General features: G+C 34.3%; 1 protein-coding gene across 5 annotated transcripts; it reads right to left on the reverse strand.

Moving 5' to 3' along the window:
• Positions 1–11,476: 11,476 nt before the first annotated feature.
• Csnk2a2ip (casein kinase 2 subunit alpha' interacting protein) lies at positions 11,477–92,306 on the reverse strand. 5 transcript variants are annotated; one of them, XM_070028770.1, is made up of 3 exons: positions 92,219–92,306; positions 38,858–39,012; positions 11,477–13,929 (listed from the first exon to the last, which is right to left on the reverse strand). In XM_070028770.1, the coding sequence occupies exon 3, from the start codon at positions 13,644–13,646 to the stop codon at positions 11,481–11,483; it is 2,166 nt and encodes a 721-aa protein (XP_069884871.1). In that variant the 5' UTR covers positions 13,647–13,929; positions 38,858–39,012; positions 92,219–92,306; the 3' UTR covers positions 11,477–11,480. The 5 variants fall into 5 exon arrangements, 4 of the variants coding, with proteins under 4 accessions (XP_069884871.1, XP_069884870.1, XP_069884872.1 ...); XM_070028769.1 differs by having other exon boundaries at positions 92,120–92,279; XR_011373435.1 differs by lacking the exon at positions 11,477–13,929 and adding an exon at positions 23,833–23,903 and having other exon boundaries at positions 92,120–92,279.
• Positions 92,307–144,179: the final 51,873 nt, after the last annotated feature.

Below are 144,179 nucleotides of genomic sequence, written 5' to 3' on the forward strand. Positions count from 1 at the left end.
GGGGGGGGGGTCAGTCGTGGGGCTTGAACTCTGGGCTTGTCCCTGCGCTCTTCAGCTCATGGCCAGCGCTCTACCACTTGAGCCACAGGGCCATTTCCGGTTTTCTTGTGGTTAATTGGAGATGAGTCTCATAGACTTTCCTTCAAGGGCTGGCTTTGAACCGCAATCCTCAGATTCCAGCCTCCTGGGTAGCTAGGATTACAGGTGTGAGCCACCAGTGCCCGGCCTCATTTATTTATTTTTAACATTTAAGAATTAAGGACACATAAGCAGTCTAAAGATCTAAGTATACTCTTTTTTTTTTCCTTATGTGGTGCTGGGGAATCGAACCCAGGGCCTCATGCATGCAAGGCAAGCAAGGCAAGCGCTCTACCACTGAGCCACCTTCCTAGCCCCCTAAGTATACTCTTACATAACAAATATTTGTCAAATATACATGTCACAAGCCTGGGAAAAATGATAGTTTGAGAAACCCTCAACAGACCTGACTCATTATAGCTTAAATTCTAGATTGTCTTTTATTTTCTAACTAATAAAAATATTCTTAATAAAATATTTTCAAATCTTTCATACACTACATTTACAACACATCTCAATTTGTTCACAAAATTTTCATCATATATACATGATCTCTACTTATACACAGCTAAGAAGTATATACATATGTGTGAGTTGTCCCAATTACATTTAAAAGATTTCTAAATACCAGAAATCAGATTCAAATACCAGAAATCATTTTACTTTAGTATTTGTAATAAAATTAAGAAAATATTTATTATAGAAGAATGTGTTTTATTTTGAAGTAAAAGTATAACACCATCAAAATGATCCCTATAAATGTATTTAGTAACTATTGTGTCAACTCGGTATTAGTGTTGTTCCAAAATTTCTTGTAGTTTTTTAAGATTCATTTGCATAATTCTGTCAATTATAATTTAAGTCTGTATACTGACTTACAGTGGAAAACCATCCTGTTTTGCCAAATTACAAATAAGCATTTATTTGGTGGTATGAATTTCATTTGGTCTTAGATGTTGACATATTTTGAGAAAAATGTAAATTGCATGCACTACCATTTTTTGTATATTGAATACTTGGAATGCATTCCCTTTGTTTCAAGAAAAATTCAAATTTGAATTACTACGAAACTTCTTTATGGCATTCATTATGACTCAACCAACAAGAATTGACATAGTACATAAAATCATTGAATTCTCTGTCTTCTATGTCTTTCAGCAGGTTCTATAAACCAGCCATGATTCATGGCATTTGCTTGCAAACATTGAATGATTTTAACAATCAAATGCATTATATTAAACAAAAAATAGCCTCAGAAAAACTGAACAAACATTTTTAGCATGCATTATGCATTGTAATGAAGAAATGAAAACATGTGATTTAATTATAACAAAGCTCAAATTTTAACCTGAAACTAGATCCTTATCTCTAACCTTGTAACAATATCATTTCAAAGTGAGTCAAAAATACCTCAATATGTGACCTAAAGCTATGAAACTACAATAGAAAAGAGAAAATACTATGATTTATAGACCTAGGTAGAAGATAACTTGAAGAGTTTAGCAAATAGAAAATGACAAATGGGATTGAATTAAGAAAGTGGAGAGGGGTATAAGAATGAAGAAGAAGGGAAAGCAGGGAGAATACAGGCAAAGATTCATCATACATACCACAGAATTGAGAAAAAATAATGCAAGGGGTGTGTGGAAGGGGGGGGGTGAAGATGTTGAAGTAGTGACACAGATCAAGATGCATTACGCACATAAACCGCTTTGTTAAATGGCAGAAAAGTCCATCCATAACCTAAAATAAGAACAGTGGAGGATAGGGTAGGGTTGGAGGGATGGGTGATATGTTAAAAGGGGTGACATTGATCAACATGCACTGTATTCATAAACTGCTTCAGTGAATGACAACTCCTTTGTACATCTACTTAAAGATATTACAAATATTTTCTTTAAAGGCCTCTGCATATTGAAATGTATAGTTATTAAGGCTTAAATGTCATCCTCTAGAATTGGAGACTTTGCCAGCTACAAATCTGAAAGAGTCTAATAACCACAATATATAAAAAGCTCAAAGCCTAAATCCTCAAAGAAACAATATCCCAATTAACAAATGGGCAAAGGAACTAAATAAATCTTTTTCAGAAGTACAAAAAATGTCAAATAAATTCATAAAAATGCCTAATATCCCAGTCTACAGAGGAAATGTAAAACAAACAAAATTTAGATTCCATCCTACTCCAGCCAAACAGACCATCATGAAGAATTGGAACAAAAATAAACACTGGCAAAAATACAGAAGAATACCAATACACTGTCAGTGGGAATATAAATTAATACAACTGCTATGGAGAGCAGTATAAATATTCCTGAAAAATCCTAAAACTTAGAACTCATCTATGATCCAGCCAAACTACTCTTGGAGATTCTCTCTCTCTCTCTCTCTCTCTCTCTCTCTCTCTCTCTCTCTCTCTCTCTCTCTCTCTCTCTCTCTCTCTCTCTCTCTCTCTGTCTCTCTCTGTCTCTGTGTGTCTGTATACCTGCCTACCTACCTATCTATACAAATACAAATATACACACATACACATATATATTACATATGAAACATATATCACATAGGTTACACATAACACATGATATATATAACCTATGTTCATGTATATGAAACATAAATTACATATATTCTCTGTGGTATGTGTGACATGTGATGTGTGATATATCATATATATGATATGTTATATTATTTGAATCAAAATAGATGGACCTGAAAAAATTCATATAGAGTGATGTGAGGCTTAGAGCAACTAAGAGTACATATTTTCTTACTCACATATGGAAGAACTAAACTATAAATATATTTTAAAACTCATACAGGGCCAAAAGCATACATAATCAAACTGACTAAAGAATGGTTTATGAAGGAATAAGATTCTATAGTATTATTATTTTGAACAATTAATAAACAATGCAACAAAATGAGTACCTGGATGTTGAAACATGTCTTGCCTGAAGGGAATGGTGACTTCATAGCATAGTAAACAATATGCATGTGTGAAAATTGAACTAAGAAACTTGAGATGAGTGGAACTGGGATAGGATAACTGGTGGGGGTGTTAGAGAATGATGAAAGAAAGGACTCTTAATAAACAGCAATCTAAACATTTACACATGAGAACAGAGGAGGATATTCTTAGGAGAGGATTGCAAGGACCCAATAGCTATGTGCATAAAGTAATATAAAATGATGCTTATTTAAATGATGCTTATTTCCAAGAAATGGAAATATGAGGTTTTTCATTATATTATTTTTGGTTCTCCCCACCATCCCTTTGGTTTAGTTCTTTCTGTCCTTGTTTGTGATATCTGTACTTTTGTCTTGTATATAAGTTTATCTGATTTGGGAAAGGAAAGGGGAAGCACAGAAACGGTGGAAGAAATGTGAATCAACTCAGCAATGTAAACCACTAGACTCTATGTTAGAAATGAACTATATAACTTTGGTGGACGGCATGTGGGGAGGGGAAAGCTGTAAGAGAATGAGGGAGGGGGTTGCATTGTTCAAAAGGGAATGTTCTCATTACAGCACCTTTACAATATTTTAAAAAAGATGGATGATACACATAAATTGACATGTTATATTAAAACTCCTGGCACAATAGTTTGAACAAAACAGTAAATATATTTTTAAAGAAATAAGGAAAGACCTCATGTTTGGAAAAAAAGTGAAATGTGTGTGTGGCATTCTCTTGGGGAATAAATAAACAAATCTGCTTGGGTATTTATAAACTAATATAATTAAGACTATAATAAAGACTATGATAAAAATATAGTGATAAATGATTCACTACAAGTATACAGGTTATTCTAACTTGTTCTGTCCACATAAAAATAAGCACATTAGAATATTAGATGAGTGCACAGAAATAATTTGAACAGAATTGATTCGTTAATTTCTATTAGATCTCTGGTGTGCTGATTCACCATACTGCAAGGAATGCTCATGGCCTAATATAACTATTTACAATCAATAAAAACAGTAAGGTAAATAAAGCTTCAATGAAAACCATTCTTACCAAAGCAACAACTGTGTCTTTTGGGAAAACATGTTGAGCTTTATCAGTTTTTAAACTTTTAAAGATGGCGATAGCCACACTTCTTGTGATTAATCCCCATTTGTTGCTAACAGAGCCTATTGTTTGTGACATTAAAAACATTTACTTTACCATTATTCAAGCTTGGATATCCTGTTTATTGGTAAGAGTGGGATATTGATACCTTTTATTATCATTGTATTAGAGATTAGGTATACTTTTTTCCTCTTTGGGCTTTTAAAAAAAATTATCTGTGAGTATTTATACTAAGGGATTTTAATTCAACTATCAGGTTATAAGTACAGTACCTTTTGATTAATGTCTCACCCCTTCCATCTAGTTATAGAAATGTCCAACCATTTTGATGATGATGGGTGACCAATATTTGGTACATAATTAGGCATTGTTAGGTTTTATTGATGGAAATTCCCCTGTATTAGAATGATCTTTTCAATTGCCTCTAATTTTTATTTTAAATCTTCTATATCTGATATGAGGGACAAAGCTATTTGTCTATTTATGCTTGTATTTACTATACATTTGCTTGATAAGCCTTTCAATTTAGGCCCATAAATTTTTTTCAGAAATGTTTTTTTGTGAAAAACAGATTATATTTTTTTAATGAGACTGAATTCATTAACAATAGCACTAAAAGGAAATTTCATACTAATTTTAAAAAGACTTATTATGGTTCATGGTTTCAGGGTTTTCAATACATGATAACTTGGCCTTGTTTGCTGTGATCCTATGGCTACATAGTACAAGAAGTAAAGCAAAATTGCCTACCTCATGGTAGTCAGGAAGCAGAGAGATGAATGATCTGGTATTCAACATGTCCTTTATAGACACAACCCTAATGACCTAACTTCCTTTTAGTCTGATCTCCTTAAGAAGCACCACCTCCCAATTACACTTCAGCTAGAGACCAAGCTTTTACCACAAGGGTTTTGGGGGAATACTTGAGAATTAAATCATTTATTAATCAAATTAGACTTGCATTATATAAGTATTGAACAGCTCTATCACACACCATCATTCACTCTATATTTAAGGCAGTATTTCTCAAACTACTAATATGTATAAACTTACTTGAGGAAATAAAAATCCAGGTTATTATTTAGTAAATTTGTGACAAGTGAGATTCCGTGACTAGATTTCCAATAAGATGCTGTGCAATTGACAATGGTGCTGCACAGAAAAACTCGTGAGAACTTTCTATACATGTGAAAAATAAGATATAAAACAAATGCCATGGCTGGGCACTGGTGGCTAATGCCTCTAATCCTAGCTACTCAGGAGTCTGAGATCTGAGGATCACAGTTCAAAGCCAGATGGGGAAAGAATGTTCCCAAGACTCTTACCTTCAGTTACCCATCTAAAACCTAGAAGTAGAACTGTGGTTCAAAGTGGGAGAGTGCTAGTCTTGAGCAAAAACCTCAGTAATAGTGTCCAGGCCCTGATTTCAATCCCCAGAACTGAAAAAAAAACAAAAAACAAAAAAAAACCCAACAAATTCAATGGCAGCAATGAAGGGAGGGAGGGAATGAGCAGGAAAGAGGGAACAGCTGACATAAAGCAAAAGGAAAGAAATGAACATATCACCAGATGTGGAAGAAATAACTGTATTGTCAAAGCTCATAGAACTCATAAACTTTATAAACCACGATAAAGACAATTTGTTCCATGAAAGATAGAATGTGTGTGACTTTAACTAAGCATCACTATCTCACAATGCTGTGAAATTTGTGAAAATTATGTAATCACTTAATCACAATAAAAAGATTTGCTTTAAAAAGTCATTACAATGCTATTTATCATCACAAAAATGTGTATGAGTACTGTTCAACCTAAAATAAGTATATAAAATTTTAAATTCATACTCTGCAGTTATATAATACATATGTATGTATGTGATTATATATAATTAAAATGAGCTATCTATATCTTGAAACGATGGGTCTCAAAAGTATACACTAGATCAGATGCCTCACATTTCAAGATGAAAAATATATTATGATAATATATGTACAAAGTTTAAAATATACAAAACAAAGCTTGTTATGGATTTATAAATATTTAGTACATTTCTTAAAATGGACAAATGAATTCACACATAAGTCATAAATAATGGGACTGCAATACTGGATCTTTTTGTACACTGGTATTAGCAATTATAAAATGTGAAGAAAATGTAAGTAAAGGAATGTAGTTTATAACTGACTGATGGTGTAAATATATTCACCACCTTATTATCTTTCTTCTTAGAGTTGGCTTATTTATAATTAAAAATAAATTGAAAATAAGACTAGGCATGTAGGAAATGTAGTCATTACCTTACTCATGTAACTATAATCCCCCTGTACATTATTTTTACAATAAAAACATATTAAAATACTAGGTATGTTGTATATCTCTAATACCATTTAATACATTTAAAGAATTTAAATCTAGTTCATGTCCTCTAAAATTATATACTTAAAAAATACCTTATAATTACTATTCTTCTATATACTCTCTTTTATATAACTCCAGGGTTTACTTCCAATTGTTCAACCATTCTCATGTGTAGGAAACAGGTTTTACACAAACATACACAAATAATGTCTGTGTTTTGCAGAGTAGAATTGTCTGATATTTTTCACTTAGATCACAGATGACATGCTGATATACTTTTTCTTTGCTTTTATCAAAAAGTTTCTTGTTGAAATTACATATAGTATTTAGTCATCTCCTTTCTGTTTTAATCTCATCTTCCAACTCGTGCTGAGTCTCTGTTCATAACTAAGACATTTCTGAAGGTATTTTCCTGCAGTTGATAACATCATTTCTAAAATGTATGTGCTCTTTTCAGTTGGGAAAACATCACATTCGTGGCATATTAGGGTGTGTATCTACAAATGAATATCCATATTATTTATCAATTGCTCACTATTTTAGGCAAATGGAAGCAATTTTTAAAAATAATTCTATATAGTCATAATATTTTTTGTCTTTGGCAGTACTAGGGTTTGAATATGGGGCCTTGTGTTTTCAGGACTTGCAGTCTATCTCCTTGAAGCAGACTCTGGTTTTACTTTATCCTGAGCAGTTTGGAATTAGAGTCCAGCAAACTTTTCTTTCTGTGTTGGTATTGAACTTCAAAACTCTGAATCTCAGCCTCTCCAGAGACTAAGATTATAGGTATAATCCCTTGGTGCCTGCCTTGAAATAGTTATGATTGTCAGTGTCTTATTATATCATATTTACTGGTATGACTGCTTAAAAGTAACATTACATTAGAATTCATTTTGTACTTTGCCACTAGACACAGATAATGAGATTATTGATCAGTTTATGTTACCTTTCAAATAACTTTAGACATAGTAAATTGTGAATGCTTCTACTTTAAATACTATCTTATCTGTATAAAATCTTGCAAAAAGTCTTGGCCTTTCTGTCACTAATAACCTTTCTTCCTGTATGAGCATCAGTGGCTCATGCCTGTAATCCTAGCTACTCAGGAGACTGAGATCTGAGGATCATGGTTCAAAGCCAGACCAGGTAGGACAGCCCATGACATGGTTATGTCCAATTAACCAGGCATGCAGCTGTGGTTCAAGTGGTAGAGCACTGGTCTTTAGCACAAAAGTCACAAGCAGAATCCAGGTCCTGAGTTCCAGCTTCAGCATTGGCTGGAACAACAACAATAACAATAGTTTAAAATTGTTTTGAAAAGAAAGCTAAGAGGGGCTGGGAAGGTGGCTCAGAATAAAGTGCTTGCCTTGCATGCATGAGGCCCTGGGTTTGATTCCTCAGCAACACATAAGCAAAAAGAAAAAAGCCAGAAGTGGCGCTGTGGCTCAAGTGGTAGAGCTCTAGCCTTGAGCTGAAGAGCTAAGGGACAAGGCCCAGACCCAGAGTTCAGGCCCCACAACCAGACACCCCCCCAAAAAAAAAGAAATCTATGAAACAGTTATAATTAACAAAAAAAAACATTCCAAATAAAATAGAGAAGTTAGAAGTATCTAATTCATACTTCAAAAAATAAGAACATACTATAATATAGTTTTTAAAATAAGCCAAATTAGAATGTTAAATGTACGTTATTGATAAATGTCAAAATGGTCTATGAAAACTTACACCTGTATTCCTAGATATTCAAATAGGCTGAGATTAGGAATATAGTTGTTCAATGTCAATATAGGCATAAAGTTCTTGAGACTGATCTCAACAAATAAAAAACTGGGTGGTATAGTATGGTTGTCATCACAGTTACACAGAAAATACAAATGTGAATCTAGCTTAGCCTAGGGAAAATATACCAAGACTCAAAAATCAAGGCAAAAGAATGCTAGGTTAATAGTGTAAGTGGAAGATTCCTGGTCTAAGAAAATGCAAGGTTCTGAGTTCAAATACCAGTGCTGTAAAAAAATTAATTGAACTCAATTTCATTTTACAAACATTTACTCAGTGCTTAAATTCTAGGTTGAAAGGAGTTCAAAGGAGTTAGTAGCAAGACCAACATACGGCTCCCATTCATGAAATTTAATCTTGTAAAGAAATGTTAGAACAATAACAACAGAAATGATACATATCATCAGAAGTTCAAGAAGAATAAAACACATGTTAAGGGCCTTTGAAGACTGACAGAAGGCTTTGAACACATCGTTGCATGTATCATTTCTTCCTCATCCTTGAAAAGCTATATATCAGCTGTTCATGCTGCAATCAAATGATAGAAACATTTTTTTCAAATATTAAAACATTTATTCATATTATTCTCTTAAATGTATGTTCCCGCATGTTTGCCAGGCATTCACTACTCAAGAGTCGTGGAACTTTTGCGATCCAAGCAACTTGTGAAGCTCAAAATCAAGGACATCCTGACCCGAAGTCACCTTTGCGTCCCACGTGGTATCCAAACTAGAGCAATCCGCCCCAAGCACTTCATCTTGATAGAAACATTTTAACTAAGAAATAAGACAACCTTTCAATGGTAAGGTTATTATAGTTCCCACAAAGATAAAATGTAGAAAAACCTGTTTTTAAGACTCTAAAAAAATAAAAATCATTGGACATTGTTTCAGAAGAGTTTTATTTTTATTTTTACTTTTGTCAGTCTCGGGACTTGAATTCAGGGCCTGGGTACTGTCCCTGAGCTTTTCTGCTCAAGGCTAGTGCTCTACCACTTGAGCCACAGCACTACTCCCAGCCTTTTCTGCATAGTTTATTGGAGATGAGTCAAAGAGTTTCACAGATTTTTCTGGCCAGGCTGGCTTCAAACTGGATCCTCCTATCTCAGCCTATTGAGTAGCTAGGATTAGAGGCATGAGCCACCAGTGCCCAGCCTCAGAGAATATTTTCTTAATAAAGAGCTTTAATAGAATTAACTGAATACCAACACACATTTTAGACACATCATATATTTAGTCTATTCTGAGGATGAAGTTGTAAAGAAAAAATAAAACCCAATAACACCTGAATGAATTTTTAGTCTAGCAAGTTGAAAAGATAAGAAATAGTTGTAATATAATATGATTGGGAGAACCACAGTGAGTGAACACAGATTTATGATGATAGCAATATCCATTCATATTTTGCAGGCATCACAGGAAAAAAAAAGCTTTCCAGAAGATGCCAGTATGAAGTAGAAAATGGCGACATTGCTCAATATGTCACCGCTCCCAAAATGATACATGAATTGAAACTTCTTTATACAGCTACTTGAGGATAATAAAAGATAGAAAAGAAGGCAAAGACAAAGTAGACACTCACAGAATAAAATCTCATGATTAAGAATGTCATTCTAAGCAAGAGAATTACTGAGTTGAAATGTAAGATTCAAAGGACTCTTGGCATAATCTGCACATTGCAAAGACACAGTTGTGGTTAAAATATATAATGGGAAAATGGAGAAAAATAAAAAGTCCATTTTGAGAAATTATCATACTGTAATCATGTAATCATAAAAGACATTTTTATTTTGTCCAAGAATCAATGGATAATGATTTAAAGATTGTAAGCAGTAGAATAACATTATCAACTTTGTATCTCAGCTATGTGGTCAAAAGTAAGTGTATGCTTACAAGTTAATTCCATAACCCAGCTGACAAGTGGCTCTCATACCAAGTAGGAAGCGACAAGTGGAGAAAAAAGTTGACTCCTAGCAATAATAAATCCATAAAAATCTATAGTCTTTGAATCAGATAAGCAATGAAAAATATCATAGAAAGGTTTTATGGTGAATAACAATATATCCAACTGTAACCAGAAAGGCAGAGGGAAGTAGAATATATAAGATGTAAATTATACAGGTAAAAAGTAATTAATTCTGGCTTGGTCATGTTGAATTAGAAATGTTTCAACTGAAATGTTTAATATGCATCCTGGGAACTGAAATGATTTGAGACAGAATTAGAACTGAGAGTCATTAGTTTAAGAGATGCCTATACTTGACCTTGCAAAAAGAGATGATCATTTATGACATATACATGGAAGCAGCTTTCTTTCCTTTACCATCAGACTCAGTGGAATGAACCCATTTAAAAACAATTCATTAACCAATGTGGCTTTATAGATCCAGGTAATCATTAAGGAATCATTAAGGTAATCATAAAGGAAATGTTGTCACAATAAGCATGAAGTAGTTTTCTCTTAATACTTGTGAATTCAGATTGAATAGATTATTAGATATCAGAGCATGTGATATTAATAGTAACATTTGTCTAGAAATATATAACTGAAAACTTCCCCTTCGTATATGGGTTGAATATAACCTCAATTCTCTTTAAAAATGGGGAAACAGGTGGGAATAAATTGGCTTGAGAAAATATGTTTTTGGGTCTTAATTGTATTTTTTTGTGGTAGTCCTATAGCTTGAACTTAGAGCTGGGTCCCTGCCCTGAACTTTTGTGCTCAAGGATAGTGTGCTATCCAACTTGAATCACAGCACTGCTCCTGACTTTGATGTTTAACTGGAAATGAGAGTCCCATAGACTTTCCTACCCAGACTGGCTTCAAACCATGATCCTCATACCTCAACCTCCTGAGTAGTTAGGATTACAAGAGTGAGCCACCAGTGGGAGGCTATAGGCAATAAGCTAGTATTGTTCAGGGCCAGATAGATACTTCTGGTGTCTGTCCAACTACTGGACAATAATTATAGAGCGGTTATTCTATGCAGGCATTCTCTTAAATATGTAGGATTCATGTTTTAACTTCTAAGAGATTTATGCTCTTTTACTCAAGTCATAAAATTAAACATGATAGTTCTTAGATGGATGACTAAAATTCAGTGTCAGAATATTAATAAATATGAGAAGAAATCAAACACTAGTCCCAAAAAACTAGGAGGTCATTGCTTTTTTTTTAAAGACACGATGTTCATTTAATCAGAATTTCTCATTTTGAACTTTTTTTGGAAAAATTTGAACAGTAAGCTTGGTCCCTTTGTGCCTTTTATACTGATGTAGCGCTGCACAGACTTTGACTGGAGAGATGGTACTTGGCTTTGTTGCAGCTTTCCCTCAAGTGGTTGGTAATCTTTACTACATATAAACTCAAGCCAGGAGACCCCCTGGGGCAGTCGATGTTGGTAACTTAGTACTTTTGTGAACACTCTATCTGGGGGGGGAGATTGGTGACAGGCTTTTTCAGTAGGAGGGGGCGGGATGGGCAAAGCAGAACAAGAGGAGGAAGAAGAGGAAGAAGAGGAGGCAGAAGAAACTGACAAGGAGGAGAAAGAGGAAGAAGGGGTTGGGAACTGGGATGGCAGATGTAAAGCATTTGTACTTTTAACATAAAGCAGCCATTCAGTAGCCTGCGACTGTTCACTAACTTTCTTCTTGGTAGAAAGCTTTTCCTGGCAGATACCAGATTGTGATGTGCGGATCACCTGCGGCATTTTCTCCATTCCTTCAAGGTCGTTATCCAGAGCTTCGTCAAGCTGATTGTCCTTCATAGGAAATAGGAGAGAAGATGAAATCTCTGGTAGAGAAAGAATAAGAAGTAGTTTTACCACTACTTTCCCCTCAGTAGTCGTCTCAGGTGTTGGTATAACAAACAGCCTTGCACACCGAGGATCTTTCCTTCCTATACGATGGTTACAATGAGATTTTATGCAGGAAGCACAAGCTAAACAAACTGTATACGCTGTTGAAAGGCGTGGGCCTGGATGGGGATTTGGCCTTCCCCTCATCCTTCGAAAGAGAATCTGTCTACAAATATCTCTCTGGATTCTCGTCTTGGAGATAGAATTGATAATTTTGTTTACAACATCATCGGGCAGAGTTCCACCTTTCACAACGCAGGGATATATATAACTAAAAGTCCAGGGAAATTCTTTATTTAATTTTGTCTTTGACCTAAAGTCAAAGCTGCTTGTACTTTGGAGTTTGGAACCCAAGGTAGAAGCTGTGCTCCTGATGCAGTGTTTGATGCTTGATAATGATTGGCCAGATGTATTTAGTGTGGGATGGAATGGCCATATATGTGTAGGCCTGTATTTGTCATTTGGTGAAGTGGTATTCAACTTGGAGTGATAAGTTGGTGATTTCAGGGCCTTAAAATTACCATTAAGCCTAATGGTTTGAGACTTTGACTCAAACAGTGGAAACCTCGAAGACTGGTGAATAGAATCTGATAAAGATGATTTCTTTAATGTTAAGTGAGACAGTGGTAAAGTCATGACATGGGTGTTAGAGTTTACTGTAGGTAATCTCTGAAGTCTGGGTTCAGGTAATGGGGAGCTCATTCCCATGTAATTAAACTCCAGAGAAGGTGATGTCTGAACGCATTTATTTGCTTGTAGTTTTTTCTTGAGTAATGGTGACTGCAAAGACTTTTGATTTCGCTCCAATAAAGATTTCCAAAGGCAATCCAATGACGTTGTTTTTGGAGATTTAGTTTGAAGTGTTGTTGAGCTACAGGCTTTTTGGTTGGTTCTCAAAGAGGATGATGTCCAGATAATGTTTAGGGAAGTCGTTTCTTCCTGTTGGAGGGGGGATAATGAACTTGAGACTTTTTCACTGGACTTCAATGAAGGTGATACCCAAACATCTGGAATTGAAGATGAATTGTCAGGTTTCAGGAGGAGTAATCTTGACCTCAGGACCCTCTGGTTGGGTTCCAATGATAATGGTGTCTTATTAAAGTTAGATGAAGATGTTGCCGGAGATTTGAAATAAGAAAAAGGTAAGTTCAGGGCTTTCCGTGAGGGGCACAATGAAGTTTTCCAGTGAAGATTCAGTGAAGGTTTGTCTGAACATTTGGAGTGGGATGATTGTGGTTGAATAATCCTGTTATAGACATCTTGGGACACTGATAATCGAGATTTGGGGGAAGGCAATACTGGGCAGCTTTGGATCTTCTTGTTAGAGTTTACTGGAGGTGCTATATTGTTATTGCTTTGGGATTGCACTTCCTCCACAGGTTGGTTATTGTGTTGATTTAGGTTTCCACCTGCATATTCATGTGTTAATGAATTCTTTGTGGCCACTTGTTTAGAGCTGTCTAAAGGCACAAAATGTTCATAATGATATGCCAAAGACTCCATGTTGTGCTGTGGCACAAAACTTTACAAAAGCAGTTGGTTTATGGGGATGTTAGAGCCTTTTAAGCCCAATTCAATGAATAACAGACACTTTAATAGATGTTACTTGGCAGTTCCCAGATTCTTTCTTGTAACCTCTTTGTTGATTCCCAATGTTATAGAATGTCTCAAGATTCTTACATAGATGAGTTTGTCAAAAAAAAAAAAAAAAAAAAGGACCGTTTGAGATTGCCTTTTGTCTTCCCTTTAATATCCAGGTTTTTCCTTCCTCTTGTGAGAATAGTTCCTGTTAACAAAATAGTAAAGAGTGTTTGAAAGAGTTCCTCTCAGGCAAAATGATTTATCTTTAAAAGTAATGATGAGAGTAGATGCTTTATGTCAAATCCCAGGCCCCAGGTGTATATTACTTAGCATATCTTTGAATTAAATGTTCTCAACCCATTATTCATCTGTAAAATAGATAAATATAGTATTTAATTTACTGGGCTACAGACTAAGAAAATCCATATAAAGTATCTAACAGTCTCCAGGATATAAGAAGTTCTCAATAAAATAGTCTTTATTAACTTTTGTATTTACCTTTTAAAAAATCCTGATTATCTTGATCCTGATATGTCTAACTACAGGAAGCAAGCATGCCATTTTTTAAAACAATATACCTGATAAGATACATAATTACACTTTCATGACCCAGATGCTCAGATTTTAAACCCAAGATATTAAAAAAAAAAAAACCTTAGAGTAACTACAATATGTTTTTGGATCAGTCAATTAAGTCTTTATCCTTTAGGCTTTAAAAATGATAACCAGGAAGTGGCACTGTGGCTCAAATGGTAGAGTAATCACCTTGAGCTGAAGAGCTTAAGGACAGTGCCCAGGAACATAGTTCATGCGCCACAACCGACAAAAACTAAAAACAAACAAAAAAACAGATAACCGTTCTAAAAACCCATTTCCAGTTTTCATTTTTATTATTGGATCTATAAATTTTTATCACTTTAATTCTTTTTTTCTTTTTTTATTGTGAAAATACTGTACAGAGGGGTTACAATTACATGGGCAAAATAATGAATACATTTCTTATCAAGCATTGTAGCCTCCTCCTTTGTTTCCCCTTCCCATTCTCCCCCCACCCTCCCAATCCTCCCCGCCCCCCCACCAAAGTTGTAAAGTTCATTGTACATCTTATTGTTGCGATGGGTCCACCTGTATCCCTATTTAAATTATTTGTTTTTCCCCTTCTCACTTTAATTCTTAATGTTAATTTATTTTATTTTGTTTAGCAAATGCTATTTGTATTTATTACAGACTAGAATAGGTTAATTCTAAAAATATAAATATAATGTATAATAATCAAATCAGATGTTTAATAATCAAATCTCTATTTCCTTTAATATTGTTTCTTTGTTGAGATCCTTCAAACTCATCTCTTCTAATTATGAAATATAGAGTATGTTGTACATTGTAATTACCCTGTTTAAATATCAATTATGAGATAAAATTTCTTCTATCTGAATGTGTTTGGAAATCTTCATTCAAACTTTCCCCTTTCCCACCACGATTACCACAATTTCTAGCAAACAAATTTAACACATAGAGGTCAACTTGTCTAAATAGTTTAGTATATATTCATTTCCCAGAATTTTTTTTTCATTTTCCAAGATGGCTTTTCACATATTTCTTCTCATTCTATTTGCATTTACTTAAAATCATCTTATTAGAATCTTAATTCACTCATTTTCAATTCTTATAGTTTCTTTAGAATTTTTTTCAAGTAACAATGAATGTTTCAAACAAAATAGTAACATAAAACAACTGAGACATATTTCAAAGTTAAACATTACTATTATTATATAAAAATAATAGCAGTGCTATTTTATGTTGATGTCTAGAAAACTGGCCTGTCATGTAGTACCCTGGGTGTGTGTGTAACAAATTATAGCAACATGCATAAACAAACATGTATAGGAAATGCTACACACTTAAATTCTATTCAGGTTCTAAATCAGAACTAGAATAGTAGGCCATTGTGACAGTCTGCATGACTGCTGCTGAGGAAGAAGAGGAAACACAGAAGTGCTTCTGGGATTGTAGTAATGTTCTTTTTTTCAGACCTGGATGATGACTGCAGAGGTGAATGCAGTCTGTGATAATTAAGTTCTATCACTCTCACTGGCTATATTTTGGTAGGTTCCTTTACTTCAAAAAGACTGTAAAAATATATGAGACGATGTTAATTATAGAAGAGACACATCTGAGACCAAATTGCATGGCAAGGTAAACATTAAGGGACAATATGGCACACACACTGAAAACATTAAAAAAAATTAATGAAAACAAGAATGATGTAGAAATCTTGCTATCATCTGGACAGGAATAAAGGAACTCAAAACAAATAGAACAACTGTCTAAAATAAAAAAGAAAGGCAAAACAAAGGAAGGAAGGAAGGAAAGAAGGAAAGGAGTCCAATCTAAAACAAAACAAAACCTGAAAAGTAACTTTTCTGAATATTTTCCATTTTCAGACTTAACCAACAAATGACACTCTCCTTAAAAGAAAACATTTGGTTATAACCACCAAAGTGTCACAGATAATAATCAAAACATGGAAGAAATTTGAATGACACTACAGTTTTCTCAATAGTAAATGTACTCAGTACCTTGCTTATGTAACTGTAACCCCTCTGTACAGCATTTTTACAATAAAAATGTACAAAAAGAAAATGAATATTATTATAAAATAATTAGCTCAACCATTCTTTGTGCTCAAGGTTTTATGGTTGATTTGGTTTAAATTTTCCATGAGCTGCAATCTATGATGTCAAATGAACTTTTACAGAGAATGATAAATATAGAAAACTTTCAACTGGTTCTCTGAAACTTTTGTGTGTAACTCAGATATTGAATTATGACAAAGGCAATTCCAAATTAATGGGTAAATAATGGATTAAGATTACTTATTTCAAATGAGCAGGAATCCCTAAAATGAAACTCTTAATTTAAGAGTATAATAAAAGAATAATTGAATAATCAAGTTGACCTTTTCAATCAAAGCAATGATATATTATTAAGATATATAATTTGCTATGTTGATAAGTTCATAGAGAGATCTTAATAAATGGTTTAAAATAAAGTGCATCTTCCATTCCTCATAAACCTCAATAAAATCAGAAAAGCTTAGTTATTAGTTAGGAACGAATACTAATCAAAAAGCAAAAACCAACTATTCAGATAGCATTAAAATATAAGGCAGCCTTATCATAACTTGACAATAAATAGCATAACCACCATTGTTTCTATAACTTACCATTGTTTCAGAACAAACTATAGAAGGAAATAAGAAAAAAAGAACTACAACTTATTAAAAGAGAGAAACTAAAGGATATGTATTATTTATGAAAACATGGAAAATCCAATAGAAATAAGTACATAAATTCAGAAATTTAAGTGATTTAACTGGTTATGAAGTCAGTATATATGGGACAGCCATTTTCCTCAATAACAATATTTAATAGGATTCGTGGTAACATGAGATATTTTAGATACAATAAGTATAATTAGTACTTCAATACAAGTATATGCATTTAATTACAAATATATATGTACTTGAAATGTATGGGAAAATATAAACATTTTTAGTAATCAAGAAAAGAATCTAAAAATTTGTCATCTCTATTTCATTTATGACTTTGTTTTCCTCCTAATACATACACACACATACACACACACACAAGCACACAATACTTGCTACTTCATTCTGTTTCCTTTACTTAAATTATAGGTTTTTTTTATTTTTAAGCAGTTGTACAAAGGCATTACCATGCAACAGATCATTTTATAAGTAAAATGCACCTTGATCAATGTCACCCCTGTCATAATTCTCTCCCATCCTTCCTAACCCATCCTCCTCCCCTCAATTTTGTTAGTTTCATATCGGGTATGCGTTGATTATTATGACTGTGTTCTCCCCTCCTTACCTTTCTTCATTCCTTTTTTTTTTTTTTTTGGTCGGTCATGGGGCTTGAACTCTGGGCCTGGGCGTTGTCCCTCAGCTCTTCAGCTCAAGGCAAGCGCTCTACCACTTGAGCTACAGCGCCACTTCCGGTTTTCTGGTGGTTTATTGGAGATAGGAGTCTCACGGTCTTTCCTGCCCGGGCTGGCTTTGAACCGCGATCCTTAGATCTCAGCCTCCTGAGTAGCTAGGATTACAGGCGTGAGCCACCAGCGACCGGCTCTTTCTTCATTCCTTTACTAACTCCCATTTACTTCCTGCGCACAACTTTCACGTACCAGATTCCTGATACTCATTCTGTTGGGCTGTGAATTTTTTTCTAAGAAATTAGACTTTAGATTCTCCTCTAAAAATCCCAGACTTCACTTTGTACTTTTGTGTTCTTTTGCATACAACTTCATATGTTTTTACGCTTTTGTTTCATTTATTATAAACATAATCATAATTGATAGAAAATGGAGTAGTGGTCAAAAGAGGATGGTATTGGTAGAAAGTTAGGCAAAAATGTTCAGTGGAATAATACAGAAAGCTGAGAAACAGGTAGATATGTATAGACATATAAGATCAATAATGCCATTGGGATTAAGATTTGAGATGTCTCTCTAAAGACAATAAACCAACCAGTGAATCAGTTTCCTAATAGTATGCTTCTAATAAGTGAGTGAAGCAAACTTTGTTTTAGAATATGGCACACTGGGCTAGAATTTTCATGATCTTTTCTTATTAACAAAGTCCCAGTTTAGCAGGACATCAAACAATCCTCACATCTTAGCAAAAAGTGAAATTATTAAGGATAATTCTGTATCAAGTTTTCACAAGACAGAACATTCTTCAAAGAAAGTGCCTTCCTGGAAATAGCCACTAGGTTTAAAACAGCAGTGACAATAATTTACGTGACATAGGATACACAGATCTTGAGAAAGCAGCTGTGAAAACACCTCATGGAAAACCATGACAAAATAAGGGACCTGTTGATTACATTGCATGTCTAATTCAAGATATTTTGCTTATACAAAACCAAGAGCATAGCCTCTAAACTGAAATTTGCTGAGTTGCATACTGCTTTCATTTTATTTAATTCATGTTTTCCACTTAACAGCGTGTGAACTGAAAATGATTTGATTTTAACAATGCAGATTTCCTTACAAATTTATTAAACTATTTAATGCTTATACAAAACATTTCCATATCAGTATATTTGGTAATGGCCAAATGTTAGTCATTTTAAGATAAGAATGAAAGAGTATATTCTAAAATATACTTGGGAAAAACAGCTAGCCATCTTAGTTTCCTTTTCCAAACATAGGAAATTAGTTTTCCAGTTATCATCGCAAATCAAAATATTGTCATAATGACAAGTAACACATTTTAGTTCTCTGAAATTACTAAGCAAAAGCAATATAGACTTTTTAAATTTCTGTAAAAAATATGTAATACTTTTGGAAATTAACTGGTATTAATGTCTTTACCTAAATGTATACTAATTTAAGTCAGTTTTTATAGTGTTGTATTTATTCTGTCAGGCACAGGTGGCACATGCCTGTAATCCTAGCTACTCAGGAGACTGAGATCTGAAGACTGCAGTTCAATATAGCCAGGACAGGAAAGTCCATAAGACTCAGACTCCTGAAGTTAAGCTGTGGCTCAAGTGGTAGAACACTAGCCTGGAGCAAGAAAAGCTCAGGGACAACACTCAAGCTGTCAGTTCAAGCTTCAGTACTGGTGTGCATACTCACACACACACACACACACACACACACGTGCGTGCGTGCACACACACATGTACCATTTAATGATGAATGTAATCCTTCTGTGTCTATTGTAAATCGTTTTTAGATTTTCGCATTATTCCTTATCCAATATTTCTCAAGTAATCTCAGAAAAAAAAACAAATTAATTATGAAAGATCAAATTACTGTGAATTAATCAACTTTCAGTCTTCTTTAGTAAATAACAGCGTCATTAGAGATGTGCTCTCCCTATATTGTCCAAGCTTGCTCAAGTTCTTGAATTCTCTGGTTTCTTCTCTCTAAGCTTCCCTGGAAGCTACCATGCCTAGATACCATGCCTAGATACCATGCCTAGATACCATGCCTAGATACCATCTAGGTGTAAACATTGAAAACACGATGTCATAATCCTGTTATATTTTCTTTTGAAAATATTGTCTCATACTACAAAAAATGTGTTTAATTGTTCACAATGTCTTACTAAAACAATGAAAACAAAAACACAAAAGGGCTTGGGGCTGGTGGCTAACACCTGTAATCCTAGCTACTCAGGGCGAGGAGATATGAGGATCCTGGTTCAAAGCCAGCCCAGGGAGGAAAGTCCAGGAGATTCTTATCTCCATTTAACCACCAAAAAGCCAGAAGTGGTGCTGTGGCCCAAAGTGGTAGAGCACTATCCTTGAGTAAAAGAGACAGTGCCCAGGCTTTGAGTCCAAGCCTCAAGAATGACCAAATAAAAATTTTTTAAAAAGGAAAAAGGAAACTCAGTTTGAAAATTTAATATCAATATGCTAAGTCAGAAGGGCTGGGAAGGTGGCTTAGTGGTAGAGCGCTTGCCTTGCATGCATGAGGCCCTGGGTTTGATTTCTCAGCACCACATAAGCAAAAAGAAAAAAGCCAGAAGTGGCGCTGTGACTCAAGCGGTAGAGAGCTCACCTTGAGCTGGAGAGTGCAGGGAGAGCACCCAGGCCCAGAGTTCAAGCCTCATGACCAACAAAAATAAGTAAATAAATAAATTATATATATAAAGATATATATGTATATATGCTCTAAGTCAGGGTGATTTCATCACCCTGTTCATTCTTTCTATTACTCTATTTCCCAGATATTTCTATTCACAGAAAACTGGGCAATAAGAATTGAAGCATTATCAAAATAATGCTGACAAATACCCCACATTTACACAACCTTCTGTTTCTGTATTGATTTTGCTTCTCTACAACAGCCCATGTCAGTAAAGACTGACATTATTTCTACTTTTGTGAGGCCTGGAAGTCTAGCCCTACAATTCCTAACCACTGTTGGACATTGTGACTTTTCTACTCAAAATGGATAGGAAGAATTTTTAATTATAATTTTATTATCTTTAATTTAAATAGATGTACACAAGAATTACCCTCTGACAAATCAGTTCATAAGTGCCATGCATCTTTTTTTTGCTTTATGTAGTAATTCATTTATTTATTTTTATTAATAAGTGTTTTTATTGTGAAAATACCATACAGAGGGATTACAATTACATGGGCAAGAGTGCATTTCCTACTGAACATTATTGCCTCTTCCTTTGTTCCCCCTTACCATCCCTGCCCTCCCCTCTGCCCCCATTCCCCTGCCAAAGTTGTAAAGTTAATTTTTCGACATAACATCTTGTACATCTCATTGTTGCAATGGGTCCACCTGTATCCCTATTTAAACAATTTGTTTTTTCCCTTCCCCTCCCCAAATTATACCAACATCAAATACAGTGAAAACAGGGGTCATATCATGGGGGAAAGCAACAAAGAAATCATCTTATAAACATGTTAGAAACAATAGCAAGAAAGAAACCATTTGAGTGCTTATCTTGGGTTCATTTCGCCTAACATCAACTTATCTGACCCTTTCTGCTTGTCTCAGACATAGACTAGATAGGTCCCATGGTTTCCTTTATTTGCAATAACTAGTGCCACGCATCTTGATCTATGTCACCCCCTCTATCATTCTTCATCCAGTCCCTCCTTCCTCATTCTTCTTAATTTCAGAAGTTAAGTATTGAATATTATGACTTCATTGCCCTCCCTTCCTCTTTCTTCTTTCCTTTTCCCTTCTGCCCGTGACCTCCCCCACCTTTTAAGTGCCTGTTTTGTTGCACTATTTGGGTTTTTTATTTGTTTATCATTGTTTTTTTAAAGGAATTCACAGTTTGAATTCTTCCCTCTGTATAAATAGGCCATTCCATTTCTGTTTCTGTCTTTAAAGAATAATTCACCTTCAGCAAAATCATCTGCTCTCCCCTGACTGCTGCCAGCATCTGTTTCCAGTAATCTAGGCATACCTTCCAAGACTTTTCCCTTCATCTTCTTGAACTTTTCTCTTTGACCTAGATCTCTGCACCTCTTTTCTCAATTTGCACTCCATTTTCTTAACTCTATCTCCTAAACCCTTCTATTTGGAACCCAGCTCTGTGTTTTCATATACTTCTTTGCTTCTAGTACTATCAAAATTGCTGTATCAACAATTTTAAGCAGTTGAGGTAAAATCCAGATGTTTACATTGAAGAGCAGTGCCAAACACCAGACACTTAATACAAACAGTATGTTTACAAACCCTCTGCAACTGCCTAGAAGAGTTTTTAACTCATATAACTAACCAGCGCATGAGGGTGAATAAGAAAAGGCACTAAATTATTTCATGTTAAAACCATACTTGTATATTTTTTTCAACTTTTTAGCCTGAAGGTACATCAAATGTGGGATTCGTATTTTAGTATTTTCTTAAAAGTAAATCCACTTTTAATTCTATTTTGAAACCACTGAAATGGACTGTTATTAAAGCAGTTAGAGTAAAATATGAAGTCTATGAAGAATTAACAATACAAAAGCTATTTAATTACACTCTGTGATTATTGATTGTATGTAGTTTTGATTGTACTAACATAACAAGACTTTATAAAAATCCATACAGGGATGAAACAATGCACAGTGCTTAAATGATAATCATACTTCAGAGATAGTAGTTTAAAAATTCAAGTCAAGAGGATTAAAACTACATCCCAGCTGAATATTTTCTAACTTTTGACAGTGAACATATTATTTAAATTCTGCAATTTGTTTCCTCATCTGTTAAATAAATAAAATAGTAGTACATATCTTATACTTTGGTATGAGAAATGTGAAAAACTAAAGTCCTTGGTATAGTGTTTACTAATACATATATAACCAATCATTGTTATGCTTATTATCATATCATTACAAAAATTCAAATTATGAGTATACCTCTATACATTTTAAGTTTATTATGCTTTTTGTATTTTGTATTTTGTTTGGGTATTGTTCTGGTATTTAGTTGTACACCCATAGGCAAATTCATATTAACAAATCTGAATACCCCTTAAGAATTTCAGAAACAAAAGTTAGAAAGACTTGAGATATGTATTTGTGTTTGGGTTTATATGTTTGTGTTACATCAAATAGTTGTGTTGGATCAGGTGTATTTATATGTGTATTTGCATACATGCATGACTGTGTGTTAATGTTGCTTTACAGTACATGTAAAATAGCAGTTAGTTTTACATATCAGGCTTTTACCTTCATGTGAAGCTATTCAATTTTTATTTTCAAGAACTGTATCATTTTAACTTCTCTCCTTATCCAAAAGAAATTTTCCTAGTCAAGCATGTTCACATATACCTGTAATACCAGCTCTCAAGCAACTGAAGCAGCTTTCCTGTTCTGGGTACAGGGCCAGCCTGGGCTTCATAATAAGTTCAAATCCAACCTGGGCTCTACATTAGATTCAATTATTTAAAAAAAAACTTTAAACCTTGCTTCATTTGCTTTTTACTTACTAAAATATCTATCATGTTTCATAAAGATGGGATAATTAGTTGGAGAAACTTCTATAAACATAAACATATACTAGTATCATATTATGATTTCTGTTCTTGAAGCATGCATTAGATAAAACAATAAAATCCATGTACAGATTGGACTGTAACAAAAAGTCTACGTACTGATCATTCAGAATTAACTAGGAATGAAAAATATGGGGTTTTGCATTGAAATCAAAACTTTCATCTAGATATGTCATGATACTTTTACAATAATTCTATGGCAAGTCTATTTAGCTAAAGAAGATGTATTCTCTGACTAAATTTGATTCTTCATATTTATTGCAAAAGGTATATACTGTTCAATATATGAGATGATTGAAACCAAAGAATATGATAAGAAAACAACTCCACATTTCAGGATTTAAACCTGAATATAATCAATCATGAAAATACTCTAAATAAGATTTTTTGGGACCTGGTACATCAGCTGAAAGAATAAATGATCTCAAAATCAGTTAATATAGGAAACTAAAATACGTATTACATTTTAATCCTTGTGTTTCTCTTTTTCTTCCCACAGTAATAAAATACACTGTTCTGCAGAAGCTGTATGATTTGAATAGAAATGTTGAGTAGGCAAGATTCAGACACATGTGTCTTTCCTGGACTTGAAGAATAATAAACTTCAATCATTTTCTTGGCAGGAGCTGAAAAATTAAGCAGTTATACATCTTTATAAAGAAAAACAAGGTTACACCTTCCTGATGTCAGCTAATAGAAGCTCCTCTTGTTGACTTAATGTATGGTTTCTCCCTTGATACATAAACTTCTGCAGGCAACACATAGATAAATTAGCCATTTATTAAATTGTACTATCCTTTTAATTTGCCTTTGAACTCTTAGAATGTGTTATTAAATTAAGTAGCCTAGATCCACTTCTACACCTGCAGAAAAGTTTTAAAAACTTGAATGCATAATTAAGGATTATTTACTCTTTTTTGAAATTCAAATAGTGGCATTAAAACATAATATATATATATATATTAATCTATATCTGGTCAGGCTATTTCCTGGCATTTGGGGTAAAGCAACAGGATAAATGTGTTACATGCTACAGAAAGATGCTAAGATAATTTCTAGATTACGTGAGAAATACAGGCTACTTCTAGACTTTGGAGCTTATATGCAGAACACACATTTCTAATATTATTTTAAGGCAGAAAAAACAACAGAAACAAACAAAAAACAAAAACGAAACAGCTGGGCACTGGTGGCTCACACCTATAATCCTAGCTACTCAGGAGGCTGAGATCAAAGGATCATGGTGCAAAGCCAGCCCCGCAAGAAAATCCATGAGATTCCAAATTCCAATTAACCACAAAAAGCCAAATGTGGAGCTGTGGCTCAAGCCTTGAGTAAGCTCAGGGACCAGAGCCCAGGTCTCTGAGTTCAAGCCCTACGACTGACATACACCCACCCATCCACACACACACACACAAATCCAAAACCTAGTTTGTATATGAAAAAATCTAAATAACAATCAACACTAATATGTGGTTTGGTGAATACATTAAGGAAAATATTAACACTCAAAAGTTGATTTTTCCCCCAGAAAGTTTAAAAAATTTTCTAAGCTGTTTACCTTTATCCAAACAGTCCTACATCCTATCTTCACATGAATTTCTACACACATTCTTTGGAGAAGTCCTTCCAGACAACTTCAAATCCCTTCCCACATACACTGCCTCTTTGAAACCTCAAGGATACTTTCGGTATTTATATTAATCTATCATAGGCTGTTTGTGTTGCTATCTACTCAATTGTTATTATTTCTTTAGCAACTTTGTAGTTAGTCTGAAAAAGAGTTTATCTTTAATGGCTGATGTTACTTTTCTAAATTTGATCATTTTCTAGAAGGGGTTTTTCTTACCATTTCCTATATTCATATTACTTATAAACTCAAAATGTAAAATGCAAAAGTAAATGATATATGTAGTAAAAGAAATAGTAGAAGAAATTTACAAAGCCATCTTATTTTATGGCACATTTAATATTTTAAAGATATGGATTTTTTTTTTTGTCAATCATGGGGCTTGAACTCGCCCTGGGTGCTATCCCTCAGGCTCTTCAGCACAAGGCTATCACTCTACTACTTGAGCCACAGCACCACTTCGGTTTTCTGTTGGTTTATTGACGATAAGAGTCTCATAGGCTTTCCTGCCCAGGCTGGCTTTGAACTGCGATCCTTAGATCTTAACCTTCTGAGTAGCTAGGATTACAGGTGTGAACCACTGGCACCCAGCTTGAGATATGAAAATTTGAGAGGCTAGTAGTCTCAAATATTTAGTTCCAACTGCTATCTATGGATGAGTAAACTGAAACCTCAAAAAGAATAAGTGACTTTCCTAAAATCATACCATTAATGGGATCAAGTTTACCTGAGACTGTCCTGTGTAATTATAGTAACTCTGTTCTCTTTACAAATCCATTCAGTTTGGAGAATAAATAGTCAGGTTACACCAGCTAATGTGATTGTCCAGTCTAATCAAAATGCCACTTTAGAACATTTTCTTCCATTTCCTCAAAAATCCAATTTAATTTTAAAAGAAAGAAAGAAGAAAGGGATGCAGAATCCTAGCCACTATACAATCAGAGATGGGGCTTCACTTCTTTGAATTTTTCAAGCAAATGAACTAAACTAGAACCCATAAAAATGTTAATACTTAAATATCAGCACAATAGGGATCTCAAAGGAAATTCTACTGGAATGAAATTATCACAGGACACACACACACACACACACACACACACACACACACACACACACATAAGACATCATTTTGACACATCTATATTCAACTTATTGACAAGTTACCAGCCACATTATTCAAGCAAGAGTTGGTGTCAACAATGCAGGGCTGGGAAATAAAAGAAGCAGGGCTTGCAAAGTCATAGACTTGGGGGAGACTTGAAAGAAGGATGACAGATTAAGATTATAAAGATTTCATGAGCAAGATGCCATATTTGGCAGGATGATTTAAGGACAGCCAGGTTTCCAAAGCAGAATGCTAAGGAGAGAACCAGGGCATAAGATAAATATAACCATGAGAGGAACTGTGAAGCACTTAAGGGAGGTTAAAGAGTTTAGAAAGCCCATGGAAAGTGATAAAGGCTTTTGAGGATAACATGAAATGGAATATATAGTTGATCATTTCGTGTAATCCAGTGGCCCATGGAAAGTCATACAGAGGTATCCGAAAAGTTGGCAAGATATTTTTCCAGTGATGCAACAGCAATTTATAAACTTACAGTAGAATTTAATGCACACCTCTAGATTTAAAGTCAACAGGAAGACGGGCACAGGTGGTTCATGCCTGTAATCCTAGCTTCTTATTGGGCTGAGATCTGAGGATCACAGTGCAAAGCCAGCCTGGGCAAGAAAGTTCATGACAAGTGGTCCTGTGGTTCAAGTGGTAGAGCACTAGCTTTGAGCACAAAAAGGCTCCGGGACAAGGTCCAGGCCCTGAGTTCAAGCCCCAGGAGGAGTACAAAATAAAAAAGTCAACTGGAACACACGTCATAAAAAAGCATAATAAAACAGAAACAAACAAAAAAGCATAAAAATCATTAAAAATGCATAGATTTGGAAATTAGTAAGGGCTGGTGTTGAAACACAAACTCTCACACATTTGGTTTTTTTTGTTTGTTTGTTTGATTTTGGTTTTTTTTAGGTCCGGTCATGGGGCCTGAACTCTGGGCCTGGGCACTGACCCTCAGCTCTTCAGCTCAAGGCTAGCGCTCTACCACTTGAGCCACAGCACCACTTCCAGCTTTTTTCTTTTTGCTTATGTGGTGTTGAGGAATCGAACCCAGGGCCTTGAGCATGCAAGGCAACCACTCTACCACTGAGCCACCTTCCCAGCCCAACTCTCACATTTGTTAGAGAACATTTTTTTTCTGTCTTTGTAGATTCATTTTATCAAGTTCTTCCTTTTTAACCTAAGAATAATTAGTAGGAAACTCAGTACTTTTAGAAGGATAGGTGAATTTTAACACATTTATCTCAGTAAACATGCAAATGCCAGGAAATAGATACTTGCAAGAGAAGGGGCCAAGAGGGGAGGAGTAGAAGAATGGAGAAAGGAGTAGAATGCAGGCCAGAATGTATGGTATATTCCACAGAATTGAGAAAAATAAGGGAAGGGGTCAAAGGAGGATGAAGATGTTGAAGGGATGCATTATATTCATAAGTTGCTTTGTTAAATTACCCAAAAAAGCCAATATATAACCTAAAATTAAGAAGAGTCAGGAAAAGGGTACAGTGTCAGGTGGGCGAGAATGGTGAAAGGGGAGGTATTGGTCAAGTCACTGCATCATAAACTGCTCTGTTGAATGACAACTCCTTCCTTCAATTAATTAACAACAATAAAAATCAAAGCAACAAAAATATTAAAATTTAAATGCTATTAAAGTTAATACAATAACAGAAATAAAAAATGAGCATGGTAGTAAGAATTAAAAAAAGATACTAAAAGTGAGACATGGAGAAGTAGAATATAATCTATGATTGCTAAAAAGAAATACTATTTTTAATACTGGAGTAAGCTCAACAAATAATCAGAGTTGGTTGTTTTTATAATGGCAATCGAACTTCACTTTTTTTAATGCCAAAATTCTTTTTGAACCAGTATTTTTGACATTTGGAAATGATTTTGACTTGGAAAAGATTTATTAAATTGACATTTTTTTTCTAAGAAATGAGATGAGATCAAGGGTATTTAAGGATGGTTTTATAATAACACTATGAGTTCCTTCTAGTTTGGATCCCGAACGTATTTCCCAATCTTCTAGTTCCTGTTCAAATTCAATCAAACTGAAAATATGGAAAGTTCCATTTTTAACACAAGGGAATATGTCATGAATTCTGAAACATCTGTCAATAATTGGTAGGGCTAATGGGCTTCTAATGAAATAAACTCTTAGGTACTTTGAAGTAGTTTGAAGTTTTAGAAGACATACAAATAGCAGCAACTGACATCACCGTTGTTAGTTTAGTTGGACACCAGGACAAAAATGGAAAAAGAACTATGACTTGAAATTTTTCTGACCCGATAAAGAAATTAATTTTTGCTCTAATTATAATTCACTTATTGTTACTTATAATAGTTCATTCAATGTAATCCTAGCTAAACAGTAGGCAGAGTTCTGAAGTATCAAAATTTGAGACCAATCAGGGCAAAATGTATGCCAGATCCAATTGCAACCAATTAAAGCTGAGTTTGGTAGTGCAAACTTGTCAACCCAGCTACTAGGAAAGCATAAATAGGAAAATCATGGTCCAAGCCTGCCTGAGCACAAATATGAGACATAATTTTTAATAGAAAATAAAACATAAAATGATAAGGAAGTAGGTCGGGGGGTAAAGTGCCTGCCTAGCAATTTTCAGGTTCTATCTTTAAACCTCAGTAAAACAAAAAAGTTTCTATGTTGAATTAACCAAATTTCAAATAAATAGTCATAAATTTCAAGCATATTGGATTTTATTCTGACCTAGAGTTACTTCTTTGTAATTGTGAACACTAAGAATCTGATTAAAACATGATAAAATTGGGGGCTGGGAAGGTGGCTCAGGGGTAGAGCGCTTACCTTGCATGCATGAGGCCCTGGGTTCGATTCCTCATCACCACATAAGAAAAAAGCCAGAAGTGGCACTGTGGCTCAAGTGGTAGAACGCTAGCCTTGAGCTGAAGAGCTGAGGGACAGTGCCCAGGCCCAGAGTTCAGGCCCCACAACCGGACCCCCCCCCCAAAAAAAAGATGATAAAATTATCCATACTTTCCTGTTGACAATTCTGGAAGTTCACATGTGCACAACTGTTTTTAAATACTGACCATTTTATGAAGTTTTGCAATTTTCACTTAAAACAATGGTATGAGTACAATAATTCAAGTTTTGTTTGGGTTCTTTCTTGTAGTTGCAATGCAACAGGTACCTAATCCAACAAACTGATTGCCCCAGCAAAATTCCATGTCTTATCAGGACCAGATGAGTCTCTCCCTTCTTCCGAAATATTCACATTTCCTTCACTACAGAGAGAGCCCAAGTCCCTCAGACAGGCCAACATTGTTTTAATTATTTTAATTATGAACTTATGTCATATTTCTTTTCTTTTAAAAGTTTATACATTTTTGCATTTTATAATTAGATTTAGATTTTGTTTAAATTTCATGAAAAGATTATATGTAATAGAAAAGCCATCTTGTTAGCATGATATAAGTCAACCATCAGTTCGGCTGTGAAATGTGGCCAAAAGTGCATTTTAGAGGGAAAAGATCTCTTTAAAGATAAACAAATCACATATCTCTTTTCAATTCATACCAACTCTTTCTGACTTCTGAAAGTATCTGGACAGCAAATCACTTGACTTGTTTTGAAAGTCCCCTTAATGATCTTAAATTTAAATTTCATTTATTAACATATTAACCTTGTATTCTTTTCAATATGTTATCATTATAATTCATAATTTTTGGCATTTATGATGCATATTGTACAAATTGTTTATGAAGTTTAAATATATGTTACTCCTTCCTAATTTGCATAAATTATTCAGGTTTTAGAGAGCCTTTTGCACTAAATCTGATTATTTCTTCTTCCTCTTCCAATCTTTCCCTTTCCTCTACCTTTTGTTGTCCTTGTTTCTTTGATCTTTTCTCTCTCCTTTTCTATATATCACACACACTAAAATTTATCTCAGCCAATCTTACATTAATTATAAGTTTCAAAGTGTTCTAGTGACTCAAACTGTATTTTATAAGAACCAGATCTGACTTTGCCATTTGGTTAAGAGAACACTCACATTAAATTACTACAAATCCTCATCACATAAAAATTGTTCTGTTAAAGTTTAAACTTGAGCTCTGTTCATTTTCATACTAAATGTGCCATGGGAATATTCAGTTTTTTAAAGCTTCAAGTAATATAAAAATCCAACTTGTCTGATGAACAAATGAGGAGATCATTCATTTAGCACTATACCCCATACCCAGAGGGATCATGGACTTTTTTTTTTTAGAGAAGATTAACTTCTGAATCCACTTTTCTATAATCCTCTGTATTACAGGTTCTGTCTTCCTCTCTGATTTGAATTATCTTCATTTTAGGTAGGCAGATAACTGTAGCAATGTCTAGAATTACATATGGAAACCCAAGGAAATATTCAAAGGAACTGAAATAGCTTGTTTCCTCTTGAGTCTCTTAAGAATGATGAAACTATCATCAGAAGCCTAGTTCTGAACTTCCTCTTACAACTAATTGTCTAGAATTCAGTCACTTGACTATTCTGTTAACTTACCCATTCTGTCACTTACTCAATTTCTGTTAAGAGGTCTAACATTGCTGAAATAAATTTTTATATTCAACATCTACTCCTCAGAGCAGATTTAAAAAATGAGTATAATGTTAGATAAAGGGGTGGATACTTCAAATTCTTGGGAATACTCAAAAGCACTTTAGGAAGTGGGATGGATGGAAGACCACAGGCATATAGCAGATCCTCCTTCTCATTCTACTTTCTCACATAAACTCTTTCCAGTTTTCACCCAAAGCTTTCATCCACTTTGTAAGTCCACTGCTGAGGTAAAACTAGGGGGGTATTAACAGTCTTTTTCTTTTTTGGTGACATAAAGTCTGTCTTAGGAATTGAATTTTGATGGCTATAGAACTTTTATGGAATTGAACGTTGGTAGCTTGTTCACTTAAATTTGATCATTTTAACAGTGAAATCCATAGACACATTAGCATACCTTTGGTCTCCCTAAATCCATGAGCTGATATTTGATACTTCTGAATCTTTAAAAATTTGTACCTTGTTAAACAGAAGCTTTTGCAAATGGAAACTTTCAATGACTTTCTTAAAGGTTCTTTAAGAGTAGCCATTAGGGGGAAGATACCATCTTGCATTCTGCTTTTCCTTATGGCTGGCCTTTTCAGAGAAATCTTATTGTATTTCCAGGAAAAGAATGATTAAAAGAATGTTATTGCCAGGCGCTGATGGCTTACACCTGTAATCCTAACTACTCAGGAGGCTGACATCTGAGGATCAAGATCCAAAGCCAGGCGGGGCAGGAAAGACCTTGAGACTTTTATTTCCAATAAATCACCATAAAACCTGAAGTGGTGCTGTGGCTCAAATGGTAAAGCGCTAGACTTAAGCTGAAGAGCTGAGACAGTGTCCAGGTCCAGATTTCAAGCGCCACCACCACCACCAAAAAAAAAGAATATTATTGAACAAGTAGTCAGTTATAAGCATTTGCAACTGTAAGCAATCAATTAATATTTTTTCCTGTTGCTTCAAAATGGCCATCAACTTTCACACTACAAAAATAGGAGTCATCAACTTTCATACTATCCTCCATCCAATCTCCTCCACACAATTAGCCTTACATTTTAGATTTGTTACTAGGAACATATCATTTGGGATCCAAATTTTGTACTGGCTGAGACATTTTAGCTTGAAATAACAGAAAATCTTGGCTCAAAATTGCTCAAAATAAGAATATATTATCTATCTCACATGGCAGAAGGTTTAAGTTCTAGTCATGAACAAATGACCATTCATGAACACATGCTAAGATTTGGCATTACAGTTATACAAGAAAGAAGCAACAAGCCATGACGATGAAAACAACAAAAGCAATAAGATGCAAGGGTGGGGGCGACAGCTGTCCACATCCAGGACTACAGCAATAGTACAAACTGTGCTACTCTTTTTTTTAGCACAGCAAAGCACAGAGTTCTGAAGAGACCCGTTACACGATATTTTCATTATGATGTCGGTTACTAGTATTTCTGACTGTTTTTAAATTGCTGTTTTCCCAGCAATCAATAAATTCTTTTCCTGTTCAAATCAGTGTGTTCTACTTGTTTGTAAACAAGAGCCCAAATACTAGAGTAAAATTAGAAAAATTAGAAGTTAAACTTGGAAAATGTGAAAGAATCAATCAGATTTGGGCAGATGGACTTGTGCATAATACAAAATAAGGCAAAAGTAATGTGAGGAAACAAGAAAAGTGGCTGTCTAAAAATCAAAACTAACACAGGTTAATGACATTTTAAATAATAGATCAACCTAGAAAGTTCTAGTATTCTATTGAACACTAAAGAGGTATTGTATTGTATATTAAAAGAAATCTACCAGAAGTGATTTTTAGTGTGTTTTTAAATTTTTTATTTAGGCATATTTTGTTGTGTTTGAGGTTAGCATTCATTTGTAATATTAAAGTGGTTCCAAAGTAATATTTTCATACATGACCATGGTAAATTTGGAACAAATTCACCTTTTCTATTTCATTCCCGTTCATTGTGATTTTGAATCTGGTCAACATAAAGTACCGATAAATGTTTGAAGATATAGATGAGGGCTTTCTGATTTGAACCTAACACAATACATGGTAGAATCAAAAAATCACATAGCACAGTATAAACACAAACAATTTTTGTGACAATCAAAAAAATTAACAATAAAAACTACAAATTAACGTCCATAATTTTATCTACACAAAAATTTATAAATAAAAATGAAAACCATATATATTATATATGATTAGTCAATACATAATATATAACAACATAAAAAAGAATAAAGACCTTAATGGTAGTAAAAAAGAAATAATTTGAAAAGAATAATGCTCTATCCTGAGTGATGAATGAATAATATTAAAATATGGCCATAATTTTAAAAAATAGAAGAAAGTCATTTAAGTTTAACATTTTTTAAATAATAGTTATCCTAATGACCTGTGAGTACTTAAATTTTATTTCAGACAGTGATATAATTAAATATAAACTGGAATGCTGTCCGGTAAATATGTTGAGTCTAAAACTTGTTCTGCGGATCATTCTGCCTCTAAGACTTTACCTTAATCAAAGATATGAGGATAAGTACATATGTACAGTGAGAAAAGATGATTTTGTTATAATAACGAAACTTTAGATACAGCTAGAGGTGCAGCTCTGTGGTATAGGATTTGTCTAGAAAGAGTGAGTCTTTGCACTTGCACAGCGTTTTAAATATATGTCACTATATGTACCTAGATAATATACAACTGTGTAGAGACATTTATCTGTGTACTCATAATAATTATTATTGAGATGGAACACTAATTATTAGTAAATATTAAGTGATATATAAGGATCAAAAATTATACTTGATTAAATTAATACTACAAAAAACCTATGAAAACCTAAATTATAATTATATATTTGGGGTAAGATTTATTTTTGCTTTACCATTTTTTTTAACACTGAAGTAGTTTTTTTTTTAATTTGGGAAATTTCTATTCAATTCTTCCTGTATAATTGTCTGACATATTTACTTTGTTGCAGTATGTATGTGTGTGTGTGTGTGTGTGTGTGTGTGTGTGTGTGTGTGTGTGTGTGTGCATGCTGATACTGGAGCTTCATTTAAATACTGAGTTCAACTTAGATACTAACTTTTTTTATTATAAAAATGTTGTACAGAGGGTTTACAGTTCCGAGAACAAGGTAATGAGTACATTTCCTATTGAACATTGTTGCCTCCTCCTTTGTTTTCCCCTACCATCCTTTTCCTCCCACCTCTACAACTACCCTCCCTGTCTCCTGCCAAAGTTGTAAAGTTCGTTTTCAAAATAGTGTTTTGTACATTTCATTGTTACACTGGGTCAACCTGTATCCTTATATGAGCGTTTTGTTTTTTTTTTCCCTTTCCCTCCCCGAATTAGAGAAGTGTATACACAAGATGCAGGGCACCACCTTCAAATACAGTAAAAACAGGGTTTATACCATGGAGGAGAAACATAGAAAGCAACAACAAAATCACATGGTACATTATAAATATGTTAGAAACAATAACAAGAAAGAAAAAAGATATTTGTTTCTCTATCTTGGGGTTCATTTCACTTAACATCATCTTATATAATCATATGTGCATAGCTCAATAGTTTTCCCCCCTTGGATATTTTGTACTTATAACAATATATCTTCTAATAGCTTTTCAAAAAAATTGTATCTTTGTTATATTCTTTCTTACTAATCAATAGTTTTGATATAAATTAATAAAGTCACTATTTAGAAAGAAGCTCATTTCAATTTTTTTCTTAGAAAATTTGAATGTTTTTGAAGTTCTACAATGTGGCCATGCTGTTACGAGGGCTGATGTTATGTTCACATATAAGGATATTTTCTTCTCTTTTGCTTATTATCAATATACTAATTTGGTTCTTGAGTCATTTCTCTGTCTTAGATTTACTTGTCTAAAAACCTTAAATTTTTTTTCTTATATATACTCTCCTCTGTTGTCTTCATTTTCCCCTTTTGAAATTATTCCTAGATTATTGGATAGACTTGAGCATAAGTATAAAAATAAAATACATTTTATACCTATACACATAATGTACACATAATTTTATGCAACATTTTCAGCATATCTGCATTTAGACTGTCATACCTCACATGACATCAGATGTGGATTTATTCATGTGAAGTGTTACAGTCTTCAAAATGTTTTGGAGTTTAGATCATTTTAGTTTTCAGATATCCAAAATAGAGATGACCAAGCTGTACATAAACATTTTTTCATATAACAAGATGAGCAGAACAGGCTTCTAATCAAATTATACACACAGCTGTTTATATTTATATTTATATATAAACCAGTCTTACAAGAATAATAATATTTAGAAGGTATACTGAGCAATACAGTCACTTTGGCTGAAAGCTCTTTGGGAATCTCCCAAACATTATCCATAATTAGCTTCCTTAGGCGCTACACGATAGAGTAGTAATATTGATACTAGCAGTGGTAGTGGTAGCAGTAGGAAAAAAATATGCCTTTTTAACATATTGACGTACATAGCAATATTTCTTGTAACAACTTGACAGTCATGAAACACTTAGGCTGAGTAATGCATGTCAATTCAATGAAAAACAAAAGTAAATATCACTTCAGAGCAAAGCCCTTTTGCTAATGTTATCAATCTAGTAAGAGAGACTAGCATAGAGGTATCCATTCACTCAAACATGAAGAGTATTACATCAAAAAAGTTCAAACTGAATGTAGGTTTGGAAGTAAAGACAGACAAATTTAACTTCCTTGCACAACAAATGAGAGATGATTTAAAAGAAGTGTCATGCAGACATATCAAGATTAAACTAAAGAAAGAGGAACCATCAAGATGATGATAGTAACCAGACTGTGTAGTCTAATACAAAAAAAAAAGACTCCCATGTCAAGTAGCCAAAAGAATTATAACAGTCTAGACTTGCAGTATTTTGTGATTTCAATTTTAATTTTTGTTCTTTTCGTGAGCATTGAATATAATCTTTTTTAGTTTGTGACAAACAGTTCTATGCAAATAATCTTTTGATACATGTAAAGGTTTACTTTTATAACTGTTGATGGAAAGAGGGTGAATAGGCAGGATGTAGGCCATAAAGTAAAAATTCCACAATTTCAGTAAAGTATAAGTATTTTCTAGACATAGAAATCAAAAACAGAAGTGAACAAGACACTCAGACCCTTAGGAAGTTTATAGGATATGTTTATGGCAAATTACCTAGAACGTAAGTACTGTGGCTATATTTAAATTGAATTTTGAAATCAACCTCAATTCCAACTTTTAAGAAATATAAAATCCTTCCCAGAATTAATGAAACCCTTATTTCAACAGAAAAATAAGAGTTCACATAAATATTCTTTGGCACTGTAGTTGAGACTCAAGTCAGCTCTTCAAGATAAAAAATAAATAAAGGATATCTACATTGGAAAGGAATAAGACTGTCTCTATTCATGAACGACATAATCCTCCCCAATATTAACATTTAACTATTAGAACTTGTAAATGAGTTTATCAATTAGGATACAAGACTAATAGAAGAATATCAATTTTCTTCTAGTACTCATTAATAAAAAGTAAAAAATTAAACTATATGAACAACATCATCAAAAATAATAAAACAGAAATCAAGTTAGTCAACAAAAGATAATATTATCCTAACATAAAATATTTGGGAAAAATAATGATCAAAATAAATGAAGACACACGAAGCATTTATAGTTTGAATAACTGGTAAGTTCAATACCATGTCAAAACTCTTCCTTATTTTCTATTAAGTAATTAAAATTGAAACCTGTAGACCTTTTCTCCCATGTATTTTTTTTTCTCCTCGGTTCTAATTTTTAAAAAAATCTCACTGCCTACTGGTTTTCTGTTGCCTGCTTCTCTTTTGCAGCTGCTCCTATCTTAGCTTCTGCATCACCTCATGGATGGATCCCTCTCACAACTTTCCCACTTGCCATATTAAAAAACAAAAAACAAAGCTATGAAACACCTATGCCAAAATTACTTAACAATGGATTCAAAGACACAAAGCTCAAAACGCAAATACAGTGATGTATCCCTACACCATGGTTTATGCATTACTATTCACTCACAAAGAAACAACAGTATCACAGTATAATGTACAGCTCCATCTTCATGACTAATCAACTGCAGATGCTTCATCAGTAAAATGGGATTCCCCCATGCCTTAAGAACCTGGCCTGAACACGTTTCTCTGTTATTATTTTTGTTGTTACTGCTGCTAGTGGTGTTTGGTTTGGCTTTTGTATTTTTTTTTTCTAGTGGGGGTAAAGGGAGAGAGGAAGGGTGAACAAATGCAATCATGTTATTCAGTATATACTATGTGGAAAATAAACTCTGTATCTCATGGACAAGTAGGGAGAAACTGGGGGGAAGTAAAGAAAGGGGTAACATTGTCCACACACACAAAACATGTACTTATTACCTGATTTACAAATTGGTAGCCTCTCTGTGCAACACCTTAATAATAATAAAATTATTTTTTACAAAAACAATACTGTGCTGTTGCTAGAGTCTATTTCATCTACTGGACTTTTCGTAAGTCCATTAGATCTAGATGGATATAGCTCATTGGCTTGGCTTACAGTTTTCTATCTATATATGATAAAGAATTTTCTTCCAATATTAAGGTTTAAAATATTAAAACTTACAAGAGTCCAATACAACAGGAAGGAGAAAAAATATTACCCAGCTGTATCTGTTTCTCACTATCTTTAATGAAGGGCATTATTTTCTCTAGTTTACCTATGCAAATACTAGTAGTGTTTTTATGGTTATACTTCCTGTGAATATTATAGTATCTGCTACATAGGGAGGATCAATAGAAAATGTTGAATAAATGAGTGAATTCATCAACCTTTCAGCAGGTAATTTAGAAATCGTTACCTGGTAGCAGTAACAGAGCACACACCAGAGAAAGCCTGAACACTGGGATTCATAAGTAGCAAATTTAAAAGTTCTCAGTGCTAGATTATGACATCAGTATTTAGCAAATTTCTTTAGGTTTGGAGAAGAAGAAAATTTAGATGGGCTTTCTCAAAGTAGTACTTTTTTCTTTTTTTGCATTTCAATATTGATATTTAATTAAATTCTTCTCTTTTCTGTTTTTAAATAAGTTTTTATTGTGAAAATACTGTACAGAGGGGTTACAATCACATAAGCAAGGTAATGAGTACATTTCTTATCAAGCATTGTTGCCTCCTCCTTTGTTTTTCCCCTCACATCTCTCACAACTACATTCCCTCACTCCCCTTCCACACACACCCCCAAAACTGATGATGACATCATGGTGTCAGAAAGATTAAGACAGCATCATAAGCCTTCTCTTGGTCAAAATTGCTCTCATTATAAACTCTATCAACAAGTTATGATCCCATGAGAAAAAAAACAAATATATCTGACAATTGTTCAGGATCAAGTATATTAGACAAGATTCTCAAATCCTACAATTGCTCTATGATGATGACTTAAAAACAAAACAGAAAAAAACTGTTTTTTTAAATATTTGCATTTATCCAATAAAATTAACTGTGCACACTTTATATTTCAGGCACCATGGCAGATACCAAATTACAAAAACATAGAAGATGAATTATTCATACCCTTATGGAATTTACTTAATCAGTCCCAATATTGGAAGACAAAAACAATTAATGCATTGTACTTTTGTCTTAGAGGTCCAGTGACAGATGGGACTTACAAGTTTCATTATTTTATCATTGCTATTTTTCTTTAGAATTTATTCCTAAAGAGAGTAATGTCATTATAATGTTACTTATTTACAAAAATGTAGTAAGAGTTATTTAACAAAGTTTGAAAGCTGGAAGGAGTAGATAAGTTTATATGAATTAGGGAAGGAAGAGGAACAATAAAATGGTGAGACAGCAGACAAAAGGTGAACCAGTCCACAGTCATACAAGACAATATGTTGGAAATGAACTTTACAACTTGGGGGATTGGAGAAAGGGAAATGGGAGAAAAATGAGGGAGGGTGTAGCAATGTTCAACAAGAAATGTACTTACTACCTATATGAGTAATTGTAACCCCTCTGTACATCACATTGACAATAAAATTAAATTACAAACACACACACATACACATAGAAATTCACTGATACACTGTCATATATCAAAAGAGAAGGCATAATTCTGCTATTAAAGAATGCTTTCTTAGTAATCTTAAGCTATCTAAACTTAAAATGCTTAATAACGTAATGTTAAAAGAATATTTCTTCTTTTTTTCCAAGAAAACATATACTGACCTTTGGAAGAAAACTATTTCTAGGATAGTTTCTGCTAGAAGTTGTCCTTATGAGTAAGCTTAGGATAGTGCTAAGAGCAAGTTCAGGTGGCTTTTGAGATCCTGCTCTGTTGGTGGAGCTTAATTTCTTGATTGAAGGAGGCAAGTGCTGTTGTTCTGTAAGATGAAAAGAATCTTAGACAACTGAAGATACAAATAGAAGTCATACAAACTAAATGGAGACATTGTAGCAAGGTGACGGCTGTTGGTCATGGGAGAAAACACTGCCTTGTAGAATGAGATGTATTTAGTAGAGAGGTCCATACATACATGTGCAAATAAAGAACAGAACATAGTAAGTGGCATTATAAATAACATTTTATACAATTATAGACAAAAATATAGTTTGGATGGATTTGTCTTAGAATGAATGCTAAAAAAGAGTGTATGAAGGAAAGAAAAGCATCTTTCTGAGACAAGAAGAGAGAAAGGGACATAAATGGTAATAAGTTCAAAATGCTCTTGGCATGCATTCCTATTGTCTGAGTTCTCTGTAAACAACATAGTTCTTAGTAATTAAATTTGAGATTTCAGCAACTGTATTTAAAATATTTCCATCAATATCAGATGTTTCTTGTTCTAGTCTCCTTATCACCCATTACATAGTTGGGAACTAATGGAAATTAACAGAGATCATCTGAGAATGGACCAAACTAACATATTGCTTTCTTAATTCTTCTATCTGTCATATACTCATGTATGATAATCCAGTTAATACCCACTCATAAGTACATATCTCTCAGTCTGGGTCTTGGCTATAACTTAATTGGTCTGAGTTCTCCAGAATTTATATTCTACCTTCCCTGTAGGTTATCTTTAATCTTCTTCATGGAAGATTCTCCTGATTTACAATTTTCATCCTAGAAAATTATACACATACTTATCTTCAATTATTTCACAATCAATAACAAAAATACAATATTGTCTAAAATAGAATCAGAAAATGTGTAAGATGTTATAAGTCTCAATATTCTTCAAAAACCTTCAAACATCAGCCGGGCATTGGTGGCTCACGACTGTAATTCTAACTATTTAGGAAGCTGAGATCTGAGGATCACAATTCATAGCCAGCCCAGGTAGAAAAGGTCATGAGACTCTTATCTCTAGAAAATGCTGAGAGAAAAAGCTCAGGCCCTGAGTTCAAGCTCTATGACAAAACAAAACAAAAAACCCCACCAACAGCAGCAACAAAACAAAAACGAAAGTTCCAAAAATTTTTCTCAAGAAAATGCCATGTCTTAACATTTTTTTTCAGAGGTGGAATATAGATAATATTTCACCTGACAACTGTGACTTATTAGTCATGTTTCCCTTAAATTTTACACTGAGAAAATTCATACTTTAAGCTATTTGAGGTCTATAAGAAATGTCTAATGTGGGTAGGGGAAAAAAAGTAGTATCCTAAGCAATATAGATTTGTCACTAAGTATTAATGAAAAGCTATTGCCAAGTTCAACATAGGTAGACACAATATTTGGCTATATATCTACTAACCAATAACCAGAGCTTTTTGTTTTTGTGTTTGCACCATAGTTATTACTCAGGCCTTGTACTCTTATTCACTGCTATATTTCTACCACTTGAACTACATAATGGTTATGGACTGAGAAGAATAATACTAGTTTGAAAGAGCAAAGTAACAAGGTAGGGCCTAATACAACTCCTGACCCTGCTAAGTACACATTTCATCTTTGTGTCCTTGTAGAATAGACTCATTATTCCAGTTTCTGGTTAAACAATGGAATTACTTGGGGAGACATTTAAAAATACCAATACCCAGGCCTATGTCAGATTACTAAAGTTAAATTTTCTCTGGTAGAGTGTTTGCCATGACTAGAAATTTTTAGTATCATCTTCCCAAGTGATTCTGATGCAATAGGAGTGTGGGAGTGAATTGGTTGTGACTTTATGCTTTATTCTGCATGACATTGTCAGAGCTTTCTGGACCTCAGGACATCATTTCAGAGAGACTAAAAGATGCATCAAACAAGATTTTAAAATACTGAACTGATGCCTTAATACAAATGATATTTTAGTTGGTGTTTATTTCATTTCTGGGATTTACAAATGTTCATTGCCATCAGCTTTATATACATATTCACAAAAAATATTTTAAAGCATATCATGATGTGAAAAATGCCTACTCTAAAACAATGTTACTTTTCGAATTTTATTACCTCTTCCCTCACTTGACCTCATTGAGTAAAGATAATTATAACTGATATCTTACGATTTTTATGTTAGACTAAATGTTGATAGATAGCAGAAAAGTACTCACATGTGCATAAAAGCATGCTTGTACATGTGTGCATGTGCACGTGTACACATACATTCATACACCCCTCCAGTTCCTTGTAGACATTTGGAAGTTGTCAGCAGTAGCATAATAACAGTCCTAATTATTAAAATTGCTCTTATGTGGAGAGAGATTTAGCATAAGACACCAACATGCACGCAATATGTTAATTGCATCAGGATTACTTTCTTTTCTGAAAAGCTGAAAATCTTGAGAATATTCCACTGGCTTTCATCAGAACACCTCTCAGCACCCCAGAGACATTCACGTTCTTACACACATTCCAGTGGAGTCACCAATAAGTTCTGATTTCATAAAGAATACAATGCCCCCACAGATACATTTTATTATGCTGTTTCTCCATCAGAATGTGTTAGTCTGTTTTTCTTTTTCTTTTTTTTCTTTTTTTTTTTTTTTGTGTGTGTGTGTGCCAGTTCTAGGGCTTGGAACTCAGTGCCTAGGCTTTGTCCCTGAGCTCCTTTTGCTCAAGGCTAGCACTCTACTACCTGAGTCACAACTCCATTTCCATTTGGAGATGAGAGTCTCATGGACTTCCCTGCCTAGGCTGGCTTTGAACTATGATTCTCTTAGTGTACTGAGTAGCTAGGATTACAGGCATGAGCCACCAGCACCAACTGTTTTTCATTTTTATACATACTCAAATTTTTACCAATTTTCTCAAATTATTTGCAATATCATAAAGTTGCTATAATTTAAATGATAAATTGTAAAATATTTCACAAAACGTATTTTTATTATTTTTATTTTAAAATGGTGAAAACAGGAATTATAGTTATGTAAGTCAGAAGAGTACATTTCCATTCAGGTAATGTCACCCCTTAACAAATATATTTTTTCAAGGTCCCAAGTAGATACAAAGCTGAAAAGTTGAATGTATCAAAATGATTTGTATTCTATATTCCAGTGTGGATATATATGCACATTATCATCTCAGGCAATTCAAGTGGAAAAATTTGAATGGTCTAACCTAGGCTTCTGTGGTAGCAGATGAAAGCTGTATTCAAAAATAGAGAAAAGGGCAGTTTATGTTATTTCACAAGGCGCAATGCTGGGCACTTACATAGAACTAAATTTAGGAATAAAATAAAATAAAACAAAAAGGCACATCTTTTTAAATTTTAAATGTTTACTATCATCTTTGAGTAGTTGTACGAAAGAATTGCCATTTAACAGAGCAGTTTATGAATACAATATATCTTGATCAATGTTACCCCTTCTCACCCATCTCTTGTCTATCCACTCCTCCTCTCATTCTTCTTAATTTTGCAGGATATACATTGAATTCTTGGCTTCATTTTTTCCCCTTCTTCTCTTCATCTAACACTTTCCCCATAAGCCCACCCCAACCCCTTTCCAGTACCTGCCTAGTGTTTTATTTGGCAGAACTTTGATTTTAACTAAGGAATTACACTATTTGAAATCTTGTTTTTGTTTTTGTTTTTTGTTTCTTTTTTAAAGGATCATGCTGTTTACAAATAGGGGGTCATATACAACTGGTAAATTCTTAGCTGGTAAGTTCCTTCAGTGCAGGAAAGGTTCAAATAGTGAAGCACTTTTCCAAGCACAAGTATTCTTTACTCTACAAACTACAGGACACCTTCTCTACCAGGCTAGTAAATCTAAGGAAATATTGGGTTTGTAAAACACCTACGTTTGCAGCTCTCAGGCAACTTTCTGTTAGGGCCAGATAAACAAGAGGAAAATACAAGTTCAAATCTAAAATTCAGGGCCCACAAGTGCATGTGTGTGTATAACAAAGCTAAATTGCTTTTCTGTTTCTTTGTCACCATATTTTTTTTTCCTGGGTGTCAGTCAGTGCAATGTATAAAGGAAAAAGGCAGACAATTTTTAGGAAAAAAATCTTTTATGTTATAGAGCCTGCCTTAAGACCAAGGAGTGTTGATCTTATTCACAAAAAAAAATGTATTTGATAAAAATGATATTGAATAATTTATGTAATATTTAATAATGGGATGAACTGTGGAGAATTCAGAAAGATACCACAGCACTTTAAATTATTTTCATGCCACTCAATTCCATAGGGACCCATACACCAGAATCTATTAGCATGAGAAATTAAAAAGAAAAAATACTATTTTAATTTGGAAATCAAATGGCTGTTTAAATGTTTGCTTTATTATGAATGATAAAATAGCAGTATTTTGATTAAGTAATTTGAATTTCAAGAGCACTTTTTATTAAAAAAATTAAATGAATGAGGTAGTGTTTAGCTGTGTTGTTTCAAACTGTGCATTGCTCTCTCTAAATTCTGAAGTAACTGACATTGAATAGCTCTATGGAGGCAATAAATTTCTAGAATCCAGTGATGTGGTACAAATAGCTCAGAAGCAGACAGTTTGGGGTTTATATTTTTTACTATGCCTCAAATATATCAAAGATACAGCAATGTAATTCTGATCTTCCACTGCCACATTAAATTTAATGTCATTTTAATCTGTTTATCTGAAGTTTGGAAATAATATTGGGGTCATTTTATCTCAACTACATGCTGAACTTGGGTCTGTAATTGTGTAGACAACTAACTCACAAAAAAGACGAAAAGGCTGGAGAGAAAAAGCAAATGTAGAAATGTTTTCTTGAATCTCCTTGATTGTCATTCTTTAGGACAAGCTGAAGCTTTTACCCTATCTCATGCAAGCCTTCTTCAAAATGGCAAGTAACATGACTTCTCTCTTTCTATATTGTGGCAGAAACTCACTTTAGGATATCTCAGTGGAATTTAAGGTCTAAGGGGAAAATATTACTCTCTTAGGAGGTCACACCTGCCAAAGCGATTCATTTCAGGTTGTAGGGCCAAAGGAAACACTACACCTTCAGAATCTGACTTTCGGGTGTGTTAATGTTCTACTCAATACACTAACACAGCTTGAAACTCAGATGAACTTTGCAGGGGATTACTCCCAGAGCACTCACAACTCTAGGAGGATTACATGAGATTGTGTATGTAAATGGAATAGTTTAAAGTTGAGCACTGAGAATATTAAACAAATAGTGGTTTCTCTTTACCTTTGGCATCTCTTCTCTAATTACTTCAGTTAAGGGTCACAGTCCCTTTCTTTTGGGTAATATTCTTCTCAATTTACAAGTGAGTAAGAAAATGGAAATGAAGAGGGCTAAAAGACGATTTCTTGAATCTTATCGCAATAAATATCAGAATCGTTTTTTGCCACAACCCATCTCATCTATCCTCCAAATAATAGGACACTATCCTCAGCCATTCCACCCTACCCGCTACTCCTTCAAAGCATAGAAACACCCTCAGAAGACCCAAATCCCAGCCCCTTCAGTGCCTTGAACTCAGCATTGTATATTTTTCTCTCTATTATTTTGGTTGAGCAAGAGAAATCTATTCCTTTTGTAGAAAAGAAAGAGAATGAATGAGATTTGAAAGAGATTGGATGATGTTTAGAGACCTTTATTATCCTCATCAATACCTAATTGTAAAAATTTAGGGAGAAAAAATGTAATTTTGAATTTTAAAGAAGTATGATTAACATTATACTACTTGACTTTCTCTTCTTCCATACAAATGTAATTTAAGGCATTTGGGTAATCGTTCACAAAATTGAAAGCTGTTCTGCAACCTTTTTTTTCAAAATGTTATAAATGGGTTCAAAATGAGATAAACCTTTTAACATAAATTTCCTATGTACTATATAAATACAATTTATTAAGAGATCCTCTATTGAAGTCTTTGGTAGTCACTTCTATTTGAATCCTGTATTCATTGTACATTCATAATTCTCTTTTGTTGAATGAATCTTACCGGCACTATTTCAATGAATCATTGTATAACTGCAGTGTCACTAATATGCACATATTTAAATAGCTTATTCTAAATATATGGAAAAATAATTTAGGTCTACAGTATTCTAGTTTTAAAAAATAACTTGTCCAAAGAGCTGGACCTTTGACTCAATGATAGAGTGCCTGCCTAGCAAGTACATATCTCTGAGTTTAAACACCAGTATTACCACTAATTTTTTTTACTTTTTTAACCACTAAATTTTTTATTTCTTTTTATTATTTTTATTATTATTATTGTGAAAATACTGTACAGAGGGGTTACAATTACATGGGCAAGATAATGAGTAGATTTCTTATCAAGCATTGTAGCCTCCTCCTTTGTTTCCCCTTCCCATCCCTTCCCCTCTCCACCCTCCACCCTATACTCCCCCCCCACCAAAGTTGTAAAGTTCATTTCCTACATAACAACTTGTACATCTCATTGTTGCAATGGGTCCACCTGTATTCCTATTCCGATTTGTTTCTCCCCTTCCCCTCCACAAATTATACCGACATCAAATACAGTGAAAGCAGGGGTTATACTGTGGAGGAGGGACATACGAAACAACAAAGAAATAATCTTATAAATGTGTTAGAAATAATCACATGAAAGAAAAAAAACATTTGAATACATATCTTAGGGTTCATTTCCCTAACATCAACTTATCTGACCTTTTCTTCTTGACTCAGACATATACCATGGTTTCCCTTATTTGCAATATCTAACCACTAAATTTTTAAGTATATTTTATCCAAACAATCTTTGCAGAAAGCATTTTTGCTGATATTTCAGATTCTCTTAGGTTTTCAAATTTGCAGATAGTTTTCTCGATATTTTGTACATTTATCAGCCCTTTAAGAGAGAATCTGTTTACCTAAACTGTTAAATTATTCACAAGTTGAAAATATATTATTGAATAAAAGGCAATTTTTCTTCTTTGTTCTTATATTTAAACACTTGTCCATTATTTTGAGCATAAAGTATCTGTTTATAGGCCATTTTGTTTTACTCCTATCTTGTTAATCTATTTATATTCAATAACTATTTTTCTATTAAGGAAATTGTTTTTCTTATTGAACTTAAGTCTTTATAACACATTTGTTAACTGTCTTCAAACATGTTGAAAACATGTCACTTATGTTGGGGAGTCTTCAATAATTAATAATTTTTCTTTTTTTTTTTTTTTTTTTGGTCGGTCGTGGGGCTTGAACTCTGGACCTGGGCACTGTCTCTGCGCTCTTCAGCTCAAGGCGAGTGCTCTACCGCTTGAGCCACAGCACCACTTCCGGTTTTCTAGTGGTTTATTGGAAATAAAAGAGTCTCATGGAGTTTCCTGCCCCAACAGGCTTTTTTTTTTAATTTAATTTTATTTTATTTGTGAACATACTGTACAGAGGAGTTACAATTACATGGGCAGGATAATGCGTACATTTCTTACCAAGCATTGCAGCCTCCTCCTTTGTTTACCCTTCACATCCCTTCCCAGCCTCCCCCCTCCCCCCCCATCCCAATCCTTCTCCTTCCCCCCCCTCACCAACGTTGTAAAGCTCGTTTTGGACATGACAACTTGTACTTCTCATTGTTGCCAGACCCAGCCTCCTGAGTAGCTGGGATTACAAGCGTGAGCCACCGGCGCCCGGCTCCATGAAACAGTTTCTTGTATATATGTTCTACTATGAAAAATGTATGGGAGAATATCAGGAGGAATCTGTGTAATTCAGTAGTTAGCATTCTATAATACTGCTCTACATAATGATGTGCAAACATGTGTACAATCCAAACATATGTTCAATCCTTCTGACAGACCTGCCAAAGTTGGTTACACTGCACTCCTAAACACTCCAGCATGCATTTCCCCTACAAGAACATTATTATTTTTATGAAACCACAACATCTTTACAACATGTAAGAAAATACTGATATTGATCCATCGTAGAATCCATAAAGACATTTCCCCAGTTCTTTCAAAATGTCTTCAGTACATAGGGACTCATATCTTATTTTTAGTTCCGTCAACCTTTAAGAAATTATATCCATCTATTCCTTGCTCTTTCATGATAATGATTTCTCAAAGGGTCCACATTATTATAACAGTCAGGCAAAATATATCTGACCAAAGTACAGCATAGAAGATGAGGTATACATCCTAATGTAGTATATCATGAATCAATATCTTCTACATTAAAGTCATATGACTATGAGCTAACATCCTATCCTTTTCATTGCCCAAAAAGTTGCCCCAGAAAAGTAAACCAAAGAATGTGGCTTTTATTGATCACTGATGGCTAATACCAATAATCCTCCCTATTCAGTAACCTGAAATCTGAGAATCACTGTTGAAAACCAACCCTGGCAGACAAATCTGAAAGACTCTTATCAGCAATTAACTAGCCAAAAGCTGGAAGTGAGCAGTGTGTCTCAGATTGTAGTGTACCAGCTGTGAGGAAAAACAGTACTGGCACAAGCTGAAAATAAAATGAGTTTTCAATGAAAGTCAAAATATAGATACCTACTTTCACTCATTAAAATGTACCCAATTTAAACAATCCATTCCTTCATCAGTGACTGCAAATTAAATCAATGCACTGCTCACAGCCACACAAATTGTATTAACCATATTTGAAAAAGAAGAGTCTAGCACTCTAGTTGTTCAAGTAGGGTCCAAAAACGGGACCCATTAGTCAGAGAAAACGCTTCATCTCTGTTGCCATGAAAACACTGTGAACTATTGTTTTGAAATTGTATTCAGTACTTGGTATGAATTTTGAGTTTGACAATTACCATTGAAAATAGATTCATATAATGAAGTTGTTGTAAACAAACTTTAAACCTTTCCAATAACTGAATTAAGTATCACTTAAGATTAAATTTAAATTAATTAAACTTTTCAAAAAAGACACTATTTAATGGAAGAGAAATTCAATTTGATTCAAGTTTTTAGATTCCTACACCACATTTAACACAATAAAACTCATAATATAAGCTTATTAAAATTTAGTTATTTAGGGAGATAAATCATATCTAGGTAGCTAGATAGCAAGAAAGAATAGGAAAGAATGACAAAGCAAGCTAAAAATGCATGCTTAATTTTGTAACACATATAGAATGTCTGAAATTGGAAGAAAATATGGCCTGTTTGCTATAAAGTAGGAGAAAATTGAGATTGGTTTTGAGCTTCACAAACAGCTGTTCCTTCAAAATGCATGTTTAATCTGACCAGATTTTTATATGCTTTCATAATTAACTGTGACAAAGAGGAAATTATTATAATTAAAATAAAGTTTATTTTATATTCATTTACAGTGACAGATAAACACTAAGTCCAATTGTAATTAAAAGGAAATTTATAGTGCATCTTACTTTAAGTTTACATAACTTATTTTCCTATAGTACACAAGAAACATTAGTAACTTCAAACATTAACTATTTCTTATACTGTCAGAGATAAATTATTTCATTTTTTCGTGACAACATTAATATTTTATTCAAGTGCTATTTATTCTGCTCCATTTTTTCAAGCATAAAAATTCCTTATTTCATAATTTTGGAAATCCTAAGCTCTGTATTTTATCATCAAAATTCATAGAATAAAGTACTACTGTAATCACAACTCATTGCAAAATTGACTGCTTGTCCTTAAAGCAGGAAGTAATCAAATAAGACCATTTTTAAACAATTAAACTCACACATGACAATAATGGGAATGGAAACTAAAAAGTGATAAAGTGACTTAACTTGTGGGAAGCAATTTATATTTAACCCAAAAATAAAAGCTTTAAAGATATTAACAACAGCAACAAAATGATATTACCCACATTGGTCAAGAAGCATTGTATTCATAAACTGACAGGTTGAACTGAAATGCTGTAATTCAAACTACTTGAAGATAATAAAAATAAATATTATACTTATAAATATAATATAGAAAAATAGAGATATTAACCAAATTCTATGACTTCATGAAGACTTACTGAATTATTATTGGTTAGAGTACAACAAAAGACAAATTACTTAAAGATACTTTCAAGCAAAAGGGTGTCTTGATGGGGTAAATAGTATAAAGAACAACAAATCATACACACACACACACACACACACACACACACACACACACACACACACACACAAAGAGCAGAAGTTTATGCTTCTCTAACCAGAGAGCTTAATAGTAGATATTAGACTTCCAATGAACTCAAGTATGAATGCAGTTGTCACCAGTGTAAAGAAACAGACCTCTTTATACTTACAGGAATAAACCACAATAGGAAGGAAAACCCTCCCAATCTGGGAAGTATGTGGGATGCATCGTCCTCAAAATGAACCAAGTATGAGAATTTGGATAAACTTATTGCCTTGGTGAAGTTTTCATTCTTATATGGACAAAATCATCTTTTTCAAGTTCAGTGAGACCCATTTTTTCCATAAAGGACTTTCATAAAATGAAGCTTTTCATGCCATTAGTCATTTTGTAATAAAGTCTAATTTTTTCTTGAAAACTCTGGGATGTTTTTATTTATTCCCTTGTATAGGATTTCTCAGCTACTGTTGAGTGAATGGCCTCTTGTGACATACAAGTGCCCTAATTCAGACACAGACATTGGCCCTAGGGTAACTAAAAACATGCCACGTTGATGCATTTGCTAAGGAAGTTACAGACTATCATTGCTTTTATAACTGCTTCTGCAATAAAGAATAATTTGAGTTTTTATTGTTTCATTTTACAAGGGCCAATAAAATGAATAATATATATCCTCATAGATAATAAAGACAAGACCACTGCTTTTACAAGAAATGTGGCAAAAAATAGAAATGTGAGAAAAGAACCCAAAGAAAACAAAATAAAACATTCTTGTGACTAAATATCCTGCTTTTTAAATTATATTCCAATTGTGGGTAGTACTGTCCATGTGTGTTATATTACATCCTAAGAATAATTTTTGTCACTCCACATTCTGCTAAATAAGCTACTTTTCTCCCATTTGATAAAAAAAATTACTGAAAGCAAAGTAGCAAAGTTTTCATATATAGCATCTATCCATTACTTTCTTCAGGTCTCCGAAGTGAGAGAAATCATTTTTATCTATAATAGAGGCAGTTCGTTTAGCAAGAAGTGTTGTCTTGACCTAGTTCATCCTGATTATGAGCAACCAATTTCAATAGGTAATTTCTACAAGCAGACTCTTCCATTTACTCAGAAAATGAGGGGAAGCCTGGATTGGAAGAGGAGATGGAAGAGGGGAGGGAAAGACAAGCAAACAAGGAAGTGGAGTAGGTAAGTGCTGAGGCAGGGATAATCAGAAAGGACACTTCGTGCACATTATGGACCCACTGTGAAAATAAAACTGGAATCAAATTGCCTGCCCAAACCACTTGAGACACTCTGCATCTTTAATTTTTAAACTTATGAAGACACTTGACACAGAAGGGGATCAATTATCACGAGTTCTCATTGCAAATACTTAAGCAATACCACGGATCAGAGTCTGTAGGAAAATTGCAGGCTTGCAGCCACGTAATGGGAACTAATTACCCTTTTCTAGGGCCGCTTACCAATTGTCTCAGTTAGCAGTAATGATCACATTATTTTGATAAGGTCTGATGTGATAATAAATTTATACATTTGCTGATGGTATCATTCTGGTCACAAAAACCACCAAAACATCAAAACAAAAGGGGATCCTCGCATTGGCTTGTTAGGTATTTAATTTTTTGAGATGAATAGTTTGGCACTATTTTAGAATGAAGGAGAGATATATGTTATGGAATAGATGTAATTCCAATCTTGAAAATAGGCTGGAAGAAAATGGAGACAGCACCTCTGTAATAGTTTATTTCATGTAAACAAAGTAAAGAAATGCTTTTGCTAATGATGGTTTTGAGAACTTGATTAAATTCAGTCTTTTTTCTGGATTATTGAGGTCAGTTTATTATGGTTATTATTATTATTATTTTACTATACTATCTAAGAGTAATTGGCTGATTTGTAAAAGTTGCCAACCTTTTCTTGTTCCGTCCCCACAAAATCTAAGAAAAAAATAACAAATTGATTACAAGTAAAGAAATTGAATTGAAGGTTTCCGACCTGGGCCGGTTCACCCCTCCTTAGGCAAACCTGGTGTCCCCCCTCCCCCTCCTCCCGCCCCGCCCCCGGGAGATCACCACATGCTGAACTTAGTACAATTTAGTGCGGACACCCAATAGGCATAGCACACTGCAGCTCAGAACTCCTGGAATCAAGCGATCCTCCGGGCTCAGCGAGTAGCTGGGATTACAGATGCGCACCACCCCGCCTGGCTGAACTGAAGGTTTGAATTCAGGTAAACAAAGCCTTAGAAAGTGATATGAGGGTTTTCAAACTTATGACTACCAATAAAAAGGTAAACCTCCACTAATAATCTATATTCTCTTGAGAAACCTCCAAGGGGTTACTCTTCTGTCTGTGAAAACTACCAAATAGACATAAGTGTAAAAACTGAGTGCTTCCGTTCTTATTTCCATTTGTATCTCTTTGCATCTTGCCTTTAGATAAGTGAGTTTAGTATTATTTTTTATTCTATTAAAACTATTATAGTCTATAGATCAAGAAACTATTAATAAATTTATTATTATTAAAACTTTTGGATTAACTATCATACATATACTAAAGGTATTTGCTTCATGTAAATATGCATATATTTCTTATTTAATATATGCTAGAAATATTATAAATAATTCACAACATGACCAAGGTGAGGAACTATTAAATCAGAGCAACTTGGGAAGTAGAGATTGCAGGATTGAGGTTTAAGGCCAACAAAGGTATAAAATTTGCAAAACTCCATTTCCACAGCATACGTAATTGTTACCCCAACTGTGGGAGGAAGGCAGGGCTGAGCTCTGTCAGCCCCAGTGGCATGGGAAGCAGAAGTAGAATGACCATAGTGCAAGCACTCCTGGGCATAAAGTAAGAAACTCTGTCTAAAACAACCAACTGTAAAAAGGGACATGCATGACTCAAGCGGTAGAGTACCAAGTGCAAACCCTTGAGTTCAACACTCCCAATAGTGCCACAAAATTTTTAAAAAATAAAATATATGTAACATGTATAAGGCCCTGGGTTCAGCTCCCAGCACTAATATCTATTTATATATATCTATATTTATAGATACGATATATTCAATATACAGAGATATGACAATAAATTGAGAACATCTGAATTTTAAGGTTATTTTTAAACATTACATATACATCTTACATAAAACATACACATTCTAATGTATATTTTATTCATTATGTATTTGAATTTAAAAGATTAAAATAAGATATTTATACAATGCTAGGTAACTAAAACTCAGCATAAGGTGAATACATGCTGCTACTCTGTCTCAACTCCATGTAGAATCCAAGCATATAGGATTGAAAAGCTACAATTCCTTGTTGATATCTGAGCCAATATGATTAGCAAAAGAAATAGTTTTTCTTTTGGTGTACTTGGAGTGAGGGAGAGGGGAACGGGAGGGGGAGCTGGAGGCTGTTAGCAGTGGGATGGGAACTAACAGCATTACATGCTGCAAAAAGCAATTGCCTGGACAATTTTCCTAAGCCAGAGCCAGAGCCAGAGCCAAGCAAATGAAATACTCTTCACTCACCTCTATGTCGCCATGAGAGTGAAGCAGCAGAGTCATCTCCACAGGGCAAATTCCATGACATAGATTGAATTCTGTGGCCAATTGCATGGCGGCTTGGGTCTGTCTCAAGTACAGAATTTCAATATTGAATATTTTATACATTTTTTTTCTTTTCAGAGATTCACCAAAAAAAATTTTAAAAAAATCTTTAATAACACGGGTATATTTGCATGACTCCAACAAAAGAAAATACTGAGTCAAAAAAGAGATGTGCAAGAATGATGTAAATTTTTATTATACTAGAATAATATTAAGGTCAAGGCAAAGAGAACAATAGACAAAAGTCCCATTTTAAAAATTAATCAATACCGTGTCCTAGCTAAATAAATATTCACCAAAACTTGACCATTGAAGGTTGAGTATACTTCCCCCCGTTTTAGAATGTCATATTTTTTTTGAAAAATGATCCCTTCACTTCTAAAATGATAAGAATAAACTGAAAATTGTTGTTCATTGAATCAAAAAGGTCAGTGTACACATAACCATTAAATAAGTAACTACCATTCCTTAACTTTCTAGTGTTCAGGTTGTTTTGTTTAATTTCAAATCAAAACTTTGCAATCATGATAGCACTTTATTTTTGTTTTTACATAAAACTGGCACAGATAGGTGGACAGGGTATGGAATAGCAAAATGTGGATCTTGTTAAAGGAAAAGATTCATAATACTTGTTAAAGATTGTAAGACTGACTTTAAGCATAGCAACCATTGCAATCGCATTTTGGGGTTGCTGGGGGTTGGATAATGGAAAATTATTAAAGTAAATCATCAGAGGCAAAGGGCATTCTGTCTTCAATCCTAACTATTCACACTTTTCTGGGGGCTGGTAGGGAATGAAAACGCTAATCAGATATTGAGGGATCAAACATCAAGGCTAAATTCACTTAAAAGAGTTCTTACTAAAATTGTACCTTACAAGGAAACCAACATTAGCCCTAGGAGAGAATTCAGGAAAGAACTGAAGTTTGGTAAAGAATATTTTGTTAATTTGAAGAAATAGGTGGAAAATAGGTGGTAAAGCAAAAACAAAGGAAAAAATGGTAGGAAAAGAAAATAAATAAAAAGAACAAATAAAAATAAAAAGATAAATAAAAAGAACAAAACTTAGAAGCAAAAAATGTTAACTGCTGGTGTGATGATACACATTTATAATCCCAGAGACTAAGGCAGGAGTTCAGGGCAATATATACATAGTGCACACATGTATATGTATATGATACATATAAATGATATATTTGTATAAATGTGATATGTATATCTACATATCACATATATGTGTATATAATGTATATATATACACATATATATAAATGTATACACACCTATTGTGTAAATTGTATAGATCTATACATATGTGTATATATAATGTATATGATCTAATTACGTGTGCATATTACGTGCACATAATTCCAGATGGTATCAATCTCAAATGTAATCACTTCACGAAATCATTTTATTTTCCTGGTTTGGCACAGCAGATTTTATCTGCTTTGGTGTTTGATAGTCTTTCTTGGAGTATGACTTATATTCTTGGGCTGTCTCTTTCTATATTCAGTCCAATACTTTTTCTGAACGTTCACCATGAGCTTCTTCCCCAAACTACCACTGCACATGCTATGAACCTCCTAAAGTATCCCTGACCCACTGTTTTTATGTTAATATTGTCCTCTCTTGCTTCTGGCTTCTTAGGATTTGATTTCCCACAGGCAACCTCAAGGTGCATGCAAACTATAAGAAGACAATTACCAAGTAAGAGGAACTTGTCTCTCTTCCAACACTATACAACAGAAGAGAATCAGTTTGCCTTGCTAGAAAATTGATGCATTTCTCTATCCCTTTCATATATCTATAATTCCCCTTATCTTTCACTACCAAATATCATCTCCAACTTCTTTCCAGATTCTTTTCCAATCAAAGCATTGAATTCTTTCAATAAGATCACCAAACTCAAAATGAATACTTTTGTTTACAACTTAAATTAATATTATTCTATCATTTGCCTAGAATTAACATATTTTTTGAGTTTGTCTGACCCAACGGAGCCTCAGTTTCTCCATCAATTGTAATAGCTTCTTCCTTCAGTTCTTAAAATTTCACATGAAGTTTGGGAGGTAGCTCAGTGGCAAAGCATTTGCCTAGCAAATGCAATGTCCTGGGTTCAATCTCCAGTATCCAAAAAGGAAAAACAAAAAGTACAGTGAAGATTATACATGAGATAATCTATATAAAATGATGACTACTGTGTTGCAAAGAATGAAAAAATCTTTAAATGTTTATTATTGTAATCCTTTACATTACTGTGGGCTGTTGATGAAGGATTCATTGCAAAATGTGGTCCATGAAACCAGCTACAGTATTAAGATTTCTCTGTCATTTGTGAAGCTAAAGGAATAATACTGTTCCATTATAATCTCTTGATATCAATGGAATAAAGTTATTGCTAATGATAAACTGGCCTTTTTCTTAGAAATGACATTTATTTCCATAAATCAAATGTGCTAGTCCAGAATAAAGGTATATGTTTGAATGTTTATCTTTATTTTCCAGAACTTCTGCTTAATCAATTTAATCTTAAAAAATAATAAATGTAATACAGATCATATGTCTATGATAATTGGAACTCCTTCATAAAATAGCATGGACACTGCCTAGGCCCTGAGTCTAAGACCCAGAATGCCCACTGCAAAATAATAGATGAATAAATAAAGTAATTAAGACAAGCCAATTGACCTACTTGAAATATATGGTTCTGAACCTGAATGGAAACCAAGTGAACTACATGAAATAACCTAAGTTAAAACCACTACTGCTGCATGAGATAATTAGTATATAGGGTAAAATAATACAATATAGCTCTTTATTTTTAAAATTAGTTCATATTTGAAATAAAATTTATCTGCTCATCATTTTATATCCACTTCACCAATTTAATAAAAATATAATCTCATATTCTTTGGAAAATAGGTGTGAAGTTATAAAGTTTTGTTTGATGACAAGTTTTGTGCACCCAGATTGTTGGTATCCCAGACAATTACCCATTCATCCTGTACGTTACCACCATTCTGAGGTTGATAGGGATATTTTCTATCCACGCTTTTATACTTACATATGTTACTACATGTGGGTTTGCAATGATGTCTGTATCTCTGCACAGAACATTTATTTTCATTTATCTTAAAAATTCCAAATAATTGGTATAGTGCATGAATTCTTCAGAGTTTGTCTTTTTTCTCAATATTTTATTTTAGTTTTCACTGTGATGCTGTATATAAAGTCATCTACCTCTAATAATAGATGTTTGGTTTTATTTCTGGCTACTTACTATAAACATCATTGCTCTGATTACCCGTGCAGATATTTTGTTGTGCACATATGTAACCATTTTTCTGAAGTAAATACAGCATTTAGGATTGGAATGCTGTGTCCTGGTAAGCTTAACTAGATATTGGAAAATTGTTCTCAAAACTTGTATCAACTTTTACAATCACTACCATCCTGAGAGGGTTCCCTTCACCCCATATTCTTACCAGCAACAGTACTGTGAAGATTTTATTTTTTGAATGTTTATTGTTCTGCTGAATGCGATTTGAAAGCCAAAGTTAAAACAAATTTTCAAATGAATGTCTTTTAAGTAGTCAATTGCTGGGTTGTGGATTTGAGGTAACTTACTAAATTCTCATTTAAGTCATATTGTACCTGTTTGAAATGTTACTGTGTGTGATCTTTTGAGTTTTCCAAGAAATGACAAGTGAAATACAGCAGATGGCCCTTCTTACAAAAGAACAGAGAAAAATATTTGCCCCATCTCTTTTTCCCCATGGCCTCAAGTAACCAAATATCTAACAAAACCTCACTTAAACAAATCAAGTTATTTAAAATCAATTTACACTTTTTGTAAATACAGCATCCTTAGAAATCCTTCTGGTCTTTTTCTTTCCCTTTATCCTTTTCCTCAGGTGATTTTGGATTCTTCTACTTTTTGCTTTTAAAAAAAAGTCTTTAAATATATTCAAGTTTTTAAAACACTCTTGTTCATTGCTTCAGACATGGAAAGGATTTCAGGTTCCCACAGGGGTTTTGTACATGAATCTTTTCATGAACATAGCATCAGTAATTGAGGAATTCTTTCATTCTTCATTTGGAATTCAACAATCCTAAGAAATCTCTTTGTCCTAAAAAGCTGGTTTAGTTCATTCATCACATTTCCATCATAGTTGCAGCACAACCTATTCAGAGTCAACTTTCTAAAAAAAAAAAAAAAAGGGGGGGGGGATCTTTGTATTTAAAATTCATCTCCAGAAGATAGTTTTCTTTTTACCTAAATGATAATTTCTACAGTACGCATTCACCAGTAAGAAATGTATGAGCTGAAGACTATTAACTTTGGGTTTCTGTTTTGTTATTGATATTTGAGTAATTACACCTGCATGGGGTCATGATTTTATTAAATAAGTACAACTTCCTGAATGTAACCATATTTTTAATGAAGAAGATTTAAGCTCTTTAGAAACAATCAGTATATATTTCCTTCCATACGGGTACTAGAGTTATTCATCTTGTAAGACTTTATATTTGACCTTTGTGACTTATATTTTCATGATTCATCAAAAATCAGATAGTCATAATATTACACAGCTTTCTTGTGGCTTCCTCTTTAATATAATTTCTACTCTCCTAAGCCACTTACTACTTTTCATCTTGAAAATAAAACTGTTGCTATGATTGGCATTGGTGGCTCAAGCATATAATTCAGCCTACCCAAGAGACTGAGATCACAGGATCATATTTTGAAATTAGTTGGAGCAAGATATTTTTAACAAGCAAAACATTGAATTGGAGATATGGTGTAAGTGGCAGAGCATTATCAGCACAAGCACTAGACCCTGCGTTCCAAACCTGATACTTGCAACAATAAATAATTTCAAAAAATAAATAACTGTTACCTAAATTTCAAGGCCCTCAATAACTTCTCCCAACCTATTTGTACTGATTTATCTTATGGGAGTCTTGTACATTCTATATTTCAATCAAATTCCTTATCAGTTCCTCATTTTCCTTATTAAAAATTCCTGTTTACCACTGTGTATTTTATTCCTTTACATTATGAGCAATACTACAACCTACTGTGAAAAATATGATATTAGTTTTCTGTTCCTGATATAACAAATACCACAGATCCAGTGTTTTCAAATAACAGAATTTCCTAGACTTTTTTGGGCTATAAGTCTAAAGTAAGTCTTAAGGGGCCAAATACAAGTTGACATCAGAGTTAGGTTCTTTTTCCAGTTTCCTGAGTCCACTCATAATCTCTAAATTCTGATCTTCTTCTCTATGAGGCCAGAATGTATCTTTCTGATTGGCCTATAAGCACAACACTGTTTCTTGCCACATGGGGGAAGGTTCGTGAGCATTTTAATGGCCCTTGTAATTAGGCTGGATCAACTGAGATAATCTCATCTCAATTCCTTTAATGTAGCAGCATCCACAAAATCCTTTTTGTCATATACCAGGATATATTATGGGTTCAGAAGATAAACACCTGGGTGGCTTTAGAGACCATTACTCCTGTCAACATCTTCTTCCTATCATTTGGTCATGTTTACTCCTAAAATTGTATCATAAAGAGGGTAGTTCATACCAAAAGAGATCATTCCATTCAACCTTCCTTTTTTTTTTTTTTTTTGGTGAAATGACCATTCTATTTACTGCCAAAGTAGTCAACATTTAGCCAAGAGTCATTAAAAATTAAGTAAAATTACTTATTCTTTTAAGCCTAGCTTAAACAATAACATTTTTAAGTTTCAATTATGATAGTTTAAGTCAATTTTTCACCTAAAATTTGTCTAGCATTTATTATCCAGCAAGTAATTTTTATTTTCCTGTTTGTTTTCTATAACAACATTAATGCTCTCAAATGATCTACTGATTTGTCTTCCAACTGTTTTGTGATGTTACTATTTTAGTGTAGTCGTTTTATTATTTTCTCTGTATGTCATTTCTCAATCATTTATCTGATCATTCTCTGGAGTTTATGTTGTCCACTTTACTAATCTAGTTCAGTGTTCTCTCTAAAGGCAAGTGTCTCTCTTTCCCACACTATCTTCCTTGTTGAGCAGATCTCTCTAATTTATCTCTTGTAAAAACAAAACAAAACCACACTACAGTAGATTTCCTCATATAGGAGCAGCTGTACATAGTCTTGTCTTAGCTTCTCTGACTATAATACAGATGCTGATTCAGTTTGCATTTGCACCTCAGGCTCTGTGCCTTTCATCTATGGTGAAAGAAAGCCTCACCCTAGTCTCTTGCCTATGTGCCTGTCATATTACAGCCAGCATATTACTATCACATAATATGTACTTAATAAATATTTATCAAGTTAATAAATAAAGGGATATTGAAAAGTAGACACAAACTTGATCCTTAATACTCTATATTTAGGCAAATTTTGCATGTAAGAACAAGGTTAGTGGCATGTGGGCATGTGGCTATTCCAATTTATTTCAATTGACCCTGCATACTCAATCTTTAACATCTCTTTTACAACAGAATTAATAGAATAAGGGGAATGGATTCCAAAAATACATTTAGTTCTTATGCTATTTATGCACAAATTCCCCCAAATTACTTTACTCAGAAACATCAATATCCTATCAAGTTGGTAGTTTATTAATTATTCCTTTTGCATATGTTTCTTCTATGACAAATCTTGAACTTCTCAGAGTATCTGATGCATCTTGGGATACCTACAACACATATTAATGTGAAAATGAGTAGATATAGTACTTGTTTTCATTCGGTTCTCAGACAACTTTTGAACATTCATATGTGCAAGGAACGGTGAGTACTGCATGGATTTTAGCACTCAGCAAAACACAAATGCTTTCTGCCAACTCCAAGTTAAGACACAGCTGTCTCTATACAAATGTTCTCAGCTGGAGATAAATCAAGATGTCTTTTCTAGCCTCTCAAGACTTCATGGCCAGCCATATAGCTTTCGACTTGTAATCATTAAATAAAGCCTCTTATTGGAAATGATGTTTATGTTCTCTGTTCATGTTCAAGATACTGTCTTGAACAGTATTTTGTGGGAAGAGTAGCACTGGTAAAGATAGACCCCCATATTCTGATGTATATTCATGTACCTAAAAATATTTATGCCTATAGGCATCTAATTTATTTTGAGGGTTAAATTATCTTACTTGTGCATGTCCATAATTCATTTTAAGTTAATTATTCTTTATGACTTGAAGAGTTCAAGAGTAGAGGCAAAGCACATTTTCTTCTAGTTCAATGATGATAAAGCAAAAGCATAGAATTTTGAAGTTTCTTATTCTAAGTCATGTCATGATTTCTGATTAAAATCACTAGTGAAAATCAAAGCTTTTCTTTATTCAGTGGGTTTAACAACGGGCCATTCATCTTCTCTGGACATTTTGCATAAGTAATAGCAGCTCAGGGTTAAGAACAATTCCAGAAGCTATAATATCCATATTCATCCTACATTAGAGCATTTAATTTTCTGTTTATGAATTCAACATATTTCTCTAAGTTGGATGTAGTTCAGTATTTTATTATAGGAAATCATATTTTTTCCTGTAGGTTGTCAGGAAACAGTAACCCAATTTTACTAAGTTATAACAATGCTACTTATCCAAAAAGCTGTTATATTAATGAAAATGAAATCAATTTATTGGCTCAGTTCCCAGGAAAGAAGTGCTTTATGCATAAATAAAATAAAACATGGCATGTAAAAGGAGAATGGACAATTTATATATTATCAGGCCACTTTCTACTTTTCACTTTTAGTAAAGAAGCAGTTACTCTTTAGAATTGAAGTTCCTCAAACTGGGGTCTAAGTAGAAGTAGGAAATAAGAAAGCTATCTTCCAGTAATAAATAATTTAAAGCTGATTTTCAAATGTACTAGGTATATTCATTGGAATACGGTAGGTTTACAGTGGAACTCAAGCAGTGTATTTCCTTTGAAAGGCTGGGAAGCTACACAGTCATTTCTTTAGCCAAGCTTTTGTCTGGTTATTTTAGAAATGGAGTCTCAATGTCTTTGTTGCCTAAGCTGGCTTCAAATTGTTATGCTACATGTAAGTCTAACATCTCATTCAATTTTCAGTTTTGGTTAGCAATCATTTCTATTTTGTTATATTTTCTACATATGTTACCTTAAATATAATCTACTCTTTTCTAGACACTAGCTCTCTTCTAGATATATTGATAAGAACAGGTACAAGAAAAGGACACTCAATGCCCCATACAGCTCATAAACATCAAATAATAGGGTTCTTGTCTCCTTGTCATTTATTTATTTATTTATCTATTTATTTGTTTGTCTATCTATCTATTTTTTTGTATGTGTGAGTATGTGTGCTGCTCCTGGGGCTTGAACTCAGGGCCTTGGCACTGTCCCTTACCCTCTTTTGCTCAAGATTAGCACTCTACTACTTGGGTCACAACTCTACTCTGGCTGTTTTTAGTTTTTATTTTTATTTTTGTTTTGATGGTTAATTAGATATAAGAGTCTCATGAACTGTCCTGCTTGGGCTGACTTCAAACTATAAAATTCAGATCTCAGCCTTCCTGGCTTACAGACGCGAGACTTGTTCTTACTACTGTGTTCTGTCCTTTCCATTTGTCACTCATGTTGTTTAATATTTTCTACTCTGCTAAAACTTTGTATATTTACAAACTTCATTTTTCTTTATTCACTAATGATTTGGGGACTTGTATTACCTTATTCGTGCTTTGGACTAGCCCTTTTGTACTCTTTAATTTCTATGAATTTTACAATTTAAATTCTTCCTATGGTATAATGTCTCCCTCCACTTCATTCAAGCATACACTTGTAGAACCACAGGCCTGGCTCAATGCTTAACCCCCCCCACCCCCATCTTTCTTTACATCTTCTGCCGATATGTGAAAACTTCCTTCAAATTTTCTTTTTTATTTCTTTTTTTTTTGAAGACAGAATTTCTTTCTAGGCAAACAGTGTGCTATGCTTCACATTACTATGGGTACTTTTCTTAATTGCTCACACAAAATAGAAACCTCATAATACAATAGCACACTGTAGGGAGAAATCATTTCTGTTTACTCTCAGCCTAAAGTTCCATCTCATTAACACTTTGCTGCTAAAAATGCATGACATTTCCTTTCAAAGATCTTGTTTAATGGTTCAAATGCAGACTCGGTCTGACTCAGTGGTTCAATTCCCTAATATTGAATCATCTGGCCAGATATGACTCAGAGCAATAAAGGTCTCTTATATTTTGCCTTTTTTGAAAAAAAATTGTTTTCCTTCAAATTTTCATCACCAAATAGATAGAACCCTACAAGGACATATATAACCTCATGCTATCACATTTTTCCTTTTCATTCCTTTCAAGACCAATAATCTCAAGATTCCCATTTATTCTGCTTTCTCTTCACCTGTGCTGTTAGATGCAGCTCAAGTATCATATAACTGCATATAACTTCAATCCTCAAATGCTTTTATTTTTTCTATTGTTTCTTGTTTTTTGTTTGTTTGGTTTTTGTTGTTCATACTGGGATTTGAACTTGCCAGACAGGCCTCCATATCACATATTCTAGGCCCATTTCCCCAGTTCTTTCTTGCATTAGTTATTTTTGGATAGCATCTTGTTATTTTGACAGGAATAGCCTTGGACTTTATTCTCCTAAATGTTATAATATGTTGACTGTTCTTTCCTTTAAATTTCATCACTTTTTTTGTTTCCAGTCCATTTTAGTCTGTGTTCAATGTTCACAACACCATTCAAACTGTTCCCAACAAAGTTAGTAATGCCATCCATGCTCAAAAAAATAAATTAAAATATGTTTGTTCTAACCTTGCTTAACTTTGTAAAAGAATTCATACTGTTGGCTGCTTCCTCCTTTTTGGAATATTTTCTTTCCTAAACTTTCATGCCACATATTCTCCTGGCTTTTCTATTTTTCTGTCTTTGCCTGCCTCATTTCCTTTTCTTTCTCTTCACTTTCAGTCATTGATTTCTTCAATATTTATATTAAGTTCCCTTCGCTTTTCACACTACCCCCAGGGATATCTAATACCTTTCACTTTAAGGAACTAGCTTGTTCCTTTGAAGTGAGTGACTACAATTAGTGTTGTCAGTCTAGAATTCTTTCCTGAATTTTGCACCACATATTTAACCGCCTACATGACTTTGTCACAATTACAAATTTTTGTCTGAAATAATGTGTATGTACTACGAATTATGTTTTATTGCTCCAGTCTTCTTCTTACCACCTGTTTCTTTTCTGTATTTCTTATTTTTACAAATGATCTTCTAATGTCCTTAGAGGATACATCCACAAATATGGGTCTAGTTTTTGTCCATACCCTCTTTGTCACACCTTCTCTTTTTATGTTTTTTCATACATTTTCATTGCTATTGTAAAGATGATGTACAGAGGGGTTGCAATTACATAAGTCAGGTAATGAGTACATTTCTTTTTGAACAATGTCACCCCTACACTTGCTCTCTTTCCAGGTTTTCCTTCCTGTCCCCACCCACAACTTGTACGTTCATTTTCAACATAATACCTAGTGAAATACCACTGCTTCATTTGTTCACTCTTTGTCCCATCATTTCTGTTCTTCCTGTTTACTCTCCCAAAGACACATAAATGAACCAACAACTTAAAGAGAAAAGAAAAGAAATACAACAAAGGAAATAAAACCTCATTTCCATTTCCTGGAGCTCATTTCAATGCATATTATTTTACCTGATCAGGTGAATGTAAGTATTGCGCCTTCTCCTCACTGTGTCATGCCTTCTCTTGACCAATTTAGCTCTAAATTCTTTGGATTGTGTATCCTAACATTCTTTGGTTCTCTATGTTTTCTCAACTCAGTCAGTCATCAAGTTAACATCATCTTTTGAATGAAGTGATACAATAGTTTTTGTCTCTTCCCACTGCAAAAGTTTTCAGCTGTCTTCTTCCACTCTCACTAATTCCAGAATAATCTTTTTTAAATGCATATATGATCATGCTATTCCTGTCATAACTCATTGAAATTACTTCCCATGGCTCTTGGGCAAAGTCATAGATCTCTAACTTGGCCTAAAAGACTCTATATAATCTTACTCTTTCCTATTGCCATAATCTGATTGATCAATTGCAATTACCTTTGCTATTTTTGTTCTGTAACATGAATTCATTAGTTTCTTGAACAAATCATTATTTCTTGTCTCTGGTTCTTGGCCTCTGCTGATTCTATCTAGAATACATTTTTCCTATTCTTAACTTGGCTATTACCTTTATAATCATGTTCTAAATATAATCTAAAAACATCTGCAAAGAAACAAATCTATCTTGCCCATGTAATTGTAACTCCTCTGTACAGTATTTTCACAATAAAAAAAACAAATCTAGTTTAAACCTAACAGGGACCTTCAATGATCCCTTTTCATTTTCTCCCATTTTTCATTTTCTCATTTGCATTTGCTTTTCAAATATTTAAGTAGTTGGGGTCCTATATTTTATGTCTATTCAGAAAGACAATATTGCCATTTAGGGAATAGCTCCATGCCTAGAGCCTAGTACATTGTATGAATGGCAATTTTTAATGTTTATTGAGGAAATAAATGAATAGTATAAATCATAATTAGAAATCTTTTCCTTAAGAATGATAATTGCTATCCTTTTTAGTTCTTACTATGCATTCGTTCCAGAATGTATACATGTCTCTTTCTTCATTTAAAAATGTAGCTGTCTATGAATATGTTTAAAAAGGGGGAGAAAGAAAGAGAAAGAGAGAGATTGACTTGGTTTTTACAGGTGTCTAGTAAGTTTTATTGTCTTCTTTTTACCTGTATGGAAAATGAACATCAGAAAGTAATTTGCCCTCCTCATAGAGCCATAAAATTGTAGCTGGGACTGAACATTCCAGAACAAAGTTTCTTCATCATCATGTACAGCTTCTACATAAATCAACACTGGTTGAGATTTTTTAATTGTATGTTTTAGGAATGAGCTATAAAATAACAAAATAACGTTTGGATGTTAATATTAGTGCATTCCTAGATTTTCTCATTAGATCCTCATATACCTACCAGTCAAAACAATAGTCAGAAACCTCATTTTTCTAAACACTAAAACAATCAGGAAAATATGTTCGACAATATACTGTTGCATTAATTATTTCAGATTTCTTGGATCTTACTAATTAATAATCCATGAAGTAGCATAACCTCAAAACAAAAATCAGATGTGTTTTAATAATTTTGCACTTTCTACCTATTTTTTCACCATACCTATACATGTACCTACGCATGTGTAAGATTTATTATGCTTCCTATATCCATGGAATATTAAGAAGGAATCCATTTTCCTCTGTAAAACTGAGCTCATTCTCCGATTCAGAAGATTCTCCTTATATCTTTCCCCTTGTATATAATATGGGTATTTGTTCTGACATTTTTTAGTAAAAAGGAAATATAAAAGAGTCTTTGCTAAGTGCTTACAAATGAATTAACTGAAGTATAGTAGACTTTATGGAGAGCCCAAATCGAACAATATTTTTAGAAAGACTATGTCACAGCCCAACAAAATAAGACCAGGAAATGGATACAAGAAGCAGGGTGGAAGAAGTTGAGTGGAGTTGAGACCAAAGAGAAAGGGGTAGACAGATAAAGGTGTGAAGAGGGGAGAATGTTGTCACAAATTCATTGGCTATACAAGAAAATTAAGATCAATAAGGGAAGTAGTAAGTCAAACTGGGTGAGATGTTGAAGGGGATGACACTGATCAAGATGCGTTGTATTCACAAACTGCTTTGTTAAATAACATGTCCTTTGTACAACTACTTTAAGAAAATAAAAAAATTAAAGAATCTTTGCTATCCAATTAATAGAGTACTGTGGTTTGTGTGTGGTTGGGAGGATGGTTTAAAGTAAAAAGGTGGAATTTCCTGTCTTTCATCAAGCTACCAACATGGCACGCCTATGTATATTTTATAATAGGTTACTAATGTTGATCCAGCTTGAAAACATACCTGAAGCCATCTTTCTTCACTCTCTCTGTTGTCAACAAATTCCCTGTTACAAAGCACTATAATCTCCTATTTCAATTACTTTGCTTCTGCTCACTCTGGTCTCTACTCTCTTGCTCCTACTCCCCCCTCCCTGAAGCACATTCTCAACATATATTGACTGCTTTTTTTTTTTTTTGGGTCCGGTCGTGAGGCCTGAACTCTGGGCCTGGGCGCTGTCCCTCAGCTCCTCAGCTCAAGGCTAGCACTCTACCACTTGAGCCACAGCACCACTTCCGGTTTTTTTCTTTATGCTTATGTGGTGCTGAGGAACCGAACCCAGGGCCTCAGGCATGCAAGGCAAGCGCTCTACTACTGAGCCACCTTCCCAGCCCCTTTTGACTGCTTTTTTAAACAATATTCAGGTCATTATTTTTTCCTTTTCTCACTGATTTCCAGTATCAGTCAGAAGAAAAGTCATAGACCTTAAAATACCCTGAAAATCCCTCCATAATCAGTTTCCTAACGTCTCATTCTCTTTTGTTCTCAGCACAACTTACTTTACGCCAACCCACACATCCTCATTTCAAACAGCCTTCATCCCTGATAACTCCATCCTTGTATTTGATCATGTTACCTTCACAGACAGACCCTTCCTAACCCTCTGTTTTAAATTGTGTCTTTACCCAATTTTAAACTATGCCTTTTCCCATTTGGTGCTTTATTTCTCTGGGAAATGGACCTATAATCTACTATATATGCATATAACTTATTCATTCATTTGATTATGCATTTACTACTACAATGTAGGAGGTCAGGGAATTATGGAATATTTTGCTGGTTCACAACACAAAAGAGGTAGGAGGTAAGCATTTGTCATTACAATGTTCAAAGAGAAGAAATAATCAAGCTGGGCACCAGTGGCTCACACCTGGAATCCTAGCTACTCAGGAGCTGAGATCTGAGGATCGTGGTTCAAAGCCAGCCCATGCAAGAAAGTCCGTGTGAATTATTTCTAATTAACCACTCAGAAAACAGGAAGTGGTGCTGTGGCTCAAGTGGTAGACCACTAGCCTTAAGCTGAAGAGCTGAGGGACAGCACCCAGGCCCAGAGTTCAAGCCCCACGACCGACAAAAAAAAAAAGAATAAAATAATCATATAAGAAGAATCTATACATCCTTCTTGGAAAACTTCACTGTGACTACAGAGAATACCTTACTTCAGTATATATTCAACTAACCAAAAACTAATGGTGTAAATACTTCCAATAAGTAGAAAATGTGTGTGTGTCCATATGAAACAAGAAAGTCTCCTGAATATAAAGTAGATAAAGTAAAATAGCAATGATCTGGACAAGCCAACTTGTATCTGATTACAGTTAATAAACCAACTTTCTCTACTTCCTGATTTAGATGCATTAAAGTCCCTCTCATAACACTAAATTACACACATGCATTTAATTAGATAATAGGTTTTGTACATGTGCACTTCCTGTAAAATAAAAGACCATCATTTTGACCCTTTTAATTGGCTTAATCTGCCAAGATTCTGACCAAAGACTAACATTTTGACACTACATTTTGCAAAAAGCTTTTATATATTGAAGCTTGATCAAATTGAATAATAAATGTACAGAGACTGGAAATATGTACTTTGCTCAATATGCTCTAATTACCATAACTGGCCTAACACCAAAAATGACTAGGAGAGTTACATTTTTTAAAATGTAGATATTAGACAGGTGACTTTTTACATATGACACTGACAGTATGTGTGTGTGTGTGTGTGTGTGTGTGTGTGTGTGTGTGTGTGTAATTCCACCAAGAATTTAAGTGGGAAAAAAATTAACCAGTAAAGGAGTAAGAGGAATTACTGCAACCTAAAATAAGAATGATAAAAGAGGAAGTCCGATAACAGAACTCAATCTAGAAAAAATAGAATTAACTTATGTGTACAGAAGAAGAATTAGTAAGGAAACTGAACTTGCTGGAACAGTATGAAAAAGTCAGCTTAAGGCTGGGAATGTGGCTTAGCAGTAAAGTGCTTGCTTAGCATGGAGTCAATTCCTCATAAACAGCAAAAGGTGAAAGTGGCACTGTGGGAGAATGGTCTAGACTTGAGCAAAAAGAAGCTCAGAGATAGTGCTCAGGCCCTGAGTTCAAGCCTCAGACTGGAAAAAAAGAAAAGAAAAAAAAGTAAGTTTAAAATATTTATAGGTGCCCAGCACAGGTGGCTCACACCTGTAATCGTAGCAACTCAGGAGGCTGAGATCTAAGGATCATGGTTCAAAGCCAGCCCAGGGCAGGAAAGTCCATGAGAGTCATCTCCAATAAACCACCAGAAAACCAGAAGTAGTGCTATAGCTCAAGTGGTAGAGGGTTAGCCTTGAACTGAAGAACTCAGGGACATTGCCCAGCCCAAGATTTCAAGTCCTACAACCAACAAAACAAACAAATATATATACATATATAAATATATATATATATACAGATAGATAGATAGATAGATAGATAGATAAATTATGATGGGCAATGGTTATGCCCGTAACCTCAGCTACTCAGGAGGCTGTTCAAAGTCAGCCCATGAAGGAGAGTCAGGGAGACTCATCTCATATTAACCACCAAAAACCTGGAAGTGAGCCAGGTGCTGGTGGCTCTCACCTGTAATTCTAGCTACTCAGTTGGCTGAGATCTGAGGATCACAGTTCAAAGCCATCCTAGGCAAGTAAGTCTATGAGACTCTTCGTTAAAAAAAATTTATTGTGCAAAATACTGTACAGAGGGGTTAAAATTACATGGGCAAGATAGTGAGTACATTTCTTATCAAGCATTCTTGTCTCCTCCTTTGTTTCCCCTTCCCATCCCTTCCCCTCTCCACCCTCCACCCCCACAACCCCCTACTACCACTACCCCCAACGCTCAACCCCCACCCCACCAAAATTGTAAAGTTCATTTTTGAACATAACGCCTTGTATATCTCATTGTTGTAATGGGTCCACCTGTAACTTATATTTAAACAATTTGTTTTTTCCCTTCCCCCTCCACAAATTATTTACCATAGCTAAGATAAGGAACCAACCCAGATACCCCTCAGTATATGAATGGATCTATGAGACTCTTATCTCCAATAAACCACTAGAAACCTGGAAGTGGCGCTGTGGCTCAAGTGGTAGAGAACTGGCCTTGAGCTGAAGAGCTGAGGGACAGGGCCCAGGCTCAGAGTTAAAGCCCCATGACCAACAAGACAAAAAAAAAAAAAAAAAAAAAGAAAGAAAGAAAGAAAAAATTCCTGGAAGTGGAGCTGTAGCCCAAAATGATGGATGGAGCACTAGCCTTGAGGGAGAAATCTCAGGGACATAGCTCAAGCCCTAAAACTGCCAAAAAATGATTGATTGATAGATAGATAGATAGATAGATAGATAGATAGATAGATAGATAGATAGATAGATAATTTTAGCAGTTCCAGGTAACACACACACACACACACACACACACACACACACACACCATACATACATTAAAAAAACCAAGAGACAACAATTTTTATATTTCAGTGCCATCCTACAGAGATCTGCAGCAAACAAACTATGCATTGAATGTATTTCCATTAACTTTTTAGATTAAAAAATAATGAGAACCATAGGAGTGACATTAGTATCTTAGCACATAAATGTAAAGGGAGTATATTTATATAAATTATATTTAAAGGTTAGTGTTAACTGAAATGATTATAAAAATGACTAGATTTACAACAGTCTTTTAAGTTTTTTGCTCATTTTCCTTTCCTTGTAACTTCTTACCCACTGTTAATTAGTTGAAGATTTTAGGTTCTGTTTTACTGTGTATCATCCAAAATTTCATATCATATTTAACTTTCTTATGGGGCATGATCCCCCATAAAAAATCACCCTTCTAACAACTGATCCTTGACTTCATCATTGATTACCTTTTTCTCTATACAATCCCCTGCCATCTCAGCCATACAATCACACTGTCAAGCCCTGAACTTTGTTGTCACCAATAAGTAGATTAAATATCTATATCTTTCCATTCACTGACCACCATTTATATTCTTTCACTCACTTCTAATTGCATACATTGCAACTATCACATCAAGATTAACCAATCAACCTGCCTTGATTCAAGGATTCCATTCTTCACCTACATTCTATGTCCACCTTCTCCTATTTCAGCTCAGAACGGATGTTTGGTTGTTATAATTACTACCAGAAAATGGCTTCAATTTCTTTGTTTCCTTCTGTCATTCATGCTCAGTCAAACTTCAAACCTAGCTTAACAAAATTATTCATTTTCTTGATAGGCTACTGAACATTGCTGTAATATTTTTATTGTAAAGGTGATATACACAGAGATTGCAGTTACATAAGATAGGTATTGAGTATTTCTTTTGAACAGTGTCACACCTTCCTTCATTTTCTCCCAATTTTTTTCCTCCAAGCTCCCCCAACACCCCAAGTTTTATAGTTCATTTCCAATATAGTGGTATCATGCTGAATTAGTTCACCCTTTGTCCCACCCTTTCTATGCTTCCTTGTCCCCTCCCCAAATCAGATAAACTTATATACAAGACAAAAAGTACAAAAGTCATCTTTTTAACAATCTTATCTTGTATATGGCTCCAAAAAGAAAAAATGCAAACAATAAAATAATAAACCTCTTGTTTTCACTTCTTGAAGCTCCTTTCAATAAACATCGTTTTATATGATATTGAACTTTTGTGATCTTAAGAATATTCTCACTGTGTGAATGTTTAGAGTCCTGTTTAATTTATCATGTCCAAGTATAATGTTTTGCCTTTTACTATTCATGAGGTTTTACTTATAGATTCATAGGCAAATTCTAATAATTATGAGGGAAACGATGCAACCTATGTTTCTTTGGGTTCAGCTTACTTCGTTTAATATAATTTTTCCAAGTGTTTCCATTTCCTTATGAATGGGTCAATGCCATTCTTTCTGATGGAAGCATTATATATATAATATACCATATTTTTTTACCCATTCATCCTATAAGGGGAATCTGGGTTGATTCCATATCTTAGCTATGATAAACAATGCTGCAATCAACATGGTTGTGCTGGTGGCTTTAGTGTGCCCTGGGTTATGGTCAATTGGATAAATCCCCAGGAGTAGAATTGCTGGGCCACAAGGAACCACTATGTTTAATCTTTTGAGGAAACTTTATACTGCTTTCCAGAGTGGTTGAGCAGTTTAAATTCCCACCAACAGTGTAGTAACATTTCCTTTTGACCACATCACTGCCAGCATCTGTTAATATTTGATAAGGGAACTACAAAAACAGGATGGAAGAAATACAGCCTCTTCAACAAATGGGACTGGCAGAATTGGCTATACACATGTAGAAAACTGAAGCTAGATCTTATTGTTATCAGTCTGCACCAGAATCAATTCAAAATGGGTCAAAGACCTCAATTTAAAACCAGATACCCTGAAAATATTAAAAGAAAGGATAGGGGAAACATTAGGGATCCTTGGCATGAGTCCTAAGTAAAATCCAGAATCATAACAAATCAAAGACTAGAAAAATGATTGCATCAAACTGAAGCATTTCTACATGGCAAAAGAATAGCTAGCAAGATAAAGAGGAAATTTACAGAATAGGAGAAGATCTTTACCAACTATGCATCAAACTAGAATATTTCATCACAGGTTAGAAATATTTCATTTTACATTCATAAATTTCAACAAAAATTGAGTTATATTAGTCTCAGTGTCACATTTTTAAAGTAAATCCACTTTCCTATTGTCTGGTTTGTATTTCACATCTTTCCTCAAACAAAAGCATATATCCTCTCCTTTCATTTTCAACAAACAATTCCATCTTATAACTTACTGAAAAACATAGACAACTTGAGTAATCTTGAGTAATAATTGTGTCATTTGATCACCTCCAAGTCTAGAAAAATCATCTTTTTTTTAACAATCTTATCTTTTATTTTTGTTTCTAGGGTAGAATATATGTTTTATGACTACTGAGCATCGAACAAACTTGAGCTACAACTTCTGGCTGCTCTAATTGGTTAAAAGATACATTTATTTTGACTGCTTTACCAACTCTCCTTAAAACTTTTTACATGTGTAATGTCACTGGTTGCATCCATCTGTAATATAAACTGATACTTTGATCTCTTCCAGGTCCCATCTCATTTTTAAATCATATGTGATGAGTAAGAGTAGCGAGAGTGAAAGTAGATGGAAGAGGAAAAATGAGGAGTAGTAGAAAGAGGAAGTGCAGGATGAAGGGTGAGGAGAGGGGAGAAAAAGAAACAGATATAAGTGGATAGTTGGTTTGGGGATAGAAGTGGCTGCAAGAATGAGGGAAAGGGTAATACTGATCAAGGTTTCATTGTGCTCATAAATCGACATGATGAAATTAAATTCTCTCATAAAACTACCTAAAAACAATAAAAAATAAATACGAAAAGAATGGATCAAGAAAATGTGGTATATATACACAATGGAATTCTATGCCTCCATCAGAAAGAATGACATTGCCCCATTTGTTAAGAAATGGAAAGACTTGGAAAAAATTATATTAAGTGAAGTAAGCCAAGCCCAAAGAAACATAGGTCCCATGGTTTCCCTTATTTGCAATAACTAGTATATGTCTGAGTCAAGCAGAAAAGGTCAGTTAAGTTGATGTTAGGGAAATGAACCCTAAGATATGGATTCAAATGTTTTTTTCTTTCATGCAATTGTTTCTAACACATTTATAAGATTATTTTTTTGTTGCTTTGTATGTCCCTCCTCCACGGTATAACGCCTGCTCTCACTGTATTTGATGTTGTTATAATTTGTGGAGGGGAAGGGAAAAAACAAAGGGTTTAAATAGGGAAACAGGTGGACCCATTGCAACAATGAGACGTACAAGTCGTTATGTCAAAAATGAGCTTTACAACTTTGGTGGGGCGGGGAGGAGGATTGGGTGGGAGGAGTGGGGGGAGGATGGGATGGAAAGGCGAAACAAAGGAGGAGGCTACAATGCTTGATAAGAAATGTACTCATGGGGCTGGGAAGTTGGCTCAGTGGTAGAGCGCTTGCCTTGCATGCCTGAGGCCCTGGGTTCGATTCCTCAGCACCACATAAGCAAAAAGAAAAAAGCTGGAAGTGGCGCTGTGGCTCAAGTGGTAGAGCACTGGCCTTGAGCTGAAGAGCTGAGGGATAGTGCTCAGGCCCAGAGTTCAGGCCCCACAACCGGACCAAAAAAAAAAAAAGAAATGTACTCATTATCTTGCTCATGTAATTGTAACCCCTCTGTACAGTATTTTCACAATAAAAAAAATAATTAAATAAATTCAAAAAGATATGTACAGATTATGTTTCTCTTTTAAGAAATAAAAAAGAAGAAACTCCAGGATCACTCAACCAAAAACGGCCCTTTCTGCCTTCAATAACTACATGAATGTGCTGTTTCCTTCTTAACTTATTTTACTGTCATCTCTTAGTTTCCTGCTTTGTTGTACATCTTAGGAAACTACAACATTGTTTTCACATTAGCAGAAACTTCAATATTTTAATCATAACATCCTCAAATACAGAGTCCAACACAAATTACTCATTATGGTAAATATTTTGTGCACATTAAATAATGAATTGTTACATGAAGACTAACACCAGCACTGTCAAAAGCAGACCTAAAGACTGAAAAGATGCAAGTCATATATTGGCTGTTCAAAATGGTGAGCAACATTCCAGATCTAGTCCATGGCTAATTACATACAAGAAATTTCATTTAGGTCATTTTTATATTCTGATGATTGAACAGGGAAGTGACTCCTTCTATACCTATCTGATAAGGGAGTTTAAAAGAATGAAAATTTGACTTTAGTACGCCCCAACATTCCAAAGTGTATATTGTTATTGCCATTTTGCAGACAAATATTCTAAACTTAGTCTTTCCTTAATATTTCATAAAAAATAAATGATAGAATTTTGAGATTCTATCTGCCTTACTCCAAGTCCTGTATTCTATCTGTGATACTACATAATCTCTTTCCTTTTTCTGTTTCAAGACATTAAGGTCTGAGCATGATGGCAGTCACCTGTAATCCACCTACTCCAGAGGCAGAGATCAGAATGATCACAGTCTGAAGCTGACCCACTTCAAAAAATAACTGAAGCACAAGAGACATGAGGTATGGCTTAAGTACCTAAAAAAGTGTCCTAAATTCAAACCTCAGTACTACCAAAAAGAAATAAAAATGACGCTGATATAATCTTCTCATAGATCTACATCCAATTATAAAATCTTCCTGAGTAACTAAGTAAACAAATTAGATGCCCTAATTTGAATGTAAGAGATACAAGAAGAGTGTAGGGAAAAGTGGACAACCAAACAGGTGGGAAGAGAAACAGGTAACTACAGGAAACGCCTATGGCCACTTCTTGCATAGAACAGGCACTCAGTTGCGCTGTTGTCTAGAATAGTTATCAAAGACAAACTCATTTGTCATCTCTAAAAGTCCTTACTAACCTCTCCAGAAATCAAGCTTAGGGGAGTCAAACGTGGGCCTCCTTTACTACCATTGTCTCTCACAAATTTTTTCTCTCTTGTAGCTGTTTATCTATCATTAGTTTCCCCCTCAAGGTCTGAAGATATCACTCTCGTAGTAACCACTCACAAATTGCAGCAACAATTTTTAGTATACCAGTACCAAGGTTAAGTTCTGAAGTCTTCCTGCTGAGGTAGGTCTCATGCTATATCATAACTAGTAAAACTCCATTTGTTCCACTCATGACAACAATAATCACTCTTTTATAGTCTGTATAAATAAGTAGTCCTTACTACTCCTTTCCTTTGGAAAATTTCATTTCAGTGGTAACCCTCTCTTCACTACTAGGCTTTAGGCAAAGCTATTCAGAACCATTCTACTCAGTCTCCTCTATAATCATTTGAAGAAAGTATATTAAAAATATTGACACCATCCCTTTACAAAATCCGCATGTCTTTTACCTACAGACACATTTTCTCTTAGGGAACCCATTTCCTGAGATATATTAAGAGTGGTAACCCTGATGAACAAATTTTCTACCATATCCTAAACTTAGGACAGGGGCCTCCCTATATCCTTCACATGACACAAATATAGGACAACAGACTCATCTTTCCCATTTCAGAAGATTTTTGTTTTCCACCAGAAAGAAATGTAGCATTTTATGCAATCTCTTCCCTGGGGAACCCGTTTAATCTTTTATTTGAGTGACATCCTGTTTATACATCTATAAAAGATATACTTCAAGCTCAAATTTTCTGATCTCTAAGCTCCTTGGCAGAAATAAATTAAACACTAGCAGGATGATACCAATTCTTAATATATCAACATGGGGAAAGGAAGAAAAATAAATCTGTCGATCCTTTGCCTCTTGAAAATTTTATCATTTGATAGCCTAAAATAATGCCTTTCCTTTTCCTGGTACAATCTCCTTATTAAAATTTCTTCCTATTTTATAATATTTACTGTGTGGCCTTTTCTTCTTTTCTTTACCATAGTTTACACTATTCTCTTTTATTTTCTTTTACATGAGAGATTGCCAGTCAACAAAAATATAAATCTGTTGCCTTAATTTCCAAGTAATGCTATTTGAAATGATACTTTTCTTATAGGTTTATTAAAGATTTTTAAATAATACTTTTTTTTGTCTGTCGTGGGCCTGAATTCTGGGCCTGGGCGCTATCCCTCAGCTTTTCAGCTCAAGGCTAGCACTCTACCATTTGAGCCACAGTACCACTTTTCACTTTTTCTGCTTATGTGGTACTAAGGAATCAAAGCGAGGGTCTCATGCATGCAAGGCAAGCACTCTACCACTGAGCCACCTTCCCAGCCCCAAATAGTACTTTTTAAATAAGAAATTTATAAAATGTTATTTTTCTTGGGCTGGGAAGGTGGCTCAGTGGTAGAGTGCTTGCCTTGTATGCATGAGGTCCTGGGTTTGATTCCTCAGCACCACATAAACAGAAAAAGCTGGAAGTGGTGCTTTGGCTCAAGTGGTAGGGCACTAGCCTTAAGCTGAAGAGCTGAGGGACAGTGCTCAGGCCCAGAGTTCAGGCCCCATGACCGACAAAAAACAAAAAACAAAAAAAAAGTTATTTTTCTTAATGATTTTAACAAATGACATGAAAATGAAGGTAAGGTTTAAGAAATCATTAATCTATAATTTGGACCCATTAATGTTTATTAAAATAATCTAATATTCTTTGAGCTCTGGATTCTTCTGGACCCTTGAACTGTAAATACTTAACTTGACAATAGTAGCATGTTAAAGAAAATCTGCCAGAAAAATAGAAAATAATAGTCTCTTTTATAAAGGAATAACAAGCACTTATAAAGTCCTTTTAGGCATACACACACACACACACACACACACACACACACACACACACATATATCACTATTGTTAACACAGCAATGACAGTGAAAGCTAAGGACAATGATTAAGATAATCCCAAATGTAAATCTTTTCCTGTTGCTATTTTGTTTTCTTTAAAGAGCAGTTGTGTACACTACCTTGGGATTTTTAATCGATACTATCTTATCAGTCTTAACAAGAAGCCATAGAACAAATCTGGATAAGATACAAATGATACAAATCTTAGAATAGGAATAGATTATCAAGATGAAAGATGTTATGATATGAAGCAGAATTATCACTATTAAATGCATAGACATATTAAAAGGACACTAGAAAGTGACCTCTAAAAGAAAGAAAGCATGTAGAAAACGCATTTTAATATTCCATTCTACCCATTGTAACAATGAGATGTACAAGACACTATGTTGAAAACAAACTTTACAACTTCGGTGGGGAAGGTGGGGAAGGAAGGGATGGTAGAGGAAAAACAAAGGAGGAGGCAACAATACTCAATAGGAAATGTACTCATTACCTTACTCATGTAACTGTAACCCCTCTGTACAGTATTTTTACAATAAAAAGCATATAAAAATATTCCATTCTACATTTCAACCAATGTCAAATATATCAATTGACCATAAGAAAAGTCTGTCAAAATATATTACCTTTATTTATTTGACAAAGCGTTTATTCTGAAATCAGCAGATCTGAAACAGGAAACTTCATTAGAAAGGGATAAATATCATAGAGACTGAGCTCCACAGGAGCCTACCAGGTGCACACTACTGATTAGGGCCATGGTGATCTAGACCAACATGTCCAGAGCTATAGCAAAACGTAGGCTTTGTGATCACATTGGCTTTGTGGCTGAAATTGTTAACAACAACAAAAGTAGACATTTTTCATTTGTGACAATATAAGACAAAATGTCAATATAACATTGAAATTAAAACACTTTTTCTTTAAAGAATTGTATAGACAAGTACAAAGATGAATTCTACTTGTTTACTATGAACATTTAGTTTAACTTTGTTATCATGGAAAAGTACATTATAGAGAGCTTTCTGTACAAGTAAGGCCAACACAATTAAACAAACTTAAAAGATGGTTGTAGCCATTATTATACAGTAAATATTTGTCAAATACATCTTGGCAAAAAGAAATATACCAGATGACTTAGGATGCACATAAAAATTATAAAAATACAAATTGTTTCTTTCAGGAAGTTACAATTAATAAGAGAAACAAAATAGGTGTATGTTATGTTAATATAAGCTTTAAAGATGTGTTAGTCATTAAGCAATAACAATTTTCTATTTTAAATCGGAGACAGAGCTATAGTACCCAATACTGAAACTATTAATCATATGAGGATGTTTTAATTTAAATTGAGCTAAATGGAGAGCTTACTTCTTCAGTGTAATTAACCATATATTTAAAGCAATCAAAAGCCACCAATGGCTAAGAGTTATTGTAAGTTTTTTTAAGTTATTATAAGTTTTCTATCATAAGCTCTTTTCTTCTGTGTAAAGTGTCTCATTAGAAAGCACTGATTTATGGTATAGAAATATTATATCAAGCCACAGGAAAACATTGAAACAACTGAATTGAATATTCATCAATAGAGGGAATTTTGACATATTCAAAAGTTTGAGCACTGTTACCTCCTTCGTTTATCCTCTACCATCCCTTCCCTCCCACCTCCACAACACTCCCTTGATAGGAAATGTACTCATTACCTTGTTCATGTAACTGTAACTCCTCTGTACAGTATTTTTACAATAAAACGTACTTAAAAAGTTCAGAGGCCTAAAGCATAAAGAAGCAGCAGCAACAAAGAGACATTTGTTTATTTGGACTGTTGCAAAATAAAAAAATATGTGGAGGGTATTGGGTTGGAACTGCATCATTAGTCAATAAAACAACAACAAAATTTTTCATAACAATTTTGTTTTGTGGGCAAGTAGTATGATTTTGAGTGGTATAAAGATATTTTAGTAACTGTATTTTATGTGAAACAATGCAAAGAATATATAATCAAAACAAACACTTTTATTGTATTGATACCATTGCTTGAGGGATCTGATGATTCTTTTCAATTAAAAACAGTAAGATGAATCAAATTTACAGATGATCACTGTAAATACAATTTTCTATCAACTTAATGACAGTTTTAATAGTTTATTCTGTGCTTCATTCTCTCTCTTGCTGTATGTTATAGGATTTATATGACTGTTAATCATTTTAAAAACTTGCACATCAGTAAACTTAATAGAATATGTAGTAAGCACTTAAGAAAAGTGTTCTCCAGCCGGGCGCTGGTGGCTCACGCCTGTAATCCTAGCTACTCAGGAGGCTGAGATCTGAGGATCGCGGTTCAAAGCCAGCCCGGGCAGGAGAAACCGTGAGACTCCTATCTCCAATAAACCACCAGAAAACCGGAAGTGGCGCTGTAGCTCAAGTGGTAGAGCGCTCGCCTTGAGCTGAAGAGCTGAGGGACAGCGCCCAGGCCCAGAGTTCAAGCCCCACGACCGACAAAAAAAAAAAAGAAAAGTGTTCTCCTATTACTATGGATAGCAAAGCTGTGCTTTGTGATAGCAAATCCCTCAGAAAAAGTGCAGCATTGTCAAGTGGAGAAGATTCAATTTTACAAAGGTCAAGGCTTTCTGAGCCTGAGTAGCAATAGTAATGTAGAGAAGCATGCTCATGTTATAGACATGAAGAGCTAGGGGAACTTAACAAGTACACTAATATGGCAATGAGGAAATGGGAAAGGGATCAAAGCAATAGCAAGGCTCCCAAATCTAGGTAGAAGGGCACCAACACATAGTGAGAAGCAGATGTGTGGGAAGAAGGATGAGGGCTTTCATTTCAGAAATGTTGACTTTGAGGTTATGGCAAGAACTTCAGGTTGAGGTATCCAAGAAAACAGTGGAAAGAAAGATCTGGCTCTCTGCAGAAAAGTCAGATTGCAAGTTTATAAATCACTAGCACATTGTTAATTATTAAAACCACCATACAAATGAATTTGCCAGAGAGAAAACACACCTTCATTTTTCAGATTAAGAAAAAAAAAAAGGAAAGAAACCAAGATCCTGATTTAGATTGAGATAGAGAATTCAGAGGTATGGTTGAAAAAAGAACACTGTATTACAGAAATCAAAGTACAAAAAATACCAAAATATAAAAAGGATAAACAATGGCATTATCTTCTGCTGAGTGGTTAAAGAAGATGCGAACTGAGAGAAGTCACTGGGCTTAATAACTAAGAATTACTGGTAACTTTAGAATAAAAAGCTTGGTCCAAGCCAGAACTAGTGCTCAAGATGACATGAAGGTCAAGTGTTGAGGGTTTTCAGTAAACTTAATCACAAAAGGAATGAGGGAAAATATGTTAACTTAAGAAAATGGCAAGGACAAGGGAAAGTTCTTGGTTGTTGAATTTATTAGAAGGCTGAAAATGGAGAAAGTAAGCAGCAGCCAAACACTGAAACAGTCTAATTTAAAATGCTAGATTCTAAAGCTAGTGAGATATCAGTTCAACTCATATTTTCTTGTGTATTGATCAAATAAGACTAATTTTTAAACAAGGAATGAACAATGTCAAGAGTGTTCAGCTTTGGAGAAGAAATAATTTTTTCTCATGGGAAAAAAAGAATAATAGAGAAAATAAATGAAGATCCATTGAAAGTTAATACTGAACTTTGCTGTTTGAAATAATGTATCTCAAAAGACCTCAATATCCATGTGCTTAATCAAAGAATATTTGCTGAACACCTCTAGTCTGTCAGTTATATATTATTATAAATGCTTATTATATATACATGTAAAAGAATATCAGATATCTGAATTTATTGAATATATGTGAGAGCAAAGACAAATACAAGAAACAAATAAAAGGTCAAATTGTAAGATACAACAATATTTAAAAGTAGATACAGAAAGAAGAAAGGAAAAAATAACAATAATGGTTTTGGAGAAAATTAAATCTTGTAATACCATAAAACTGAGTTTGTAGCTCTTTGGTCATTCGAATAATATAAGGAAACCTTTCTGAGTTTGAGTAATACATCCAAAAATCTAAATGTGATTCAGTCCATTATAGAAAAGGAACTACTCTAAAAGAGACAACAAAATAATGTAAATGAGATACAAAGTTGGAAATAATTTTGTTCTGAAAGAATAAGAAGGGGTCAGAGCAACTATAGTATAGTCTAAATGAAGAAGGCATGGTGTCTTGAGAGGCTAAGAGCTGTGAAGAATAAAGCTTTAAGTGTGTGTAACAGAAACTTTGGAAGACATACAGAGAAATAAAAAACATTGAAAAGAAAGTCACAGCATTTCATTTCTTCTCTTGTTTGTATGTGTTTCTAAAATACTTAGAGATTTTAGTAATTTGTCCAAGGTCACCTGTTCTACTCAATCGACACTCACTGCCTAGAGCATCTCATCTAGTTTCTTAGCTAATGACTTCCAAACCCATATCTTCAGCCTGGATTCTAACAATGAAGACATAATCATTCCATCAACAGCCAATTTAGCAACATTATTGGGTTGCGATAAGTGTCTCTAATTCAATACATACCATTAGAAGTTGTATTATCTTCTTATTCTCTAATGTATCCCTCAGAATCAATTCCACTGTATAAATACCTCTTGCATTCTCAGTTGCCTAAAATTAGGAGGCATCTTGATAGTTCTTATGTCTCACAACTTCTAAAATTCAGTGAGAACTATCAGTTCCACCTCCAAACATATCTTAAACCACACTCACCAATTCCATTTTTACAACATATTTAATTCAACATCGACCTAATGTGCACTGTTTCACAAGCTCCTAATGAATGTCTTTACTTCAACTTTTGCCCCTGTATAATCCATTCTGATTCCAGCATCTAAGTGACCATTTACTTTGTGTGTGTGTGTGTGTGTGCGTGCATGCATGCGTGCGTGCACGCACGTGCGCTTGTGTTCCTAGGACTTGAACTCAGGGTCTGGATGCTGTCCTTGAGCTTTTTTGGTCAAGACCTGCATTCTACAACTTGTGCCACAGCCCCACCTTCAGCTTTTGTTGGTGCTTTATTGGTGATCTCATAAACTTTCCTGCTCAGAATGGCTGAGATCCCCAATCCTCATATCTCAGTCCCCTGAGTAATTAGGATTACATACACAAGCCACCAGAGCCCTACTTAAGTGACCATTTTTATAAAGAATGTTCATATAATTAGTATAATTGGTGGAATTCATCAGAAGAACATACATGCCTAGGATTCCTTGATAAAAAGCATTTATTTATTTATTCTTTTAAATATTTATTGCTGTGCTGGTGGCAAGAACTCTACCAATTAACGGTACTCCCAATGTGGGAAAAGGTTTGTTATAATTTTCAAAAAGTATTTTCATATATAATAATACCTCAATATACCTAACAATACAGAGTTATACATTTGGCTTTATACACTCAAAACTTTTTTTTATTGTGAGAATACTGTACAGAGGGGTTACAATTACACGGGCAATATAACGAGTATATTTCTTATCAAGCATTGTTGCCTCCTCGTTGTTTCCCCTTCCCATCCCTTCCCATACCCTCCCTTCCCCCACCTGATACTCCCCCCACCCCCACCAAAGTTGTTAAGTTCGTTATCGACAGAACGACTTATATATATATATATATTTCATTGTTGCAATGGGTCCACCTGTATCCCTAGTTAAACGATTTGGGGCTTTTTTTGGGGGGGTGGGGGGTACGTTCGTGGGGCCTGAACTCTGGGCCTGGGTGCTGTCCCTCAGCTCTTCAGCTCAAGGCTAGCGCTCTACCACTTGAGCCACAGAGCCACTTCCAGCTTTTTTCTTTTTGTTTATGTGGTACTGAGGAATCGAACCCAGGGCCTCAGGCATGCAAGGCAAGTGCTCTACCACTGAGCCATCCTCCCAGTCCCATGGGAAAAAACGCAAAACTTTTAAAAGAAAGTAGGAAGTGATTGACAAATATATACTTATATCTATACAAATTGTTAATATCTAGTCCGCTTTATCTCTTCCTTTATGGTTATTTTTCCAAATTAACGACTTCATTGTGATGTGATAAATTTGAACACTTATTATTATTATTATTATTATTATTATTATTATTACTTGAATATTTTAAGCAGCTGTATAAAAGGAATTGTCATTAAATAAAACATAAAAATATAATGCCTCTAATAGAAAAATATGTCATTTTTGAGAGAAAATAAAGAATTCTTGGTTAGCATTTTGTTCTTAATGTTCTTTGGTATTTTGAATATGGCATTTTAATTTACCCTGGTCTTCATTATTTCTTATGTCAGCTTATTGTATCTTACCTCCAGTACGTAAATGAATTCTGTTCTCTTGCTGCTTTCAATATTTTCTCTTTTATCCTTGAGAGCAAACATTTTAATTGATTTGTGTAGGTGTGGCTTTTCATTATATTTCCATTCGTGCCTTGACTTTTCCTTTATCTTTTTAATTTTTAAAGTTTTCTTTCATCTCTCTAAAAAATATTTGTGGGTCTGGGAAGGTGGCTCAGTAGTAGAGCGCTTGCCTTGCATGCCTAAGGCCCTGGTTCGATTCCTCAGCACCACATAAGCAAATAGAAAAAATATTTGTACTCTAAAAAATATCTGTACTGTTTCTTTTATAATTTTTTAATTCCAGTTACACACATGTTGAACCACATGATACATTCCACTACTCTCAGGGAAAGCTTTGCTCATTTGACTTCAATTTTTTTATGTTTTGTTCTTTGGACTGGAGTATCTATTGAACTGTCTTCAATTTAGCAGATTGATTATTCTACCATTTCCATTATGCTATTGACCCCATCTATGTAAATTTGTGTTATTCTTATTTTCAGTTAGGAAACTTCCATTTTTAGCTTCCATTTCCTTGCACAATCCCAATCTATTCAACCAGTCTTTCAAAGAACATATTTAGTTTCCATGAGTACTTTAGTTTCCTGAATATTCATACCGCATTGAAGTCTGTGCTAGCTTAATAACCCGAACTATTTGAGGTCCATTAGAATTGAAAATTTTCTTCCTACACAAAAGTTTCACTTTTTATTGCTGTGGTAAGTAGACTTTTGCTTCAAGCTTACCATTGTAGGTAGTTTGTTCCAGCTGCCATAACGAAATATCAAAGTGGTTGGCCTAAATGGTGGAGATTTATACTTCTGCCTCACAATCAAAGGTGAAGACATTGGCTAATTCAGTAAGTAGGATCTCCTCGTGGCTTGTACAACAGCTCCTTGTTATGAGCTAACATTATGCTCTCTTTCTCTCTCTTCTGTCTCTGTGCATATATAAGGAAAAATAAAAAACTAGCTTTCTCATATCACTTCTCTTAAAAAAATAATCATAGGTATACACATTAGTGCACACCTGTAATTTTTTAAATTTTATTTTATTGTCAATACAAAGGGGTTACAGTTACATACATAAGGTAGTGAATGCATCTCTTGTTGAACATTCTTACCGCTCTCTTTTTTGTTCTACTTTCCCTGCCTTCTCCTCCCACAAGTTATAAAGTTCATTTCCAATGCACACCTATAATCTTAATACTAAAAACACTGAGGCAGGAGAATTGAAATATCCTCCCCTTATGATTTCGTTTAATTTCAACTAATTTTTAGGGTTAGTTCAATTCCATCTTAAAAATTCAGTCCACAACTTGCCTTTGACAAGTACAGACCAAAGAGTAGCATAAGCATATTTGGAAAGAAATGGGAAAAATAACTGGGGGAAAAAACAGTGACAAGAACAAATAGTTCGGAAAAATAAAGCCACATATGTGTTTAGGGTTTCAACATATTAAGTTGAGGACAACAACCAATAATCTACTTTAGTGACGAAACTTCCTGTCTTTTTCTTAGGATTACTGAGCATGGATTCTAGGATGGCACTGTCTGGACTCACACTGAAATTCATCTCCCCTCACAACGTGGAGAGCGTGGTGTTGCTGCCAAACTTTCTTGGCTTCTAGTTACTGCCTTTTCAGCCTGGCCCCCTGGTGGTCCCCTACATGCCTATTTTGTTTAGGAGTCTGCCAAAGAATTTAACAGAGTTTATGCTCAGTTTTTGAGGTTCACCCTTTTAGTGGTTTCTTGCCTCAGGGGCTCCCCTAGTAAATTTCCAGTTGCTCTTCTATCCCATAATTCTGCTCTCTGACAAATCAATCTCCTAGGCTTCTGTTTTCTGCCACCCAAGCAGTTGTAGACTTGTAAATGCACTCATCCGAAGGGAGACCAACTCCAATGTCTCACCAGAAGCAATTCTGTCTCTACTTCCTCCTTGTTTTCTCACAAAACTCACTAAGGTCACGTCTATACTTATTGATAATTTAGGGATTTGGACCAAGTTTACACTCAGATTTTTGGACTTCAGGGTTTTTTTTTATATGTATTATTCCTGCTTCTAGAATTTTCCCTTTAATATCCAGTGATTTTTCTACCCCAAAACTGAGTCATTTAGACTGAGGTTTTAAAGAACAACAACAAAATCCCACAAATTTTCACTTTGTACTTGATGCAGTGGTAGTAGTTTCAATAGTAAACACAAGTCTTTGACTACCTTTGGTCATTTTCCACTGTTTTCAAATTGCTGTTTTTGATTATTTTCCAGTTTTTGTAATTACATTCTATAGGGAGAATGTCTAATCTTACACATAGCACACATGAACACACTAATACACACAATACTAAAAATTCAAAAAACAATTTTCAAGTACAGTTGAATGCAATCTTAATGCATCCTAGAAATTTCTAAAGCATCTGACACCAATTCTTTCCACTCCATTTTCTTCACCATCTATATAGCCAGAGTAGCTATACCTGATAGTAAGTAGATTAGGAGACCAAAAAGTCTCCACATCCTCCTTCCCCCAAAGTTGTTATAGTTGTATCATGTCCTTCTTTCAACCATGTTGACTATGTCTTACTGTAGAGAGTATGCAATTCCCCTCCCACACATAGCCAACACTAACATGATTTACCTAAGAGTAGCTCTATTCCCTCACCAGTATTAGCTCAGGTTTGAGCCTATCAAAGATCTGGGTAGCATATGAGTAGAAATTTACTTAGCTTGCCAAAAAAGTTCATTCCAAGGATACTTTGGGGTGTTACTTCTAGCCCTCTAAAATCCAAAATGGAAACTCTAACAGCTACTAGAATCCACCATTCGTGAAATGAACATCAGTGTGTACTGAGCAAAGGCTAATGAAAACCCTGAAATATACTTAGAACTCAAAAAAATCATCTCCTCCAACAACAAATCCTCAAAGAAACAACAGCCCAATTAGTAAGTGGGCTAAAGACTCAAAAAGAGACTTTTCTAAAGTGGAAATAAGAATGTCCAATAGACACATGAAGAAATGTTCAACTTCTCTAGCCATAAAAGAAAGGCAAATCAAAACAACATTGAGATTCCTCCTCCTTCCAGTTAGAATGGCTATAAGCAAGAAATCTAATAATACTACATGCTGGAGGAGATGTAGCCAAATGGGAACCCCACTGCATTGTTTGTGGGAGTGTAAACTTGTTCAACGACTTTGGAGAGTAATATGGAGATTCCTCAAAAGGTTACACATAGAGCTCCCCTATGACCCAGAAATCCCATCACAAACAAGGCCATACTAAACCTATCAGCACAACTATGTTTATTGCAGCAGTATTTACCATAGCTAAGATATGGAATCAACCCAGACACCCCTCAGTACATGACTAGATCAAGAAAATGTGATATGTGGGGGGTATATATATAATGGAATTCTATGCCTCTATCAGAAAGAATGACACCACTCTATTTGATAGGAAATGGAAAGATTTGGAAAATATATATATAATTAAATGAAGTAAGCCAGGCCCAAAGAAACACAGGTCCCATGGTTTCCCTTATTTGAAATAACTAGTATATGTTTATCCTAATCTTATCAGACAAGTAGGAAAGGCCAAAAGCTGTACACATATGACTATATAAGATGATCTAAGAGAAATGAACCCCAAGATAGGGACACAAGAGGTTTTATCTTTGTTGCTTGTCTTTTTAATGTACTTATAATGTATGATGTGATTTTTTGTTTCTGTTGTATGTTTTTTCCTCATGGTATAACCCCTGTCTTCACTGTATTTGATTCCAGTACGCTGCATCTTATCTTGTATATACATTTCTCTAATTAAGGAGGGGAAGAGAAATAACAAGGAAACAGGTTGACCCATTATAACAATGAGATGTACAAGACACTATGTTGAAAATGAACTTTACAACTTTGGGGGGGGAGGGAGGAGTTGCAGAGGGAGGGAGGGAACATATTGTAGGGGAAGATCAAAGGAGGGAATAACAATGCTCAGTAGGAAATGTACTCATTGCCTTACTCATGTAATTGTAACCCCTTTGTACAGTATCTTTACAATAAAAATATATATTAAAAAACAAAAAAGAAAAACCAATAACTTTGGAAACAATGTCCTTATTTTATTTTCTCCTTTGTACTTATCACAAATTGATATTATATGGCTTGGAGTTACTGATTTTATTATCTATCTGTCCTAGCAACCATGTCTTTCCTGCAAACAAACACCTATTTTGTCACTATTATATCCTCAGTGCCCAGAAGATCTTACAACCAAAGACCCTCACCTCAACAAAGGGTTATTTGAAAAATAGCAACAGTATGTCACATTGTCTAGAATCAGTTTCAACAATTAAATTCATTCCCTGTCAGACCAGAATTCATACAAATGTAGATTATGTTAAGAGAAAATGTTAATAATGCCATTTGATATCCATATGTTTAGCTCATTGCTTTTTCCTTCCCATGATTCCTTGGAGATTTATACTTTCCAAAATATTTGTGTTTTGCATTTTCTTTTTTTTTTTTAATTTTTTTATTGTAAAGATACTATACAGAGGGTTACAGTTACATGAGTGAGGTAATGAGTACACTTCCTCTTGAACATTGTTACCCCCTCCATTGTTTTCCCCCTACCATCCCCTCCCTCCCTCCCTTCCCCAAGGTTCTTTTTTTTTTTTTTTTGATTGTGATTAAGTGATTACTTAATTTCCGGAAATTCACAGTATTGTGGAATAATGATGCTCATTTAAAGTCACAAGTTCATTCTAACTTTCCTGGAGCAAATTGTCTATCACAGTCTGTAATATATAATGGTGCTCATATGTTATATACCATATATGTGATCAGCAGCATGGGGATATTTAGTAGTGGTTCAACCAGATGAGTGGGAGTTCTTTGTTTCTTAAGTCCTGTTAGTTTTGTCATATCACCTAACATTTTGGATTCATCATCCACTTATCAGGGAGACCATGTACTGTTTGTCTCTTCGTTCTTGGCTTACCTCGCTCAACATGATTCCTTCTAGCTCCATCCATTTCCCTGAAAATGCCATTATTTTGTCATTTCTAATGGCTGCATAATATTCCATTGTGTATAGATACCACAATTTTTGGATCCATTCATCTGTGGTGGGGCATCTAGGTTGTTTCCATATCCTAGCTATTGCAAACAGTGCTGCAATAAACATGGAGGTGCACGTGTCCTTGTATATTGGTTCCTGTTGTTCAGGGTAGATGCCTAGAAGTGGTATGACTGGGTCGTAAGGGAGGTCAATCTTTAGCTTTCTAAGGACCCTCCAGACTGCTTTCCAAAGTGGTTGTATGAGTGTACATTCCCACCAGCAGTGTAATAGCGTTCCTCGTTCTCCACATCCCCTCCAGCATTTGTCGTTGGCTGATTTGTGGATGTGGGACATTCTGACTGGGGTAAGGTGGTATCTCAGGGTTGTCTTTATTTGCATTTCCTTCACCACCAGGGATGATGAACATTTCCTCATGTGTTTCTTTGCCATTTTTATTTCTTCATTTGAGAAGTCCCTCTTTAGTTCCCTTGCCCATTTAGTAATTGGTTTGTTGGGTTTGGGAGGGATTAGTTTCTTGAGTTCCCTGTATATACAGGATGTTAACCCCTTGTCTGATATATTGCTGGTAAATATTTTTTCCCAATTAGTTGGTTGTCTTTCTAGCTTGGTTGCGATAGCTTTATCTGTGCAGAAGCTTTTTATTTTAAGGTAGTCCCATTTGTCGAGTCTCTCTCCAATTTGTTGTGACCCTGGGACTCTGTTCAGGAAGTTCCTTCCTGTGCCTATTAGTTCAAGTGTCTCTCCTACTCTGTCCTGCAGTAGTTTCAGAGATTCAGGTTTAATGTTAAGGTCTTTAATCCATTTTGAGTTGATGTTGGTGCATGGTGATAGGCTGGGGTCCACTTTTAGTTTTCTGCATGTGGCTGCCCAGTTTTCCCAGCACCAGCGGTTGAAGAGGCTGTGTTTCTTCCATTGTATGTCTTTGGCTCCTTTGTCGAATATCAGCTGGCTGTAGGCCTGTGGATTTATTTATGGATCTTCTATTCTGTTCCATTGGTCTTCGGGTCTGTTTTTGTGCCAGTACCATGCTGTCTTTGTTATTATAGCTCTGTAGTAGAGTTTGAAGTTCGGCATGGATAGCCCTCCCATATTGTCTTTATCCCCTAGAATTGTTTTGGCTATTCTAGGTCTTTTGTTGTTCCATATGAATTTTTGGACTGTTTTCTGTATTTCAGTGATGTACATCATTGGGATTTTAATAGGAATTGCGTTGAATTTGTATATTAGTTTTGGAAGTATTACCATCTTTACTATATTAAGTCGGCCTATCCAGGAACATGGGAGGTCTTTCCATTTCCTAGTGTCTTCATTCAGTAAGATAAAATACGAAAATAAAACTCTACTAATCTTCTCTTCCTCCCTCCAGTTCAGATGTAGGTGTTCTTAATGTATATGAAGAGGAATTTTTTTTTCATCTTACCTAAAATTTCTTTACCTCAACTCTAAGTATACCCACTTCAACTCTACCTTTCCACCCACCTGAGTCCTAGTATAACCTTAAGCGTCTCTGTCTCTAACATCTTCAGTGTTAATATCTTGCTTTCTGACCACAACCTTCAATTTTTCCCATTCTTTTGTGTATTTTAATTCATTTCTATTTTAAGCTCATTGGCAACATAGTCAGTGGTTAACTGTGTGGGCTCTTAAATCAAGCTGTTTGGATTCACATCCTGGATCAATGTCTTTCTAGCTGTGTAAACTTGGATGGAGCCTCAGTTTTCACATCTTAAAATAAAATAGAACTATGTTAAACCTAGCAAAGGCAGCTACCTACAATATTTGTTATGAAGATAAAGTATCTACAGCACTTTGCAGAATGTAAGTATTGCACATAATAGGGACTAAGTAAATGTTGGCTATTGTTTATGCATTACTCCTGAATTTACTAATTCTTTTCTATTTTCCATACACAGCCTAAAATTGATGCTTCATTGTTTTCTATGTGGTAAGACATACATAAATGTGACCAAGTAAGTGCTCAGCTGTACACCAACGCACTTAAAATAATGAAAAAATGATAACTCCAGGAAGTAATGTGACCATAAATTTTAAAACCTACAAAGTGCTTGCAGTATTTCTATGGTTTAGTTGTATTTTATGTGTTAGCAATCAACAATTACCTCTAAATATAGACAGGATATATTTCAAACTTCTACCACATTCCTACATCTTTTATTGAATACTTTCAATAAAAAACAGAGTCCTGCCACTCTGAGATTTTGCTATTACATGGGTTATCCCTTGTTCTTCCCTCTTATTCTGACATTTCTTTTTATTTTCCCAGATGTTCTCTAACATTTTCTGGGACCAAGGAAAATGTACAAGTGTAGGCAGACATGTAATACTTAAGTATTTAAAAGTTATATTCAAATTATAATGCTATAAATCAAGCTAATAGAACCTTCTGATTGCACCCAAGATGGTTAACAGTAAATAACCAGACTTAATATCCCACTTGAAGCAATACACTCTCTTAAAAATTATATTAGAAATCAATCAGCAAATACCAGTGATCCCTGAGAGACGAGGAACCAATAAGATGAACAGCATAAAATCTTTATTTTTCTGAGAGAATACCCAGAATCTGGCACAGGTTGAGAAACTCCAAGAGAAGTCTGAAGAGAATGGAGCTGCGGGAGTTCACAGGGTAGTGCCAGAGAGAAAACCATTGCACAGAACAGAAACGTAGCCCCGAACAGTGTTAATTTAAAGTGTAGAGGGACCAAAGATTATAAAACATAGAAATCAAAAAGTGTTAATCATACAAATAAAGATATTAAGTATGAGGTGAAGAATAAATTTAAAAAAAATTAAACTTGAACTAATGTATGTGAGAATTCACAAAGGTCAATGAAATGTTTATAATTGTGTTGTGAAGCTTAAGCAGAAACAAGAAAGATGTAAGACCCAAAATCTAAGATAAAGAGATAAAGATAAAGAAGACTGAATTGAACAGAATTATTAACTACTAGTAAACTGAATATGATTAGAAAATACTAAAAGTGAAACACTGAGGAAAAAAATAACATAAAAGGAAAGACACTCATTAGGGAGAACTTCAAGCAATCTAATTATAAATGTGAGAAGGAATACTTATGAAACACCCCACCCAACATCAAGCTACACATTCTTTCAAGAGCAAATAATTTGCCAAGACAAACTATAGTCTAGCCATAAAATAAGTCTCCATAAAGTCAAAGGCGTTCAAGCCATAAAACGTCTGTTCGCAGACCACAGTGGAATTAAATTAGAAATCAATAACAAGATATATCTGGAAACTACTCTATTTAAGTTATATTAACACATTTCTAAATAGCCTGAGAGTTAAAGAAGATATAGTATAATTTTAAAAAGTTTAAAACAACATATTAGAAAGTAGGAATAGTAGGGAAATTTCTTTTTTTTTTTATTGTGAAAATACCACACAGAGGAGTTACAATTACATGGGCAAAGTAATGAGTACAATTCATATCAAGCATTGTTGCCTCCTCCTTTGTTTCCCCTTCCCATTCCTTCCCATCTTCCCCCACCCACCCCCCTCATGCCAAAGTTGTAAAGTTCGTTTTTCGACATAATGCCTTATACATCTCCATTGTTGCAATGGGTCCACCTGTATCCCTATTTAAACAAGTTGTTTTTTCCCTTCCCCTCCCCAAATTATACCAACATCAAATACAGTGAAAACAGGGGTTATACCATGGGGGAGGGACATACAAAACAACAAAGAAATCACCTTATAAATATGTTAGAAACAATAGCAAGAAAGAAAAACCATTTGGGTCCTTATCTTGGGGTTCATTTCACCTAACATCAACTTATCTGAACTTTTCTGCTTTTCTCAGACATATACTAGTGGTTTCCCTTATTTGGAATAGCTAGTAGGGAAATTTCTAGAAAACTATAGTTTCTGCAAGTACAGATATTGGCATCAAGAATTTCCATTTAGCCAGGCGCCGGTGGCTCACGCCTGTCATCCTAGCTACTCAGGAGGCTGAGATCTGAGGATCGTGGTTCAAAGCCAGCCTGGGCAGGAAAGTCCATGAGACTCATCTCCAAAAAAAAAAAAAAAACACTAGAAAACCGGAAGTGGCGCTGTGGCTCAAGCTGTAGAGCGCCCGCCTTGAGCTGAAGAGCGCAGGGACAGCGCCCAGACCCAGAGTTCAAGCCCCATCAAAAAAAGAAGAAGAAGAAAGAAAAGAATTTCCATTTCATTTAGTGGAGTATCTCTTTATACTGATTCTAGGTATAAAAGTGGACAATAGATCAGAAACACCCTTTTATAGTGCAGAGCCTAGATGAGTTCTCTAATGTCCCAAGAGGAACATTCACAGCATGCTTATGTCCAAGTGTCACCCATTTTGAAACAACTACAAAAATGCTTTCTCCATTTTCTATTGCATATAGTCAAATTTCTGGGAAGTGTAGTCTATTGTCACCCGATTTCTTTACCAGCATCACCTTCCCTAATCTATTTCTTGCAATTACCCTACATCTTTGTCCACTCCATCAAAATTAGTACACATAAAGCAACAGTGACCTCCTGATTCCCCAATGGCATAAAGACTTAAAGTATCTTACTTTGCACTTCTGCCATGTCCACAGTGCTGATCATCCCCTGTTCACGTTCTCCCCTACTTTGGCATCCATGACAGCCAAGGTTCCTGCTTCCGATCTTACCTCTCCTCCCTGGACTTTTTATTCTCCCCCAACAACACTTTGCTTCCTGCAGCCGTTGAAATGTGAGTACTACCTGGGATTCCATTCCCAACCCTGACAGCAAGACACTTCTTTGTGAAGTCACACATATCCATGGTTTCAGTTATGATCAGCAAAGTATTCCATTCTCCCACACTTCTTCCCTGGAAGATGTTAGCCAGAACTTTACAGACTTCTCTTTCTAATCGGTTTCCTTCTAATCCGTTTTCCATGTTGCTGCTTTAGTGGTCTTCATATAATGTTATTTTGCTCTTAATACATTTGAAGTTTCTTTGCCACATCATTTGATGTTTCTTCACTACATCCAGGTGACCACTACTTCTTCATTATGTAATTAGATACATTTTCCTTAACTTCTGGCTTTGCTTTTTCACCATTCTCTTGTGTTCTATGCTAACATACTCTCACCCTTGTTCTCACAGAAATGTTTGTTTTACTAAAGTTCACTAACTTCAACTCCTCAGTCTTTGAGATTCTATCCATTATTTAAATGAATCCTAATGGAGCAGTATTACCTATTCTGTATTATATACAGAGTTAAAAAAATATTATCAGGTCTTTCATTGAATGGTCACATCAGGTAGCTTGTTTAATTACTACAATCACTCTATGAGGTGAAGTATTAGTATCCATATTCCAAAATATAGAAAGTGAGGCACCATCATTAGAATTTGTTCTTTATAGAATTTATTAGAATTTTTTCTAAACGTCTTGAATTAATGTAGAATGAATGAATTCTGTGCATGCTGCACCTCAATATAATATGGAATACAAAGCAATACAGTATCCACTATAAGGGCTGCCCAGGTTGAACTTCTCCCTATGTTTGGGATTTGAAAGGGTTATGTAATCTCTTAGTACTACCATTTCTCCACTTATAAAATGAAAGGAAATTAGATTAGCAAGTCTATAAAATCACTCACAGGGTCTATTGTGGGTTAAGTGCCAGTAAGACTGGAGAAGCAGAAAGTAAAGAATGGGAGTAGAATGTGGGTGGATAGAATGTGGGTGGATAGATGCAGGTATGAAAAAAATAATAAGACTTACTGACAACATTCTGTGAAAAATGGGAGAGATAAGGAAGAGTGATATGTTTCAAAGTTCATTGTATAAAGGTGCCAGAACAAGTATCCATCCTTGTAAAACTAACATATGCTAATCAAAGTCTTCTTAAAGTAGAAAAATAAAAGGGAAAAATCCTTCTTTCAGTGTGTAATTAACCAAATGTTCTCCTATTTAAAGAAGAAAATCTCAAATGTGTGTTTTACATGTGTCTGCAATCCCTTTATATAGCCCACATGTTCAAATAATATAAATTCCCATTGTGCAAATAGTCCCTCAAAATAAAATTAAGTTGTCTAAAAGAAATTCTTTTTGAGAAGAATACCATCTCAAGTCCTTTGTCATGAATAGCATTTTAGGGATGAGTGAAAAAGACATTACCTCAAAATTGCCTTTAATAATATTAGCTTTATGTTTGTGTACAGATAGATGGTTGAGAGAAGAATTGAGTCAATGTAACCAAAGCAGTAAGAAATGGAATTTTTAAAAATGAGCATATATGTAATAGTTGTTCCTGGAGTCTAATTAAGAAGATATTGTTAATTGTGGCAAACACAACTACTTTTTAAAGGAATGTCATGAAGTGGTGCTATGGCTCAAGTGGTAGAGAGCTCTCCTTGTGCTGAAGAGCTCAGGGACAGTGGCCAGGCCAAGAGTTCAAGCCCCATGACTGAAAAAATAAAATAAAAGTAATGTCATGACTTTAAAAATGGCCATTATGATATTGTGGGACTAACAAAACAAATAAATGTCTTGATATTATATAAATAGATACTCATATCTTTGATAAAATTTTTGGTAACAGAATTATAAAGATACCAAGGCATAGATGTTGGGTTTTGAAAAATCTGTGACTCATAAGAATACCTTCGGGGCTGGGGATTTAGCCCAGCGGAAGGGCAAGGCCCTGGGTTCGGTCCTCAGCCCTGGGGAAAAAAAAAAAAAGAATACCTTCAGTGATGAAATTAATGATATTTCATGAAAAAGGAGATTTTAAATCAACATTTTAAAATAAATTTAGCAATAATTAAATATGTGATATGATATGTCTTCCCTCTTATGAAAATGACCATTTAGTAGAAGAGAAGAATAACTTTACATCTAGTACTACTTTGTATTGGACATTCTAATCATAAAATAAGTTTAGTGAGTCAAATGAATCCAAAAATCAACATTTCTTCATTTCTTAATAGTACTATTAACCTATGTCTTATTTCTTACTTAGCAATATTAAAAGTATTCTTCATTTTCAGCTAAGAAAGCTGTGAACTAGCAAGAATTACCAAAATTCATACTTATCCTGATGTCATAACATAGAAAATCAAACTTCCTTTCTTGAATCCTGAAAGTATGTATGTATGTCTATTTGAGGAAGAGAGAGCATAGAAAAGCCAACAGATTATAGCTTTTTTTTTTTTTGGTTGGTTTTGGGGCTTGAACCCCGGGCTTAGGTGCTGTCCCTCAGCTCTGCAGCTCAACGCGAGCCACAGCGCCACTTCCGGTTTTCTGGTGGTTTATTGGAGATAAGAGTCTCACGGTCTTTCCTGCCCGAGCTGGCTTTGACCCGCGATCCTCAGATCTCAGCCTCCTGAGTAGCTAGGATTACAGGCGTGAGCCACCAGCGCCCGGCACGTTGTAGTTTATTATCAGCCTAGAGGCCAGAGCCGTCCTTACAGTGATGCTCTATAACTGACAGTATCACCTTGAATTTGCCTTCTGTTTTCAGAAGGTAGTGTTTTGCATGGTTTCTTTGTTTATTTTGGTTCTTTTTTTTGTAAGTCATCATAGAGATGAAAGATAAAGAATAGTGTGGTAAGCTCCTCTTCAAACATCTGGTGTTTACTCCATTTCTTGAAAGTTTGGATATTTTCCCCCTCATCTTGAAATTTAATTGCATTTGTTCCCTTAAGAGCAACAATTTTATGGATGCTGCAATAAAACAAAATCGTTTCATTGTTTTTTTCTTTTGCTCAATTCATCTTTCTGATCCTGGCCATTGCAATTATTAACAAAACAGCACAAAGGAATGAGGTTGTTTTTTTTTCAAAAAAGATATGTGAATTATTTAAGTATTTATACTTATAGTGAAGCCACTTTGTGGAAAAAAATTAATTCACACTTCAGATCCTTATGTTGAGTCTGTAAAATAGAGTATGCACCAAAACTGAATTGACAACACTGAGAAAATGCAAAGTGATTTTTTAAAAAGCAAGGAAGGAAGGAAGAAGAGAGGGAGGGAGGGAGGGGGAAGGAGAAGAGGAGGAGGAAGAAGAAAAGGGAGAAAAAGAGGAAGAGGAAGAAGAAGGAGGAGGAGGAGGAAGAGGAAGAAGAAGAAGAGGAAGAAGGAGGAGGAGGAGGAGGAGGAGGAGGAGGAGGAGGAGGAGGAGAAGGAGGAGGAGGAGGAGGAGGAGGAGGAGGAGGTGGAGGAGGAGGAGGAGGAGGAGGAGGGGGGGGAAGAAGAGGGAGAAAAAGAGGAAGAGGAAGAAGAAGGAGGAGGAGGAGGAGGAGGAAGAGGAAGACGGAGAAGAAGACGGAAAAGAAGACGAAGAAGAGGAAGAAGAAGAGGAAGAAGAAGAAGAAGAAGAAGAAGAAGAAGAAGAAGAAGAAGAAGAAGAAGAAGAAGAAGAAGAAGAAGAAGAAGAAGAAGAAGAAGAAGAAGAAGAAGAAGAAGAAGAAGAAGAAGAAGAAGAAGAAGAAGAATATTATGGTGAATCTGGCTTTTCAAGAAAGGGCAAGAGTTCTATGACAAGGACATCGTTAACAGGGCAAGCTGAACAACACAAAGAGCATAAAGGAGCATAAAGGTAAATATGCTGGAGCACAGTGAACACTCCCCAGAGTGGGCAATGTAGGAACTTCATATAAAGAAGATTGTGTCCCCTACTTTATTAGAGTAGTGAAAACCATGGACGATTCTAAAGACTAGATAAACAACTACGGGCTTAACTAATGAACAACTTGAATCTATCGTACTATTTTTAAAAATGGCATATCAAAACTAAAAGTATTAGTTTTAGTATTAGTGTTATTATTGGCAATGAATTGAAAAGCAGAAAAAACATTTAAAAATGGTGTAGTAGTGTGTATAAGAGGAAATGGACTTGGGGATGGGAGTAATCAATAATGGAGCAGTAAGAGTATGTGAAAGAGAGATGAATGCTGAGAGATTAGGTTAAAGAGATCAAAAAAATTGTAAGGAGTTGAAGATGTCTAGAAGCATGAAAAGACGTCATAAAAATGACAGCACTGCTGGGCACTGGTGGCTCATGCTGTAATCTTAGCTACTGAAGAGGTTGAGCTCTGAGGACCATAGTTCAAAACCAGCCCTGGCAGGAAAGTCCGTGAGACTCTTATCTCCAATTAAGCACCAGAAAACCTGAATTGATGCTGTGGCTCACTTGCCTTGAGCTGAAGAAGTCAGGGACAGCACCCAGGCCCAGAGTTCAACCCCCATGACTGACAAAAAGAAAAAAAATGACAGAACTTGAAAAGCTAAGATTTTTCAAGATTTGATCCTAATTGATTGCTATGTTCTGCATTGGTTCGCTAAGTAGCTCTCCACAAATGCTAACATGAATCATAAATAGGGCCATAAAAAAATCATTCCTCTTCACCTATTTGTAAGTGGGTATGTGAAAAGATTTTCAGAAAGCCCTGAAACAGTCTCTTCTAATTGCATAGCTTTAGGCCTTGCTGTGAAGTCAAATGTTACCTTTCTGTTATCTTATATAGCACTAACATCCATCATGTTTCTAATGGTGGTTTTCTCTTCACTTGGAATAAAAACAAATAGGTGTATTTTCCATAGTTTCTGTCTCTGTTGGTCTACCCTCTTGAGTTTTGACTATCCTTTTGAACTTTGAGTGAAATGGGCCATGTTCTGTCTTCACTGATAATCATGCTGAAACTGTCTGACCCATTATTGCATAAAGATGAGCGTTTCAATTAATAAAGCCTTAGAGTAACACAATTTGTTACACCATAATTAAAGATGGACACATCTGTTCCATTTTAATTCAAACCCCTTTGAACATAATTACATAAAGCTGCAAAAAGAGAAATTCTTAGTCTTAGAAACTTACTCTCAAATAAAATGATTCTGTCCATAGAAACTACATGGATGAAGGACAAATTGTCAAATGAATCCAAATACATGTCTTTCACTCTGTATCTAAGCATGAAATAAAGCTAAGGCCCCAAATTAACATACTAACCTCACAATGAAAGCAGAAATTGGTAAAAGAAATCCAGGTAAAGGACAATCTTTTGAGAAAATGTTAGGACTCCATCTTTACACATGCTATTAGTCCATAGGTAATAATTTAAGGAAGAAAATCTTCTAAGGATAACTTGAAAACAAATGTAGGCTATAGTTAGCCTAACATTTTTCCTTTACACTAAAATTTTTCTCATATTGATTCTATAGAGAATGCACAATCAGTTTATCCTCCTGATAAGGGTTTAATGATGGTATAAAAACAATTTATAAGTTACTAATAATCTGATATATAATTAAAGACAGCAGAGGTAAAGGAATCCCTATACTTTCAGAATGAATTCTGAGAATTTCATAGCATGTGTTATATGGCAAAGCATGCACACAAATATCCCGAAATGTAGGCAGTTCATCTGCTTTATTTATGTCTCTATATCCCAAAGATGGCTTAATGAGGAGATGTAATCAGTATTAGCCAAGCAGTGAGAACTTGGAGAGAATGGGTGGCAGTTAGATTTATATAAATATTTGCAGAGACGGGGAAGAGCAGATGCTCCTCTAATCCAGACAATGTGTGTGCACTAGATTTTAAAATAAAATACAACTGTTAAAAGCCAAAATATAATTAATCAGAGGAAATGCTTTAATCAACATCTTCTAAATCCTTAAGCACTGTTGAAAAGATTAAGAAAACATAAAAGAAATTAAAATATGATATGCAAAAGCAAACCAGAATTAGTCAATTCCTGACATTTCTCCTTTCGTTTCAGATGTGTACAAAGCATGCAATTAATATGTATTACCATTTGCTGCCAACCAGTGAAATTTCTTGGGTGTTTAAGGTTCTAAATAAATCACCTAAGACTTACTGTATAATTTACAATGTGGTAATGATGTCTCTCCCTTCATTATTAATTTATTATGAGAAATGTGTATACTTGCCCTTCTTTCCTGTAGATCTAAACAAGTTTCCAACAGATGGAAAATAGCATGTTCAAGTAAGTGTCAGTTTCATTGAATAGGCTGCCTACCTAGCTATTTTTAAAAAGATGCATGTCAAGAATAAAACTAACTTCATGTTGGCATGAGGCATCCAATTTGTGTTATATAAAACCAAAACAAAAGTGATTAGTTTTATTTCAATTTTAGGCTCAGTTCTTCTAAACCCAAAACGTCTCATCCTATTATTTCTGTTGTATTCTGCACAATATTGCTGCTTAATATGAACCAGCAATTATTGATAAAGCTCAGAGGAGTATACAGGATTTTCAGAACAATATCTCAAAAAACATGTGAATTCATTCAAAACAATAGAGAAATATAATATTATATATATACACATTTAAAACTCAAAGCACTTATCTATTCCACAATGAAAGTTTTGTGGGGTATGAAAATTGCTTTATGTCTTGCCAGAATACTACTAGCACTGTTAAAAGTACAATGAGCCCATGGGGATAGTTACTAGCTTGGTACTCTATTGATTTCAATAATACATTTAAGTAGAACTTGAGCCTAGATATAATTTCTAATAGCAATATTATAAGCATCTCCTAAAATTGTACCATAAAGTCTTTAGCAATTTGGATTATTCAGAAGTCATAGGCTGGGAGACTCAGTGGTAGAGAGCTTGCTTTGCATACATGAGGCCCTGGATTCGATTCCTCAGCATCACATAAGCAGGAAAAAAAAGCCGGAAGTGGCACTGTGGCTCAAGTGGTAGAGTGCTAGCCTTGAGCTGAAGAGTTGAGAGACAGTGCCCAGGCCCAGAGTTGAAGCCTCAGGACCAGACCCCCCCCCACCCCGCCAAAAAAAAAAAAAAAAAACAGAAGTCATAAGATCAAAGGCCGGGCTCCTGTGGCTCACATGTGAAATCCTACTGAGAAAGCTGAGATCTAAGAATCATGGTTCAAAGCCAACCCATGCTGGAAAGACTGTGAAACCCTTATCTCTAATTAACCACTCAAAAACTGGAAGTGGTGCTGTGGCTCGAAGTGGTAGGGCACTAGCCTTAAGCAAAAGAGTTCACGGACAACACCCAGACCCTGAGTTCAGGCCCTAGGACCTAAAAAGAAATAAAATTTTTAGGTTAAAAAATCTTACACATTTAATCCTGCAAAAGCATGGAGAAATCATTCTTATTGGTATTACAGGGGGAAAATTTTCCTGTAATGCATCATCCTGTAAATCAATCTTTTAAACAGGAAAAATTGTGATCTAAGAGATTTGTTATGAAATCTTGATTAGAGAAATGGATGTAGCTGCATGACACAATGTTTTATCCCAAGGTACCATGGAATATCAATAACTAACACTAAAAAATTACTAATAAGGAAAAAACATTCACAAACGTTTTCTTAAATGAAAATTGTTGGGATGCAAACATAAGATTTCTGCTATATATAAGTTTGTTATTAAATAACAACTAATAACACAGAATTTTATATAAACTAACCATCAAAAAGAGCAACTAATGCATTAATATGTGAATGCTTAGCAAAACAATTATTTTTAAACATAAGAATTCTCTTTAATTTAAATTTTATTGTAAAGGTGATGTTACAGAGGGGTTACAGTTACATAAGTAAGATAATAAGTACATTTCTTTTTGAACAATGTTATCCCCTCCCTCATTTTCTCCCAATTTTTTCACCTCTGACCATACTCCCTCACAAGTTATAAAGTTTACTTCTAACAGTGTCTAGTGAATATCACTGTTAAATTGGTTTTACCTTTGTCCCACTGTTTCTGTGATTCCTCTTCCCTTCCCCAATCAGATAAACTTATATACAAGACAAAGGGCACAGAAATTGAAAAACAAAAAACAAAACAACAGGAAATAAACCAAGGGAAATGAAAGAAAAGAAGAAGAAATAACTACAAACAGTACTACAACCACAACAAAAAATGCTCTCGTTTCCATTGCTTGGAGTTTATTTCGATAAGCATCATATATATGGTCATATGCACATGGCTATTGAGCCGTCATTATCCTCTCCTATGAATATCCTCCTTTGTTCTCAGTGTGTGAATGCTTAGAGTGCTGTTTAATTTATTATGTCCACATGTAATTTTTTTTATTTTTTTTGCTATTTATTGGGCTTACTTTAAGATTTATATGCACATTCTAATTATTACAAATGGGAAACATGCAACTTATGTTTCTTCGGGTCTGGCTTACTTCTCTTAGTATAATTTTTTCCAAGACTTTCCATTTCGTTATGAATGGGTCAATGTCATTCTTTCTGATAGAAGCATAGAATTCCATTGTGTATATATACCACATTTTCTTTATCCTTCATCAACTGAGGGGTATCTGGGTTGATTTCATTTCTTAACTATAGTAAATAATGCTGCAATGAACATGATTGTGCTGGTGGCATTAGTGTGATCTGGTTTTTGGTCATTTAGGTAAATGTCCAGTAATAGGATTGTGGGTCATAGGGAAGCTCTGTGTGTCTTTTGAGAAACCTCCATATTGCTGTCCAGAGTTGTTGAACACCACTATACAACAGTGTAGTACCATTCTCTTTTGGCCACATCCCCACCAGCATTTTTTATTATTAATTTTCTTAATAATGGCCATTCTAACTGAGATGAGGTGGAATCTCAATGTTGTTTTGATTTGAATTTATTTTATGGCCAAAGATTAAACAGATAGATACTTGGTTTAAAAAATAACTCTTCAAAATGTACCCATTATCCTGTCCACGTAATTGTAACTCCTCTGTACAGTATGTTCACAAATAAAATAAAATTAAATTAAAAAAATAACTCTTCAGTTTGTCTAGTACATTCTAATAAATAGAATTAATGATGCCAAATACTTTGAAGACATAATTTGAAGTGTACAAGTAGTCAAGGTCAGTTAAATCTAATCCTGGGTCATAATGCTGGTTATAATCAAAGTCAAACCAAAAAAGTTAAAAAGACATTTCTTCTATGGACATAAAAATAATAAGGTAGCATTTTTAGTGGCCATGAAACATCAAAAGGTGTTGAGAATTTTATATAATTATTCCAATCCACATAATCATTTCCCATTTTATAAATAAGGACAGAACTGCTAGGTGGGAGGGGGGAAGTGGGGGGGAGGGGCGAGAGAAAGGAAAGGGAAACAAACAAAAGAGGAGGCAACAATACTTGATAAGAAATGTACTCATTATCTTGCCCATGTAATTGTATGGTATTTTCACAATAAAAAAAAAAACAATTTTCTTAATTTGTCTAATATCACATGGCAAGTGCATTTCAAAACCAAGATTCTGTCTGAGAAGTTCTGAGTTCTTGAAAATTAGGAATTCTAAAGTTAATTCTCAGTAAAAAATGTTACAATTGCCTTGTTTGTACTATACTTCACTTTCACAATTCATATTATATCAACTATATCTCTTATAATACTTTAGTGTACATTTTGTGATGTTTTTAAGAAAAACAATATATGTAGGGAAAACAACCAAATTAGGCCTTTAGAAAATTTGATTATTTTTATGTAGAGAAAGCAACAAAGCCCTACAGTAAAAACAAATCTTTATATAATTGCTTGTAATCACAAGTATTAAATCATTTGTTACACTTTCCCTAAGTTTCACATGTATACTTCAAAGCTAATTGAAAAGTAAGTACATCTATATAAATTTGTAATAATCTGGATGCATATAAACTTTAGTATGTTTGCAAAAGATTAGCAAAATTTGATATACATACTGAATTTGCTGTACATATTGATTATAAAAGTAGAATAAAGGTTTAAGATATGACTTAAAATTGTTTTTTATTATGCAATTCATATAAATTTCCATATACCATAGAACACTATCAATGAGTACATAATCCTAAAAGAAATCTGATCAGGTAGCTTACTAGACAAAGAGTTATTACAGGACAGTTTGTATCAACCAAGAAAGCTGAAGCTATTATTTACATACTTGAGGCTATTCATTAACCTTTAAAACTCAGAAATTACCAAAAAAAAAAAAAAAGAATTATATCCATCCTGATGATTGACACTTAAATCTATAAGGGGTTAAAAAATCTTGACCGGACGCCAGTGACTCATGTCTGTAACCTTAGCTACTCAGGAGGCTGAGATCTGAGAATCGCATATCAAAGCCAGCCCAGGCAGGAAAATCTGTGAGACTCCTATCTCCATGAGCCACCAGAAAACTGGAAGTGGCACTGTGGCTCAAGTGGTAGAGTGCTCACCTTGAGCTGAAGAGCTCAGGGCCAGCGCCCAGGTCCAGATTTCAAGCTCCATGACTGACAAAAAGAAAAAAAAAGAAAGAAATCACACATTCCATTAGAACACAGTTATAAATAATATTTAAGAATGTGCAGTTAGTTGGGCACTGTTGGCTCATGCTGATAATCCTGGCTACTCTGAAGGCTGACATTTGAGAATCACAGTTTGAAGGCAGCTTGGGGCAGGAAAGTCTGTGAGCCTCTTATCTCCAATTAATCAAAAAAAAATCTGAAAGTGGCATTGTAGCTCAAATAGTAGAGTGCAAGCCTTGAATAAAAGGAACTCAGGGACAGTGCCCATGTCCAGAGTTCAATCCCAGAGCTCAAGAATGTACAATAATGAAGGGTAGAAAGATTAGAAATAGAGAATATTATCTGAGAATAAAGCATATCACTTATGAACAAGACAGTTTCCACAATGTGTGCATAAACAAAGTTAGAAATCTTAAATTCAGTTTACGAAGGGTGTTAAGAAGTATGTTTCCTCTTAGAAGTTTCCTTTCTCTACATGTGTCTTTATCCATTTCAACATTCTCCTCAATACTGCCTCATGGCAGGCAATTAAGACTCTAAGTATTCAGAGCATACATCTGTGTACCCATTTCTTTTGAAACAAGAAAAGAAAATTACTTAGCTGTAATTTATCCTCTCAATAGGTCGTAATTATGACTCTAAACCTTTTGAACTCCAGTGCTCCCTTGGTGTATTTGAGATACAAAAGAGTTATCCAGTATGTATAAAAGTCATTGAATGTCCTCACAAATAGGAGAATGCACTTCCAATTCGTAAGGCCCAATGTGTTTCTAAAAATATCTGCTTTATATTTCAAGATAGACAGAACAGGGTGAATGAAAACAATTACAATGACTCAGATCAAGGAAAAAAGAATTAAAAAAATACTTCAATAGATCTAAGTAATGTATTTCTCCATTTAAGAATCTAACAGTAAGTTTTCACCCTTGTAATTGGGTGTTGTTCTGGTTAATATTCTGGTTAACAAAGAATCATATGTTTTGACAGTGTTCAAAGATTATAAAGAATATTAAATCTATGCTAAACATAGTTTGTCTATTCATGTTTCAGAATTCCCTGCAGGAATTTTTTCCCTTCATTGATCATTGTTATTATACACATCAGTATCCAACTTCCAGGTAGAGACTCCATAGGAAAGGAACTTTTCAAATACATACTTTAAAAAGTTTCCTTAAGTCCTTTAACATGTATGGTATATACATATATATTATATGTGTGTGACATATATCCCCTATACATGTTAACTTCTCTGTAAATTATATTAATGCTTAGTGTAACAAAATGCTTTATAAATAACCTGTTCTGTATGATTCATGAAATGGCAAGAAAAATGTCCATATTCATCCAATACAGATGTAATTATTTTAGTGTTTTTGATCCATGTTGGACTGAATCACAAATGGAAAGCTGATTGTATAGGAATAAATCTGCTTTTCTTAAAAAAAAAAAAAACACTTTATCTTGTAATCATGAAAGCAGACACCTGAACAAAAATCTATCCATTGGCAGCTTTTAAATATTTACATGTTTTAAAGTCAACAGGATTTAAATATATTCAGATGAGTATTATGTGTTTACACACACATACAAACACATATAACCCTCTACTACACAAAAACACTTTAACCTATCCTTATAGAGAAGCAGACTTGTGGTTAGAAACTCGCCACCACGTTCTAGTTGTGAAACTTTGTTCTCATCCCTGGCAGGCAATTAAGACTCTAAGTATTCAGAGTCTCCAATCTTCATTAAATATTCACTGGTGCAGAAACTCATATCCAGGGTCCACATTACCCCATGGCTTCTCTCCTTACCATGAGCACCTTTCTATCCTACCCTCACAACTAGAAGATGAGGGATTGGAGTAAAGACAAAGTCTGTGTTTCCACTCTTACCTGCATTTCCACTTCCCAATGGGACGTGTGTTCCAGAATCCTGAGTTCAAATTAAAGTAAGTTTTCTCAGAAAAGCCAGAATAACTAAGCCTTCCTTGAATATTAGTTGCTTTATTCAGCTACTTTATAGGATTTTGTTGGCTAGCCAGGATAAACAACATTATTAAATGTATGGTAAGTTATAAAATGTATGGTGAGTTATAATTTTGAACCATATTCCACTCATTATTTGAGGAATGTAAAAAAATAGATAAACGAAAGAAGCAATCAAAGATAACACTATGTGAAATTGTAAATGTTTACAATATTTAGTTAATGCATTCTTTTCAAATACGAAATTGAAAAATCACCGAATAGTAAAAATCTGTACAGTATAAAGAACATATGAGAATTCAAGTCACATATTCAAGTGTGCAATTTTTTTTCATTCTATGTCAACTGGATGCTTGTTTATGTGTTTTTGTTTTGTTGTGTTTTGTTTTCTCTTACAGACCTGTGAACATTGGACAATTCTCTCTTTTTAAAATCTATTATCAACTTTATTTTACCCTTTCCTGGACTATGGTAAGCATATTACAAAATATATTTACTCTTGTATCTATTCTCTACATAATTACCTTATTTCTTTCCTCTGCATTTAAGACAACGTTCTTGAAAAAGTTGCCTTTACTTCTGATTTCCAACTCCTTTTTTCTTATTCTATCATAATTTCACTCCAAATGGTAACCACTGTTCTATCAAAACTTTTCTTGTCACAGTTATTTACTTCTAAATTGCTCAATTCAATGATCTCTCTGCTACCCTTGATGCAACATTTGAAGTGGTTGACCATTCCTTTTTTTATGCATTTCTCAGGAAACTTTCAATTCTTTTATTATTCCTGCTTCATTCCTTGATTCCTTTTCTCTATACCCTTAGCAATTTTAATCAGTTCTCCTAACTTGTATTTTTTTAATTTTTTGTTTGTATGTTTGTTTTTTTTATTTATCGTGCTGGTACTGAAGTTTGAACACTGGGCACTCTCTCTCAGCTTTTTTTCCCCATTCACATTTTTAATTACTTAAATTTTGTAATTATCTTTAAGTGGCTTACAAAGAAAAGGTGTTCCATCAACTTCTGTTGTCTATAATTTCTGACAAGATAGGAAAATCAGGAATCATTGTTCCTCTTTAAGTAATGATCCATTTTTCTCATGTTGCTTTCAAGATTCCTTTTTAGAAATTTGGTTATGATGTAAGAATGGTTTGATTTATACTTGTCCTGTTTGCATTTTATGCTTTTTGTGCCTATAATTTTGAATCTGACACCAAACTGGAGATACTTTCAGCCATAATCTTTTTTCAACTTCTTTTTCAGGCTGCCTTTCTCCTTTTTTCTGGACTGCAGATACAGTTCTGTTTCACCTTAATTTTACTTACAGCTTACTAAATCAGTGCTTAGATTATTGAATCTTTGTGTTCGTACTTCTTCATATGAACAATTTTGTTTTTTTTTCTTTTAATTTCATTGACTTTGTCATCTCCATTCTGCTGAACCCACTCTTTTAGTTCCACAATGTAGAAACTGTGTTTTCGAGTTCTAGAAGTTTCATTTGGTTATTTTTCGGAATTTTCTATATTTTCTTCCATTATAAGCAACTTGTGTTCAATGACTACAGCTAAAATAGCTAGTTTTAAATCTGATTTACTTAATTTTAAGATCTGAATTGTCTCAGGATTATTTCTTGAAAATTGGCTCCATTTCTATTTTTCCTTATGTTGTAAATATTATCTCATAGTCATTAATAGTCTTTTATTTTTCTGAGTGAAATTTTTATTTAATGAAATAGTTCATTTAAATGGATGAAACTATAAACTCTCATTCTTCAGAAGTAGATGCAATGTCAGCTAACTTCTTATGTCTTTTTTTAATGCAGACTAAGCAATTTTATTTGAAAGGAAAGCAAAGACTCTCTTAAAAAGAGGACCCCCCAGGAGATGAGCCCAGTAGAGTCCTCTCTGAAGGTGATCATTGTGGAGTTAGTATAGGACAGAGCTTCTCACATGTCTTCTTTTTTTTTCTATTGTACTTTTTTTTTAATTGTGAAAATACCATACAGAGAGGTTACAATTACATGGGCAAGGTAATGAGTACATTTCTTATCAAGCATTGTTGCCTCCTCCTTTGTTTCCCCTTCCCATCCCTTCCCATTCCCACCCCCTCCACCCCCGCAAGTTGTAAAGTTTGGTTTTCAACATAATGACTTGTACATCTCATTGGTGCAATGGATCCACCTGTATCCCTATTTAAACGATTTGTTTTTTTCCCTTCCCCTCCACAATTATACCAACATCAAATACAGTAAAAACAGGGGTTATACCACGGGGGAGGGACATACAAAGCAACAAAGAAATACTCTTATAAATGCATTAGAAACAATCTCATGAAAGAGAAAAACATTTGAATACTTATTTTGGGGTTCATTTCACCTAGTTCAACTTATCTGACCTTTTCTGTTTGTCTCAGACATATACTAGTCATTGCAAATAAGGGAAACCATGGGACCTATGTTTTTTTGGGCCTGGCTTACTTCACTTAATATAATTTTGTCCAAGTCTTTCCATTTCCTAAGAAATGGGGCAATGTCATTCTTTCCGACAGAGGCATAAAATTCCATTGTGTATATATACCACATTTTCTTGATCCATTCATATACTGAGGGGCATCTGGGTTGGTTCCATATCTTAGCTATGGTAAATAATACTTCAATAAACATAGTCGTGCTGGTAGCTTTAGTGTGGTCTTGTTTGTGATCATTTGGGTAAATCCAAAAAGTGGGATTGCTGAGTCATAGGGGAGCTCTACGTGGAGTCTTTTGAGGAACCTCCATACTACTTTCCAAAGTGGTTGAACAAGTTTACACTCCCACCAACAATGCAGTAAGGTTCCCTTCTGTCCACATCACCTCCAGCATCTGTTGTTATTAGAGTCCTTGATTATAGCCATTCTAACTGGGGTGAGGTGGTATCTCAATGTTGTTTTGATTTGCATTTCTTTTATGGATAAAGAGGTTGAGCATTTTTTCATGTGTCTATTGGCCATCCTTCTTTCCTCTTCAGAGAAGTTTCTCTTTAAGTCTTTAGCCCACTTATTTATTGGGCAGTTGTTTCTTTGAGGATTTGTTGTTGGGGGGTTTAAGTTTTTTGAGTTCCAGGTATATTTTAGATATGAGACCCTTGTCCGTTGTATGGCTAGTGAAGGTCTTCTCCCAATCCATGGGCTTTCTATTGATCTTGCTAGCTATGTCCTTTGCCATGCAGAAGCTCTGTAATTTCATGAAATTCCATTAGTCCAACCTTTCTTTGAAAGTTTATCTGTCTTAATTCACCACTCATCTCTGTAGTTCATAGAAGCTATCAGAATGGTTGGGGAGAATTTAGAATTGGAAAACAAGTGCTTCTTAATTAAACATATCACTTTTTACACAAGAAACGCCAAAGGTCTGCTGATTTTTCCCTGTTCTTTGTTCTTTTTGCTGTTCTCTTTTTCATAATTTTAAGTTTATTTTATTGTAAGGGTGATGTACAATCATTACTGTTACATAAGTAAGGCAATAAGTACATTTCTTGTCAAACATTCCTGCCCTAATTTTCAAATGGGCAGGGTGTTTTCAAGGCCAAAGAAAAGAAAATTTAAAAAGTTTAAATGCAGACAGAGGAAAGAGAAAGTGATAGATTATTTTAGTCAACACTTCAAAAATATTCACAAATTTTTCTCTAATATTTTTCATTTGAATAGTTAATTATTCTTAAACTTTTGTCTAGAAACATCACGTAACAAAAAGAATATGTAAAAGAAACACAAATACAACAACTCATTGCACACACAGTAAATTTCCATAGTATTCTTGAACCTACACTTATGTTCTCAAGAAAATAAACAGCAAGCCATCACCTGGCTTCAAAGTCTGAAGATTTAAGAAAAAGAAAATCAAGCAGGAGAAAATGGGGAGGATATCACACTATATAAAAAGAAGCATACTCATTACCTTTTTATGTAACTGTAACCCCTCTATATATCACCTTTACAATAAAATAAAATTTAAAAAAAAGAAAATCCAAAATAGAACGTGTGAATGCCTTCCTGTCTGTGGTTCAGTATAGCTTAGAGAGAAAAATAAAGATGAAGATAAAGAAAAGATAAATATAAATATGAAGATAAAAATGAATATAAAGAAAAAGAATTAGCCATTTTTTGCAGAAAGTATTGGGTATGAGTATCATCAAAAGCCAAAATCTAAATGAAGAAAATCTTAGCTTTAATGAAGGTCTTATGTAAACAGAGAATTCCACACTCATTTTAAAAGGAAACTTGGGAAATTAACTTCCACACATGATTAACTATGAGGCTTGTAGGAAAGTAACTACCTATATCCCAAGTAAGAGTATTTCAAATTGAGTTTCTTTTATAATTAGTGAAGCAATTGAAACCGATTGCTTTTTTATGGCAAAAGACTACATTTCTCTTTTAAAAAAAGTTGAATCCTCAGAATATTTGTACAGTCTTTCTAATGGCCAGAACAAAGCTCTGGGTAAAGCCCTCCAGGATATTCTTACCAAAGAGTTCAAGCCCATCTCATCTCTAACTATTTTAGATAGTTTTATAATTACACATTGGTCATCTGCTTTATCTGTCAGATTATAAACTACAAAACAACTCCCAGGAGTTGGTGGTTCATACATATAATCTTATCTATTCAGAGAGCTGAAATTTGAAGCCAGCCCTGGAAAGAAAGTCCATGAGACACTTACCCCCAATTACCTAGGAAAAAGCTGAAAATGGAGGTGTGATTCAAGTGGTATAGCATCAGCTTTGAGAGAAAATACAAGCAAGTACATGAGGCCCTGAGTTCAAGCCCCAGTACTGATAAATAAAAACAGTACTGATAAATAAAAAGCTCCAATTTAATTCTTTTTAAATAAGTTTTTATTGAAAAATACTGTACAGAGGAGTTATAGTTACATGAGCAAGGTAATGAGTACATTTCTTATCAAGCATTGTTACCTCCTCCTTTGTTTTTCCCCTACCATTCCTGCTCTCCCATCTCTACAACTACACTCCCCCACTCCTGCCTAAATTGTAAAGTTCATTTTCAACATAGTGTCTTGTACTTCTCATTGTTCCAATGGGTCAACCTGTATTCCTATTTAAACATTTTGTTTTTTCTCTTCCCCTCACCAAATTATACTCATATCAAATAAGTGAAAACAGGGGTTATACCATACAAAGCAACAAAAAAAAATCACATGGTATCTTATAAATACGTTTGAAACAATAGCAAGAAAGAAAAAAAAACACTTTCTTTATATCTCACATTCTTATTAGCTTCCAATAATCTTTCCCAGAGACATGTACTTATATAACTGTGGACATCTCATTTAGATATGTCATTTTGATATGTCCATATATAATATTCAAGAATACCTTGATTGAACTTCAGGCATCTGTCATTCTCTCAGCTTCCTTCCCTGCCTTTCCCAAATGACCTTCGTTGCTCCATTTTTCAGACTGATATATGAAGAATTTTTTTACTATATTCATCCTCCTTAATACTGCCCATTGGAAAAAATAATAATAAAAAAATACTGCCCATTGGCTGCACTCACATTAGTACCCACACTCTGAATAGGACATGTTTTACATTTCTGTCATTCAATGTTAAGTTTTCATCATGGTATTTCACACATGTATATTCTGCTTTAACAGATCAACCCCTAATTACTCTCATTTTCCAGGTTTCCCTGCCTTCTAATATATAAATAGCTTTCAGTAACCTTTATGTTTCCTTCTGTCAAATACAATAGTTTTCAACATTATTTATCCTCTAAAAATTTGCTCCCTGTTCTAATCCCCTCAAAAAGTCCCACAAGTACAAACAAGTGCTTGTGTCTGATCAGGCATGTTTTATATACATATACAGATATATGTATGTATATTATATATTATATATGGTATATTCATGAATGCTCATGTCCATTACATGAAAAGATATATTTGCATATAACCTATATACATTCGTTTATCTGTAGTACTTGCTATGTCTAATATAAGGAAAGTTTTATGTAAAAAGTTGTTACATTGTATTGTTTAGGGCATAATCTTAAGAAAAAGCCTATATATATTTTTAGAAGAGATGCAATTTTATATACGTTTTCCAGTGCAGTTGATTAAATCTGCACAAGTGGGACACACAGACACAAAGGGATGACTGTTTATCATTTAGTGTAATGCTTACAACACTGTAAGTAATTAATGAAATTAAAAGAATAAAAGACAAAAATGAATTAAAACAAGTAGTTAATTTCTCTGAGAATTTTTGATAGTTTTCTGAATAACAAATATGTTACTAATCATTTAAATGTTAACAGTTAATATCATTATAATGATTTTTCAAAGCTCATTTTTTCTGTAACTATGGTTGTGTGCTAATAAATATTGAACAAGCTACTGTCTAAATAATAATACACGTGGAGGTTTATGTTAAATTTATTTGCCTGAAAGATTCATTACATACAATTTATGATTAAAAACTCTTTATTGAAAATTCCACATAGCCAGTTAATTCTTACAGAATACTTCTGTTGATCTTTTCTGAACTCCTTTTCCTACAGCCAATCCATGTTTGAAGTTGACAAATGAGTATAATACTAATATAGATAACAGTTGACATTTTTGTTTATGCTACTGACTGCAATAAAAATGACAACTCCCAGACACATGTCAGAACTTCACATATTTGTCAATAATATGAACAGCATTTTTTTGCTGAATCAAATAATAGTTTCAGATGCAAAATTTTTTCCTCACTCCTTTAAGACCTGTGCTATACATACCTGTAAATGGAGTCAGCATTACTTGTATTCTTCATCTTTTTGTGTGTTTACACATCAAACAGAGAGGACAAGTTGTATACTTTATAGATTATGTAGTTTCTACTACATTACTCTTCTCTGTCACTTTAGTACAAATGAAGCAAAGACAGTTTGTAAAAAAAAAAATGATGGGTCTATCTTCCAGTAAAAGTTTATGTAGAAAAACAATGAGCAAGCTTACCATAAAGTGTATAGTATGCCAATTCTTTGTCTTAATAATTAATAAAATTAGAAATGGACTCTGAATTTTAGCACTTCCCTTGTTTAAATGTGCTGACTTTTAAATACCAATGATTAGCCTCATTGGGAAGAGATGGGCAATAAAATATTATTTTCTTACATCCCTACCTCATGTCTTAGTAAACTAAAAAATATGCATAATAGAATAGATAGTAATTTATTTCAAAAAGTGAGGAAACTTGAATATTTACTAACTTTGTTTTAATGTATTTTGTTTATTTAAAGTTTAGTATAAGTTTTAAATATGTCATTTAAAAACTGGGGCATCACGGATTGGGAGAAGATCTTCACTAGCCATACAACAGACAAGGGTCTCATATCTAAAATATACTTGGAACTCAAAAAACTTAAACGCCCCAACAACAAATCCTCAAAGAAACAACTGCCCAATAAGTAAGTGGGCTAAAGACTTAAAGAGAAACTTCTCTGAAGAGGAAAGAAGGATGGCCAATAGATACATGAAGAAGTGTTCAACTTCCCTAGCAATAAAAGAAATGCAAATCAAAACAACATTGAGATACCACCTCACCCCAGTTAGAATGGCTATAATCAATAAATCTAACAACAACAGATGCTGGAGGAGATGTGCCCAGAAGGCAACCTTACTTCATTGTTGGTGGGAGTGTAAACTTGTTCAACCACTTTGGAAAGCAGTATGGAGGTTCCTGTAAAGACTCCACGTAGAGCTCCCCTATGACCCAGCAATCCCACTTTTGGGCATTTACCCAAATGTTTACAAACAAGACCACACTAAAGCTACCAGCACAACTGTGTTTATTGCAGCATTATTTACCATAGCTAAGATACGGAACCAACCTAGATGCCCCTCAGTATATGAATGGATCAAGAAAATGTGGTATATATACACAATGGAATTCTATGCCTCCATCAGAAAGAATGACATTGCCCCATTTCTTAGGAAATGGAAAGACTTGGAAAAAATTATATTAAGTGAAGTAAGCCAAGCCCAAAGAAACATAGGTCCCATGGTTTCCCTTATTTGCAATATCTAGTATATGTATGAGTCAAGCAGAAAAGGTCAGATAATGTGATGTTAGGAAAATGAACCCTTAGATATGTATTTAAATGTTTTTTTCTTTCATGCATTTGTTTCTAAAGCATTTATAAGAGTATTTCTTTGTTGCTTTGTGTCCCTCCCCTGCTTTCACTATGTTTGATGTCAGTATAATTTGTGGAGGAGATGGGGAAAAACAAGCAATTTAAGGATACAGGTGGACCCGTTGCAACTATGAGAAGTAAAAGTTGTCATGTCGAAAAGGAACTTTACAACTTTGGTGTGGTGGCGGGGGGGGGGGGGGGGGGGGGGGGGGGGGGGATTGGGGGGGGGGGATTGGGGGGGAGGGCCAGGGGAGGCTGGGAAGGGATGAGAAGAGTAAACAAAGGAGGAGGCTGCAATGCTTGATAAGAAATGTACTCATTATCTTGCTCATGTAATTGTAACCCCTCTGTACAGTATGTTCACAAAAAAAAATAAAAATTTAAAAATAAATAAATAAATAAATAAAAACTGGGGCATGCTCTAATTATTTTTCCTAATCATTTTATTTGTTTCATGTATGTTTGTGTAGATAGAGCTAGAGCTACCTCTCTCTCTTTCTCTCTCTGTGTATGTATGTATGTATGAATGTGTGTGTATGTATATATATTACCAGTCTTGAGGCTTGAACTCATGGCCTGGTACTGTGCCTGAGCTTCTTTTGCACAAGGCTAGTGCTCTACCACTTGAGTCACAGCTCCACCTATGGCTTTTTTGGAGCTTATTGAAGATAAGAGTCAACAAAGGAGGGGTAACAATGCTCAACAAGAAATGTACTCATTACCATACTCATGTAACTATAAACCCTCTGTACAGCTTATTTACAATAAAATTCAATGGAATTCCTAAAACTTTAACAATCTACTCTTCTGGACTAAAAGGAGTCAACTCTACTTCAATCTGGTTATTCTCTTCTTTCTTAATTTTTATAATGTTTTCTCAGCTATTTACATAACCACACAACATGGTTCCCTCAACTCTTTCTACATTTTTATTTCTATTCAAAAGTATACATTGCACTCTATGCTATCATTCAGTTTTCTCAGTAGGAAATATTCATCTACTGATTAAATGTAGCCTTGGAAATTATGTTAGTTGCTAGAGATATTACGATAAATAACATATATTTTCTGTCTTCTTTAACATTCAAATCTACACAAATAACATTAAAACCAACATGTTTTTAAAATAGGGTGACCTTAGGGTTCATTTCCCTAATATCAACTTATCTGACCTACGATGTGTATTCAAATGTTTTATTTTTCAGGTATTTGTTTCTAACACATTTATAAGATTATTTCTTTGTTGCTTTGTATGTCCTCCCCTATGGATAACCCCTGCTTTCACTGTATTGTGGAGGGGAAGGGAAAAAAATCGTTTAAATAGGGATACAGGTGGATCCATTGCAACAATGAGATGTACAAGTCAAAACGAACTTTACAACTTTGGTGGCGGGGGAGGAGAATTGGGGGGAGCGGGGGAGGATGGGAAGGGATAGGAAGGGGAAACAAAGGAGGAGGCTACAATGCTTGATAAGAAATGTACTCATTATCTTGCCCATGTAATTGTAACCCCTCTGTACGGTATTTTCACAATAAAAATAAATAAATAAATAAAATAGGGTGACCTCAGAAATGTTACACGTCTTAATGAAAATAGTATTTAAAACAAAATAATCTATGTCTCATTTCATAGATTGTTTAAGGGGAAAGTCCCTGTTGGAGAATATTTTCTTTGAAAGGCAAATTGGATATCTAACCAAATTTATTCCTTTGACAATGAGCTTGTTTTATGAGTAGATAGCCCAGACAGACTTGAAACCTCCTCTTCTTGCCTCAGATTAAATTTACATTTTTATATGTAGCAAAAATAATCATTAGTTTTGATGATTATACACTTGCAAAAAGGAAATTAAACGTATTTTAAGTCTCTATTACTTTTGTAATCGTTCATATGTAATCTCTTGAGTAATTAATGTTACATAGAATTTATAGATATAAGATTATTAAAACAAATTTTAAAGAGTTATTACTTAGCTGGACTCTCTAAATAAAGTACATACTATCAGCTTTTCCATTAACAAAATAGAATAAATTTATAGTATTGACATTTTTTAATTGTCTAGGTGATGTACAGGGTTACAGTTACATAAGTAAGGTAATAAGTTCATTTCTTGTGAAACTTGTTACCCCTTCCCTTATTTTCTCCCACTTTCTGTCCCTCACCCCCGGCTAGTTGTACAGATGATTTCCAACATATTGTCTTGTAAACATCGTTGTTGGATTGGTTCCCTCCTTGTCCTTTGTCTTATAAAGTGCAAATTCATGATTTTAGAAGTGACTCTTTATGGTAAAGTTTTGGGCAATACAAATATATTTAATTTGGCATTAATGCAGCATAGATTAAAACTTCTATATTGTAAAATGATAGAAAGGAAAAATAATTAAAGTCTTGAGTATTTAATTCTTCCCTTATATTAAAAAATCAAATTAAAACATATTTAAGGGAAATATACTTTTTAAGGATATAATGTAGAGTTTATCCATCTGGATTTTGTGAAATTCTTAATCTTCATTGCTATATTAGGCCTTAAAAATTACTTTCTCTGGTTCAGGGGATTAAGAAGAAGTCTGTCTTCATTCTTCCATTAGGTCTTGTGGTACGCACTAAATCTCATTTGGCAAATTAAATGTCTTATGAACACGAAAAGAAAACAAAATCTTCAGGTGAACATTTTCTTGGGAAACTTTATGTTCTAATGTGCTAATCTCTATGTTATCTTCAAATGACTTAAAAGTACCCTCTAGCTGAATAAGAAACTTGAAAAACCCGTTTCAGTTCTGAATTACTATGATCTCATACTGTAAGTTTTTTTAATTGTCTTACAAGTTCACAAGAAGTTTTCTCTGACATCAATGAAGATGTCATATCTTTATCATATCTTTAATTCATTAAGCAGATTTTTAAAAATCTACTAATTATGTAGTAGCTAAACTCATGATAATTGTGAGTGGTCAATCCAGAGTCAACTTAAGATGTTATAGGATGCAACAAGATTTGAATTAAGTTTCTTATGTGCCTCATAGGTTAGTTTTGAAGACAAATGATAAAATGTGCTCTGAGTTTATTTTTGCAACAATTAATATTGGAATAACTATTTTGTTATCATTTTAAAGGCAAAAATGATTCATTTAGGTCAGCATTCATCCAAATATTTATGAATGAAGGTAAAATCACTAGTGGAAACAAAAGTACACTAAGAATAAAGAAAAAAAGTAGGAAATCTGCAATCAAAAGTCAGCTCAGGGGCTGGGAAGGTGGCTCAGTGGTAGAGCGCTTGCCTTGCATGCATGAGGGCCTGAGTTCGATTCCTCAGCACCCATAAGCAGAAAAAGCTAGAAATGGTGCTGTGGCTCAAGTGGTGGAGTGCTAGCCTTGAGTTAAAGAGATGAGGGACAGCGCCCAGGCCCAGAGTTCAGGCCTTCATGACCAACCAAAAAAAGTCAGCTCACACATTCCCAAAACATATAACACAAAAGTGTTACAGACATTCTGTCTTTAAAGACTGTGTAAAGAAGCTTTATGACTCCTTATTTCATCAGGAAGAACCTAGATTGTATACCTAGCTTATGAATTACTTTCTTTGCTAGTGACTCATAAATCTATATTAAACCAAGTTCCAAGTGAAACACTTCAGCAGTATAAATGTATATGTTGTAGATACAAAGGGTTTCTGGGGGAACAGATTCTATAAGGCCTTAATTGTTCATTCTCCTTGGGGCATACTCTTCTAGTCATTCAACACTATGTCAAGTTCCCTTCTGGAACACAATGAGTAGAAATGAGCCAGAATGAACAGAAAGAAGTCTAGAAATGGAAAGAAATCAGTTCTGAGAAGGCTGAGTATAGATATCTGGTCTTTAGACTTTCAGTATTTTCTTCAGAATGACTTATCATTTCTGCTGTTTGGCCAGCTTCACAGATCAGGTTACACTAAGTAACCACAGGAAACATTGTTCAAGAGTCCCCATTGGCCATGATCTATCTTCTTAGGACAATCTACAAGACATTGTTTCCTAGGAACTTGTAGCCTCTTGAGCAGGTTATGGACTCAGAAAGTAGATGCTACTAATCTCAAAGCTGAGATCCCTTCTTCAACAGCTTCTTCAAATTCCTGGAGCAAGAACTAACTTTTCTGCTCTGGAGGCAAATCACCATTCTGCAGTGCAATAAGCTCATGACATTTTGTCTATTTTTACAACTTCTCTTTCTTTTCACTCTTACTTCACCTCTCCAATATTTTTAAAAACAGACTTTCAGAAAAAAATTCAGACGCGCAGTCTCCTTTTTTCTCCACTCATGTTTGTTTTGAGGACTACAGTAGATAAAAATCACCTTTACTCTACAAAATAAAAAAGAAGACAGAAAACAAGAAGAAAAATGTAGATTAACATTGCAAAATGTTTTCAGCTACTGGAAGTAACCCTTTACATTTTTATATCACTATTTCACTAAAATTAAAATCTAAGAACACCTTATTGCTCTAATCCAGATGTACCAATATTGAAAGTAATTAAAACCAGTTGTTATACTCTCAGAGGGGAGACAAAAGGTGATACAGTATGTGGTAAAAATGGTCCCAGGTTCAGATCTTTTCACCTTCCCACATTTGAGGTTATATAGCAAACTGAGTCGAAAAGAAAACACAGGGTGATGGGTGGGAAAAGGACTAGCCTGTGCCCCTACTACTCATAGCTGCAAAATAGAATGCCAAAGGATGACCTATCCAGTATTTAGATTCAGATGACATAAGTTACTCAGTCTTATCAGTCTGTGAGATTCATGCTTATTTCTACACATAAGTATGTCAGTGAATACAGTGACTGTCTTTCCAATACCTTCAGTTTCCTTCTCCTTAGATTAGCATCAAAACAAGTTTTGTGCTCTTCATTATTAAAATACGTCTCCTCTCTTCTTAAGGCCTTCTTAGGTTGCCACAATATCCGTCTTATTACTTAGAATCCAATTTTGTGAATATGGTAATAAACTGTCTCCAGAATCTTATAAACCTTCAGACCATCAAAATAACACTTCATAGATGCAGTTTCTACTAATGTGACTTCATTATTACCATAGTTACTGGGATCTTCTGAATTAATATTTCATTCCTAAATCTACTGTTTTCCAGTCTGTGTCCTCAACGTGTTGTTTAGATTTATGCAGTCACCTATTTAATGACAAGCACAAAGGACCCACAGATTCTGTTGTCAAATGAATAGGAAATAAAAAGTCTAAGAAAATAGCAATTCTAACGCAAAAGTTCCCAAAATGAGATAGAGATCTAGATGACACTCTGAAACTAATTTGAATGTGCTTAGAATTTTAGTTGTGTTTATTTTGGTTGTCTTTTTTTGCTTTGCTGTAGTTAATGATGTTTGTTGATATTGGGATATATTTCTTTTTAAGGACCTTAGGGAAGACTTCTTTGGCTATTTTCATCAAACTGATTTTCTGCTCCTATTATTCTTGGGAATCAGTTCCAGAATAAGAACAGAACACCCTATTAAATCACTCAAAATATTTAGCTGTAACTAATCTTTGTCAGGCTCATCCTGACACAAATCATTATATTATAACATTTCAAGCTATTTTTACCTTGGTGATTATATTACTTATGCATTTGTAGTATCATATGTTCATGGTATGATTAAATTGCTGTATCTTATATTCCATTTTATAATAAAGTATCTGATTTTAGTACTAACTCAATAGATGGCAGAGCAAACTAGCTTGTCTACACATACCCAAAAGAAAATAATCTCAGGGGAAAGACTTTTTCCAATTATCTATGAAGTAGTACTCTCACATTTCTTTTCTGGTTACCCTTTCTATAAATGAAGCTTTCACTATACCATTGTTAATTAATAACATTTCAAACATTCCTTTAGTAATACTATTACAATACAATACAATATTTAGGAGTAAAGATGTGAGGGAGGGAGAATTTAGAATTCAGAATGTAGAAAAAGACTGCATTGTTTACTCTCTTTGGTTTTGAAAGTATAGAAATCTAGGAATATCAAAAATAAATTTCATTATCTAGGAAAGATCTCTCAAAATGATTTTTTATGTTTCATAGTTACCTTAATTGATGTTTTTACAAATAAAATGGCCACTTTATTTAATCTTTCTACTTCTAACTCTCCCAGGTCAGTGTGGGAGGGGATGACAGAGTCATCTGTGAGTAATCAACAGTTGATCTTTAAGAATTTGAAGAGACACAGAAAAGTAGAAGGAGGAGATCTGTATAGTTTATGGACTCAGTATCAATTAAAACTATGCTTGAGTCTCCTTTATATTTTTCACCTGCAAAAAAATGTATGTTTTACCACCTTACTTCTGTCACCCCCTGCCCTATGTTTGCAGAGAATTACAGAGAGACATAAAGAAGCCAAGAGTCTTGCTCAATATCCCTTTCCCAGTGTGCCTCGAGCTCTTCTATGCATATCAAGCTGTAGTAGCATTAAATAAAACATCTGACCAGTGGCTATGCTTGCACAATTATTCTCTTGCTTCTCCCCAGGCTGAAACTACTCAATATTACTTAGCTCTCTCCATTCTTGATAATGCTTCTCAGTTTCTCACAGTCACTCCTTGTTCTCTGACTCTGTCTAGCTCTCTAGCTGCTTTTGGAGTCCCAAGGATCAAGTTGCAAAGCAAATGCTTATTTGCTTCCCCTTTATTTCAGGCAGACAAAGTAAGAAAAATTTCATTTTCATCATCTGTGTATTCTTGGGATCGATGCACAGTCCTTTGTGACCCAGTAATATTAAAATGATAAAGAGAAAATTTATGATCCCCATACATCCATAATTAGGCTGATATGGTCTCATCCAAACATTCATTAATAATTGAGATGTCAGCATTCAGTTTTATGAAGAACACTCAAATGTGAAAACAGGGTGATAAAAGAGGAAAGTCATTGCCACAGAAGGACAATGCATATACCCCTTCATCTTATTCCCACTGCGATCTCCCATTCAAGGCTTTTCTTCTCTGTTAGCCCCCTGATCAGTATAACCCTCTGACTCTAGGCAGTAGAAAACTCTGATCCCAGCCCACTGAGCCACCAGTGAGTATTCTTTCTGGCTCTTCATGGCACACATTCCTCTGTCTATAGCATTCATCCACACCATTTTGGGCACCAAAGGCCTTAAGAAATAAGTCAACATGTAACATTTCAATGATTCTATGATCTCTGTCCATTTAATTCAGAAACAGAAGAAATTAAAAACTCCACAGTATGAAAACATGGCATCCCTTAGGGACTTCCTTCCTAGATTCAAGGAATTGTGTATCACCTCCAACTGTGTGATTAGCAAGGCAGCTTCATATTCTGCATGACTATGATATAAATAACCCAGCAAGGAACCTTTGTCTGATAACCAATTTTCCATGTAAGATTTTCTTTCCACCAATATTTTAAGAAAGAAGCACTCATTAAAAGAGACAAATATTCTACTGTCACTTCTGTGTTGGAATGTATAAAAAATAATTTTATTCCATAATCCTTTTTCAATAAAACTTCAAGGAAAACTGTACCTAGAAAGAATAAGCTAGGAGGGGACATGATCTAGAGAATATAATGGTAAAGCTTGGAAGTTTCTAGGCTCTGGGTCATACAAACCTCCTAAAACACATATTATATTGATGAAATTATTTCTAATCTAAAAAGAGGATATTGAGACAGAGACAAAGAGAGACACAGAGAGAAAGAGACAGAGACAGAAAAAGAGAGAGAGAGAGAGAGAGAGAGAGAGAGAGAGAGAGAGAGAGAGAGAGAGAGAGAGAGAGAGAGAGAGAGAGAGAGAGAAGGAAAGAAAGATGGAGATGATGGACAACTCCAAGGTTTGTGGTCTGAGCAGCAGATGCCATAAACTGAAAATGGAACCCTCAAATGGAGTGGGATGGAAGGTTAGAAGTCAGGTGTTCAGGATCTATATGATGCAACTGAGATATTTGTTCATTAAAGCAAGCCAACAAGAAACCATTGGGCAGAGAGACAAATTAAACTCTATGTAGAGTTCATGTAAATATCAATGCTATATGCTGATACATTTCTCATCCTCATCAAATCTTCCTCCCAAGCCATACTTACAGGGAAAGCAACTATTTTCTTTCCTGGTGCATTATTCGTTGCAATGATATATAGCTATTAAATATGGTTATAAATATTTAAGCTATTAATGGCCACGTTACGGGGTATAAATAGCTGCATGAGCTCAGCAAGCACTGTAAATGATATACTCTGTTTCCCTAAGGAACCGTGGATAAAGTCACTGCCACAGCAGAGGACATAATGTGCATTCACCAGTGACAAATGAGTGCTATGTCAGTATCAGATACTATACTGAGTTTATTTTAGTCAGTAAAATTGGTGGCAAAGTGAGGCTATTACGTAAACTGATCTCGCCTAACTGATAGTCCGCATAACTAAGAAAAAAAAATCTAAACACTAAGAATTTTATGCCAGAGAAACATTCTTTTAAATCCTGAAATGAATGCAGAGAAATGCATTGAGTGCATTAGTTATTTCAGAAGACTGTAGACAATGTCTTGATTTTTCAACTGCCATATTTTTCCTTCTTTATCTGCCCATATATTTTTTATACTCTTTCTTTTTCATACTCTTTCCTACTTATCCCTAGGGTTATGGTATAGAGTGAAATGAGCAAGTCTTGTAGTGGACCAGCTGTAGTAAAAGGTGATGTGGGGCATCTCATGCACTTGACAGAAGTCCGGGGTTAAATCTTGATCTTATTCCCCTAATCTAATAACATCTATAATATCAATTTCCCAGTTGGTGAATATTGAAATAAAATTTGAATTAAAATAAAAATCCAATCTGATGGTTGTAAATTAAAGAAATAAATTTAGAGATATTTAGTATAAGCTACTATACTAATATAACCATATTCCAATTGAGATAAATACAAAACAAAGATGATAAGCTAATTTTACTTTGTCCCTTATGTGCTGCTCTGCATTGGGTTTATGACACATTATCTGAAATCATTACAACAACCTCAAAATATTGGCATCAATTCTTTATTTTCTATGGAAATAAAACAGACAAAGTAAAGGGATATGCTTAAAGTCACACCAAATGGCAAAACCAGAAGCTGGCCCCAAGCCTGAAATGTCTAACTCCAACAACCTGTACTAGTTCCAACCATAAATAGTAGAGGCAAGGAAGGAAGCGCACTTGAGTATCTCCCTCACACCCGCACCCAGTCCCAAGCAAGTTACGGGAATATGTGGAAACTCAGTGTTCTCATCGCTTAAGATTACACTAGATGATCTTCAGAAACCCAGGAAAATAATTTCCCAGAATGAGAGAAGATTCTGAAATCTGTATATTTTTTAAAATGTGGTTTGTTTTTGCAAAGTCACTTACCTAATTGAATCTTCTGCTGTTCTCAGATCGTTTTCAGCCCAGTACAGATGTCAACAAAGAGCAGGATTGCCCTTAGATCTACAAAAGCCAGAAAAACTTGTCTAGGGCACGTACACCATGGGTTTGCTCTCAAATTCGGCACCTAAGAGGTCTTAAACCTTCCCCAAATGAATGCAATTGTTTTTTTTGTTTTGTTTTAATTGTGAAAATGCCGTACAGAGGGGTTACAATTACATGGGCAAGGTAATGAGTACATTTCTTAGCAAACATTGTTATCTCCTCCTTTGTTTCCCCTTACCATCTCTGCCCATTTCCCCCCACCTCCCTCTCTGCTCCCCCCCTCCCTGAGCTAAAGTTGTAAAGTTCGTTTTTCGACATAACATCTTGTAAATCTCATTGTTGCAATGGGTCCACCTGTATCCCTGTTTAAACAAGTTGTCTTTTCCCTTCCCCTCCACAAATTATACCAACATCAAATACAGTGAAAATAGGGGTTATACCGTGGGGAAGGGACACACAAGCAACAAGGAAATTATCTTATAAATATGTTAGAAACAATCGCAAGAAAGAAAAAACATTTGAGTCTTTTAAGAAAGAATGAAAGTTTAGTTTTCTAGAAAGGTGCTTTGGAAACTGGCAAGCTAAAATTTCTCCATAAACTACTGGTAATTGTGCAACTTGAAAAGAATGGATGAATGTATTGTTCATTTACATAAGTTATCGATTTCATGTATTTTAATTATTTTTAATAATGATGAATCATTTTCTAGTTCTCATATTAAATAAGGATTAAAAACAACTTGATTGAATACCTTACTGCTCCACAAAGACTATGAGTGTCTTCTGGGACTTAGCTAAATGAAAAGAATTTATGTGTCTTATTGTCTTCAATATTCTCTACATCTGTGCTTAGAGTCTATGTGTCTGGACTGTATCAAGACTCTTGTAGTCACTTGTAAACTACTTCTCTTATATATAAGAACTTTCTTGGGGTGACTGTGAGCACCTGAAATCCATATCACAAAATATTTATTGTTATTAATGTAAAGACATATATGAGATTTGGTGAAGATTCAGGATAATTTAATTGTATCTCACCCTTCAGACATTCCTTAGAAGAGAATCAAATAGTATACTCAGTATTTAACAGTTAAAGGTGGAACACCCAAGGAGAATTCATCGAAGACTATTTTGAGTATTTTTAATATTTAAAATTAAAGTAAAACATTGAAACAACTTTTTCTTCTAACTCCAGACTAAATTAATAATGGATACAAACTGAAATATGAAAAAATAAATTAGTATGAGTCTCTGATCCCTATGGCATTTTATAAGTATAAAATTTGGGTCTCTTTTGTGACATGGTCTTAATTTCGTAAGAACTCTCGCATTAACTAAATTAGTTTACTGCATTGAAGTCGCAAGAGATCTTGTACAATAAAACATTGTGTTGATTGATTATAATACTTAACTGTGCTTACCACTTATTTAGCACTTTACATCCTCCAAGCACTTTGCAAACTTTAACTAATTAATCATTATGTCAGGAAGGTGGTACGATTCCCATTTCTGAGATGAAGGAATTAAATAAAGTGGCTTATGTCAATAAAAGGCATTAGAAAGCCTTAACTATCCACAGCTAAGAAAAGTTTCACCTAAGTGGCTAGAGCCCAGAATTAGTTTACAAAAAAAATTGTTCAAGTAAGTATCAAATAACAATGCAACTGACACATTCCTATTGTTATTTCAACAATATCAGGTTTTAATAATTTAACATTTTCTTTAGGCATTTTCTTTAGGCATTTTCAGTGCTTCGTCATTAGTCATACTTAATAAAGATCATCAACTACTGAAAGATTTAATCATTATTTAAAACTCACCATATTAACTAAGAAGTCTAGGTTATTGCCATGACACATGATTTTTTTCAATGTTAATCATTCTGCAATGTGATCGATAAATCTTTTACAATTCTAAAAGTGTGACTTTTTATTTTACTGAAGACTGTTGGCATACTATATACTGTTGTTGATCAGACATACAGGAAAATCTACACAGAATTCAAAAGCATTTTACCAAGTAACTGAACTATAACATACATACAAAAGGGAACACAAGGAATCGTGTTTTATAAAACACAACTAGATAAGCACTAGAAAATAATAGAACCACAAATGTCCTTACCTCCCTTCTCCTAAGTTCTGCCCTCCACAGATAATCTCTGCTATGACTCCTTTCACCATTGCTTATTTTGCCTATTTTGTGAACTTTACACAAATATGCTTTGGTGTTATGTGCTATTTTTGTAATTGTTTCCTTTCAATATTTCTTAGAAGAATTGTTCATTATTTTACATGCAGCATTTTCTTCACTTATATTATCTGATGCTATTACATATGAGTGTGGACTACTTATTCTGACTTATCATTGCCAGATTTTTGTTTTCTTTTGGCTAGTCCTGGAACTTGACCTCTGGGCCTGGACATTGACCCTAGGATCCTTTTACTCAAGGCTAGCACTCTACCATTTCAGCCACAGCAGAACTTCCAGTTTTTTCTGTGATTAATTGGAAATAAGAGTCTCATGGACTTTCCTAACTGGGCTGGCTACAAACTGTGATCCTCAGATCTCAGGCTCTGAGTAGCTAGGATTACAGGCATGAGCCACTGGTGCTTGGCTACCAATATTTTATATAAAGCATAAGTTTAAAAAAAGACATGTACATAATTTACATCAGTATTAGAGATTTATTGACAGATAATAGATAGCTAATTATCAGTAGATATTTAGCCAGATTATTCTATAGCATAGCTCACTGACATTTTCAGCTCCTCTTAGCCATTCTTTAACATGTAAAGTGAATTTGATAATTGAAACATTTTAGAATAAAGATAAGTTTTACTCAAAGTTACTTCAGTAGCCATTTTTATTATTAAATTCTAAAAGAAATTTTTAAAAGAATTCAAAAATAGAAGAATGAATAGATTCCACAATACAGAAAACTAAGTCTATAGATATTTGTAAGAAGAGAAACGAAAAGTGGAAGAACTTTTTTTCATGAAATGTCAGGAGGTTGTGTTTGTGTTAATGAGAAACATTATCTTACCAAAGATTCCTAGTATCCTCATTTCCATTTATATAGCAAATTGATTAATACTTAACTAATTGGCACATGCAAATGGGGATTAACTGAATTCACTTTTCCTCACAACGAAAGACTATAATTTAGATCCTTACTTAGATTTAAAGCTTTTATTATTTTTGAAGGTAATCATCTTCCTGTTGTTAGAAATAAAATATCAAAGCACTGTGCTAATTATAGCTTATTTGTGCCTCATAAATTAGCTGATTAACATGACTGAAAAGTACATGTAGAGTGAGTAAAGTTTAAAATCCTGAATTGGAGTCAAGCCTTTCACACAATGCAGTGATGAGATACATGCTATTGCCTGTCATGGGGTCAGATAGTCTTTGGAGCCAGTAACTACTTAGATGTTAAAATATACTTGGATAGAATTAATTATTCCAGTGTTTCCATGTAATTATTGCATCTGTGAATTTTTAGAAATTTACCTTCCTAGGTAGAGATATGAGGTAGGAAAACAAAGATATGAGTATCTAGGAAAGCAATCCCAAAAAGTGTATGACATGCGTGACTTGCTTGGAAAATTCTAAAATGAGCTACATTAGTAGTAGAGGCATATTTTGAGGGACACACCTTAATAAATGAGCAATGTGGTATTATCAGAAGTATTGTGAAAAGAATTACCTATGGCTCTTTACTGTGCGCTAGAGATTCTGTAATCTCAATATATTAAAGTGAGAAGTCTGAGGAGATTATGACCCACAAAGCATGTCTAAGTACTGGTGATGAAGCAAATAAGTAGGAGAAAATAAACAGGTTTATGAATTTTACAAAGGCCATGAATAAAAACACTGAATGTTGAAGTAGCATTAAAATCCAAAATGTGTAGGAAAGTGACAAAAGATATTTCAGTTGGTTATTTGAAATAACAGAAGGATGTGATGTAATCAGAGCTGAAGGATCACAGTGAATATAAATCACGCTCAGTTCATTCCCTGGGAAATGGTGGTGGTACGCTAAACTTCTGAGCAATAATGGTGTCCTAAACATTTGGAGAGGTGTGTTCATCTCCTACGATCTTTTTCTCCTTTTTAGTCATTTCCTTCTTTGGAAAGCATGTTTTCAGCCACCTCTAAACCAGCGTCTCACTATTTTTTATCTTCCCCTTGGACAATGCTCCATATTGGTGACCTATATTTTCCATCTCTCTGAAACTGCACATATTGACTATTGATCCCTTCATCACCTCCATAGATAATCCAATAAACTAATCTGTGGTCAAACCTATAGTAGTTTATATCAGTAGCCTACTGGGAAAAACAAAGCACATGGTTCAACCAAAATGTTAAGGGCTAACTCAGTTCCTTTTACATGGAAACAAAGCCCTTCACAAAGTTACAATAATAACAAAATGACAATTGCTTTGCAATGAACTTTTAGGTCAAGGTGGCATCTCAAATTGCAGAGCAGTTATTCAAAGAAAGTAAGTTTGCCTGAAAACAAGAGAAGGGTTAATAGCCATCATGTGAACACATTTAGAAAAAGAATTGTTACTGGAAAAAGAGGAAAACCTCTTGTCTTTGGCCCAGAATCCCACAGAGTGGAAAACATTTACTTTGATTCCATACACAGGTCAATGTACCACAGAAGCCAAAATCAGTTCTTAAAAACAACACCACTAACCACAAGCCACCCAAGAATCAGACACATTTATGTATACCAACCCTTCATATTTCCAAGCCATCTGGGTCAAAGGAAAAGGGTACATCCCTGCAAAGCAGTTTTTAATGTATATGTGAATGTGTTTAGATTAGTAAAAAGAAAAAAAAGAAAGAACATCAAGGAAAAGAAAGGTTTAACAACTGCAAAATTAAATGTATAGATTTCCTATCTTTGAAATTGAAGAGATTTTTTTTCATTTTATGTATTTTCTTTATTTTATTTTTATTATTTTGAAATAGCAGTACAAAAGGATTTCAACTCAGTTATGTCAGTTTATAAGAAAAATGCATCTTGTCGATGTCACCTTCCTTGAAAGAGAATTCTTGATGAATAATCCCTATTTTCATTGCTTGTAATGTAATTCGCGTTATCTTTGTGAAGAGCATGTTACTCCAAAAGGATAAAATAGCTGCATTATAATAAATCCCAACATAAAGTCGGGCACCAGGGGCTCACGCCTATAATCCTAGCTATACTCAGAAGGTTGAGATCTGAGGATCATGGTTCAAAGCCATCCCAGGCAGGAAAATCTGTGAGACTCTTATCTCCAATTAACCACCAGAAAATCGAAAGTGGTGCTGTGGCTCAAGTGGTAGAGCGCTAGACTTGAGCTAAAAAGCTCAGGGACAGTCTACAAATCTAGAGTTTAAGCCCCATGACCAACAAAATTAATTAATTAAATCCCAACATAAAGTGTTATTAATTTATTTTTCACATAGGACTACTTTTGAGCCAATTCATAGTGTTCATTTCTTTCAATCCTTGACACCAAAAACTTTACCTCACTGCAATAAACTAGTCTCTCTTTCTACATGGCAACCAGCAGCATAGCCCTGTTTCCTTGTTGCTGTGTACATTACATCACTCCCACTAAATTGAACTCTCCAGCCAGTCTACCACCTCCTTTATAACTTTTAATGTAATACCTAGAAAAAATGTGTGTATGTATATAATGAATGAATGATAAAATAAATTGATAAAAGAATAAATGAAAACATCAGTGATGCAAGTCCACTATCTACTACATTCAGATGATCAGCTGTTTAGATAAAAGCTACTCTTTGATTTAGGTACAAACTATTAGAAAATAGAAATAAAATATAATGAAGAGAGTAGGTAATAGAGTTTGAGAGGTTTATTTTATGCTGTTGTTTTGGAGGAGGTTTTGTTTGTTGTTTGGTTGGTCATGAGGCTTGAACTCCAGGACTGTGCACTGTCCCTGACAGACTTGCTCAAAGCTAGTTCTCAACCACTCTGAACCACAGCAGTACTTGTGGTTTTTGAGTGGTTAATTGGATATGAGAGTCTCACAGACACTTTAGTGGCATGGCTGGGTTTGGATCATGATCCTCAAATCTCAGCCTCCTCTGTAGCTAGGATTACAGATGTGAACCATTGGTGCTTGGCTGGCTTTTTTGTTGGTGGTTGTGGTGCTTTGTTTTGTTTCATTTTGTTTGTTTGGTATTTTTTAGGAAATAGTAGGTAGCTGTCTTCACTCAGTACCTATTAGGTATTTTGGAAAGTTCTTTCAGACCCGATAAGGTACCATTTGATACATTGAACTAGTTCATTACTAGTTAATAACCCTGTATCTATAAAAAGTCAAGTAAATTTACATTTTAATGATCAGAGCACAATTAAAGTACTTAGGAATGAAAACTGATTTACAGAACTATGACAATAATCAATATTGAGCTAGTTTTAATTTTTAAAAGCTCATGGGAGAAAGTGATTCTTGTGTAAAATATTCAGAATGCCAAGTAAATTTGTAAGAAATTTAACAAAGCTTTGTTATATTTTTGGTATTTTAACAAAATGCTATTTAAGTAAATCATATTTTAATTTTAAGTGACATAAATTGCACTAAATAAACGCTATTATATATTAATATAATACTCTTCAAAAGCATGAGCTCACTTATTTCTCACAACCAACCTAGCATAAATATCTCAATTAATCCTAACCTACAAGTGAAAAATTGGAAAAATGAAAAGGAACTTGTTTGTGCTAATTTAAATGAGAGCTAAAATTTGAGCTCAATTTGGTTCAGTGTTTGAATTAAAGCTTATTTTAATTATGTTTACCTTCATTATGCATAAGCATAAGAATAGAAGTTCCAAGAAGTCAAGTTTATTCTGGTACACTAATATATCACAAGGATTCAGATCAATAAATGTTATACATAGTGGACACACAAATAGGTACCTGTTGTATGAAAGAATTATAAACAGTGAAGATTGCCCTAGATAAACATTACATTAATACTCTGAGATCTTGGACTCAATAAATTTAGAAATAAAGTATTAACCAGAAACACATATCCAAACACACATACACACACAAACACACAAACAATTTATCCATAAAGAATAAATGAAATTGTAACATTTGTAGAACTAGAGATTATCACATTAAGTGAGATAAGCCACTCTGAAAACTACAAATATAACAAATTTCTCTCATATGAAGAGTCCAGTTCTGAACATCCATGATAAACTCTTAGATATAGGAGCAGCATGTTATGTGACTTTGTCACCCTTCTTAAGCATGGCATCTTGTCTCCAGCTAAATCCTACATTTTCTTCAATGCAAGAAGCCAAAGGTTATTTTCAGGAAACATTTGGAAGAAAAAAAAATGCTAAGAAAACAATTCCAACCAATAAAATCTGAATTTAATTATATGAGAAAAAAATCAAAACTTGTATTAAACAAAAATAAACGTTAGAACTGGCACATAATAAATGTAGAAAAACTCACTAATGAAAAAGTATTTTTTTCAGGCAATAAAACTTAACCAATACTTGGAAAATCTCAACCTACATCTACTTTGCCAGTATTATGGGATAGTTTTAATTATTAAGACTCTGGAGACTTCCTTAATATAAGGAAATATTACTTAGAGATATACAATATCAGCTTTCACCTTATACATTATTGAACATCAGAGTTATTTTCATGGGTTTTTTACTATGGTGGAAAAAAATCTTTCCAAACAAATTACTTTCCAGTTTGGAATATTTTTCTGTACATCAGGGACCGACTCAATAATCGCGATTGCTTTGAGGGGTGAAATGCAGGAAATTCTTTCATCTTTCAGTTGGCACATGTCCTTTTCTACACCCATAATATTGCACTTAGCATGATGGGGTAAGCCCAAGCTGGCTGTCCCTTAAACTCCCACAAACCACGACCATAACTCTGTTTATATTATTTGAGAGACCAAGTTCAAATAAATGATTCTCAGACTGAGGTCAAAAGCATTAGTAGGTTGGCACAATTGCTTGTGGTGAAGTGGAAATGCCCTTTGTAAAATACCGTGCTGGAAGAAAAAGATGTTTATTTGGATTTGTTTTGATTTAAAAACATTCCCTAATATGTTAGTTACTCAATATACCAATAACACATAGAGATTAAATTTGCTAAATCTACTCAATTTTGAATCCTTTGTTTTCTATATCTTATTTTCAAATCAAGATAAAAATAATTGACTTAATGTATAATCTCAGAAATTATCTTAGTGTATTCTAAATATCTTTGTAAGACTTGAGGTGGATTTATCAGCCAATATTGAGATCAAATTATTCCCAGAAAAAGTAATTTTATTCTAAAAATTAATGTTTACATCTTTTTTAGGATTGCATAACTACAAAGTAAGATTAATAATAAAATTAGCAAAAAAATCATTAAAAATAATTTTATATTATCATATAACAGCTTACCTTACCTTCCATAATGTAATTATTGCACAATGTGATAAATCTAGCACATTCTCAATAACTAATAGGAAGTGCAAGTCAACAATAAGTAACATATGACAGAATATGCCATATAACATGGATGATATAGTATAGTAGGATATACCATCCAGATTCTTGTAAGCACAATTATTTGCACAATGACAAAAAAGTCTAAGAATACATTTCTCAGACGACATTCACAGAAAGATGGACATAAATTATATATATATATGTACTTACTTATATATGTGAATTATATATATATATACTTACTTGTAATGTTTTATCCTAATATGTTCTAAATTCATTTGTTTTATACAAACAATGAAATTTAACAAACATAATAAAATATTTATGTTCTACTCATATAATAAACACAAATATTACTGAGAATAAATGTCAATTCAAACACATACAAATGATAACGTTCTAGAAATAGTAGATGTCCTCCTCACTTTATTCTGACAGTTTATTCTCTTTCATCTTAGCTACATATTTTATTTAATAATAAAAAAATCTTCCTAGTGTTCCTGGGAGAATCCTAAACTATTGTTAAATAAATAATGTCTGGTGCAAGCATTAAATAATTTTGTCTAGATTCTATTGACCTTTTAAAAAGCAGTTTGCTTGCAAATCAATACTTGCAGTTCAAAGCATCTATCCCTGAGATTTTTCTATTGGAAATTCTGTTTGCTCTCTGTCCATGAGGTCTCAACACTGAATTGTAAGTTGGCCATTCACTTGCCATTTTGTGCTACTTCAATTTCTCCTGTTCTAACAGCTTACAAGTACCATATTAACTTCAGAGACATATACAACATACATCTTCTGTTGCATAAATCTGATGAGATTCAAAGACAATTGGACTAGAAACCACTGCAATAGCATCTCTAGTCAAGACTATTTGGGCTAACAATATGTTGAAAGCTATGAAAGAACTTCTCTATTGCTCCAAAAGAAACATAGTTTGTAACCACTTGATGCATTTAACAAATAAGTAGGGAGGACTAGGGTTTTCAGAGAACAGGGTTTATATGGTGTTGACTCAAAGCGAATGGGAAAGGGTTGATAGGGAGAATTAAATTTGCCAGGGACAGAATTAACAACCTGAAAAGACATGATCATTAGCAAAGACTTTCTAAATATGAAATCAACAGTTCTTTCCTCATACTTCTACCAATTTGCAAAAAGACTGGAAGAATCATCAGGTTTCCCCCTTATCATGAAGGCATCAGATAGCCAGGTACTGTGGCCAGAACTCCAAAATCCACCACAGGCTGTTTCTGTCTCATATTCTATTTAATAAATCTTCACATTCTAAAATTCCAGACTCGTTTTCCCATACCCCAAGAATTCACTCCTTATATCACTAGTATGGAATACTGGCCTTTTATTTCACAGTACCACTTTTTTCTCTAGAGTAATACCTTTTTTTAAAATTCCAAATAGGTTGTGTAACTCAGATGCTTAACTTTCCTCTGATGTGCATACTCATCAGATAGCTTCTAACCTGTGTCTTGGTGACCTACATATTCTGCCTCCTTGCTTAAGAAAAGCTCACCTTTTACTGCCTTTCCATATATACGTTCTGAACACATTGACTTTACAGAGGTTTCCTGGAGACCCATACGTTTTTATTTTACACAAAACAATTTCTTCTGTCTTTCCTCTCTTACCACTCTGTGCCCTAATATACAGCTCAATGTAGTCCCCTTTTATGGAAGCATCCAGATCCCACATCTTGTCAGACTTTTTGATTCTTCTATCTTACATAGCATTCTTTGTAATGACCAGAATGTCTGGAAAAAAAACACAGGAATTCTTTCTTATTCTGTTTTGTATGTGAATCACAATGTCTGCGATTTGTCTCCCTGTGTAATAAAAACAGAATTGAAAGTGTAAGCTCTTTGTTGTCTTAGGTCCAGTTGGCTGGGAGCTCAGTCTGAGACTAGAATACTGCATAGGGATTAATTGGGTATCTTCAGAAAAACCTGTAGGAAAGTGAAAAAAGTCAAGACATGGCAGATGAAGAAATTAAGCAAATCTTGATTTTAGTTTAGGTCTAAACGTAGCCTAACATCAGGGGAGGTCTGGGGATGTATCTCTTTGGGACAAGAAGGTCAGGCTTTTGGAATTCTATGATAGGTGTCTAACTGTTCATTAGAAGACATTGATGACATAATGATCAGGGCAGCAGCTAAGGTAAACCTAGGCTGGAGTTTGCCCAGCAAAAGAGATTCACTGTGAAAAGAAGTAATTTTGTTTTTTGCTAGTGAACTCTCACTGTAGCTGAACCCTAGGTATATATATCAGGCTACCTTCTAGGCAGAACACCATCAAATTCTGTTTGCAATTTCAACACAATTTCAAAATATTCCTGCATGATACGTTATCTAGGTAAGTTTTTCTATTTCCTATCTGATTATTCTCTATTCCAGAGAATTCCTTGCTCTATACTTTTATGTCTTAATTTCTGGACCTGATATATCTTGGTGTCTTCTCTCATGTTTTTGAAATGTTTGTAACCATTAGCTGTGCAAAATTAAACCAGTGAACTTTATTGAAGTTACATAGAAATGATGTTCATTTTTTTTCAAAGAAAATTTTAAGCAGAAAAATCCTGTGGAAATCTTTGTATCAATACCATAATATAACACCTAAGTACCCAGAAAAACTAGTAATATTCCTTTAAAATATTTACTCTTTAAAATAACCATCGATTCATTTTTTGTTAAGGTGATCTTGTGTATTACAGCTAAAATATGTTACCTCATGTCATATGTTAGAGTAAATAAGTGGGTGGTCAACAAACATACAAAGCCTTGTAGAGTTGGAAAGTCTATGGGAAGCTTCCCATGTTTCATGGATACTCAGAACTCAATAAAGGGCAGATCACCATATTCAAGGCATTTATTTTAAAATAGAAACATTTTAAAGCCTTGCATTTTCAAGCTATAAAAACGTTATTTTGAACAGACCTTTATTAATATTTATGCAATCTTTAGGCATGCCTACTGACATACAAATCAACAAACAAATCAAGTGAAAATTACCATTCAAGAATATTTTAGTATCTTTTTATAATTAGTTGATTGTAGTAAACAACTATTCCAACTAATTTTCTACAATGATAGTACATAATATCAAGGAGCACTGAATAAAACTGAGTCCCCAAAGTTATTTTTTCTAGATTACAAATTAAAAAAAAAAACAAAAACAAGACAAAACTCTAGCTAATATGCATGCAAATCATAGTCAATAGTGAGGTGTATGTATCAGTAAGAAGCTGAAAACCTGAAATTTAACTTTGCACATTTTCTATTTATTATGCTTTATTGTGACCAGAGATCCCTATTAAGATCATTGCATAGTCAATGAAAGAGAATTCTACTTGCTTAAAGCTAATTTTAAGAAGTGTTTGTAAAAGTACAATGGCATCATGTGGCACATTAGTAATGAGTCTGACAAGGTACACAAGAAATGTCAATGGCAGTCATGTGTAACTAGAGCAGAGAAGAGAGCATATTAATTCGGGGAAATCTGGCTCCACTCCAAGGATTTTTACAATCCCTAGACTATTTTTAAGAAGTTCTCAAAATTGAATCACACATTTAAAATGGAAAAAACAACTCACTGCATCCATCTCAGGTATGAAACTGAAGATAAGGAAATTCAGGCAGCCCTTGGCAGTGTGGTTTGAGCAGATAAAAATGGAAAATGTCCAAACCCTTTTGACTGTAGAAAAGTCTCACCATTTGCATTTTGTTTCATTTCATTCTTGAGCAGTATGTTAATGCACAGGGGATTAGTGTTATAATTTTCATTAACATTGAATGCTCTAGATTCCAGTTGAACACATAATGTATTATTGAAACCTTGATTTCTAATTTTTAATGGTTGAGAAAGCAGGTGATTGCATCCTTCTCTGAAACATTTTAAGTGACCTTATGTTAAATCAGTTACAAAGAAAAAAGTAAGAAGTAATTTTGGGATAAGAATGAAAATCAGGCTGGTTCTATCTATATGAACTGAGAAGAAAGGTAAAACTGAAACAAAATTAACTAGGTTATTTAAACAAATAGATTTTGATTTACTAATGCAGTAGCAAATGCAGTGGTGGCATGTGTAGAGCTTAGAAAAGAATTATTGGAATAAATTGAATGTCAGGTAAGTAGAGATTTAATTCTGTAAATTCTGAAAATATTTATTATTTTATAAAACATGTCTCAAGTATATTGTACTCTTTCTTATTTTTTTAAGAAACTGAGAATACTGGTCCCACTGAATGACTTAGGATCATTTTACAGATGTTAGATATCTTTGAGAATATTTTAAGCCATATAATGAGAGTGATCTAATACTCATATTATATAAATGTGACTAAGTTACATGTAAAGAGTTACTGAAACAAGTACGGCAATGCTTGCCAGAAGTTAATATTTTGCTCTCCTATATTCTCATTCACACATCGTCCAAATTTTTATCCTTAGATATTTATTGTACCAGCCATTGTTGCTGACAATTTCAGCTGCCATTTCACTTGTCTTTCAGTTTCTTCCCTTCTTCTACCCTAGTATGTTTTGCTTTTTCTTATATTCTTCTGTGTCTCTGAAAAAAATCTTCATATATCTTCCCTTTCGTACTAAGAAAAATATCACACATGAATGCTGGTTATTTTTTCTCTCTTAATTTTTGCACTGATGGATTGGATGCTCAATTTTTATTGATGTTCTTATTCAGTTCTTTCTTTTCAAACTATTTCTGTTTTTTAATTATTGAAGACAGTTGAGAATGTGAAATACCTAAGGGATTCTGTGTAAAGTCACTAATTCTTACCTTTTATAATAATGTAAATGCGTACTTTCCTCCGAGGGTTTTAAAACCTTTCCAAGATCTTTCTCTAAACAATTAAGTGTCTTCTCATTTTTTTTGTTTCCATGACAATATCCTGCATAGTGATTTTATATTTAAAAATTTAGAGGGAAAATTCTTTTCTCTTAACTATATTGATGTATCAAAAAGTACCCCTAAAAATATTTTGACAAGCATGAATAATTCATATGCATCATTTCAGTTAACCAGGGTTTATTCTCTGACAGTTACATTCTATCAGCTATATCAGGTAATTAAAAGTAGGAAATGATCCAAACCTGAGATCAACATTTTAAGAAATGTCCAAATAAGATTATTTTGGTGGAGGTAGTATCTGCATAAAAGGTTATATTTCATTGACTGATATGTGTCAATTTATTCCTTGAGCCCTCTGAATGGTGTTAAAGACAGTTGTTTCCCCTAAAAGAAAATACATTTTATGCTCATATTGTTGAAGTTAAATAGTTTTCTATTAAGAAGAAGTAGATACTTTTGATGGCTAGTTTCATTTCAATGACATTTGTCATCAAATTCAATCCTCTTTGTTCATTTAGAAGTATCTTCACAGCTGGTCTTCACCTACTAGCCTGGGATTCTCTTTTATTTTCACTTTTATCTCTGTGGTCCAGTCTTATTGAGGTCACAGTTGGTCATTCTTCCTTGTCATCTTTATTGTCTTCTGATTTCTTCTACAGTCTAATCCCATTCTTCATTATCATTCCCCTACTCCAAGTTCCCCTCTGCTTACCTTTAATCAAGACCAGAGTGCACACACTATAACCAGCATTTGTATCTGGAACAGTACCCTTACATTTACAAGGAAGTTGTTTCATTTCATCGCAAGCATCAACATTCAAAACAGAGACCATTCAAGAAGGGTTCCCCAATAATTTAAGCCCAGACTCAGTTTCCTTAAAGAAAAAGCCAGGTAGTGGCTCTGTGGCTCAAGTGGTAGGGCGCTCACCTAGAGCTGAAGAGCTGAGGGACAGCACCCTGGCCCAGAGTTCAAGCCCCACGACTGACAAAAAAGAAAAAAGAAAAAAAAGAAGCCAGACCAACATTTATATGAACATCTCTCAATTACTGTGGAATATAATGGAAAAAATAAGCAATACAGTTTGAGCACAAAGTTAACATTTATCTGTAAGGATCTTATAAGCATTGGCAACACGCACCAAAAAAAAAGGGAGGGTAGAGAGAATGGGGTATTATCGAAAGACATACATGGGAAATATTACTCATGAGATGGCTTTACCACATTCTGACTAAATGTAGTGGGAATACATTACATTTTCAACTGAATCATTTATATGTTAATAAGGTATCCAGAACAGTGATGTGGCTACCAAATGGAATTAATCATATGTTTTCTATTTAATCCAAAGACACTATGGGATATGCAAATTTTCAAATGTAATATTAATTGAACCAAAAATAATCTGACCTTGAGGAAGTGGTCAACCGGAAATTAATCTATATATGGCCTAAAACTCCTTTTTTTGGAAATAATGTAGCAATGAGGTGAAAGACAGAGACTTGATTTTACCACATTTTCATGGATTAAAATACAGTGCTTGATAAGAAATGTACTCATTATCTTGCCCATGTAATTGTAACCCCTTTGTACAGTATTTTCACAATAAAAAAATAAAAATTAAAAAAATACAAAAATTTCCAAAGAGATACATTGAGAAATATCTTATTTCAAAAATAATTCTGAAACTTGTATAAAAAAGAAAAGTGAATGAGTGTGATTTCTTACTAATAGTTATATAAATGAGGCAAATGTGAATAATGCAATCCTAGATGCCAATAATATGAATAAAGATTGGAAATCTTCAGGTAAATGGGCATAATCAAATCTGCAATTCTAGGAAGTCGGGAAGTATGATCAAGGAAGATTGCAGTTCAAAACAAGCCTTAGTGGAAAGTTAGTAAGATCCTATCTCTATCAATAAAGAGCTAAGCACAGTAGCTTATGCCTGTTCACCCAGCTATGTGAGAAGCATAAGTAGGAGGAATGTGGTACAAGCTGACAAAAGACAGATGGGAGTATAGCTAAAGTGACAGAGCGTCTGTCTAGCAAGTACAGAGTTCCTGAGTTCAAACCTCAGTACTGCTGAACACCCACATATATAGACTTACTCATATTCATATAGGCAGTAATCTAAAAAAATAAAAGGTTAATGAATGTAATCCATCAAAAATATACCCAGATAATATTAGACTTAAGATTAATGTCAAGATATATATTAAATTAAGTGTCAAGATATCTGTTAAATGGATGATTAAATGATTGATAAAATGATTGATAAAATGATTGATTCATAATAGATACAGAGATCAGGAACTGAATCAGCATTTAGGTAAGAAGTATTTGCATATGTGATAGAAAGAAATATAAAACTATAGTTGACAAAGAAATAGAGTAAATATAGGTGTATAACCAATTAAAATTATTTGATAACACACAAGTAATTATTTTATATGTATATGTCAAAATCCATGTATCATATAGACCATTTCTACTAAATGTAATATAAACCTCTCAAAGCTCAATGAGATAGTAAAACGATACATGAATTCACTATTAACAGTAATTTATGCTTGAGCCATGAACTCTTTTTTGTTGCTGCTGTTGGTCGTGGGAAATGAACTCAGGTCCTAGGTGCTGTCTCTGGGTGTTTTTGCTCAATACTAGCACTCTATTACTTTGAGCCACAGTGATACTTCTGTTTTCTAATGGTTAATTGGAGATAACAGCCTCAAAAATTTTCTTACCCATCTTGGCTTTGATCCTTGATCCTCAGATCTCAGCCTCCTGAGTAGCTAGGATTACAGGCGTGAGCTTCTGGTGCCCTATTCTAAGCCATGAACTCTTAATCCAACAGTCACCTCTGTTTCTGACAAGTACCACAATTCACTAGTAAGAAGCAATCAAATATTGATTTCTTGGTCTCACTGACTCTTGTGGATATACTGAAGTAGTAGAAAAGCAAGTCAAAATTCATATGACCTAAGAAAAAGGTAGTTTCATTATAATCTGTCTTCTAAATGGTTTACTGCAACCTACACAAACCCTTTGTATAAAACAATACCTCAAAGATGATTGCATCCTCAACATCTAAAAAGAGTTGTATGCACAGCAAGAGATTTATAAATACTTATTTGATGTGTGTATTGGTGTCTCAACTTCCTCAACAATGTATGTCAAACAATATTATTAAGCTGAATTAACCTATTACTTCAATAATAATAATAACTATAACAATAACTAGCCACCTATAGTCAACACTTAAAATTTCATGTCAAACATGAGGCAAATGAAAAAAAGCATAGCAGAAGTGCTCAGGGTTGGAGGAAGACAGTGGTACATGGGGTAAGGGGAGACAGCTGAATAATAATGCCTTTTTAGAGTCTAAATTGAACTGTATCTTTGTGACAGTTATTTAGGAAATTCCAAGTTTTTCATGGTCTCCTTAAGTATGGGGTCTGGCAATAAAAAATAATCTGGCATTTATCTTGTGGAATTCAGGCAACCACAGAAGCCCAAATAAATCTAATTTCCATAGTTCCTATGATTTTAATAGCCATTTGCAACATGGAAACTGTGTGTTTGCTATTAAATTAGGACTATAAATATCATGTAATCTGTGCACTACAAATACAAAATAATTCTGGAATGACCATTTAACCTCAATTGTGAATTCCCACTATATTGAGGAATTAAACTTTCCAGATAATCAAGATTAAACAGGAAAAAGGTGGTTATTTTTATGCCCCTTCCTGCAGTTATTCCTCTATACTTTTTAGGAAAATACATATACTGTCAGAGTGTTACTTTATATTATATTTCCACCTATGCTAAATTTTAATAGACAAAAAGCCTAACGGAGAGACTAGGGCAAAAATTGCAAAATCCCACTTCATGGAAAGTCCCAGAACTTCCTTGTTACTCAATACTACCTGAGCCTTGCCCACAAAATTCTCTATACATGGGGCAAACATTGACTTGGTATGATATCAAGTATTATGCCCAGAGAAGAATTAATATTGCACTTATAATGTCCTTGACATAGACAGAGATAAGATAGAGATGATAAGAAACCCTGCTCCTATATACAAATGTGAAAACTCACAGAAAGTTGTATACATATAAGAAAATTCATATGTAGAAATTTTAGTTATTGATGCTTCACAAAAAAAGGAGAGACATTCACCTCTTCTAACAAAAGGTGTTATCTGTTTCTTTTACTACATTGCTCTGCACCCATTCCAACTCAGACATGCAAATATTACTTTTGAAATTGTTACTATTTCTAAACCTTTATATAGAATCTTAATGTTTTAATGTTAGAAGAAACCTTAAATACTGACGTGGACCTTCAAAGGCAGAGTCTACATTAAGGAAGGATACAGCAAGAAAATGATTCTGTTACCAGTCTCCCAAATCTACAAGCCTGAATTGTCTAAAATAGCATTTAACCAAGAAAATGTAGCCAAGGATTTAAAGGTAGCACAAGCTATGACTCTGGCAGCCTAAGAGATTTTAGCCTGGTTTATACCTGACTCCCTAGAATTATTGAAAAAATAATAATAATGAATGTGTTTCGATTCAAAAAGTGATAAACAAGGATACTAGGTATAAGTGTTTTACCTCCAAATAGAAGCCTATATAGAACCTTGTAACCATGTGGCTAAAGTCCTGGCTCCAGAGTAAATAGACTCCACAGGTAAAATGCCAACATGGTGGAATATGAATGGTTGAAGGGTCCATGAAATTGTCTAGGAGTCCACATAAAGAAAAACTCAATGAGATTCCCTTCTTAACTCTGCTTGGGAATTTTACTAATAACACCAAGTTCTATAACTGTCTCAATTTTAGTATTCAGAATTTCTTCCTAACCCCATAGACTTTGACAAACATGGAAATGTTAGTCTTCATGTACAAGTTTCATTGAAATCAGTGTCAGTTCTTTCTTAGGCCTCTTCAGAATCAACAGGGTATTTTGTGTTTTATTCCAGACTACACACTCTGAGGAAGTAGAGCTAGAGTTCCTAATGTGTGACAGTCGGGAGATACCTGACACAACTTAACTCTCAAAATGAATAAATACTAAGAGAGATCACGTATCTTGCCAAAGCTCATGATGATAATTGGTAACATAACAAGATCAAGAAAACAGTCTTTCTCAAGTGAGAGTCTATCTCCCCAAACAAAGCATCTAAAAGTTATTAGATTTACAATTCAATAATCATTTATCCAGTTAAAATCCTGTAGAAATATACGTATACAAAAGGAAGCAATCAAATGTTCTTACTTTGTTCCATTGCACATCAAGCTATGAAAGACAAGATCAAAGCTCTTTTAACCATATGCAAAAACATAGTAAATTTCTGCCTTCAAATATTTATCTTCAATCACATATCTTGTATAAAGAAATATTAAAAACATGATAGAACCAGGTTTTCATATTTTCTAAAAATCAGTTCCTGAAGAATATTCCCTCTATTGATTGTCCTTTATTCTACTATCAAATTACTTAACAATAGTAATACATTGGAAAGTAACTTTTCTTTCTTCCTAATTCACAGTCAAGACTAAAACAAAAAAAAAAAAAATCAGTGATTTTGCAATGTGATTTTGCAAGGTTATTCCTGGAAGAAGCTGAGCTCAGTGAATGCAATGTTGAAACTAATATGTATAGATAAAGCATGGTCTTAGCAGAGTACATTTCCATAAGTTCTTAACTGCTTTCAAAGTCCAATGCAAATCAAAATTATTGAATGAAAAGTTTTTTACAGCTATCTCGAATACACCTGTAACCTCTACTGTCCTAGCTTAAGAAGTCCGTGTCCAACATTGACCATAGTTAAGAAACACTTCTGTGTGCTCATGTCTTCCCATCGCTACTCTTCCAGGCTGCTTAACCTTTACGGTGACCATGAAGTCATTCAATTCCCTTTTTTTCTCTAAGTTGAAGTTGAAGGAGAAGATAAGTTCATTTCATTCTGGTCGTGGTGGTTCTGTTTTAATTTTAAATTTCAGAGCTCAATTGAAGCAACTGGAAATTTTCAAAGGGATCTATCCAGAGAGGATAGGCTTTGAGAGTGTCTGCCAAAGGGAAAACACTATTGATCTCTTTGTCAACATGAAAAAATTTTCTGGGTCTTGAGAACCTCTTACTTCTTAGCAAATTGTCATGCTTCTGACCATTCCTCATTAACCATTCTGCCAAAATTCTGATTCACCTACTAGACTTTGAAGGACATTTACAAAAAGAATATTGCAAGATCATCTCCATTTAGGCACTGAGGAGCCTTTAATAAAACCCATGCTCAGTCTCCATAATTTGGAGAGCACCACTTCCTTTGTCTGTATGTGGTTTTCCACTTGCTCCTCTCTTGACCACAGTTCTTCAGACTCACCATCACCAGATTTCCACTTTTTCCATTCCATGAGCCACCCAGACTCATTTGGCATTTTCATTGATCTGCGCCCTTCACTTGTAGAGAACACTGACATCTCCAGCCATTGAGAAGAGACTGGCAATTATTCCTGTTTTCTCAGATCCTCCGAACGACTTCCAGAGGTCTTGCCAAATGCTACATATTTCAATTCTGCAGGTTGAAAGCATTTTTAATTTTGAAATAAAGATGCATCCAGAGAGAAAAGGTCTGTCTTTTGGGTTCTACTGTTTTGTTAGCTATTATCAAATCAAGTTACTTAGAGCAGTAACTTTTTTCTCAATGTGTTTTCCCCCTTTGTTCCCCTCGCTGAAAGAAGGCAGCAGTCTCTGTGGTTCCGTTCTTCAGGGGAGGTAGACCAAAAAGAAGTAGCTTGAAAGTCGTTCTTATTTTGGTATTTCAAAAGCCAAAACCCAGTGGAGAACTTAGAAAGTTCACAAATGTAAACAGAGCAACTTTGAAGAAATCTGAAGAGAAAGTAATTCACTTCAGGATAAGGCCGTATCCTGAGCAAGGAGAGAAGCCACATAGGCAGTACTTCAGAGGGCCTTGGTCCCTGAAGGGATGCAGCAGACCTCACAAACCTAGAAAGTATGCCAAGGTAGCAAGGCTCACAGATGGACACAGAGACCCTTGAGGAAGTTCCCCTAATCATACACATGGCAAGGAAGACACAAATTGTCACAAGATCAAAGGAGACTTTGCAGGCAAGGACCTTGACCTTTCTAACTTTAACTACATACCAGATGGCATTATGTAAGCTCTCAGAAGTGATTGAGGTTTTATTCTGTAGAAGGTAAAAACTTACCTAAAGTAATGCAATTAAAATTTTTGTACTGTACTATGTCTTAGAAAACAAAATTTTACCTAATATTTTACGTAGAAGAGCTTGTGAAATACGATTTACACTTCTTAATGACTCTTCTATCTCATTTTCCAATAACATTACTAATATTAGAGATGAACTCTTAAACCCTTTGTATCAATCACATATATAAAGACTTTGAATTTACTTAGTATGCAATGTTAATACATTCTTTGTAGTGAGCATTATTAACATATCAGGTCATTGAACATTTATTCTAATCTCTTTTTTCACAGATGAGGAAACTAAAGCCCAAGAGGTTTAAGTTTCCAGATCCTACATAAAGCTTTACATTTGTTTTCTTTTATAAGAATATTTTTTGATCTTTTTAAGATTGATGGTCATATTTCCAAGTATCTTCTTGAAGACTGAGACTTATTGAAGACTACTTAAATGAATAATATACATTTAAACTTGCCCTCTCAAATCCCATACTGGTATTGAAAGCCCTTTCAGAAATGATGAGGGAGCCAGGTGTAGTGATGTGGCATGTAATCCAGCACCCCAGAGGGCTGAGCACATCATTACGGTTTTGAGGCTGGCCTGTTCTACACAGCAAGTCCTCCTGGGTAAGTAGTGATCCTTTAAACAGTGTATTTTACTCAGAGACTTCTCTAGAGGGCAATAAAAATAGGCTGAGAAAGGTACTAAACCTTGAGGAAGATATGACTGTGTCCAGATAGTGCAAAATAAAAATCTGAAGTGTTATGGAAACTCTTCAGTGAGGACAATAACCAGGCAACTCCAGCTGACCCTACACAGACCCTAGGCCTATCCTAGACATGTTGGATACTGATAAGTCGGAATACAACCAAGTACACCTTCTATTTGTGTTCAACTTCATAATTTTTTGTTACTAGGAAAATCATCTGCCTGTCTAATTTAAGGCAGCCCATTCTCATGGAATCCAGAAAGGGGGGCATATAGAGTGGCATGATAAAATGGTCTGGCTCTATGGTAAAGTCCCAGTACATATACTCATTGGCATTTGAATCTCTTATAAAGATAAAAGATTGGTAAAGATTGACTTCTCACTGCTTCTTATAAAGCCTATAACAGAC

Source organism: Dipodomys merriami, unplaced genomic scaffold (assembly GCF_024711535.1).
Source record: "Dipodomys merriami isolate MVZ:Mamm:240054 unplaced genomic scaffold, mDipMer1.0.p SCAF_2, whole genome shotgun sequence".
Classification (NCBI taxonomy): Eukaryota; Metazoa; Chordata; class Mammalia; order Rodentia; family Heteromyidae; genus Dipodomys; species Dipodomys merriami.

Coding starts and splice junctions, on each gene's coding strand:
- Csnk2a2ip (XM_070028770.1), bottom strand. CDS start 13,646: ATGGAGTCTTTGGCATATCATTATGAACATTTTGTGCCTTTAGACAGC.